Below are 144,179 nucleotides of genomic sequence, written 5' to 3'. Positions count from 1 at the left end.
CTGTTATTTTTTTAATATTTGCTGTGCTAATTTTTTACGATGTCTGCTTATATATTTATTTATTATGTTCTATGTTTGTTTGTTTCTTTTTTAACAGTTAACGGACAAACATAGGAAGTTCATATATTTTCTGTTATACAATTAGAGAAATTCATTATTATTCTTAGTTTTATATACTGAGTGATTTTAATTTTATACTGTAATTTTACACTCGAATAAATTTCAATTTGCTAAGTGGAAGAAAAAAGTTAGACCATCCGTATTTGTGTTTGAGAATATTTTATTATTATGTTTAACATAAAAACTGGATTTATGTAACACAAAAATTTTATAAACGAAAGTTTTAATACAAAACAATTGCGTACTAGCATTATTTATTTCATTTTTTATTGCACAATGAATCTTTGTATAAGTGGCGAGTTTAACGCCATATGGCATTCTCTACTAGCTAACCATTAGGTAAAAATAGAAACAATGTGAAGGACAGTGCATTATGTATACATTTAATGTCTAAGTCTACACACAACATTGTTATATTAAATCATAAAAATGTATACATTATATATATAAATTTTAAAACGGCTATCACCTGATAGCCATTTTAGTTCCGGGAACGGTAAGTAGGTTGCATGTGACGCCACACCTGCGTGCAACCTTTTCGCGTTAAGGAATATACATAAGGCTTTATATACAGAGTTGGGTTTTATTCGTTACCATACTAGTAAGTAGGCACTAAGTATAAGATTAAGTTTGCTTTTAGTATGGGATAACAAAATCGAATTAAGTTATAAAAAATTTTAATATAGTATTAGCATATTTTATATTTTTGATACAAATTAATATAAGATAATGTAATTTTGTATAACGTAAATAATGAGAACATTGTTACAAAATTTTTATTAGTTTATATATATATATATCAACCGTTAACTGTCTACTACTGAACAAAGGCTTCCCCAATAAGGGAGATTTTATATATAGGTATAATATATTATTAAATATTACACTATAATTAACTTAAATTTTAATAAATAAATAACAATTGAAATTCTTGGTAAGGTACTTAGCGATATTTGTCGGCTACCATCAACAGTCCACACGCTCACATTTTGTAGTGCATATTTGAATCTAAGATACCAAGAGGCGAGCCTACTAAATTAATTTGGTTTGCTAATAGTATAATCATTACTTATTTGGTTTAAGGTAATTGTTACTGATATATTTTCATTTCTTTATTATATAAAAATGAAAAATTGATCTTCTCCACTATTGTCGCTTGATAACAGCCATTAAGCTAGTTTAATGGCTTGTAAGTATATAATGTAACAATTTACACTCTGCAAGCCTGGAGAATGCATGAATAGCATCTACTATCTTTAAAGTAAGCAGTGCTTATGTCATTGCTGTGTATGTAGAAGTAATAATAATATGATAATATATATATATATATATATATATAACTTAAGATTCGCAACCCTGTTCATAAGGTACACTTAAAATTGTTCTTATTTTAAACAGAAAAAAATAATTGTCATTATAAATCAATGCATGAGTCGAGTCAAAAATTTGACAATGGTAAGAAACTACAAGAAATTATTACAAAGTAAGTCGGTACATTTTGAAATGTTCTACTACAAATATCTTTGGATGGTTAAAAAGTAGGGCAAAATCTATTTAAGTGCTGTATATTTTTAGTACGCTTTTAACTGTATATCTAGTTTTTTTTTTAATATATAATATCAATTAGTTAAACATTCATTCTTACCAATAGATATAGATGAAATAACATTTTATCTACCAAGAATTAAACATTGATAGCGAAAAATGAAAATGTAAAATTACATAATGTAAAAGTACATAGCTGAGTAATTCCTACAGAATGTAAACAGAATTATGAAATTCAGTTAATAACTAATAAAGATGGAATACAACTAAGGAGTATTAAAATACATAGAAAAAAAAATCAGGAAATTTGAAGACACTGAATTGTCATCGCTGTATCTCATAAAAAATTCTCACTTTTATGCTAAACTTGTTTTATATCCTCCTTATATTGGCCACAATCTATTCTCAGCGGTTCTTTAATAGTTTTTTTTTACATTTCTTCGAAAAACTCGTAAAATTGTGTTCGTTGTACGAGTAGATAAGAGGTTTAATTTGCACGCAACTTCCTTCGAACGTAGAACGAATTAAAACTTTTTCGATTGCTTGAAAACAAATCAAGAATTAGTTTCTGATGAAATTTCTCGTATTTGCACACACAGCGATTAGAATGGAACTAATTAGTTTGGTCTGATAAGATTAATTTTAAAGTTTAGTCATTCACTTTTGTTTCTTGAAATAATTGTAACACCTACAGTATATTGTTTTTTAATCGACTTTAAAAATAAGGCGGTATATTCAGTTGTTTTTTGTTTGTTACCTCATAACTCTATCAATTACAAATCAATTTAGAATTTTTTTTTTATTTGAAATACAGATTGTTCCTACAGATATTTTATCAAAATTTTTATTATTATTAAATTTAATTTTTAAATCAATATAACTGGTTTTGCCACAATGGAATTAGGTTTATTTTTTCTAAAACCCAATCTAAAATTATTTTTATAATTAACATATTTATATGTTTACTTAGTATATATTCGTCACATATATATATATATATATATATATATATATATATATATGTATCGTCCCAAACGGCGCTTCAATCGATCGATTATTCGATTCATAATCGAATGTCCACACCTCGCGGATATGAAGCGACTACATTATTATTAAGTTGGAGGGCAGTTAGTGAACTTGTCCTTGCACTCGGCTTGAGATCACGTACCGTCGCGAATCAAGAGCATAACCGAACAGTGATCTAGGAGATCATCAAATTACAGATAAAATATTGTGTATTTAAAGATTTGTGTAGGCCTACCAATCAAGAATTTATAACAGCATCCAGTCAAAGGTGGAAAGCAGTGCGGCGCATGAGATTCCTTCAAGTAAGTGCACGTACCTTCTTAGGTATTGTAGTCGCTTCATCCTCATTATCAGAAGTAAGGACAAACGTATTTCCACCGCTTAACGGTGTCCCTACATTCTTTTTGGTGCCGAAACCCGGGAGATAAATCTCGTAATATCTAAATATCGGCTGTATAGATCATTATCGTTGCATTGGGACTTTACATATTCCGATTACATATAAATTAATACTCATATTTATTAATTTCGTTATATTTTAAATCATATTTTATCATTAAAACATTAATCAGAAATCGGAATTCACATTCCTAAAACAAGTGGGTAGTCCGCGCGGAATTGTAACTTTGCCATTGCCAGTGCATTGAGTAGGCTTATTTTTACTATTTTATAGTGATTTATTCGTTCCTCCTAGTTTTCATTGTATCGATGTTTAATGTTTATGTAGGATCATAAAAACAATCTTATTTATATCGGTGTTTTTATAATTTATCGGCTTACACGAACATTAAACGTAAATCGTAAATTGATCATCCATCTATTGTATAGGTATTTACTAATTTTGTGAAATCATATAAGCAATCTCATTTAATTCGTGCTTATATAACTACTTATCGGTTCACATAGTTATTGAATACACATTACTATAGGAAAAGTATTATATTCTAAGTTTTTAGTGAACAAAACAAACAGACAAATTTCATATTAAATTAATGGTGACTTAATATTAATATTTTCATCGACTCTGTAAATTTATTCGTTTACAAGTTATATTATTGTAAAATATTATTATCAAAAGGAATTTCGTTCGTAACTAGTGCATATTTTAGTAATATTTATAGTGAATTTAATATTGAAATCTTATAGATATATATAAATAAACTTAATATCTGTTGTGGAATAAATTATAAATATTCTATTGTTAAAATATTCTCGTAATAAATTCTGTCTACATAAAGTTCCGTTGACTATAGAAATTAACATTTACCCTCAAATTATTAATATTTTTTTTTATTTTTTGTTTCGATTCTCGAACAATCTCGAATCTATTTATAGACTTGTTCTTCATTGTTTAAATTTGTAAACAACTTATAAATTGATCGTTTTTGCACGATGTCTGTTAATACAAATAAACGTAAACTTAGTCTGTCAAAGCGCAGTAAATCGAAGTATGAAGAATACACAACTCGTGATTTGCCATCATTAAGAAGAAAACGTACTATCGCGTTTAATCGTTTATCTAAGGCATTGCAAATAGGCAATGACGCGAAGTTAGATGCAACTAAATTGGATTTATTTTTATCGTACTGTAATGAATTACAGAAAATTTCTACCGATTTCGAGAATGCACATCTCCTCATTCTGGATTTACATGATGATTCAGAGTCCGATGATGAGGGTGTTCGTGAGAGTTTTGATGATATGTATTTTAATGTTCTAGCCTTGCAACGTACATATACTAAACCTAAGGTACGGAATGAACCGGAACAGAACAGTTCTTCACATATTCCTCCAATTGTGCTTAGGACGTGCGCACCAGAGTTGGCTCCGGTTCTTACGCGTCTTTTTCGGCTTAGCTACTCATCGGGCATAGTCCCAAAGTTTTGGAAGACTGCTCTGGTGCATCCGATCCCTAAAAAGGGAGATCGCTCAGATCCAGCTAACTATAGGCCCATAGCTATCACTTCCTTATTCTCGAAGGTTATGGAATCCATCATTAACCGTCAACTGCTCCGGTACCTAGAAGAGCACCGGCTGATCTGTGATCGCCAGTATGGCTTTCGACAGGGACGTTCGGCCGGTGATCTTTTAGCTTACTTAACACACCGATGGGCAGTGGCAATCGAGAGTAAAGAGGCCTTAGCAGTTAGTCTGGATATTGCGAAGGCCTTTGATCGGGTGTGGCATAGAGCGCTGCTTTCAAAGCTACCTTCATTTGGGTTGCCTGCGAGACTGTGCATTTGGGTCGCCAGTTTTCTCAAGGAACGTAGCATTAAGGTCGTAGTCGACGGTGCATGCTCTGATTTAAAACCTTTGAATGCTGGTGTCCCGCAAGGCTGTGTACTATCTCCGACTCTGTTTCTTCTGCATATCAATGATATGTTACAGATAAGTAATATTCATTGCTATGCGGACGACAGTACAGGAGATACATTATATACCGGTCATGCAAAGATCTCGCGGGCACATACCGATGAGTGCCGGAATAGACTTGTGTCTGAAATCGAAACTTCACTCCATCAAGTTTCGATCTGGGGTGAACAAAATCTTGTCCAATTTAACCCCAAAAAGACACAAGTCTGCGCGTTTACCGCAAAAAAGACGCCGTTTGTCGTATCTCCTCACTTTCAGGGCACTTCCCTTGATAAAAAGTCAAGTCTAGGAATTCTGGGCGTTGATATATCTTGCGACGTCCAGTTTTGCGGTCATCTGGAGGAGAAGGCTAAGATAGCTTCCAAAAAGTTAGGAGTGCTCAATAGGGTGAGACGATATTTCATGCCAGAACACCGCCTGAAATTATATAAAGCCCAAGTCAGGCCGCATATGGAATACTGTTCTCACCTGTGGGCAGGAGCGCCACAGTACCAACTCCTTCCGTTAGACCGCATTCAAAGTCGGGCGGCTCGAATTATCGATAGTCAACGCCTTACTGTCCGACTTGACCCATTGAAACTGCGCAGAGATGTTGCGTCTCTGTGCATCTTCTACCGAATTTATCATGGGGAGTGTTCTGAGGAATTGTTCGGATTGATACCTGCTGCTGATTTTCACCACCGTACAACCCGCCACAAACTAAAGTTTCATCCCAATCATCTGGACGAGTGGCGGTCTTCCACCGTGCGTTTTTCAAGGCACTTTCTTCCACGCACAACCATTCTTTGGAATCAACTTCCAGCAGCAGTATTTCCGAACCGATACGACAACATAACCTTCAAGAAAAGAGTATATTCCTTTTTAAAAGGCCGGCAGCATACCTGCAATGCCGCTGGTGTTGTGGGTGATCATGGGCGGCGGTAGTCACTTACCATCAGGTGAGCCGCATGCTCGTTTGCCCCCTGTGTTGTAAAAAAAAAAAAAAAAAAAAAAAATAAAATTACCCAAGGTCACTCTTCCCACGTACTCAGGCAATATTAAATGCTGGACAGAATACATAAATACATTCAATTCTTTAATAAACGAGAATACCTCATTAAGTAATTTGGAAAAATTTCATTATTTGAGATCGTCACTCTCAGGCGATGCTTTAGCGTTGATACGAGCCTACCCTGTAGCCGGTGAATATTATATCGACGCATATAACGCACTAGTTAATCGTTATAGGGACAAGCGTGATTTAGCGTTTACCTGTTGGCGTGAAATTTTAAATGTGGAATTTAAAATTAATAACGTAAAGGAGTTTTCGCTCACTAGACATGATTGATGAAAACTTAAATATATTACGACAGGTAAATTTACCCGTTCAAGAGTGGGATTTTGTTCTTATTTATCATCTATTATCGAAACTTGATACTAAGACACGTCGTGAGTTTGAGGAAAAGTATTCACATATCCAAATACCTTCTTATAAAATAGTTAGAGATTTCTTACACTCGAAATGCGAAGCACACAGTCGTGATACACACTTTACCGACTCAAATAAACCGCATTACAATCATCATGAATCGTCGAATTCTCATGTTGGTATGCATGCAAAGCGTATGAACGTTTCTCACACACTCGTTGCAACTAATGAATCCAAAGGTACTAGTGCATCATCTAGTGTTGCCAGCTCAACAAAAGGTTGTCCATATTGTGGCCAGGCTCATTCGATTGCTTCATGTAAATCATTTATCGATAAATCTCTTGACGAACGCATGGCAATAGTCAATGACAAAAGATGGTGTTACAATTGTTTGAAATCTTCGCATCAATTAAAAACTTGTGCCTCTGTATTTACCTGTCAGAAATGTAAGCGTAAACATCATACTCTGTTACATAAGGACACAATAAAATCGGTCAATACTGCATCATTATTGACACATAACTCGAGTATATATAACTGTGCTGCTTTGCAACAGCGATTGTTACGGTATAACATTCAAACTTTTCGTGCATTGTTTGATATATATATTATGAAGAAGCAGTAAATATAATATTTCTTCTTCTTATTCAATTAAAGGCTTGGGTGACGTGTCAGCTGCAACTAGCGGTATAGTACGCTGTATATAAATAACACTGAAGTGTCATTTGAACATGACATGCACGTCATTCCCAAGATCTGTTGTGATCAACCTATTGCAAAACTAAACATACCACGTATCCTCCGAGCACTTTCATTAAAGTGGACTACATTTGTTGCCAACAGAGTCAGCCACATACAAAGTATAGTACCTATTGATCAGTGGCGACATGTTTCCACACATGACAACCCCGCAGATATTTGCTCACGAGGCCAGTTTCCTCAACAACTTGTTGACAATTTTTTATGGTGGGCGGGCCCCACATGGTTACGTAAACCACACACCGAGTGGTTATCATCTTCTGCATCTATCACTAAAATTGATGATAACATAATATCTATAAGACGAAACATCACGTTATTAGATCAACAAACCGCACCGATTAATCCAAATCTCGATCCTTTTTTAGAGGAGTTACTCAATAGCGATCTATCATTAGATGCTATTATTGATAAAATTGCCTATGCCGTCATTCGAAAATCTGATACTACAGATTCAGTGTTATCAAGCGATGAGCGATACCAATCACTTCTTATCCTCGTAAAATATGTTCAATCCTTGTCGCTTTCTATCGAAATTGAGAAAATTCGTTCTAAACAATCGTTGCCTAAATCATATCGTAAGCTCAGTCTATTCATTGATAACCAGGAGGTGCTCAGAGTGGGCGGTAGAATTTCTCGCTCTGAACTCGCATACGAACAGGTACATCCAGCATTATTACCATCTAATAATTCGTTTACATCGAAATTAATTCAATCGGTTCATTTGAACAATTGTCATTATGGTATAAATACTACACAATACTTAATATTACAACAATTTTGGATAATATCGGCTAAACGCGTCATTCGACGCTATTTATCGCAATGCATTAATTGTTTTCAAATTCAACCTAAACCGTTACAATCTTTCATGAGTGACCATCCTAAAGATCGCGTAAATCAAGTAAAACCACGACCTCTGGTAAGGCTATGTCCTTTACCAAATGAACCATTCTAGTAAATTATTCTCATTTATCATATATTTATTTATTTAATTATATATTGTCATTAACAAGTAGTGTATGTATCATATCGTTGTATTCAATTTTATCTTAAGTTATAGTATCGTTTTTGTCTTTGTTAAGAAAATTACTATCGAATTTTGGTGGGCGGAATTATGTATCGTCCCAAACGGCGCTTCAATCGATCGATTATTCGATTCATAATCGAATGTCCACACCTCGCGGATATGAAGCGACTACATTATTATTAAGTTGGAGGGCAGTTAGTGAACTTGTCCTTGCACTCGGCTTGAGATCACGTACCGTCGCGAATCAAGAGCATAACCGAACAGTGATCTAGGAGATCATCAAATTACAGATAAAATATTGTGTATTTAAAGATTTGTGTAGGCCTACCAATCAAGAATTTATAACAGCATCCAGTCAAAGGTATATGATAAGTGCATATATTAAATATTGTAATCGCTTCATCCTCATTATCATATATTTCCACCGCTTAACGGTGTCCCTATAATATATGTATATATATATATATATATATATATATATATATATATATATATATATATATATATATATATATATATATATATATATATATATATATATATATATATATATATATTTTTTTTTTTATACAACTTAGAATGGCAAACAATCTGACGACCCACCTGATGGAAAGTGGTAACCGTCGCCTATGGACATGAGCAGTACCATGGACATAACAGAGTGTACTGTTTCGCCCATGATACCCCCCATGCGTCCGCTTGGTTGGTGGTCCGCTTTTAGAGCGTGCAATTACTGAAAAAAATGTCTAACATAGGCCTCCCTTTATTGGGGGCAATAGGAGAGATAGTTTATTCAGCTGTGGACAATTAGCGGCCGATATGATGAAGTTTTATAAACAAAACTGTTTACTAAATATACCAAGTAAATAAACATGTTATAGTAGTTTTATGTATGTAAATATTTAATAGGGAATTATAAACCAAGGGATCAATTGACTATATGCATATAGATTAATACAAGCAAACTGCCCTGGGATATAGGAAGTCGGAGGTTGAATTTACTATTGATTTTCCTATGAATTGTCTGGATATACCTATTGTCTAATATTGTTTTGTTAATTTCTGGCATGAATAAGTAATATATGTTATTATGTATCTATGTTAAAGATAAAATCAAAACAGCCTACAGCATGGGGTATGTCAAAGGGAGGTAAAGAGGTTTCTTCAGGGTTGGCAACGCACGCGTATACCTCTGGTATTGCAAGTGTTTATAGGATACGGTTACCACTTATTATCAGGTGGGCCGTATGCTTGTTTGCCACCTCAGTGGTATGAAAAAGAAATAAAAAAGAACAGACGCAAATGCACTCAAAAAGTTTTTGTGGTCAAAGCCACTAAAATTGGCGGAATATGAACTCGCTCATGATCGAAGTTGTATTGTTGTATCAGCCGTTAATTGTCCACTGCTGAACATAGTCTCTCCCATAAGGGGGGTTTGGCAGTAGTTGCCATGATTGGCAGGCGGGTTGGCAACCGCAGTTTGGTATTTCGTGATGTTTTAAGAATGACGCTAATGCCCATCTCTTGCCGCTCCTCAGTCGCCTCTTACGATACCCACGGTAAAGAAAAGGGTGATCCATTCTTTGCTGGACGGCTATAGATCGATATAGTGCATACCTTCAAAGGCGATGTTTACAAAATATATGACGCTTTCACTAATAGTGTACAGTGTATAATTTCATGTAGGCAAAGACGTGAGGTGAATACTAGTAAATTAATAATCCCATAGAATGTTAGTATGCTCTCTTAGGAAAGTTATGATAGTAAATATGTGTTTTTTCCCCACCACAATGTCACATTATACTCTATACTATTGAATCGAATTGGATGAAATTTTTATAACTTTAATGGATATCAAATTAAATTAAACATAATACATTAAATAATTTTATTTAGGTGCTTACTTAAATTAAAGATTCACACTTAAGGTTATTTTCTTTTGCTCTGAAATTTGATCGGCGTTCAGTTTCACATGAGTATGAGTATACCGTGAAAGTGTGACGTCATATGTCTATTAGGGTTTTGGGCATGTCTATCGTGTCCCTAGCACTTGTTCCGCGCTTTAATAGAAACCGCTAGTATCGTATTAAGCGAGTATTCTATTAATGAAACTGTACGCTGTGCTTAAATAATTATGAGTTAATTTTGACCGTCCTATACTAATATGATGCTTCTTTCTATCAAATTACTATGGGAAGCTTTACTTTTCAACTGACTAAGGCCAGCCGAAGGAAGCTCTCAATACGGTTGTATTTTTTTTATGTTCGTTACTTCATGACTCCGTCAGTTGTAAACTGATTTGTAAAATTATTTATTTATGTGTCTATTTACCCTTTTATTACATCTTTTATTACAAAAAACAACTTTTTGCTCCCCGAAGACAAAAGGTAGCTTTATTTATTTATACTTGATTGCACATAAGGATTATATTCATATAAGTTATTTTGATCCAAGATGTACAATAGGCGAGTTTAACTTTGTAAGAGTTCTCTTCCAGCAAAATTTGAATGGAAAGGAGCATTAATTATCAGAAGGTAATGTGCGCGCAATAAAAAGAAGTAACAGCGTGGGTGTGGCGTTTCATTTATAAATAATAAATTACAATTAATTAATTTATTTATTTGCTTAACTGTAAATTAAGAAGACTTTTATCATCACAATGAATATGAAACACATATAAATATCGATCATAAAAATAAAATACAGATGGGCTGAGAATCTTCTCCTTTTATATATTGCATACCTCTGCGGGGTGCTGCATGTTATGTGCCTGTATATGTATGTAACTTCTTACTGTACTACATGGTACAATAAGAAGTTACATACAAGTTACATGGTACAAGCGAATAAATATGATTTTGATTTATAATTCTACATCACCGTTTGTGGAATTCAAATAATCCGTTCGAACCAATCTAATAAACTGATTACATATGCAATGAGCTTACAGGCATATGGTACACAGGTATCTAACTATGTACCAACAACGGTTAGCTACGTGATCCTCTTGTTTGAATTTAATCAGAATAGGCAGTGTGCTATCGCGTTACATTTTCTGGAGAATTTTCGATAATAATAGACACCTACGCAGTTAGTAAAATATTTGTAACGTTTTATAATCATAATTAAATTTAGCAATATATAATATTCGGCATGGCTGCAGCTCACTCAGGCACGAACGTACGAACGAACGAATTAATCTAAGGCGATAAAAATATAGATCTTAAGTAGATTTTAAAATTCCTATCGCTGATAGGAATTAGCAGCAAATGTTAAAAAAGGGCGAGTATAATATATTGCAGAGCTTGACCTCTGTGTGTTATAAATTTTTCTACCTGACAAAACCCATTTGTCAATAATAATTATAATAGGTAAGGAGGTTTCTTAAGGGCCAGCAATGCGCGCGTCATAGATAATTTTATATCTCGGTTACTTAGATGAAGTTTCAAGAACAGGCAGTATTATTTATGTATGTATAAATTTCTAACCATGATGATGATGAAAGTTCTAACTGATTTTTGATAAGAAGGAAGAAGTCTTTTGTGAATACTATATTATTATTTTTAATGACTGAAAACCGAATTGCACTAGGAGTATCTATTATTTTCAACCAACTTCAAAAATGGAGGTTCTCATTTCGGTTGTATTGTTTTATACCAAATCATATTAAAGGTGACAAAAAAGCCTACAATCCATCTGATGGTAAATAGTAACTGTAGCCTATGAAAACCTGCAACACAAGGAATGTCACTTGCGGGTTACAATCCTGAAGAAACCTTAATGAAGAACCCTTTTTGAAGAACCTCATACTGAAGTCTCTAGAAAAAACCTCTGCAGGGAGCTCATTTCGCAGTCTGAACATTTGATAATTGAACAATGGGTTTATTTTCGTATAAACCCATTGTTCAATTACATCAAATTCATTAATATACATTCCATAATATCGCCCACATCCATTAAAAATTTTATGAAAATCGGTTCAATACTATATAATAGTTAGTTTTTAACTAAAAATAACTGGTTTCGGCATATATGAAATGGATTTATTTGTGGAGCAAAACGTTTTTTTTTTTTATACAACTTAGAATAGCAAACAATCTGAGGGCCCACCTGATGAAAAGTGGTAACCGTCGCTTATAGACATGAGCAGTACCATGGACATGACAGAGTATACTGTTTCGCCCATGATACTCCCCGTGCGTTGCCATTCCTGAGGACTCCAGTGTTATTTCTCTGTACCCTGTAAATTCACGCCATATCCCACCCTTCAAACCGAAACACAGCCATGCAAACACAACTGCTTTACAGTTGAAACACGAATGGGACAGAGGTACCCAAGCAAACGACTTTTGTACAAAGTCTCTCTCTTACATTATAACAACGTGGTATAAAATACGTTGTTTTTGCCTAACCGAATAGGAGACAGATGCGACAGATATGTATGTATAAGTTACATTTTTCTCAAGATCTACAAAATCTTCATTGCAGACACGTTCCCTACCTCGTCATGCTATGTACCTATACTTTTATGATATCGTCACGGAAAAGGAAGCCCTAAGTCGATCGATCATTACTTACGATCCAGGTCATACATACGTGATCCATTGGTATGATGATTTGAGTCGTAGTTCGATTCGACAGAATTCATTGATCATTCAATTTTTAACTTCAATTTACACTGTGTAATATTATTAGGTAAAAACAAAATTGTTACCGTATAATGCATCGTTAAGTGTCGAAAAATGAAGTACTTCGGTCATGTCATGAAGAATGTAAAATACAAAATACTCTAATCCATTTAAGGTAAGATGATTGGTAAAAAAAGTGCCGGGAGGAGGTAGCATTTCTTTCTAAAGAACTTGTAGCACCACATCGCTCTTCAGAGCATCAGTTTCAAAAATTGCCCTTATATTGTCCATATTCAGATAAATATTAAATAAGAAGAAGCTACCGCATATTTTTAATGAGTATAGCGCACATAGCATTATAAACTATCCGTGTACTAAATTTTATTTAAATTCGTTCAATAGTTTTTGACAAAGTGACAAATCTTCACATAACATTACAGTTACAATAATTTTAATGAATGAATATGGAATAAGCTCCACCTGCGCTATCGTACATTGGTGGGTCACCAGTGAGTGATAATAAGTGAGGATGAAAGGGCCAATCTTACTTGTCCCTACCAACTTTCCCCCCTGGGAGGTAAGAGTAGATTTTTTTCCATCTGTCCTTACCTTGTATGTTTAGCAGGAAGCAGGTCAGTTAACCTTTCATGACAAAAACAGGAATTATTTACAATGGTTTCCAGGGGGAACAACAGGGACGGTTTCCAGGGGGACAGAGACAGGATATCTGATAGGGTATATTGTTAATAACGAGGCTGGTTTTTTTAATGGATGATAATGGAATGGTTACCCCGCCTGCGCTAACTGGCGGGGCACCAGTAAGGGATGATAGGTGAAGGTTAAGCAGGTTAACTGGCCTATTGTGATTAATTTAACAATAAAATTATCACAATAGTTTCCAGGGGGGACCGCGTGGAGGTTGACCTGATTGGGTATATTGCTAGCAATGGGATTATAAATTCCCATTTCTATAAACCCCCTCTCAACCCCGTAATGACGGTGTTAGACACTATTACTAATAATCCCCTCCCTTCTCTCCCATTTATGTATTAGAAACTCAGATTATTAGGGTATTCAATACTCAGTAACATCATTTTCTGTGAACCCATTCCACAAACCATCAATTGGGGTATAGTTTTTAATAAACATTTATTTAGCAATCTGTGAGCAATTTGCTAAGTCAATAAAACCAAGATCAACTTGTATAATGAAATTTCCCGATATCGGAATCTATTACAAATCATATCTTACTAGTTCCCAACGTGTTATATAAACTGGCGGAACAATCACAGTATTATTTGTATTGTAGTGCCACAATAAAGTAATCTCATTGAATATTAATAGAAATATATTACTTCTCGATACTGTAACTTGAGGAATCATAATATTCATACTCATACATACTTACAACACGTTTGAGAATACCAACATATATTACTGTTCGTGAATGTTGCCAAACATCATAAATAAATCGTATGGAACTCAATTGCTTTTATATCTGTCGTATCTAAAAATGTATATAATATTTCAGCGACTAAAGATAACTTGATTCAATAAAGCAATTTATAAATGTAAGTGCGCATGTCAGTATTAAATTAGTATACGTAAGTAAAACAGTATGGGGTTCTTCAAAAGGAGGGTAAAGAGGTTCCTTCAGGGTCGGCAACGAGCGCGAAATACTCCTGGTATTGCAGGCGTATGGACGCCTGTAATACCAGGGCCTATGGAGGCTACGGTAACCGCTTACCATCAGGTGGGCCGTATGCTTGAATGCCACCTCATTGGTATAAAAAAAACATCCATCATCATCATCATATCAACCATTCACTGCTGAACATAGATCCACCCCAAAAAGGGGGTTATGCCTGTAGTTGCCACGCTTAGCAGGTGGGTTAGCAACCGCAGTTAGGATTTGGTGATGTTTTAAAAAGGACGCTGCTGCTCATCCCTCAAACATTAACGTTCTCTTAGTCGCCTCTTATGACACCCGCGGGAAAGAAAGGGGCGGTCCAGTCTATGCCGGAATTAAGTTGCGTATTATTATTAAAAGATTGATCAATCGGTATATTTCAACTAATTGATCAATATTTCCAATTTGATGATACCCATTTTTCTGCCTACTATTAATATTTTATTTATACCAGGCAACTTTGTGCCTAAAAGAAATAGTTGACTGTGCGTAAATCAATTATGAAACTTTTACTTACAAATCTTGATTCTAAGTTTTGTCTATCAACAAATCATTCGGAGTGAATATATATATATATATATATATATATATATATATATATATATATATATATATAAAGTAACGATAACGACTAACTATTCTACGAGTAAAGAACCATAATTTAATTTACAAGCGAACGGCCAACGGTTTAATGCGTGCGATAGCGTTTTCTGCAATCAAAATAAAATTATTCAGAGCGAGATGAGAGAACACTTTAAATTCTGTTCCATTTGTAAATGTCGAAAATCTCATTAGCATTTTAAGGTTCAGTGAGAACAGTTTTCGTATCACTTTCAATTCATATTAAAAAAAAATCAATTATATTTTTTTAAATAAATTATACATTAATAGTTTTATTATTACGTCTATATTGCGTATATCATATTATATGATTATCAATATTATTCAAGTTACTCCTTTTTTATGCTACTTAGAAAAACAAGCTAACGGCCTACTTGATGGATAGAAAATCTTGTCTGCGTACTTTCGTGTTGTTGTGTGCTGTAAGAAACAAATTTTATTCTATATCGTTTTTTTTTTTTAATTTTCTTTTTATTGTAAATTTACATATTTATGCTTTATTTCATATTTATATTACAAATACGTTATTACAGTGTCAATAAACAGACTCAACTCAATTGTATTTTTTATTATACCTATTTTAAACTTTTCGAAAATTAGCGTTTTAATATATTAATATTGTTAAAACAGTTAATGTTATTACAATATCGTGTTTTATCTAGAAACTTATATGTAATCTTTGGTTTTTGATTAGAAGAAAGTTTTTAATGAAACTTGACTTGTACAGTATTCTAAAGTGCAAGTTATCAACAAGTAATAGAGATGCTGCTAATAAAGTTGATATTACTAGCGGAAGGTTAATACAACTTGCAGAGTGCTGACGCGTTCAGCATTCACACAACTTCTTGCGGAATATTCTGCTACGAATACATATTTTTAAATATCTTAAACTTAAGGGTAAAATTCGACTAGAAGAAATTGAAGGAGTCCTTTATTTCCCCTTATTCCTTCAATTTTTATTTAGTGCTTTTAGAATTCTAGCTAGCATTTTTTCATTGCTCAATTGTATTCGTAAGTCGTAGTTGTCTGGTCCGGGCGTAAAATGGGCCACTCCTTTCTTTCCTGTGGGTGTTGTAAGTGGCAACAAAGGGTAATGGTCGAGGGATGGGCAGCAGTGTCCTTCTTGAAACATTAACAAAGGCTAACTGCGGTTGCCAACTCACCTACTAAACGTGTCATCCCCCTTTATAAAGGAAGGCCTATCTTCAACAGTGGACAATTAACGGCTGATATAATGATGATGAATTTTAAGTCATGATAACCTACCTTGTTTTATGTTATAGATTTATTTATTTATTTATTCTTTATTGCACAATAAAACTTTGCACAAATGGCAAGCTTAATGTCATATGGCATTTTCTACCAGTTAACCATTGGGTATAAAGAGAAAGCATACGAAGGGCAGATCTTGTGAAAAATATGTGACAATTATAGCAACACATTAAGGCAATACACAATACATAGGAAATATATACATACACATGTACATATATACATATGTATACATCAAAACAACGATAAGAATTATGAGATATAATAACTATTGAGCAACCTGTAACTAGAGCTGGTTTTGTTGATTCAACAAATAATTAAAAAGTCTTCTTTCAAAAATATCCTTACTGGATGCTCTGCGTAGATCTACAGGGATTTTATTCCAAAGGCTGATAGCGGTGACAGTAAAAGAATTGGACATAAATCCGTAATGGTGTGACGGGGTGACGAGGAGGAGATTATCAGATGACCGAAGATTTAGGGTATGGGAGTCTCTGAGGAACTGAAATCTATCTTTCAAATAAGTAGGAGAGGAAGGATCATTTATGATAGAGAATAGTGTGCAAAGGATACGTAAGTCTTTGCGGTTACGAATGGTCAACCATTTGAGTTGTGATAACAACAATAGATCTTATAGCGTGATCTTTGTTATCAGTATAATTTTAGATTAACCTTCCTGAGGTTATCTCTGTCCATTATCTTCTTAAAATAATACTGGTACTATAAGTACATGAAATAGTCTTATTCTTATAGTATCAGCAAAAAATGAAATAATAATATATAATTTAGCTAGAAATTAATCGTGACGGTTTCCTGGGAGGACCGCGTGGAATTTATATGGTTATAGTTTATTTAAAGAAACTTTAAATATATAAACAATTTTTGTTCTAAAATGTAATTATTAATTATTTATAAATTCAGGTAATTGTATTGTATTAAATTATTTCTTTGCAGTGTCTTAACAAGTCAAATGGAGTTTGCACAAAAAGCTTCCGAGAAAAGCTGTAAGTCGATAAAATATTCACGGAAATGGACAATATTAGACTGAAAAATTATTTAAAGTAAATATGCTAGAAAACCATAGTGACATAATATAAATTTGACTCGGAATTATTCTTACTGCATTTTCTTTTAATTTTTTTTAATCTGAGTTTGACAGTACATGAAATTTTAGCAGAAGTAAGCTTTGGAGTAGAATTCACGAGGAAGATTTATTCATTCATTTCAGCCGTTAGCTGTCCACTGTTGACCATAAGTTTCTCTCATAAGGGGAGTTTGCCAGTAGTTGGCACGCTTGGCAGGCGGGTTGGTAACCGCAGTTAGGCTTTTAGAGATATTTTAGGAGAGATGTCTATTCCTTTACCATTAAGTTCCTTTAGTCATCTCGTACGACACTTACAGGAATAGGTCAGGAAGGGGTGGCTTATTCTATGCCGGGACCACACGGAATAGATACCGATAACATGGTTAAACCATCAATTGCGCTCGGTATAGGATGGAATATGTAGGAGAGGAGATCGTTCCATAAGGGTAACTGAATTGTCATACGGGGAAGGGGGGAAGATTCTTAATAATGGGGATTTCAGTCTTCACCTGGCAATATATAAGATTAACTTTCACGTGGAAACCATCCTGGTTAATTTCTGGTGAATTCGTCGCGATGGAACAACTGATCCGCTTTCATCCTAATCTATTATCATTCACAGAAACTTCGCCAGCGTATACCGATAGCACAAGCGGGGCACTTACACCATTATATTTTAATTTTATAGAAAAAAAAATGAATGGATAGATGTAGACTGCCTGTGTGTGAGACGATTGTAGAAAGAAGAAGGAGGAATTTTGGTCGAACTACTCTTCATATTGCATATAATTATAACATCAATCGCTTTTCCCAGCTAGTTGTTGTCCACACTAAAGATTGGCAGCTAAATTAGCGGCACTTAGACTTAATCCCTTAAAATCCAAAAGCAAACGGCCGCTGGCGAGCCTAAATGGTTTAGAATATAGATTAAATTTAATGATGTGATCCGAGTTTCGGCTTTTAGCCCTTAAGTAATTTAATACTTGGATGATATTGTGTAACGGGCCAGTGAATCGTTAGTCCCTTATGTACGAGAGTTAATTTCGTTTTATGACTATGAACATAGCATGTTAATTCCGGAAGGTTATTTGATCAATGGAAAATAATGTTCGAATTGATTATTTTAGAAGGACCGACCGACCAGGGACCGAGACAAAATCACAGAAATCTCATGTGCAAAATTAGTATATGTCTATATAGAACACTTAACTTAAATCATGGCGATTTAAGTTAGTTACATCCCGCGGCTTTGCCCGCGTGCATCAGTAACTATAATAGTGCCAAGTTAGGATATAATCAACCCGTGTACCAAACTTCATTCAAATTCATTCTAGAGGATTTGTATATAAAGCAAAACATACAAAGTGCAAAAAATATGTAAACCCAAGATGTTTTGGTTTGTTAGTCCAATTACTTTGGTAGACTAGTTGTAGCTATATAATTTATCAATACTATTTGTAATCGGATATTACTGTGTAGCGCTTTATATTTTGACATTTGATAGGATCCGAAGGTAAACTTTACTTTAACCACTGAGTTCTAGCTATTTAATAAACTTCGAGGGCGATTATTGAATTCATGCTTTAAATTACGTCACAAAATTCCGTCACTTTTAAATAAACGTAAAGTTGTAGAGTTATTGGCAAATCACGGTGCATTGTTGATGCAGTGATATAGCACGTTTTCGCTACAAAATAAATGAGTTCAACAAATCAAGTTGAGAGGAATCAAGTGAAAAGGAAAAATATTTACGTAAGATCTAGTTGTCTTAAATATTATTCTGAGAATATATATGTTACAGTTACAGTGAAAAGCCTCTGGTGTTGTGGGTGCTTATGGATGGCGGCAGTCACTTACCATCAGGTGAGCTCCGTGCTCGTTTGCCCCATGTGTTATAAAAAAAGTCTGTTTTTAATTATAACGTTTTTTTTCTATTTAAAATAGGTTTAAGTTGGATAAAAAAAAATTAAGATACGTATCTACTATATATATAGAAATTCTCCCATATATAGAGAGATTCTCGAACATTTGTAGTTATTTAGAAATATAATTTTTAAAAATTCAAATCAAATATTCTAAAAACAAACTTTTTTTTATTCATTCGGGCGTTACAATCATAAATTTCAAGGGGTGGAAATATATCAAGAAGATATATATGTTATGGAAATTTGTAGCTGGCATGACCTTAATCATTCCATGTGTAAAATAGAAAACAGGGTAAGACGTACGGGTATAAGTATTTGCGGAAGTTATTTTAGAAGATAGCTACCATTTTTATTTTCGACACTACACCACTGATATTAGGTTCGTTTTCTTCTGACAACTCTAGTCATGTCTGGAAGACATAATCCTAAAATAACTGAGATTATGTAAAAAAAGTTATATGGATATTACCATACTACTATTATCAAAGTCTGTTTTATTTTTTTATGCTTGAAAAAAAAAAAGTATAATTAAAAGTACAATTCAAAAACATCAGAAACAATTCCGAACATTTAATTTAATTTAGAAAAGTTGTTCAAAATTGTTGTAACCCGGAAACAAAACAGGGACCTCATTTATGCAAAGTAACGACCTTAATCAGTACCCTATAGAAGTATGTGGATCTATAGACAAACCGGAGTGAGAGGAGTACGAGGTTGTTAGAAATGGGGACACTTATCCCCAGTACAAGAAATACATTATCTGAACAGCAATGTATCTAGTCAGTTCAGTTGGTTCTTCCTGGAAACCATCAAGTTTAATTCCTTAGTAGGTAAGTCAATACCATAGCATAAAAACAAATCAATTTACTTAAAAAGCATTATAAAATTACTAATATGAATGTTTGTGATACATATATGCGTATATAAAAAGTAGAATCGCTAAAAGAGTTGCTAAGTAAAAAATCGAAAGTAACTGGACCAATTCAGCATTTTTTTTTTATATTTTTGAAGTCCGACGAATGTGTTTGAGAAGAAAAGTTTGAAAAATTTACCGGAAAAATGGAAAACTAAGAAAGGATTAAATCTACTTCTTTTTGAACTCGGTTGAAAAATAACATTATGCAAATAACACGAGCGACTAGTATGCCGGAAGACTCAGCTGGATAAAAACAGAAATCTATCGTAATATTACTCGTTTAAAACAGAAAATTATTTAAAACTTTCATTGGATTCGGTTACGGATATATTTTTATTTCGGATATCCGATAGTTTCGGTTACGGTTACGGAGTTCCATAACATCCCTAGTTCAAATAATGATATGCAAAATACAAAATGTCTCAAATTCATCCCCTAAGTAGGTGCAACAAATACATTTTTTTTATACAAACTTCATTTTTGTGTTCGCATGGCTGTGTTTCGGTTTGAAGGGAGGATATGTATCACATCTCCCATATTTAGAACTAACAAAATTTTTCATCGTGCCTCCCACCAAACTGTTTATAATTACTCCTCTCCATCCAAAGGTTGCCTGGAAGAGATCGCTCTTAGCGATAAGGTCGCCCATTGTTTTCTCATTGTGATTATTTCTTGTAATTATTTATATTTATAATAAGTTTACTATTGTAATCTTTTGGAGGAACCAATAAAGAGTATCTATCTATCTATCTATCTGTTATGTTCATGTCTGTAGGTACGATGCGACTTACCATCAGGTGGGCCGTCAGCTTGTTTGCCATTCTAAGTTGAATAAAAAAATCTACCGTAGTAAAGTTTGTATTTACAAGTATAAAATGAATTTCTTCAGCGGATTGACGAAATTACGTATATTGCGCTTCAAAGGAATTTTCTCCCGCTGAGGCGAAAGCTCAAGCTGTGGAATGAGCTCCCTGTCGAGATTTTCCCTAGAGAATACAATATGGGATTCTTCAAAAGGGGCACAGTAAGGTTTCTTCAGAGTCGGTAACGCTCATGTAACACTCCTAGTGTTGCAGGCGTCCATTGTCTACAGTGACCGTTCACCGTCAAACTGGCTGTTCATGCTTATTTGCTACAAAATAAAATTAATTCTGTGTAAATATATAAAAATGCCGTAATACGAGTACACTGCTTTGTACTATTAATTAAACTTCTTACCTTCAAAATCACAGACTGCCATACAATCATTCATTTATGTATATTTACGTGCGAGCGAAGCCCCGGGCAACAGCTAGTGTCATATAATTGATAAAATTATTATTCTATATAAATAGAATCAGTGGTAACGTACAATAATATTTTCTTCCTGGAAAACACACGAAATATACGTTAGTGACTGATGGGTCCGGGAAAAGATGAGAACTTTTATTATAACGTTCACAATATAGAAAAATGACGCATTTTTCCACGAATAACAGAGTAATAAGCCATACAGCGTGTCATTTCCAGCTGTTAATATAAAATATCCCTACAATGACTCTTAATATCATTATATTTCGCATAACGCCATTCTTATGAAATATTTTTGCGATAATTTATAGGAGTCATGAGTGTGTTGCTTTCTACTCGTACCTTTTTTAAGTTGAATATAATAGTACTGTAACATATAATAGAATATAATACTATTATACGTACATAGGTGTATGCATGGTATTCATATGATTATTTGCATACGTTATTTCAATACGAGCGTTTTATTTATTAGATATATTTATTGTATCAAATAACTACCGCATTTTTCTTTTCTCCTCTACCTAAAGGTTGTCCGGAAGAGACATAAGATGCGATAAGTGTTGGAGTTTTAATACTGGCTGTTGACACTGAGATGTTTTAGAACAATATATTCATTTTATGTTTGTTCTATGTAAAATTTTTATATGACATATTTTGTATCTTTTCACTAAACTTATTTTTTTAAATCACAAATACATATATGTTTTATTACTGCATCCTGCTATTTACAACAATAAGACCTCATTTTGTACTTCATATCTCCATTGTTTTCATTATTCTTTAATTATTCTTCTTTAGTTTTACACCGTGGGTTAAGGCACTTTCTTCCACGCACAACCACTCTTTGGAATCAACTTCCAGCAGCAGTGTTTCCGAACCGATACGACATAATAACCTTCAAGAAAAGAGCATTTTCCTTTTTAAAAGACTGGCAGCACAACTACAATGCCTCTGGTGTTTTGGGTGATCATGGGCGGCGGTAGTCACTTACTATCAGGTGAGCCGCATGCTCATTTGTCCCCTGTGTTATAAAACAAAATGCAATAAAGAGTATTTAAATAAATAAACGAATAATAGTATATATTGTCCTTTAAAAAAGTTACTATAATGTAATTACCTATACATAATACATGTATATTAAGATCGTAATAGCTTTTTAAAATTCCGTACCAAAGTTCAATACAAAAGTACCTTTACGGTGCAACTTTGTTCGTCCCTCGGTGTGTGAGTTCAACTCTCACTTTATCGGTTTTTATAAACGAGGATGTTTCCAATTTATACCTATTTTTTGTATGCATATATATTACGCAATTTATTTATCAATTCTAAAATGTTTTCTTTTTCTTTTTGCAAACAGTAAGTTTTATTTCCATGTTGGTCTTATTTTAAATGTGATTAAATATTTTATTATTTTTCTATACAGAGCAAAATCCTACCTTTTAGACTTTCACGTTTCATGGATTATAAAAAGTGTAAATTAATGCGATCATTTATATAAACTATGATAATTTATCTAAGTTATTTTGTCATTTATGACGATATAAATGATCGTATTAATCCCCGTCCCTTATAAACCATAGAGCAAAAACCTGCTTGATTGTGTTCATTCAAATTCTTTTTTATACAACTTAGAATGGCAAACAAGCTGACGGTCCACCTAATGGAAAGTGGTAACCGTAGCCTATAGACATTAGCAGTACCATTGACATAACAGAGTATACTGTTTCGCCCATGATACCCCCCATGTGTTGCCGTTCTTGAGGACTCATGTGTTATTCCTCTGTACCCGGTAAATTCACGCCATACCCCACCCTTCAAATCGAAACACAGCCATACGAACACAACTGCTTTACGGTTGAAACACGATTGAATTCCTGATTCTATTTTCAATTGACTTCAAAAAGAAGGAGATTCTCAATACGATCGTACTTTTTACGTTTGTTCATAATTCCGTCAATTATAAATCGATTTAGAGGATTATTTTTTATTTAAAAGGATATATTTACAGATTTGTCCCATAGAAATTTTGTCAAGATCGGTAGTTTAGTTTTAGTTTAGTGGCGTGAATTTACTGGGTACAGAGGAATAACACCTGAGTCCTCCGGAATGGCAACGCATGGGGAGTATTATGGGCGAAACAGTATACTCTGGTATGTCCATGGTACTGCTCATGTCTAAAGGCGACGGTTACCACTTTACATCAGGTGGTCCGTCAGCTTGTTTGCCATTCTAAGTTGTATAAAAAAAAATAGTTTAGTTATTAAATCAAAATAACTGGTTTTGCGACAATTCAAGTCGACTTTTTATGGAATACAATTTAATTATTAAAGCTGCATTTACATTGTACACTATTGAAAAATAATAAGCTACAGTCAAGCTACGTCTTTTTACCTACGCGGAACTCGTTTGCTCATTTACCGGAGGGAATACTCACGAAACCTATGTATAAAGTTTCATGTTTCCATGTACATCAGTAATGGGTTTGCAGTAGGCGTGTAATAATAATTATGAGTCTCCTTTTATGGCTCATAATTATTGCTACAATGTATAATGTTAATGTCTGTCTTTATTAACCGTTAATTAGCAATATAACGAAACTGAAACTATAGGGTCAAAATTGCCGACATAGCTCAGCGGATTTGTAAACTGAAGTGGCAGTGGACTTATCGTATCTGCTATAAAACCGACAACCGTTGGAGTAGACGTACTCGTATTATGGCACTCCATATCGCGTATCGGTAAGCATAGTGTGGGATATCCTGTGGCTAGAGCGAGGACATCCGTAGACCGTAGATTAGATATTAAGTTCTTTTAGGCAATTCTTTTGACACCCACGGGAAAGGAAGGGGTGGTCTATTCTATATTGGGACCATACAGCCATTAATTTTATTATTATGAACTAAATGTGGTACATATCCAGTATTAAATGTTGGAGATGAAACCTAGCTTGATGAATTGTTTGATGTAAAGCATAGCATATAAGTATTTTCTATAGTCACACCGTTCGTAATCGACTGGGAATTCATACTCATACCCTAGAATCTAAATGGTCACGCACAATGTGGTTTCAGAGGTGTTTCCTCAACATTTAGGTTGTGGAATGAACTTCCTGCAGAGGTTTTCTCTAGAGAGGCAAAACTAATAAGATAGGGTCAGTAACGCGTACGTGACATCAGTGTTTTGAGCATTAGAAGGTAAGATAATCGTTTACTATTAGGTCGACTACAATGGCGGAGCGTGGGGGGCAAGGATTGTTAGCAATGGGGTTCGAAGCCCCATTGCTAACAATATACCTCTTTTAGGACGAACTCCACGCGGTTCGCCTTGGAAGCCATCGTGGTTAAATTCTCCTTGAATTTGTCACAATCAACAAATCTGCTTTCATCCTCACCTGTGTATATACATTGAATCGTACATATATCGTGTCTGAAATCCTGTTTAAACATCTGAAATAAAAAAATACAATAAAAAATTCAATAGTTTCCAACCACGGCCCAATAAAGGCGCTAAGAGTTAGCAAACAAACGGACCAACTTTTATATTTATAATATTTGTAAGGCTATTTATATTTTAATGATTATTTATGTATGGGATATTACTGTTTGTATTATTCATTGTATATATAATAGTTATAGTATATAAAGCAACTATATTTTCCTATAAATTTCTATAGGGAATGAAAACTCAAAATATTATGTATAATTTTTAATATATTTTATATTCATATTTATTTTCAAGTGTCTTCAAAATGAAGCAAGTTCTCTTTTTTTTTAATTCGGTTGTATTTTTTTACGTTCGTTACCTCCTTATAGCTTCAGTGATAAACCGATTTGGAAAATTATTTTATCTGAAATATACTTTCTTACACATTGGTCACATAGAATAATTATCAAAATTATTTTAGAAATTTAATTTTCAAATAAAAATAACTGGTAGTAGGTTTTTGTTGAACAAAATCTTAAATTATTTTATGTAAATAATTTGATTAATAATTTGAAATGTAAACAGTGAAATATGTGTATGTAAACCTATGTTACTTGTGAATGCCCACTGAATACCGTAGGTGTGTTTACCCTTTGTTCTGTTTGTTATAAATCTTTGTTATTGGAGAAAATACACAAAATATGCTAATAACTCTAGAGAGATACAGAAATACGTCAATTCAGCAAATTTTGTTTGAGTTACCCAAGCGGTTACATTGATTTAATGTAAGAGTCTAATTACAATTTCTAGAGATATCATTTTAATATTCAAAGCAATTTGAATATTTTTAGCAAGTGAATCTCCATGGTTTTTTCACTTTTGTCGTGTTTTACTGTATTTAATCTATGTTTTTTTATTTGGTAGGTAAGTAGGTATGGTTCAAGTATTATTTTTATATTAACAATTTTCCATTGTTTTGCCCGTGTGAATTATGATAATAATGCCCTATATTTGTCAATCTAGGATATTCTCTATTTGTATGTAAAATTTATTTCAATACTCTCATACATATATAATGTTATTAAGATTACAAATATATTTTTTGAAAATATCGTAAGAAATTCAAGAATTAACCACGATTGTTTTCAGGGGGAACCACGTGGAGGCCGACCTGATATTAGTAACAATGACGATGTTAATATAAACAATTTCTTTTTTTCGGAGAAAAGGCTTTTTAGGTCTTTACAGCGAATTTGTATTAACATAACAAACTCACATATATCCACATACATATATACATCCACATCGCCGTGTGGTCACGGCATAGAATAGGCTACCCATTTCTTTACCGTGGGTGTCGTAAAAGGCGGCTAAGGTAACTTATTGGTCGCAGGATGGGCAACAGCGTCCCTCTTAAAACAGCTCTAAAAGTCTAACTGCGGTTGCCAATCCGCTTGCCAAGCTTGGCAACTACTGGCAAACTGTCCTTATGGGGAAGGCTTATATTCAGCAGTGAACAGTTAAGGGCTGAAATAATAATTATATAAAAATGAAAAATTGATCTTCTCCACTATTGTTGCTTGATAACAGCCAAGCATGGTAACTACTGACAAAACCCTCCTTATGGGGGAGGCCTATGTTCATCAGTGGGCAGTTAACGGTTGATATGAATGAATGAAAAACTTATACATATATATATGTATATATACACACATATATATATATATATATATATATATATATATATATATATATATATATATGTATGTATATATATATATTCTCTTATACATAATGTTCTTAAAAATCTCAAATTATAATTTGGAATAAACGCATTTAATAGTTTTGCAGTATAACTTGTGCGTATTAATAAAAATAAAATATCATTAATACAATTTTAATAGTCATATTAAATGGACTGCAAATAAACGTTTGACAGCCGATGAGTTTCAAGGAACGACAATAATGTGATCCATTGCGTCATCTATAAAGTTTTATTCAATTTTACATGTGAAGTATGTGTACATCCAGAATGTAAACAACTTATCTATTATAAGAACCATTGAAGAAGATATGGGATGACAGGTCATCAAATGTGATACCGTGCTATGTAAGATGATCTCTTTGCTATTTAATTTTGAATGGAAAGGTAGTTCTTATAAAACCTATATTGAATTGATATTTAGGCTTAGGATCATTCCTTTTCGTAAATATACTACGGTGGATATTTTTATAAGGTTTTTTAATAGGTAATAATAGAATGGTAACTCCGCTTGCACTACCAATATTCGCAGGCGGGGTATTTCCTTTTTTCTTGTTTTTCTTGTTAATGAATGATAAAGAGTGTGGTAACCAGTGAGAGACAGGTGAAGATGAAACAGGTCAGTTGGCATATAGTGATGAATTCATAAAAAAAATAACCAAGATGGTTTTACAGGAGAACTACGTGAAGGTCGACCTTCAGACTAACGGATTTTAAGCGTGATTGAGTAACCAACATACATACATTTTTACAAACTTATACATTTGTAATATAAGTAGAATTTTTAATCATTACATATATATTTTAGAATAGTTTAACATCAGTAAAGCAAAGGCTTGGAATGAAACTGGAATTCAGCTAACCGTTTTTTTATGGCCATTAAATAGTGCAGTTTTTTCTCGTTCATCCGTTAATTCCTATTCATATTAAATATTCATAGGGTTGACAGTGTGATCAAATATTATGCTAAAATAATATTTTGTATATAGAATAGTGAGTTATGGTTCATTAAAAAAAATTGTGAATTAGAAATAAATTAAGTAAAAGATAAATTAATTATATACGAATATACGAATACTAACTTTTATCGTGATGGGAATATGTTTACTGGCCGGAATAAAAAATAGCCCATATCTTCTCCATTTCATATATTATTATCATTTTTACCAAATTTCCTAATGATTGGTTAAGCCATTAAGGAGCTATAGGCTAACAAACAATCTCGTTTTTATATTTATAATATTAGTAAGGACAAGATAGTAATGAATATATTTTATTAGAGTAAATTATTTATATCTATGTCATTTCTAAAAAAAATATTGGTATCCATTCCATTTTTGAAATAATAAATTATCTTCTTTTTTTTTGTATCAAGTAATAGGATATGGAGATATAACATCGTAGATCTCAAGAATAGCAACGTATAAGTGCTATCATGAGTATTAGAGAATATTCTGTGACATCCATACTGTTTATATCTGTAAGTGACGGTAACCGCTTTATATGAAAGGTTGTCAGTTTGTTTGCTATTATATGTTTCATAAAAAATAAAATATAAATATTACTCATTTAAAGTTAATTGCCTTAATTCTCAAAGCATATATTCGTTTATTTTGAACGCCACATTCATACATACAAATGAAAGATGCGACAACCCTAACTAGGCCACTTTTCCATTAGACTAGTCTTCGATTAGCTCTTTTCAACCGTATCCCGTGGCCCCAGGCGACCTTACTCGGTGTTCCAGACACGTCAAATGTAAGTGAAAAGCTTAAAGTAAAGCCTGAATGGAAAACTGGTGTAAATATATTTTGGGACATGTGAAAGGTTCTATACAATCCATTTCAATGGAAAATTAGGTGCAGGTGGAGAATGGCCTCGGTATATTAGCCATCTCATTGGAAATAAAGCTGGGTAATTTTTGAGAACGACACAGTTCATTGTAAGCTAACGATTTATTGAAAAATAATGCAATGTGGCAGGTTTAAAAAAAAGGTTTTCAATTCGGCTGTATTTTTTTTATATATGTTATCTCATAACTTCGTAATTTATGAACCGACTTAGTAAATTTTTGGTTCCATAGAAATATCAATATCGGTCCAATAGTTAGTTTTAATAGTTTAATAGTTTTTAATTAAAAATAAATGGTTTTCCACGACTGAAGTTGGTTTCTCTGAAACATTATTATTTATAAATTATATTGCAATTGCTTTTAAAAGTCCTGTATACAATTTAATAGTTGAAATAATTGTTGGAAATGACAAAAACACAATAAGTTCATTAATTTGCTGTTATATAATGAATTAAGTTTGATAGTTAATAATAATTTATAATTTAACCAGGTATACCTTGAAACTCTGCTACGAAGATTTCTGTTGGGAAATTAGGATAAGAGTGGTATGCGTTAATTTAGCATATCAGTTAGATTTCTTCTACATACCCAATGTAAATCAAATTCGTTGAAGCGTAGATTGAGTGACAAACATCAAAACATCTTTTTATAGTCTCACATTTATAATTCACTACTTATTCAAATCATTATTCTGCATTCTCTTTTACGTGATATTAAATTTTATTCAATTTCTACGTTTTATAGAGTATTGTTTCTTTACTTTGTGTGTGAAATAACTTAGCTGTGGACTTGAATTTTATATATTTACGTGCCCATGAGAATGCACACAACATGAGAGGGTTTTCATGTACTCTAATTGAGTAATGCATTTTACTGACAACAAATCCACTGTTTTGTTCACTGGCTTTATACAACATATATTTTAAAAATGGTTATATAGTCTTGTACGCTTTGTAATTATATTTTTGTTTAATAGTACTCGCTACTTGTTTAATAGGACTAGAGGTTTATCTTCCGAAACAATAAAATTTAACAACATCTTAAGAAAAAGGTCAAGCAGAGTTTACTTTATTAAAGGTTGAAAAAAAAATACACAAGACATAAGAAAAAATGGTCTTTTATTGAAATCAACGTCAAGTTTGAAAACAAACAGTTCTAAACTATCATATTTTATGATTGCTACAATAATCGATTTTTTTTATTGATCGACAACGTTCGAATTGAATTTGAAATTACTAATTATGTATTGAAATTTTTATAGTTATATTTACCCTGATTGTAGGATATTCTATGCAGTATTGGCACAGATATGTCTATTGCACATTTTGATGTTTCACATCAGTTTAAAATTTGAAAAACACAACTGCTGTTCACGCCGCATTCATTTCGTAACAAATCACTTTCACTGGCACTTTACATAAAACAATTATTGTTGTCATGTAGATTGTCATAAAATGTTTTTACTCAAGTTCAACTTGCACTTTATATCCCTTATTTTTAGTTGTTTTATTATAAGATTATAAATTTTTTGTTGTTATCTACCTTATGTCCGAAGCATCACAACAATCTGTATAAATCGGCACTGTTAAAATTTATTATCAAAGCTATTGCGTCGTAATAACTGCAATGCAGCTAAAGTTCTCCACAAAACGGTATGAATGGATAACTAAATCAGACTTGTAGAACTAGTATGGCGTAGGCCAATAATATGAGAGCTGGCAAACTCAAAGAACTGGCCCATTGAGCGCTGCCTTGCATCGCCGCTGGTGTTTCTCCTGTAAATAAAATACTATTTACTATGCGAGTATGTTATATTATATTTATAGTGAATGTTATAATAATAATGTATTATAATTGTATTATTGTATTTAGCAAAGGGAAACTTTGTGCAAAAGTCGTCTGCTTGGGTCTGACTCTATTCTTGATTTGAAATAGCTTTTTCCATGAGTGTGTTTCGATTTGAAGAGAGGAATATTGCAGATAAATTACAGGGTACGACGGAATAATAGTTATAGATGGAAACACATAAATGGTACCATGGGTAATACAGTATATTCTGTTAAATATTTGGTATAGTTTTTATATCTCTAGACGACCGTTATCACTTTTCATGAGGTAGATCGTCATCTTTGCCATTATATATAAAGAAAAAGAAGTAAAGAGCTCTATATAGTCGTTTTTTATTACTACGATATTTCATCAATTGTTCTATTTGAAAGTAAATATTAACCCCTATAAATTTTATCCCGTTTTACACTTAATTACTAGCTCGAATAAAGATACAGTAATTAAAAGTAAACGGGTGAAACGAACCAAGTGGCTATTATACTAATAACTATATACCCAAAAATAAACTGGCCTAAAGAAATAAATGAAGATATAAATTTAATCTGTTAGCACTACGATATTTTATGAGGTACAGTCACGAAACATTAGTACCTAAATACTACTACTGTTAGTTTTCAAGCAACTTCAATAAAAGAAAAACGTTCACAAAAAATACCACCGAATTCGATGGTATTTTTTTAATTTATATTTTTCACTTTATAACCCCGTCAGTTATAAAACAATTTGGAAAATACTTTTTTATCCGAAAAGATACACTTTCCGATTTTTCGTCGAAATTTTATCAAATTAATTCAGCAATTCAATTTTGAGATTAAAATAACTGGTTTTGTCACAACTGAAGTTAATTTTTTTTTTGTACAACACAATCTAATTGCCTTATTCATAAGAATGACGGATACCTTGTGATTTGAGAAATTATGTGACGAACATCTGTGGGCACACCTCTGAACACCTAGACTTGAATCAATTTAGAAAAGTTTCTCAAATTGGCCCGACCAGGAATCGAACCCGGGGCCAAAGCAACATTTCCACCATAGCGTCACGGAGATCGTCAGGAGGTATAATCATCTTACCAGTAAGTACATGAACACGCGCAGTGGCCGACTGCGCATTATCTGGAACACATTGGTATGCGCCCGCGTCCGAGGTCCGCGCAGCTTGCACTAGCAGTCTACTGCTACTGTGTATCCCTTTCTCAGTCACCAGCGATATACCACCGCGAGTGGAGTCGAAATTTATCGTCTGTACAACATATACAAATATATATAGATTGTTTCAATAGAACTCCATAAAAATGTAAACAAACGAATTACCAGAGGGAGACTTTATACAAAAGTCGATTGGTTGTGTGTGCATGGCTTTGAAGGGTGGGATATAGCGTGAATTTACATGGTACAGAGGAATAACATCTGAGTCCTCAGGAATGGCAACACATGGGGGGAATCATGGGCGAAACAGTATACTCTGTTATGTCCATGGTCATGTCTATAGGCGACGGTTACCACTTTCCATCAGGTGGACCGTCAGCTTGTTTGCTATTCTAAGTTGACTTTCCATCAGGTGGGCCGTCAGCTTGTTTGCTATTCTAAGTTGTATTAAAAAATTCACTATATAGTGTAAGACAGTTTGTTGTTCAATAGTAGTACAATTAGAAACATGTATGTTTCGATTTGTTATTAATTTCATTAAATTATTAATGACGTTAATTAAAAACAAATCTATTTTTAAATCTAATCCTTGGGTTAACTTCCTAAAAACTTGTAACTGTAATACTTATTTTTAAATTTCTTTCTTTTCTCTATGTTTTTTTTACTCTTTATTTGTACTTTTTGCTTGTTATGGGCAGCTTTTGCATATTTTTTTTCTTTTAACTGCAGTTATAGATTATAACTATCATCATTAGAATTTTAGTTGTATATTATATGTATATATTTGTGTAGATAAGTATATATATTTCTGCATGTATATGTATTAGTAACAATATTTTTATATTATTTAAGTAATAGTTCTATTTATTTTCAATATTTGTAACTTGATTTATACATATTTCAGTTGTAAATAAAATAATCACAAATTAAATTACATCACTTACTTAATTTTCTATTTGCCTCATGGTCGACTGGCAGATAACACCGTTAGGTATTTAGCCCGCCATACTTATATAATAACTTACTTATATAATTATGGATTTAAGTTTAAATAAATACATTAATCAAGAGAGCAATCCTGTGATAATTTCAACAGAATTGGTTACCTTTTCTTTACATTCTATTGAAAGAGTTTATAAATACATATCAATAACATTTGATATTGCTTCTACAAAATCTACCAACCGTTCCTTTTCAGGTCAATTTTATAAAAAAAATTCTAAGCTTTCTTTTCACTAGGAGCATCGTGACTAAGCAATTTAGTATTCCAATTTATTGATTTCATTGTCGTGTCTCTGTATTTGGATTTTATCAAAAATTATGTAATCTACGTATTCCATTCATTCTAACTAATTATTAAATCAAATAATATATTAATTATTAATCAATAATTTGAATTATAAATAAATTTTTAATAAATAAATTTTTCTTGTTGTTACTTGTATTGCGTTCATCGTGGTCAGAGAATTTTATATTATACTCGTATGTTATCAGATTGGTCATAGTTCATAAACATTTAGAAAATTGAAAGACAATTTACGAAAATAGTTTTATTTTTATTTTACATAAATATGAAGTGATATATTATCTCGATTGTATGAAACAATTCTCAGTTTGACAAAATGAAGTAAATTTGAAGAATGGATAGGAAAATTGATAGTGAAGACAAAGGGATGTCGAAAGGTATTGGAATTAAGTAACTCTAGTCTTTTGGCTCTTATTAGAATTCAATACCCTTTGTCTTCAACCACTGAGTTACACCCCAACGGTCTTATAAATCGGGGCAGTAAATCGCTATACTACGACACACTCTCTATTGAGAGGAAAATTAAATTTTACTAATACTATAAACGTGAAAGTTAATTTGTTTGGTACCTCTTAATGTTTTAAGAGCTTACCCGCTCACTATAAAATTTGGTATAAACACACTATGTACTTTTTATTCTGGTTAGTGAACGTAAAGCGATTACGCAGACGAAGTTGCAGGTAGAAGCTAGTAGACCATTGTTTGACCATACTAAAAATTAATAGTATTGTGATGAAACAATATTTAATATATAACAATGTGAGGTAATAATATCCAATGAGCTAATATTTTACGTTCTAAAGTTTTATTATAAAGTAAAACAGGTATCACTTTTATTATGACTTCGTAGAAGCGTAGCTAATAGGGAAAATAAAAATGAAAAGATGAGTTGACGGTTATGATAATTAGCACTAGAATTTCAGGACTTTGAAATTTTCTCGCTTGTAAAGATGAATTTTCTCACTTAAAAGGTGACAATAATCTTTGATATTGTTATGAGAAAAACTACAACTTTTTGTCGTTTTTTACTGATGGAGTTGCATTATTTTGTTACATTTGCATAGGTATGTAATGAGCTAGTTATTGAGTCGATTTGTCTACATGTATGTACATTGTATATAAAATATATGATAGTAACCTGCTCATGTACCAAATTTCATTCACATGCATATGTACGCAACGGAAATTTTATGAACTTCTAGGTTTGTCATTTTTTGACAATTGTTTCGGCTTCATTCGGACGACAAACATAGTAAGTTTAGTTAAACATATTTACAAACTTTGACATTTATAATGTTAGCAGAAAGTAGGATTCATTTATTTGTTTTATTTATTTTAAGTTTATTGACTAATAAAAATATGGTTTTATACCATATTTTTATAGAGGGAGGTCTTAATACTATAGTCTTAATACTATATAAATAAATAAATAAATACTGTAGGCATTCTCTATCAGTCAACCTTTAGGATGCACAAAGCTACTCTACTACTAGATAGCAATTTAAATATTAAAATAATTTCTATTCATATGGTATGATTATTATTTATATATTTACCAAGTACATAATAATTTAGAATTTATTTTTAAAACACGTTTTCAAACTTGACAAAATTAGTCAACCAGTCAGATAAAGGCAGATTTAAGAAAAAAATCGCTTGTTGTTACTTATAAATACGCAATTCTACATTCTAAATTCAAATATTTAAAATGTATGTTACCTAGGAAATATCTAATTGTTTATTAGTGTGTGTATTATTAATTGAAGTCAGTTCTGTTGAGGAGGAAAAAGTGTATTTGTATCATTACAAAGCCAACACTATACAAATTTATGCCTATTAATGATATGATTGTCAATTATGGCTGTAATGCCATACCGATGGCCTATGCTGAAAGCGGTGGTCTCCCACTACTAACCATGAAACAATATGTGATATATTTGTATGGCTATAAAGGACATTGTTTGATGAAGACAATATACGTTTGGATTAATCAAGTATGCAATGGATTATTATTATCTTAGCAAATAGTTCAAATGGAGTTCTTGAAATGTGAGATGGAGAGTTATTTTTAAAAAATACATAAAAAAAATTTATAACATTCGGAAATACTGCTACCTGTTGGTATTTTTATGGGATATTATTACCAATAGCGAGCCAATTGTAATAGTTGCTGTTTTTTAAATAAATATCGAAACATGCAACCACACTAGTATATTATTTTTTTACCGAGCACGGTATATAGTGAACGTCCACGTTATCATCATAGAGTTTCACGATATATTGTGCATTTGAACGCTTTTATGCTTTATCGTAGAAGTCCACTATTTATATTTTGTTATTTGGCCTCACTTACAAGATTATCATTATTTCTTTTTTGGTTTTAAAAATGACCAGTTTTCGAATGTCTGAATGTCCGAGTGTCTAGTGTACAGTGTCCGGATGTTTGAGTGTCAAGTGTCCGAGTGTCCCGTTTCTGATTGTCAGATATTCGAGTGTCTGATATTTGAGTATCTAGTGTCGATTACACATATACATAATACACTTGCAGAATTGCTGCGATGATGTTCCATGAGAAAGAGAGGTTTACTATGGAAATTATACGATAGTGCTGTGGTTATACATGACCATAAAATTGTGGTAGATAAAGCTTAAAATCGTCTCCATACAAATGCATACATTTTACTTCCCCATTGTAACGTGACGGTAAAATCGTATGATATTATGAAGAATCACGGAAAAACATAAAAATGCCCAATACCAATATTGTCCCGAGTGTCCTATTATATACACGAGGGTATATTTATTAGAAATGTCAGAGTCGGTTAGTATCGCGGGAGCATTGCAACAAGACAGACCTTGTACTGTTTGTGTGCATTACTGAGTCAGTGATAACAGGGTTTGTTTATATTCATACAACAGTTTTATACAAAAAAAAACCGTCAATACGCGGACTTACCCTGGCCTAGTAAGTCGCGGTTTAAATCAATCAAGCTTAAATGTAATTTATAAATCTGACTTTATTACGAAAGGCGAATTAAAACTACTACTATTTAATATAAGAATTTTACTGTGGATCAGCTATTTTTACAAATTATATACAGTCATCATTTATTCATTTCGGTTATCAATCAATTATGTTACTTTGCATTAGAATTTTTTTTTTTTTTTTATTTATTATTTTGAAACAAAGTTTATAAAATTGAAATATATTTGTGTTTTTTAAATTAACTTTAAATCGTTACTACTAAAATGATTCTCATATATTTTTGACATTATTATATTTGTTTTTATATTGCTACATTTTGCTTTTTCTTAGCATTTGTATCGTAAATCAGAAAATAAATTAAATTTTTTAAGAAAACATTCCACTAACATTAGTTCACGTAATAATTTTATAAAAAAATCTGTCAGAACTTTTATTGGGCGATCAATATATCTCTAAAATTAACAGTAAAACTAGGTATTTTAGAGGTATAAGGTAAATAGGATTTATATACAACACTTATAAACACACACGTGTATATTTGTATGTTTTTATTATATATGTATAGATAATATAAGCTATGTACTAGCAAAAATAATATAAGTAAATAAAAATAAACTTTACGTTAAATGGAAGCAGTTAAGAAGATATTTTGCTAAAGATATATTTAATTAAACCACCGCACAAAGATATACCAGATTCCGTATTGCATATTTGGCTGCTTCTCACGAGATAAATTTGCGGAAGGCAATACTGGCACTAGGCGGTATAGAATATCTAATACACAGCCATTCGCGAAATATTGCTTCGAATTTACGGTCTAATTGCGGCTGGGATATTGCATTTAGAGTCATACTAAGATTATTTGCATATTGCCGAGTTATATGCATTCATTTAGAGATTCTTCATTATGTTTTATTTTTATTATAAATCAAAATATTACAACTGTTTTATTTTTTATTGTACATTTTTATGTATAAGAGGCAATAAAGTTAAATATTAATGTTAGAATTCATTTAGTAGTCTTTGAGTCGAGTCGTATTATTTTTATTTTAAGCAAAATGTAGCTTGAATTTATGACCTTATCGTGGCTTGAATATTGAATGTGATATTTAGAGTCATGCCAATATAGATTATTTGGTATGTTATATAACGGGTAATGTGCATGGATGCACATTACATCACCTCACATTAGAAATTTCTAAAATAATCAGTGTTTCACTACTATATTATGCATGTATTATACGCATAAACCTTCTTCTTGAATCACTTTATCTATTAAAATAAAAACACATCGCAATCCGTTGCGTAGTTTTAAAGATCTAAGCATACATAGGGACAGATAGATGAGAAGCGACTTTTTTTTATATTATGCAGTGATTTAGAGGTTTGTCTTTTTACTTATTCTTTTCAGTTATCTATTTAAAATTTATAAAAATATTCAAATTAAACAGAAAACGGAAAATTGTACGGGTCAAATGAGAGAGAGAGAGAGAGAGGGTGTTCGAAAGTAAGGGTCAACTGCGTTAAATCATTTATAAGTTATTGTGGTATCATAAATCATAATTAATTATAACCTGTAATAACAGTTCCTGGGATCAGAGTCGTATTGATATCGAAACAAATTAAGTTTTATTAACATCGTTACAAGCTTCGCTTTAGTAAATACGAGAACAGTTTATTTTCAATATTGAACTCATGCTTTTTCCAAAAGAACATGTTAATGAATTAATTAATACTAATTGCATTGCAAGCACAATTTAAAATATTATATCTCGAATTTTGTTTATACCGATTATTTGCTTTTTAATATGCGGTAATATTGTTTTGTAAATATGGTAAGTTATTAAATATTAAATAATATAATACGTTTTAAATGAAATACTCGTATTTACATGTAACTCTTAATTTAATTAATGGATTAATATGTATTCAATAACAAATAAATACAGTGTTCGAATTATTTAAATGAATTGAATAAACAACTGCAATTTCATGTTTTTAATGTGTGGTTACATCTCTGACTAGCTGTTACCCACAGCTTTGCATGTGTTTCCCTTTTAGCAGAGGTTACTTTCTTAACCGTTTACGTTTTTTCGTTTACGTTACTTTACGTTTTTTGAAAATTGCAACTAAAATATATCTACGCACCAAGATTCGGTTATCTTGATTTCATTTCTTTTATATGCTTTTGTACATTCACTTATAGTATAGATATTAGGTTATAGCAAAAATGTACACAGGCGGAATTATCGCTTAAAGTAATTTCTTTCAGTTAACCTTGAGAATCCGAAAGGAGAAAGTGTCTATATGATTTGTTTTAAAGTGGCTATAAAATTTTGGTTGTGTGTTGATAGTTAAACAGAACAAACGATTTTATAAGTATAGATTATAATGCAATATGTAATTCTAAAGATTTGGGTTTTAAATTATAAATGCCTCCTATTATTTCTAGTAATAGGTAGAGAGAGTATGTATGTTGGTGAATCTTGTACTTCTTTTTAGTTTTTTTAGTTAGGTGTTTTAGTACTTCTATTGCTTACCATTAGTCAATTTTAGACACATACTTAATTTTGCCATGTTTAAAAACGATTTGTATTAATTTCATATTAAAAAAAAAATACTAAGCTATTGTAACTTGAATTTACAATTACGTATTGTCGGGTTTAAATTTATTAAAGCGCAACAACTTATGAGATAATATCTAAGATCTTACCTTGCTTCTGTGAGTCCAATTAATTGTAATTGGTGGTTCTGGGGTGTGTCGTACGATACACGTTAAATTTATTGTGGACCCAGCGTAGATAAATAAATCCGGGCCGCCTAGAATTTCCGTTTCCGGTTCTGTTGAAAGAGAAACTTCATTTATCAATGAGACAAAGGCACATTAAATTAAATAGTTACGCAAGTTAAACAAGACAAACAGCTTAAATTATCCATTTATCTTCGGGATTGTCCGATTACTTTCGGACTCTACAGTAATCCTCATCCGTAAACGTAAAACACATTTGTGTTGTGAACAGTACTAAGACTACCGAGATGTTCGTCGTAGTTCTCTAGTTGCACTAATGGCTTTTATTAATCTAAAACACCTAAGACAGTCCCAAAGGTAAATATGAGAAAAATGCCAATGTAGATAATTGAAATTTATTTAAAATGATTACTATGATAAAAATCTAATGTGATTTATGTTTGATATAATACGATTAACTCATATGACAAATGTTTTGTTAATACCATTTACAAGTATTAATAATAAAGTTTCGATTTAATTTTTCTGTGCCAAATTTATAAGTATCTATGTTCTTTATTGTCTACTTGTATGCAAAACTTACATAACTCTTTTTATAGTACTTAGGATATTTTTTTTATTCTCTGCTTTTCCTTTCCACAAACTATAAAGCCATCTTTATATAGATTTTAGATTGAAATTCTTTACTATAAAGTAACTATTTTCCTTCATAATTAATGTCTGGTATTAAAAGTTAATAATAAACATAACTATGAACTATCATTTCGAAATACAATACTTTCAATGGAACATTATTTAATAAACATATAGTAGAGATAACATGAGCCTTTAAAATAAGAACATACTTATTCGCTGGCAAACGGTATGTTATTCGCAAGAATAAGCTGAGGTTATTAGGTTGTACATTCCATAATATTTTGAAATATCCAGTCAATAAAAATCTATATGGATAAACCAGAAAGCTCAGACTTAAATATCGTAATTCAGTTTAGAAGTTTGTTGCCTAAAAGAATTATCTTTTAAATCAAAGTCGTGATCTGATTTTTACAAGACTTGCCTGCCATAGTGTTTTAAAGGTCAGCATTATTTTTAAAGATACTTTTCAGGTATCCTTTTATTTCATATGAATTATTTGATATTAATAACTTATTTAATAAAATATACAGAGTTTTGGTCTGCATTTTCAGAACTTAAAAACAAATTGTTATCAAAAGCTGAAGTTGCCGTTTAGTACCAGTATAGAATGGACTATCCTTCTTTTCTTCGGTTATCGTAACAAGTGACTAAGAGGACTTAGCGTACCTCTTAAAATAAATATAAATGCGGTTGCCAATCCGCTTGCCAAGCGTGGCTACTACTAGTAAAACCCCCAAAGGGAGGCCTATATTCAGCAGTGAACTGTTCTATTATATATTAATACTCGTATTAATAAGTGGTGAATATATTTATTTACTTGATGACCTATTTGACTCTGTGACAGATATATACACATGGTAAACACATGTATTCGTATGTTTATGTATGTTTGTTGACGACAGTGTGAACTTTGAAGTAAACAAACAATACTCGTAGTGGATGAAGTTCTATTTAACTTGTGTTGTCGAACTCTCCAGAGACTGTGCGAGCAATTTTATTGGAGTGAATTGCTTTCAAGTCTTAAAGTTATATGATAAAAATACGTATATATTTATAGCATTCAATATTATTTATATTACAATTGATTGATTTAAATCGGAACTGTTACCGAAATTTTATTTATGTTAAGTCTTTATAATTTTTATCCTGTACTAAAACGTCTTCTAGTATGTTTGTACTTCTTAAAGGTTGGCGGGTACAGAATTCTTTTAGTATTAAGCTCGCCTTGTACCTTGTTACATTAACACTAGTTGTGTATATATATGATACTGTTATTATTATCCAAATGTAAAATGCATAGTGCAAATAAAGCATGTTCTGTCTTTCTCTAAAAATAAAACAATATTTTTTTTTTAATCAGAATCAAATTTTGAAATAATCAAACTTCTTAAATTTAATTAAGAACTAGGTGAACTGAATAAGAAATAAATTCCATTAAAAAAGTTACAAAATACTATGCATTAAAATTAAAAAGGAGCTCTCTATTTTAATAAAACTTAGTAAAATATACAGTTAGTTATTTTACTTAAACTATTAATGATATGATAATAAGATTTGAAAGACTGTAATAAGATTTGAGTAGTTATTTAATTGGCAATAAAACTTTTAAGGCAGCCCACAAAATTATTCATGTTAACAGTCTAACTTAAAAATTAGATTTTATAACAGACTTGTTTATTTTGGGAATAGTTGAATAATTTATAAATATAAAATCTATGTAAATAAATATCAGTTGTCGAATAATCGCACCAGTTTTGACGGTTGCTTCTTATTTTTTTTTTCGTCGTGTTTGTAATCATCAGGACAAGGTTTATATGAAAGAAATGTTACAAACATTTTCCAAAAAATAAATAAATCGTGATTTGTGACAGCATGCTATATTCTAATTAATTACGTCGGTTTTATTCACGTTATAAAATTCACGAATGTCTGACTAGTTTCGAATTCGATAGGAACCTGCCCACGAGTTTCGGTTTAGTCATTGCATAGTTAAGTGATATCGATGAAAAAGTTTTCTAACTGTTCACAATTTTGCATTTAAACTAAACAGTGATTTTATGCTGAATTCTTAAAACTACCTTAGAGCTATAAAGATTCTTATACGCAAATTTTAAAAATACACCAGGGCTATAAAGATGCAAAACAATTTAGAAGTTATTGAACGAATATGATTGGCATCAGGTTATTGACTTCATTTAAATATGTACTTAGCTCATCTAAAGCTATCATACTTAGATATTAGTGTAATTCCTCTCACCTACGATATTGAGATGCACAGCATGTCCAATGGGCGGAGTGGTGGAGATCTGGCACTCGTACTGGCCAGAGTCCCGGCGCTGCGGACTGCGTATCCGCAGCGCCCACTCCTCAGAGCGAGGCTTGTGCTGCGCCTCAAAGCGCTGATCAGAGGTGTACGTATACCGACCGACGGTCAGTAAGTGGATGTCGCGATGTCTCACCCATGATACCTGTTCAAACATACATAATTTTTGAATAAACGAACTTGCGCCAAATACACCAATCGCCTGAGACCTCAAGCTGAGATCTGAATTGTTAGGAACCAGAAAACAAATATCTGGAGGCCAACAGCAGAACAACCAGACCCGAGTCGATTAAGGAAAGTTTGTTTCGTGAATTGGCTCAACCGGGAATCGAACCCAGGATCTCATTTACGCAAAAGAACATGCACATTATGGTAGCATTAAAGTCTTTTCGTTTATATAATTGTAGTCATCTCATCAGTGACGATGTAGTAGGTGTCTTATGAATCAGGACTTTTTTTTTTATTTCTAGCAGAGGAATTTGCCTTATATCTGCTAGCAAAAGCTGTGTGCTAAGAAATAAAATCTAAATCTACAAAAAAATCCGATTCGATTTAGATTCAAATGTTTGAAATCTAATGAGTCTACAAAATATCTTATCGTTTATCATCATTTACATCGTTATGAATGTGTTGTTGATTGAAGAGGCTTTTTTTGCTTAGCAAAATATATTTTTAGGATAAATTATGTATTGTAAATAATGTATGTATGAATATAATATAGGCTAAATGGATTTTATAAAGAAGCTGTCATTAATTCGTCATGATTGTGGAAATACTACAGGCATTTACAACTATAAGAAATTCATTTTAGAGTTTATTTTCATGTGATTTTGTCATACCCACTTATTAACCTAGGAGTCGTATCACATCTAAATATTGCAAATATATCCATTATAATATACTGCAAAATTAATATAATATTATTTAATTAATTTCCGATTCCATATGTTAGCTCCGCTTCATTCTTGCGGTGGGAGTAAATTAATTTTCTGCGGCAGATAATACCGACTTACAACACCTGTTTCGAAATTAAATATCCGGTGTCAACCAAAGCGTACAGAGTATGTTATACAATATGTGCTTGTTTCTACATAGTGAGGCAATTTAAATTATTAGGGAAGATATTTTTTATTACTTAAAAAGTACAATGTTGTTACATTGTATTAATATATACGTATATATTTTTTTATATATTCATTAATGCAACTCAAATTTTCAATAAGACTCACATTTTTATTATTGCTCATAGATTTTATTACATAAAATATTATTTTCAATAGCCGCAATATAATAATATGTTTTCTTTCATGCCTCTTTATTAAACGTTTATTTTTCTTTATCTCTGCTTTTATCTCTTTGATCTTTCTTCCAACAGGTATTTAAATTTCAATGTATAAAACTTTTCTTAGAATATGAATGTTTTCCTTGAAGCATGTATATTGTAGCATATATTGTATAAATGATAACCATCCAGTTATTTATAACTAATATTCGTATACTATCTACGCTTGTTTGTAGATAGTTATTTACTAACCTTTACTAACCTTGCCATTACTTATCAAGTTCGAATAAAAGAATATTTGCTACTCCATTATATATGATATTTAACATACAAGTGGACTTTAATACGTATAAATGGGGGAAGGGATTGTTAGTAATGTGGAGGTTAGTGTCCAATTGTTATCAATATACCCTATCAAGTCGACTTCCACGTGGTTCCCCCTGGAAACTATCATGACAAATTTATCGTTTAATTCGTCACGATGGGCTAACTAACCTGCCTTTTCATTCTCACCTATCACCTCTCACTGGTACCCCGTCAGTGTATACCGATAGCGCAGGCAAGGTACTATGCCATTTTCATCCATTAAAAAAAAACTTATAGATGAAAAATAATACTTACATAAACATTAGATTCAACAATATCTGGTTACTAACTTGTATTTATGTGTCAATTATTCGGAATAATATTATAAAGTACATAATTTAGAATAGCAAATTTCCTTACACAAAACTTGAATAAAGAAACAGAAAGTGGTACTACAGAGTGTGGCACTATTAATTATCACAGAATGCACTATTATGCTCAAGGTGAGTTTACGGTGTTTCGCCTTTTTACCACTTATTATTCCATCTTCCCAAACTGCAATACAACTATACAAGTACTGCTTGGGTGCAAAAATACGAGTGTAATAGAGATATACATGCGGACGACTTTGTACAAAGTTCCGCTTAAGTAATGTTGTAGTTGTATAATTAATACAAACAAAACTTTCTTGTTAATATCTAGCAGCTAAACTCTGTACTAACTTTTGATTATATTTAAAAAAATGTATATTCTTAACTTGATATTTTGTATTTAGATTGACTATGGTTTTATGTAAAATTATAGTGCTAATATCACAATATACCCTCCCATATTGTGATATTAGGGTGGAGGATTGTCAGTAATGAGGACTACTAGTCCCACTGCTAGCAGTATACCCTGTCAGGTCGACCTCTACGTGGTTTCTCCTGTAAATCGTCATACTAAATCTCAGGATTAATAGAATCTATTAATGGATGATAATGGAATGTTAGCCCCGACAGCGCTATCGGTATACGGTATGCGGGGCACCAGTGAAGGAAGATTGGTGAAGATGAAAAGGCAGATCAGTTAGCCCATCGTAATTTAGCGATAAATTAGTCACGATGGTTTACAGGGTTCCCCTTGCGTGGAGGTCGACCCGATATGTTGATAACAATGGGGATTAACCTTTTCATTACTAACAATCCTTTCCTCCTATACTGATAGGTTAATAGCCAGTAATACGAGTACATAATAATATTACAATTCTTAGTAAAAAGCAGATGTGATTATTATAATGTCTTAATAGGAATAAATCAAAGCTGTTATAGTTTATAGAGAAAATTATGTTACTTACAGTTCTATTCTGCAAATTCTTGACTTTGCAGAGTAATGTGACCGGGTGCCCTACAAGACCGGTCACATTGTCGGGCGTACTGGGGTCAAAGTACGGCGCGCCCGGCGCCTGCGGCCAATCTTCCAGGAACTCCGCACGGAATCGTCTTGACGATTCTGACACGGTACTCTGGTCTCTCGGACGACTGTTGCCGCTGTCTAATCGGCAAACTGTGAAGTAATAATGAATTTATATTCATTGTACTTAATAATTTACATTATTTCAGGTTTAAACCTGACTAGTGACCCGCTCCGGCTTCTTATGAGTGGAGATAGGTATATTTATATTGCAATTATTGTAGGAAACTATAATTTTTTTAAAAATAAGATATAGCTTATCTAACTCGCTGATAATGTAGCTTTCTATAGATGAAAGAAATTTCTAAATCGTTTCAGTATTTGTTAAGTTAACCTACCTTAATGGGAGATAGGCGTGACAGATAATAAAAGGTATATTAAATTATAACAAATTATAAGGTATTAAGTAAGTTTATTTATTAAGAAGATAACATCAAATATTTCCTCTTTTTATTATTAAAACGTTTTTATATCTCTTAGCTTAAGACTGGGGTGTGTCTAGTTTATATGTAGTATTTAAAAAATTCTTTCCGTTAATCATACAGTCTTTGAATATGTGGGGCTGTCTCTTTAGCACCTGAAGATGTAATGAGACTAAGTAACAGAAACCTAATTATTCTTTTAATTTAATTTTTCAGAAATTTCAAGAAGGCGTACGTTTTAAATTATTTTGTATTTAATTTTGTGTGTATATTAAGAGATATTTTCGCCAATTTTATGCACTCATTTTGGTATATAATTTTGCAATGAATACACAGTAGGTATATCCGTTAGTACAATTTAATGAAGATAGAAGTTGCAGTTGTATTATTTTTTGTGCGAAATAAAATCTTCGAGCATGTTTTCTATGTATTTTGTATATTATTCTTTGACATTTCTTTTAAACTAAATTTTCCTTATTTTTGAAACTAACTCTATTTTTAAAATGGACCCCCATATAAATGTTCTATCATATCGTAACATTCTTATGTCAGCAACGTGTTGCATAAAATTATAATTTAGACCGATATAAACAAGAACATTTTACGACTTGTAATCCATTATTCTGTCCTCATAAAGTGGCTACACAAACACATCAATGTAGATATATTACTACATATGAAGAGAATTTATCTATAATAACTTTACTATTTTAATCTTTTGGACGAAATAATAAAATATACAAATGTATATTTAACTTATACATAACAATTTAAAAAGAGTATCTGTTGAATTTTTATCACATAGTAGTAAAAACTTGAAGATTTAAAAGAGCTTGTAAACAAGTCTATTTGAATAAAAGTTACTTCTATTCTATTCTTACGATATATATGAATATGAATGAAATACTCATAATTACCTGACTCTAGCAGTATTTTTTTTTTTATTTATTTACACTTTATTGCACCAAGTAAAAAGAGAAATAACAAATACAGTAAATATTAATGAGAAGTGATACAAAAGGCGGCCTTATCGCTAAGCAATCTCTTCCAGACAACCTTTAGGTAGAGGACATTGAGAAAAAGACAAAGGGTAGGTGGCGCTCTATTATATAAATATTATCATATACATACATACATACACATACTTAACAGCACACATACAACGACGACGAAGGAAAACGAAGAGAGAACACAGGAAAATAGTACTAAAGTGAGAGGAAGTAAGATTTAACAGAAGTTTTGAAGCTAGTAAGAGTTTGAGCGCACCGAATAGAGGTAGGTAGTGAGTTCCATAGACGAACTGCCTGAACAGTAAAGGATTTAGAATAAAAGGAAGAAGAATGAGTGGGAAATTTGAGTCGGAGGTTATTGACACTGCGTAAAGTATGATCATTAGCCTCACTGAGAAACAAGGATCGGTCTTTTAGATAATCAGGAGCAGCAGGATTAAAATGTTATGTTAGGGTTTCAATATTATACTCCTTTCAAGGTTCAAAGTACACTTTAATTCTACACAAATTTTTTGCTTGCTACTGCGTATCCGTGGATTTCCGAAGTAGAACAACTAATGAATAGGCTATTTCTAAATGACATATCCCGATAAAACATATATCAGATTGTAAATTAGATCTCCAAAGATATGAATGTGAAAACGGCATTACATTTAATGCAGTAGTTTTAATATTATTCTTTCTTAAATACCTCCTGTGTACAGACTTTCTCCAGTTACAATTTTATTACATTCGTAAGATGGTAAGATAAGAGTCTACATTATTCCTGCTGTGTACAAAGCCAGTTTTAGATTGACATCTATTTCAACAGAAATAATATTTGCGTATTATATTGCCAGATATGATTTAATATTTTGTTTGAACTTGAGCAACTTCCGGAAAACTTTCAATCAACAAAACAAAATGGTTCCGTTTAATCAGGAACAACTGGTAAACGAAATTAACTCGATTCGCTTTGTTGTGCAAACGTAATCGTAAATCACAAGCAATTGTGAATATTCTGATGTTGATATAGTACCTATAATGATAACTTGACTAAATTTTCTATAGAATGGTCCTATTTATTTAGCTGACTCTTTGGAGTCGAGAAAGGAAGTTTACTTTCACGCAACAAATGGAGTTAGTTATACAGAGAAGCAAATATAATAGATGCCTGTATTTTGAATTAATTCCAAGTTACATTGGTTTAAACTTATATACATATACACGTATGTGACTACATAGATGTAAATATGTATATCCAGATATTTGGATCCTAAAAGGTTCAATGAATTTTAATATACATACCTACTTAATATTTAATCCTAGTTCTATCCCTGTTTCCGGTAACTCGGTCCTTACAAAGTAATGGTGGATTAGACTGAACAGTAAAGTATCGAATTAATGCAGGATGGGTAAAATGGCGGCAGGTTACGGCAACCACCTGTGACATGCGAATTCTTCGTAAACTTAAGGGTGAAACTTACAGGACGATAATCCGGCCTGCTGTCTTGTGCGGATCGGAGTATTGGCTGGCAAAGGTGATGGATAAAAAGCGACTGCACGTAGCTGAGATGCGAATGAGATGGATGTGTTATGTGATAAGAATGGATAAGTTTAAAAATGAGTATATCAGAGGAAGTATTAAGGTAGTGCCAGTGATAAAAAAGTTAAGAAGTAACCGCGTATCTTGGTATGGATATGTGATGGGCACAGATGAGGAACATATTTTAAGAAAGCTATTAAGTATAAATGTGGATAGCTATAAAGGCAGAGGAGTACTTCAAAAGACATGGATATCTAAAATAGGAGTGAATGCGGAAATAGCTGGGAATAGATAAGAATGGAAGAGAAAAACATTACGCCGACCCCAAGTAACAATTGGTTATCCCAATTATTATCTAGTAGGAAGATAAATTTAAAACGAATTTAATAAGGTTTGTCTTAATTCTAACTATATGATAAATACAAATAGCAGTGTTAAACTGTGCAAAGCTAAGAAAATTTTGTTATAAGAATATGAATTTATTTTTATGTGTTACACGTTATCTTCAACACTTTATAGTGATTTTTATTAAATCTTTTTAGAACTAACAGGTTTCACTCTTATATAAATTCTTTATTAATGTTGCCAGAATGTTGTTTTTTTTACTTTTTTTTTTTTATTTCGAAGTAAAATCTTAAATAATGTTTCTATTTGTTGTTGATTCTCCAATAATAAATATAAGTATAAAAAATATTTACCTTCAGAAAATAGTCGAATTTTTGTAACTTCACTATGTCCACTTGTTTATAGATGTACTCGTTTTTAGTACACTGAACTCTCCGAGGCTATATTTATGGTTCACTTTTATTTGCTAAAGATTTATGAAAGGAATTTAATGTCTAAAGAGATTTACTAGATATTAGTTGTTATTGACGTACTCATAGTTTGTAAATGTAGTGAAACTTTGGTATGAAGTGTTGGGTTTACCCTATAGTTAATGACTTATAGCTAATGTTTCTATTACATTTCATCATTTAATTTTTTAATTTATTATTTTTTAAAAATTAGACGAGGTATAGAAATCTCACTAATATTATAAATTTTCTAGAGATGTTTATATATATGTTACTCAATCAAATGATAAACATGGGCAGATTATATCCTAATTTAACGCGTAAAATACTTTATATATTGATTCATGCGAGTAAAGATGCGAGAAATAGTTAGTAAACCATAAAATTTAAATAAGTTATTTTAAATTTGATTTAGCTGATAAATAAATGCTTGCAATCCCACATAGCGGCAAGAATACAAATTTTTGATGAGACAAACCTAAACACGTTGGGAAACATTTTAATACGCTTTCTCCGCATTAGGATCTTTTTAATATTAGATTAAAATGTTTAACCTACCTACAGAATTTGAAGCTTCGGCTTAAAATATGTCAGATCAAAGTGTGTGTTTTAGGTGTTCCTTCAATGATCAAAATTTTATTTGTTATTTACGTCTTTACTTAACTTCTTTTAGTAATTTCATATTATAGAGCAGGATAAAAATAAAACTACATTTCTCTATACCAAATATTGTGTAGATGCAATTTTATAATTATTAGTCATTTTGGCTCCTAGAGATAATAAAGAAGTTTTTAAAGGGATTTTTTTTTTCATTTTCATCGTTTTAGTATGTATAAGGACTGACAAGAAAATAAAGACTACAATTTAAAACAATTTTTTTTTTCATTATACATGCATACTTTGTGTACATATTGTTAATATTTTTAATCTATATCAATCTTTGAAGGGATCAATAAAGAGTTTTTATTCATTTATACACTTACTAACTTAGTGGTCTGTTATTGAAAAGCAAGTATATTTTGTTTTATAGAAATATACAGCGAAATTAATTAATACTAATATAATTCTAAATTTAAATCGAACAAAACGCATCAATGGCCGATGACATATTTCATAAATATCTATTTTAAATTTAAAATATTTGAATTTACTAATTCCGCGGAATCGTATGCCCGTAACTAGATTTTCTTTTAAGCATTATATGACAAAATAAATATGTTTTTGGATAAGAATTGACATGGACGGTTCACCTGAGTGGTAACTGCCACCGATTAAAGTAATGAATAACACCATCGACAATACAGAATATACTGTAATGCCATGATATTTCTCATGCGTTATCAATTCTGAATCAAGTTATACACGGGGACGGGAGCATACCACCTATTGCAAAATGATTACCAAAGTCGATTTAGAAAGCAACTGAACAAAGATGAAGTATAATGTAAATAAAATACAGGTGAGTGAGAACTCCTTTAAATATGGATATAAACTCGTCTTGTACATCATTTTAATATTATTTAAACGTGAAAATAGTTATTCGCCCGTCACTGTCGCATAAGACAACAGTCCAAGATTAATCGTTGCTTCCGATAAGATTAAAAATTAATCATGTAATCACCCGAAAGACCTGAGGAAAGAAATGGACTGGAAAATGAAATGTCCTCTGAGGAGACATAAATCTTGATTGTCACCCGAAGCTTGATTAAGCGTTAAATTTTAAATTATGATGCCGAGGGCTCTGTCCTGTCGATGGTATTTTACGGCTGAATTTATTATGATAATACTGACATGTCTGAGATATAATACCTCGGGATCTGTAATGACGTGATAAATGTATAAAAAAATAAATATTTTTTTTTCAACTTTTATTATTATTTGTTTTAACAATAGGATAAAAGTGTAGACGTTAAATATTATAAAAACGATATGTATAAATTCTCAAAATGACTGATTTTGAAAATAATTGATAAAATAAAACTAAATGTAAACAATAATATAATATATAATAATATTGTTTCTGTTTTTTTTTTATTTATTGTTTATCAGATTGTACCTTCAATTACGTTTTCTATTATTCCTGTTTTCTGTGTTTCCTGTTAGTCGTATTAAAGGTCAATAAAGAGATATAAAACTACAATTACGATGTCTTTCTATTTTATATATTCAAATTTTTAGAACTGTTTTGAACGTATTTTTCTACTATTAACTACGTGCGGTATATTTAAGATTATTGACATATCTAGTAGCGATTTTTTTAATGGGATAATAATGGCCTAGTAATACCATGTATTTTATTGGTACACAGTATATTTGTCTGTGAGTGATGATAATAATTGAAAATGAAGTTAAATCAGCCTATTGTGATGAATTCATCAGAAATTAATCACAATTGTTTTCAACTGTTTGTCTAGAAAAGGGCTATCCTGTAGTATATTTGGATATACAAGGTCTCCATTGGAAAACCATTCATCATCATCGGGTATCGATTCTTTGAGCTATTAGGTCAATCTAGTATTAATAAAACTTAACAAGGCATTAATTATAAACAGAATGTAATATATATTATATATGTAACTAACAGTTTCTAAACAAAATATTATAATCCTATAACGTATGTGAAATAATTGTGTAATAACCAGTGTGTGTTAATAATTAAATTCTATTTTCTGTCGACGACTATACGAGTAGGTTTTAAATTCATTAAACCTTCTGCCCACATTAGTCAATAGAGTCTAACATTGAACTGTGGAAATTTATACACGTTATTGTGAATAAAATATTTAATATTCTTGAAATGTAAATAAATGTAGTTATATAATTTATTTCTTATTTCCGAGAATTGTGTATATAAATATTACAGAGGATAGAAACTTTGCAAAGAAACGATCATAAATATTAATATCATGTTATTGATAGGTATTTATTGAAGTTGTACTGAAATGAATAATTCTTTTAAATTATATCTGAAACGCTAGATGTGAACTGCGGTTATATATGCATGAATTATAATAGAATGTGTCTTATTTCTATCTGGTATAATAGTTATTATGCACCAAATGTTACCTAAATCCATTAAGCCGTCTGTATATGAGCAACAAACATTCAAATATGTAAATTTTAATAGTTGAAACGATAAATGTTATTTTACCATTTATGGGGCATTTTTCAGGATAAAATTTACCTTATCATTTAAATTGGAGTAGACAATATGCATTTACAAAATATCATTAAAAGTTTTTTTTTTTTTTTTTATTAGCGCAATCTAACATAATGATACAAGATTTTCATTGAGATATAACATGTTAAAAACTTTATAAAACATTGAGGTTCTTAGTTACAATTTATTCTAAATACGATGAAACTACAATAATAATGTACTTAATTTTAATATAAATTCTCAATAATATTGGTATAAGAATTATTTATTTATATAACATAGCAATGGAGATAGGAATGTTCTTAAAGTTACTCATTTACTACTACACTTAAGACTTAGAAATACTTTTGCTTGATCTGTTTTGAAAATGAAATGACATATTGCTTTATTACGAACTAAAGTAATATTCCTTTTTTACAAGTACTTATAAAACATAAGGTGATGGCGTGTAGTTTGTGTGCATATAGATGTAAGATACATTTCAATGGATTTATGTGTGGACTATATATTAAGATAAAATATATTCCTTTATTTACTTTGTCAACAATATATCGAAAGTAGTTACAACAGGAAAATTAGAAAAAATATACTGTTATTTACAATAATAGTCAGTTAGGAGGTATTGGTAGTTAATCGGTGAAATGAAATTTATATAGTAAAGTGACACTCTGTTAAACAAAACACATTAATTAACTGTCAAACTTTCCATAGAACATCTTATCTCGCATGTAATGTCACAGATAATATAATGTTTACTTTATCTAAGCAATGTTGTTCAATTTCATAGTATATATGAGGAGCTTAATTAAATGTTGTCCACAGTTTTGAGTTTGGGTAAGCAGGCACAATGTTTCAAACTAATACTCCTAGTGAGAAGTTACTTCATTTGTTAAGGAAAGTCGTTGACATTTTAACCGACTTGCAAAACAGCGGAAATTATTATTCAAATTTTTCTTGTGTACGTCGGGTTAATAAATACATTTTTATAATTCTTTTTACAATAGATTGGATTTACTTCCGTAAGTATATTAAAATCCTAACTATTGTATCTATTGTTTTACTTTGAAGATCAAAGCCTTTTACATGTTACTATTACATTAATAATAACTAAAGTCCAAAACTTACCGAAAACTTTTTAATCCTTAACGGTATTAATCATAAAAATGTGTAAGTAAATTAGTACTACGAGTAATGTACTAAAATTACGTACATATATATCTGTCACGCCTGTCTTCCATTATGGTAGGCAGAAACAATGGAATGCCAAATGCATTGATTTAAATAGACCTCTTCCACTTCCTCCACATTTATAAATCTTTTCATTAGTTCACCGGTAATGCACACTTCTCTTTCTTTCTCTCTCTTCTCTAATAAAAATGTAACTAGATGATGTCTGTACATGAGAAATATGAAAAAATATGAGATTTTTAATAAGAAAAATAGAAGCCTTAAAACAATTTTTTTTTAATTTTGTCTATCTCTTTATCTGTACATATGTATTCCTGAAGGTTTAACTTGAAAACTGGCATATGTTTTATTTTGATACGTCATGTGAAAGTGATCCATTTAATTGGGTTTTCTACTCCACGCTTATCAGCAAATAAAAAGCTAGTCTTTAATAATGTTATAAATGTGAAAGTGCTTTTGCTATCTTAATCGTCTTAAAGGCTTAACTAATCAATCAGAGGGATTATTTACTGTATATGTACTGACAAGATGGTAACTATACGATTTACAGAGGATCTGAAAGGCAGGTACAAAACACTCATCGATGGAGAAATCTGATGGAAAAATTAAATTTATGTAAGGGGGAACCGCATGGAAATCCACTTAATAGGTATTTTGTATATCCAGGATATATTGCTAGCAATAGATGCTAGCAATATACCCTAGATATACAGAAGATTGCTATTAGACTCAATGGGTAACACTGGTCTACAAATTTTGACTTTAAAAAAGTATTGTTCATGGAAAGTAGATTTTTTTATTGATTTCCACGTACTAAACACAAAAATAATTAATAAACATTAAAATTAGTTTCCCTTATTTAGAAAAAAAAATAAGACGATTTTTGAAAAAATTTACAGAAATTATACAGTTTTTTTAATCATAAGTGGAATTTCGACGTGGTCTCTTCGCTGCCCTCTTATATTCTGCTTCTGGAATATCTCGACAAACAGTCCAGCAATAATCCGCCAACATTGAAACGTTCCAATGGCCTTGATATCGCTTTTCCATGTTGGCAATATCCTGATGAAAGCGCTCCCCATGTTCATCGCTTAAAGCCCCACAATTATCCGGAAAGAAATCCAAATGCGAATGTAAAAAGTGGATTTTCAAGGACATGTTGCAACCCAGTTTTTGGAATGATGATAACATATTTTCTATAAGTTCAGCATAGTTGTCACTCCTTTTATTTCCTAAGAAGTTTTTTGCAACAAGGCGAAAATCATCCCAGGCTTTTTTTTCTTTACCTTCTAGAACCGAGTCGAAGTTATCATCTTTAAATAAATTTCTTATTTGAGGACCTACAAATATTCCTTCCTTGACCTTAGCGTCACTTAATCTTGGAAATTTCTGGCGAAGATATTGAAAAGCAGCTCCATTTTTGTTCATTGCTTTTACGAAATTTTTCATCAGTCCTAGTTTAATATGCAATGGCGGAAGTAAAACATTTTGTGGGTTAACTAAAGGGTCATTTTTAACATTTTTTTGTCCAGGTTGAAGTGTCTGACGATGGGGCCACAACTTTTTTTATAATGCTCTTTTCTATCACGACTATCCCATTCGCAAATGAAGCAACAAAATTTCGTGTAGCCTAATTGTAGTCCGAGCAGCAGAGCTACGACTTTCAAATCCCCGCAGATTTGCCATTGGTGTTTATCATACTTAATCCGCAACAGAAGGGTTTTCATGTTTTCATAAGACTCTTTCATATGGACCGCGTAACCAATAGGAATCGAAGGTAAAATATTTCGGTTATGTAACAAAACAGCTTTCAAGCTTAACTTCGAGCTATCTATGAAAAGTCGCCATTCATTCTGTTTATACGTAATTTTAAGAGCTTTCATCAAACCACTAACATCTATACAAAAAACTAAACTTTCAGCCATTTCAAAATATTGCGTTAAGTTTTTTTGTCTAGTACGGAAAGATGTAATATTCACACCACTTTCTAATAGGTTCCATTGTTGCAGTCTCGATCCTAAAAGTTCTGCTTTGTTCTTGGGCAAATCTAAGTCCCTTACAAGATCATTTAATTCGGCTTGTGTTATCCTGTGTGGCTGTGATGACGTACTAGGTACTTCGGATTCTGACATTGAAGAAATTGATGGTGAAGTAAGTGTAATTTCATCTTCCTCAATATGAGGACGTTTCGGAATCGGGTGAAGATTGCTGTGCGGCAGAGGACGAGTAGCCGATGGTACATTCGGATACACTATGGTTTTTTTCTTTTTTTTAGAAACACCCTTGCCTTTTCCAAATACATGGGTTGTCAGGCAGAAATAACAATCAGTTGCATGATTTGTCGATTCTCGCCACTGCATTGGCACTGCAAATCGAAATGATGGTTTTTTGCCATTCAGCCAATTTCTTAAGCCTGTAGCACACGGATTGCAACAAAAATGTGGAACCCAGCTTTTATCCTGATGTTTTATGCTTTCGTTAAAATAGTAATAATAAGCTTTTTTTATTGCAGGTGATATTGAACACTTTTGCTTATTAAATATCACTTCACCACAAATGTAACAAAAATTGTCGGAATTGTTTACACATTTTCGAGACATTTTGCTATAAATTATACGTATTTTTTTTTATTTTTAATACTTTTATCACTTAGTAATACAGATCACTTTAACTAAACATAATATTTTTAACATTCGATGCCGACTAAGTAAATATAATCAGCATTATCAAGTTCAGTGAGGGTAGAATCATTAAATTCGGAAAATGTCAAGTATTGCAAAAACTCAAACTAATAAATCACTTTCACTTGTCAATTTGTATTCAGCATGGGTAGTTGAGTAGAAATTTGTTAAAATTATTTCGAATACTTTTCCGTTGTAGACCTGTGTAATTAATAATGACTAATAAATCTTTTAGAAAACGTATACAAGAATGCAATTGTGTAAATTTAAATGCTCAAGGTACCACTTGATCGAGTAGAAACGGAATGCCAACACCGTGTGGTCCCGACATAGATTGGGTCACCCCTTCTTTTTCCGTAGGTGTCATAGGAGACGACAGTTAACAGCTGATATGATGATGATGATGAATAATCCTTTTCATCCCCATTTACACATTTCCAATATTAAGCAAGTAATACTCATATATTGTAAATTAATCTATTTAAATGAGATACAAGTCACAACATAATTACAGCCAGGGATTACATTTTAAACAAAGCCAACCTCCGAATTTATATTTTGAATAAATGAGATTATTATTATTCGAAATCAGTACCGTTATTATATTGATTATAACATATCGTATATATGTTTATAAATCAAATATAAATGTTTATAATTTAATTAAAATAATTGTTTTATTTAGTTTAATTTTTATTAAAGAAAAAACCAACAGCTCAAAAATGTTATTATATTTTATGACATTGTATTTGGACTTGACGTTTATTATTTGAATAGGTAGACATAACGTAAACACATATTCAGCTAAGAGAGCAAGACAAATATTACAGTACTTATGTACTGTTGAAATAACACTTTCTTCCCTTAGACAAACTACGACCACCCCTGTAATTTCGTTACGTACGTGCGCGCGTCCAGTACCGTTGTAACTAGGTTGTTTACAACCCTACTCTAGACGTAGCGTTAACTTAATAATCTTGGTGACAGGTAAAAATCATCTATGTACCACATACATATAATACAATTTTAACTAGATGTCTGTGTAATAAGAGATATAAGAAAACTATTATGAAGGGTCTTAATAATAGCAATAGAAGAAAAAAGAATAATTTATAGAATTTTTATATATCTATGTGTTTGTTCTGGTATCAAGAAAAAATTACTGTACCAAGTTGATCGTGGTTTTTACAGTTTTAAGTAGTACTTAAATCTAGTGTATGTGTTAGTACCTATTAGATTTTTGACTGCTACTTTGTACATTTGCATTTTAGAAGTAGGAAAATCAATTAAATAACTCATCTAGATGGCGAATCAAGATGAAACATACATCAAATTTTACATTAGACCTTCACGAATACAGTTGTTCGCTGAAGAAAGCAGTCTTTGCGCGATGTCAGAAATAAACACACATACAGACAAACAAAATTTTTATAAATTATTCTTTTGATATCTATTGTTTTTATTTATAACTCTATTCTCTAGTTATAATTTTATTATATTAGTAAAATAAAACTAAAATACGAAGTCGAGAGCAAAAACAAGTTAACTAACTATAAAGAAGTTATATGTATTACATTTTATAGAAGTTTGATTTTGGTCTTCAAGAATCTTCAATATTTACCAAGTTATGGGACCAACATGGAAATAATATATATAGGCGACGGTTACCACTTTTCATCAGGTGGACCGCCAGCTTGTTTGCCATTCTAAGTTGCATAAAAAAACCTTACAGAGTATGACAAGACTTATTAAAATTATTCAAACTCAAATACAAAAAATACAAGCGAATTCAATTTAGGGAGTACATCTGGAAGCCTCTAAAAATAACTTCTTTATGGAAGTAAACATCAGGTAGTTGTTTTGGTCCCATATAATAAGCGTACCCAAGAGGCTGTCCCAAAAGTGGATCGTAAAACTACAAAATGCAGTGAGTATACCTCCATAACAACACATTGCTATAAAATAAACTATTTATGAAATAGATATATTCTATATTTTGTTAAATCCATTTATTTAACAAGACATTTGTAAATAGAAGGAATTAAAGTGAATAAACGTTATTTTTACTTCTTCCTCACTTACTCTTACTTATTTTAACTCATCCTTACTTATCATTCGTCACTGATAACCCGCAACATAAACCAAGAATACAGACTTTATTGATTTATCCATAAAAATAAAAATCTCATCTGACTACTATGTTACTATCATAGTTATATACTCACCAATAATACACGACAGAAAATGAACTGTAAAGAGGTATACTGCGCCGGTGGTCCGCCCCATTGCTCAAAGCCCCAGAGGGGATGACGCCGTTCCTGAAACAAAGCCTATGTTAATAACCTCTCAAAGAAACCCTTTCTAGCCTTGAGGCGACTGGAAAATAAAAGAAACTAATCAGTAGCGAAGTATTCAGAACCTTGTGAAAAGAATTTGGTGACAAGTTCGTATATTTTAAAGTTGAAGTAAGGGATTGTGGTTTTCGTTATTTTTTTAATATATATACACATATAAAATATTATATTATATCTATATATTAAAAAAAAAAAACGACATCATAACCTTCAAGAAAAGAGTATATTCCTTTTTAAAAGGCCGGCAACACACCTGCAATGCCGTTGATGTTGTGGGTGATCATGGGCGGCGGTAGTCACTTATCATCAGGTAAGACGCATGCTTGATTGCTCCTTTTGTTGTAAAAAAATATATAAATACTATAGGTATTTATATATTTTTTTACTAAATTATATATATATATATATATATATATATATATATATATATATATATATATTATATATATATATATATATATATATATATAAAGCATCGAGTTTCAAAAACCGGTCAACTTTTCTCAGCTAATTGTGAAATTAGCTGCCTCGTTTTTTGTTATCAGTGTTCTATATACTTATACACACAATGTATCTTGATGTATTATTTAATAAATAAAATGAATATTTACGCATTAAAAAGGTGTTGAGTTTATAAGATATAATCAATATAGAAGTTATAAAGAAGTCACGTATAACTATTTATCACTGAAATTTGTATGAAAAAGTTAACCCGCTTTTCTCGAAGCATTTGTATGGGGACACTATCTATATAATCTAAAATTTATACATTTATATATATGTAATTGCATCTGAATTTAATTATAATATATTATAGTACTTTACTATATATCCCCAATATCAATGTCATATCGATCGTATTGAGAGAGTGCAAAGAAGTTTCACACGTTACTTGGCTTACAAAGATAAATTATGTCCAATAACTGCATCTTATACTGATCGTCTGGAATTCTTCGGGATGAAGTCACTGAGTCAGCGTAGAAAGATTATAGATCTTATAATGTTGTTCAAGATTTTAAATGGCCTTATTTTGATACCTGACGATGTTAAGGATATACGCTTGATAGTACCACGTAATTTCAATATTAGATCTGCTAAAATAGTTAACACATTTTCAACATACGCTTGTCGTACTAACTTAGGATCCAATTCTCCCCTCAACAGAATGTTATCATCGTATAATAAAGCCGTAAACGTTGATCATGATATCGACATCTTTGGTAATTCTTTAGTGCAGTTTACTAGACTTATTAATAATATGGATTGGTAGTTAGGTCTTTTCTTATTGTATAATTGTTAGTGTACATTGACGTTTATCTGTGAGAGCTGTATACACCTTTAATTGATATGTTCATATAGCCTTAAGCTTGGTAGTGAGGCGTAAGATTTTTTGTTCTAACTTAGATTTAAGCATTTTGTAATAGTAGTTTTTCTCTTTTACTTACTAATAACATTGTATATTGTCTACTTAATTATTGTGAGCATATTGTTGGTGTGTCTTTTATAAATAAATAAATAAATAAATTAGTACTACATTTTTACTTAACTAGCTTTTACCTGCAACTTCGTTCACGTGATCGGAATATGTTTACTTACCGGGATAAAAAAGCCCATATTTTATTCCATCTCATATAGTACGTATAATACCAAATTTCATAGTAATTGGTTAAGTCGTTAAGGCGCTATAAGGTAACAAACAAGCAAAGTCACTCTCATATTTATAATATTAGTAAGGACGAACTCATGTTTAATTTTTTAAACATGTTTATTGTTTCAATTTTTTTAGTTGTTTCTCAGTTTCATATATTGCTAACGAATTCGATTCCACCCTATATAATAAATAGATAGAAATCTCCATTCAATCGCAGTAACGTAAATTGTATTTAATTTTGATTATAATGAACAGTAATCAAGGAGAAACGAGGGCGAATAGCTGCTGAATTACTTCTAAAACTTTAACAGAGCCTTTAACGCGATCGGGGAAGTATTTTGAAAGCGCTTTGTTCAAAACAAAGATACTCGACCGATCAATATTGTCTAACCATTATATACTTTGCGATTTGATCGCGATTGCTCTGTTTATTCTTCTTTACTAAGCGATTTATAAATGGAGTAGGAAAGAATAATTCTTAATTCGCCTATTTTTATTACGAGTATATTTAAAAAATTCTGTATTGAATTTAATATTTTTTCTTGGAGCAAACAAGATTAATTTTCTAGTTTCTATCATGTTTCTATGTTAATTATGCTATAATTAATTAGATTTTATGTAATTTATAATTCTGAATTTATCGTCATTATTATACCAGCCAGCTGAACACAGGCCTCCCCTAGTGGAGGGCTTTTGCCAGTAATTATCATACTTGGCAGGTGGGTTGACAAACGCTGTTAGGTTTTGGTGATATTTTAAAAGGGAAGCTGTTGCCCATTTCTCGACCATTAAGATCCCTCAATCGCCTCTTACGACATTCATGTGAAAAGGAGGCGTGGTCTTTTCTACATATGTCGGAACTACACGGCAAAATTCTAAATACATTGGGACAATTTAATCAACTTCATTGTCCCGGTACAGAATAGGCCACCCCTTCCTTTCCCGTGGGTGTTGTAAAAGCCGACTAATGGAGAGAGAGGAATGGACACCAGCGTCCCTCTTAAAACGTCTCTAAAGCCAAACTGCGGTTGCCAATCCGCCTGTCAAGTGTGGCAACAACTGGCAAAATCGCTCTTATCCCTCAACAGTGGATAGTTAAAAGCTAACATGATGATATGAAGAATCAACTTTGAATTTGACTAAGTATATATAGTATGTTATATGTATCTACAATAAAAATCTATCTAATAATTTAACCTATAATGTTCGATTGCTGAGCAAAGAACGTCCTCGTCTTCTTACAAAATTATCTATTTTGCGTCACCTCGAACCAGTTCACAAAAAAAATCAATAATCTAATATTTTGAAGTTTATTTAGAATATTTTTGTTTTTTAAGTATAAAAGAGTCACTAAAATTCTATACACAAAAATATAATTCACATAATGCTATTTGAAAAGGTTATATTATTTTATTTGAAATGAAAGAAAAACTCTCCATGTGAGACCAGTCTGGTAAACCACTTTACGTCTGGCACACTGAGCAATCAACGAGTGCTGTTACACTAATTGGCAAATTTTTCTACTACCTACATTTAGCTTCCACTAATAATACCATCATTTTGGAAGTCAATCTTAGTCTATTATTAAATCTAATAATAAAAGGCAATGTAATTATAGAATGGCATTCAAGACTTATGTTGCTATCAATACAGAACGTAAAATTATTATAGAATTTATTTTCCAAGTGTATTTCCTTGGATTTATTTTAAGAAAATTTCTAGAGACAATATCTGTCTTTATATAGGTGAGTCTTCTCATTACTTGCAGGAAATGAATCCTGAAGTTATAAGAGGATAAAATATAGGTTATGAAAGTTTTAAGTAGTAGTAGTTTTGTTGTTGCTTTAACTTACATTTTACCATGAGCTTAAACTTTAATTTTAATTTTGTGTTTCAACCGTGAAGCAGTTGTGTTTGCATGGCTGTGTTTCGGTTTGAAGGGTGGGATATGGCGTGAATTTACTGGGTACAGAGGAATAACATCTGAGTCCTCAGGAATGGCAACGCATGGGGGTATCATGGGCGAAACAGTATACTCTGTTTTGTCCATGGTACTGCTCATGTCTATAGGCGACGGTTACCACTTTCCATCATCTGAGCCGTCCGCTTGTTTGCCATTCTAAGTTGTATAAAAAAAAAAACAAAATTTATACGTACTATTGACAAATTAATATATACCTATATTAAGTGATGAATGGACTGTTTGACAGCTTATATTATATTATTACTAATTTAGATTTTCACCTTCTCGACTTACATCGGCTTTAAATATATACCCCGTCTTGTAATGAACAGGAAAAAGGTACATATGTCTCCTATTGATAGTATTTTTTGTGTTGTTTTTCTCCTACTTTGCCCTATCCTTTGTTAAGTGTTTACTGAATTTGTGAATGGTTGTGTATTCGATGTATAAATAGTATTGGATGATTCTGGTGTATTTGTTGAATATTTCATTGTTGTTGACTGCTGCGTGTTTTGAATGTGATGACTTTGTGTATTATTTAATTTTGAATATGGTATCTCCTAATCCTTTGCTGAGTACGGTTGTAGTATAAATGGCTGCTTCTTTTTTTAAAATGGTCATGTTAAGCATATTTATGTGTTTTTTTTTTATATTTTTAGTTACTATTCCTGTTGCGACTATTACTATCGGGGTGATAATCATTTATGTGTTTCACAAACGACTGACTTCAGTTTTAAGAAGGTGGTATTTGCTTAACTTTTCAATTTCCTTGGCTACTATATTAGTCAGACAGTACAGTTATATGTATTATATTGTTGTTATTGTTTTTATCTATATGTATTAAATCTGGTACAACATGTGTTACTTTATTTATATTATATTATTTTTATATCATATTTTATTACATTGTATTATGCAGATATATAGACAGGTAACTTCTTGTTAATTAACATCTATTTTAGACAAATTATTATTAGAAACAAAATAACAGATCTTTGAGAACAGTACACAAATTGGGTTTTATGTTTCCGTCGTCCATTAAACAATGCCATTACGATTGTAGCGGGGGAAATGAAACAATTTGTCGCTGACATACCTCGTGTAAACAAGATGGATTGTGGAAGTCATTCATCATACTTGCGGTCCGTTCGACCCTAACTATCTCCTCGGAACCTCGATTTATCAATTATCCGCTTATGAGGCTTTCTCTTTGTATTTTATCTAATGTTCATCATGTAGGGTTAAGATTGAGACTCAACAAATTAAATGAGGTTAGATTTTGAAAGAAAGATGGCATAAAAATTCCACTTATACCATCGATATACGCTGGCAAGGTTACATTAAATGAACATTTGGGAGGATGAAGTCAGATCAGTTAGCCCGTCGTGTCGAATTTACCTGGAATCAATCACGATAGTTTTTTCTACGAACCACGTGGAATTAGGCCTTGGAGGATATATTGTTATCAATGATGCTACTAAAACCTATTATTTATAATCCCTCCCCTCACCTTTTTATATTTTCATATATAGAACTTATAAAATCCTGAATTAGCATTCTTTTGGTATTTATAAGTTCTATACATATTTAATATATAAGAAGGTTAGTTAATACACGCCAATTGTAAATCAAGTCCCTATTTGTACAAATCTTATTGTACGATAAAGAATAAATAGATAAATGATATGCATTCAAAATTAACATGATATGTAATTAGTATATTAAGTTTATTTGGAAAGTAAATGTTCGATTTATATTTACACTGAACTGATTATCGTTACTAATTGAGATATTGGTCCACTAATGGAAACATAATCTCGAAGGGTGTTCACTGTTGTTTTGTTAGGATGATTCTAACATTTTCGTATGAATAACTAATGATGTAGGTAAGTAATGTTGATATTATCAACTTCGTATAGTAAAAACACGTGTAATAATATTTTTAGATACAATAACTAATGAATATTATAAAATAACGAAGGATAGGAAGTGAAAGACCAAGACATAGTTATATCAGGCAGATTAAGGAAAAAGTTGGTGTCGTCTCGTATCAAAGGGTAAGGATATTCGCCGAAAATCGTGGAAATGGTAAGAGTTGCACAAGTGCTTGGATATTAGATAATAAATTAATTTATTTATTGTGGTCTATTTCAATAGAACTTAACGAAAATGTAAACAAATATTCGTTTGCTTACATTAGTTTGTTACTTTTCGATTGAAATAAAATATTAACTGATTTAATGTTACGATTTGTATAAATTTATGAAATCTTTACTGTTCCCTTCAAAGAATGATACAGATTATAAAGATTAACAGTATGCACACAAACAATATGAATACTCAACTACATATACTTAATTACATAAAACCCGCATAAAAAGGTGACAATGGGTGGCCATATCGCTAAATAGCGATCTCTTCCAGGCAACCTTAGGATAGAGAGGAAAAATTAAAATTGTGTCTGGTCAGGGCGTAACAAAAAAAATACTAAAAATGAGAGAAAAAGGGGCTACAAATAAATTTAAACGTAGCGTAAATAGTGTAAATAATTAATGTAATTAATGATAATAATAACAATAAAATACCTATAATATACTTACTTATATAAAGACATATATACTATTATACTAGGTACTACTACGGTGATGATTTTCTTAAACAGTAATTTGTTACTAATTTTGATTTGTAAAAATTTTGAGTATTTTTATGATAGTTTACAAAAAAACTTTTTATTCTTTTCATCAAGATCATTGAAATAGGCTATAGTAAATATTTATTCATTTAAATAACTTCACTATTAACTAATGAAGATATGCTTTAATAGGCGAAGTTAATGCTAGATGCATAATATTATTTCTATTGACAGATTTGTTTTTGTATATGTATATACAAGATAGAAATGAGTGTAAAGTTCCTGGTAATGGCCAATGAAATAATTTAATGGCGCTAAGCTTAAAATAATGAAAGATAGAACACGTTTTATTGCCACGTGAATTGTGACGTATCTACGTGTAGAATTTTTAAATTTGAATTTTTATGAGTCTCATATTTTTCAACCAACTTCAAAAAGAAGAGGATTCTTTTATTCTTTTTTTATGTTTGTAACCTCATAACTCCGGTTCTAGATCGATTTGAAATTTTTTTGTATGGATTGGTCTCGAAGAAATTTTATCGAAATCTGTTCTAAATTAAAATAATTGGTTGAAGTCGATTTTCATTTGTGCATTATTCATCAGCAATAAAAGATACAAATAATAATTATAAATAACATGTGTTTGTATTGTCTGCACTGCTCATGTCTGTAGGCGATGTTTCCCACTTTTCATCAGGAGAACCGTCAGCATGTGTGCCATTTTAAGCTACATAAAAAAATACAAATAAAAGCACAAGAAAATTACATTTAGTTCGTCCGTGCATTTCCGCATGTTCGTAATAAGACGGAATAAAAATTAATTAAAAACAAAACATTCTAGATATCAGAAAAACACGTAGCTTTATTTCGTATTTTATTAATTAAGTAAATGATTCGCCATCTTGTGGTAATACCAAAGCGTTGGAAATGAGACGGAATTCACGAGGGACGGCCAACGAAAGAAAAATTGTATTTATGTCGCTATAAATGTAATAAGGGACCGACATAAGAGATTATACCGGTATAATCAGCAGTTGTTGTTTTTTTATTGACAAGCTGTATACTACGGCTTTTCACATGTGAATCGAGATAGAAATTAATTTATGTATTATTAAATTTATATCTGTCTGTTCTGTTTATCATTACGAGAAATTGATTGAACGAATTTCAATGGAATTTTGTTTTTATTAAATTATGATAAAATGTATAATATCTACTTTATATAGATTATAATTATTAGATTATAATTATATGACACAGCTTATCATACACATTTATGACCTTACGTAAAACGCAGTTATTTATTAATTGGTCACTAAGTTTACGAACAAACCTACTCTTGATATGATTATGTTTCTCTAGTGTAATATTATAAATGTGAAAATGTTTTTTTTTTATTTTTGTGTTGCCTCTTCACGCCTTAACGGTTCGACTAATCATTAACATATAATATTACGTAATTTGGTATAGAGGTAGGACAGATCGTTATTTGTCCTACCTCTATACCTTACCTAGTATTATATGGTACATACTAGGTAGTTATGTAATAATTTCGTATGAAAAAGGATATAGATTACATTTTATCCCAACCACGCGGATATAGACACGGTCACAAATGAAAAACCCTGAAGGTTAGATAATATAATACTACATTAAGGTACATTTTCTTGAAAAAGGTTAAATGTTTTTTCCGTTAATATCTCAAAATTCGTTTACTCACTGTCCTTTTGACACGTTATACGAAGTAAACGTATTGTATATCCTACAAAATGGAGTCGTGTCACGGCTACGCGGATATTTCGAAATGTTAACATTTTTTTCTGTCACCTGACCTTGATTTCCAACAAAGAAGGTGGTGCTGTCATCGAGAGTCGTGTACTTTCTAGTGATGTGCAAATCATGTTTAGAATTAAAATGAACATATTGTAGAATCCAATGCTTAAAATAACTATGCCCCGAAACTATATTCATGGAACTAACTAGTTTAATTGAATTACATTATTTCACGTGAAGCGGTGCGGTCGGACATAATAGTTCATAGTTTCATTTTCATCGGTTCAATTCAGTTCATTGAACATGTTGGACATACGAATGACAATGTAAACTGTACAAGAAGAAGTACATACTCTTAATTTCAATATTTTCTAACCAAATGTACCTACAAAGAGTTAGTAAGAACTCAAACATGATCGGGATGTGTTGGTCATATCGACAAATGCTTGCTCATAATCGCAGACTGATTGGTCACGCGAATCTGCGTCGGATTTTTTCTAATAGATAGGGGGACAATATGTTGACGGGGCAGAGTTAAGAATTTTTTTTTAATGGGTAATAATGGAATGGTAATCCTGCCTGTACTATCGGTATACACTGGCAGGGTACCAATGAAAGATAATACGTGAGGATGAATGCAAGTCAGATGGCCCGTCATAACGAATTGGACAATAAGTAACCACGATGATTTTTAGGAGGCATCGCGTGGATATCGACCTGATAAAGTATACTGCTAACAGTGAGGTTGTTGAACCTCATTACTAGCAATTCCATTCCCTTAGTGTAGAATAGTGGGTAAGAATAGATGCAGGTCAGGCAAATCGTGATGAATTATACAAGAATTAGCTGCGGCGATTTCCACAGAAAATCTCGTGAAATTTAACATAACAGTAATGAGGTTTTTAGATCCACTAACAATCTCTATTCCTCGATGCGTTAAATTAGATATATAGTTCTAATAAGGGATAGTTCTAGAACAATTTCAGTTCGGAATGTCTTATATCTAGTACCTTCTCCCGCAGGCTATATTTTGCGAGTATTGTGACACTGCATTGTGACGTTGCTAAGGTCTTATCACTTTATCATGTCATGTATGAATACAAGTGAACGTGGCGATGGGCCGCAATAATGTCTATTTCGTGTTTTCGTGACTATAATGCTTCCATTTCGAAGCTATGAGTCCTTTAGGAGTCGAATTATTTATAGTCGGGATAATGTTCTTCGAGCATGTTGCCGTGATACAACCATTGAACGAATTTATCAAGAGTAATTTCGGTAGTATTATTTTTTACTATATAAGTAGTAGTTGTCACGTTTGGTAGGTGGATTGGCAACCGCAGTTAGGCTTTTAGTGATGTTGAAATTAACTGGCAACTTATTAATGGGCAACTAAGGGTTGCCCTTTACAACACCTACGGGAAAGAAAGGGTTGGTCCATTCTATGCCGGCACCACATGGCCTTAATAGTATATTAAAGGACTTAAATTAACAAGACTTTGATTATAAAAATGTTGACTTCAATCATGATAAAAAAATATGTGATCAATCTAAAAGTAAACTAAAAAATCAATTCAGAATTGGTAAAAATATCGCTATTTCTTACCATATATGTATAAATGTTTATAGGTGATTTGACAATTTTGTTCTTTTAGAAGTCTCTTATAATCATATCGAATGTAACAAAAAATGTCAGAGTGTTAACATATACAGCTTAAAATGTTGAAAGCTATCCGTTTATAAAGTAATTTGGCAGAAGGATTACCGGCGACCCTTGTGGGTTAATTTATATACGCGAGTCTAAAACTCTGGAATGTTTTTGTATGTGCTAATGAAAAATGTTCACCTTTTCTACAGCTCTGTGTAACATATGTAATAGTAAAAAGTAATTAATTACAATACTGAAATCTATTTTTTTTTTATTATTGTTCACTCAAAATTTACGGAAAAAAATGAGTAATCCATTTTTTTATATCTATGATATAAAAAAATGGAATCTGGATTTATTGGAATTTACAATCCGTCCTTTCATTTTTTACGTGACTGTTAAAAAGAGTAATGTTTTCAGTGTTCAGTTTCTTTAGTCGAAATAACTTATAAATGGCTAAATAGATTTGTATGTATGCTTCTCCTTAGAATTTTCACATTATTCGGAGCAACATTAGCTGTAATTATTTTTAAAATAGTTCACTTTGTAGAATAGCTTTCTAGCTAGCTTGCTAGAATAGCTTTTCTTGCTTTTTTATTATTTCACGGAGTAAAATGTACTTGTTCATCAAATGACGGGCCGTGTGTTTTCTTTCACGATTCCTTTGACAATATATGGTTACGGTAGGCTATTGGGGTCATCTGTGTTTAGTAGTGGTCAATATGACATCTCTCTATTTGAGAGAGAGAGAGTTGCTTAATTTGCTTCACATAGGCTCATAGAAGTTTATTTCGGGTGTAACCTCCAGATGTACTTATCGGATAAAATATATTAAATGGAATTAAGAAAGATTTGACGGCACTGTTGACCAACAAGTGTTATTATAATATTTTTTTTTTTATGATTTATTTCTTTAATTTTATTATTACAAGCAATTTTTGAATTATTACATTTGTCATCAATAATATTTATACACCGAATAAAATACGCAATGTAATGTTTGATTGTATCTATCTTTATATATATAAATCATTAATTGATTGAAAAAAAAAAAACGAACAAGTCAAATATAAATAAACAATTCGAGAAATATCTACACATCTCATCCAATAAGGCGATAAGTATTAACAATATAAGTCTGAAGTTCTCCGAGCTGATGCGGAACTTTTCGCAAACATATGTATAAAGGTCGCATACCATTGCTCTCGGCTCGGGGAGTTCTAAACTAGTAAATTCATTTATCATTTAGAATATGAGTAAGTTGAGCAACAGTCAACGAGTTTCATAATTATTTCTGTGCAGACAATTTTATTTTTACCGACACAGAATTATGGCATGATGCGTAAATTCCAAGGCAATATGCCAAGTTTTGTTTATTTAAAAAAAATACTATAAAATTACTATAAATGACTAGACTGCCATAAAGAATGGTCTTGATTTACCTGCATCCACTAACTCCCTGCAAAATATTTGAGGCCATCGCTCCATCTAGTGGGGGTCGTCCTACACTGCGATTGCCTGTACGGGGTCGCCCCTCAAGAACCCTTCATCAGTTGTCGATGTTTACAATTATACATATTGTATACATGTAATATGTATACTTAAAAACATCGGAATTTTTATTTATCCATAGTACGATTATAAGATTGTATATGCCTGTATATCAATTAAAATTAATGTCTGTATTTACACTGTTGATGTACCTTTTAAAAATAAATAAATAAATTGTACGTGGTAAGATTTAAATGGGGCCTATCGTATGTAAAAACAAACATATATACAAATATTTATCGACGAATTGAGAACAAAGTGATTGTAATGGGTAAATTTACGCGTTGTAAACACGTTGTAAAAAAAGCAGGTATGTAGTTACTATTTACCCGCAATTTGTCATCGCGTTACGTCCCGACAGTGTATTTAAAATAAATTGATTGTAAGCTCTTGGCTATCAATAATTTAATATTTTTGTTATAAAAATCGTCGACTGAAATTTTACCGAAAATAATAAATAATCTGACTATCCTGAAAGAAAAATCTTTTAATTAAAAACTCAATGGCCTATAGATTTATTGGCGAAAATATCGTGTAACCGAAATCTTCTGCGAGAACCTCTGGTGAGAAATTCCAGTATGTAATTTTTTATGCAATATAATATCACATCATTTGCTTAGGTACCACTATCGCATTCGTGTTTCTACTGTAAAGCAGCTGTGTTTGCATGATTGTGAAGGCTGGGGTATGGTAATAAAATTACAATTATAGAGACATAACACCTTAGTCCTCAGGAATGGAACGCGTGAGAGGTCTCATGGATGACACAGTACCTACTCTCTTATGTTCATGGTACTGTTAGTGTCTATCGGCGACGAATTCCACTTTCCATCATGTGGGTCGTTTACTTTTTACCATTTTAAGCTGCACAAAAAAATCTAAAATAATGCCCATAGCAAAAGTCATGTATTGTCATTCCTAAGAATTATGACCTCAGTACTCTGAAATTTCACCACCAGATCCCTCTCTTTAAATCGAAACACACTCACAAGCACTGATGTTTAGCGGCAGAAATACGGCTGGAGTCGGGGATATCTATGGAATGGGAGGGAGGGAGAGATAGGATGTTATTAATAGGGACTAGAAAGTCCAATGTTAAGAATATACATCGACCTTTACGTTGGTCTTCCTAGCAACCAATTATTTATTTATTCATTAGTACATATATGTGTACATGGCGGACCTAATGCTAAAAGCATTATCTTCTAGTCAACCATAGGGAAGTGTCAGAATACTGGAATGCGGTACTAGTAATTATTGATATACCTACATACTAATTTTTTTTTTATACAACTTAGAATGGCAAACAAGTTGACGGCCCACCTGATGGAAAGTGGAACCGTCGCCTATAGACATGAGTAGTACCATGGACATAACAGAGTATACTGTTTCGCTCAGAATACAACCCATGTATTGCCATTCCTGAGGCCTCAGGTGTTATTCCTCTGTACCCACTCTTAAAACCGAAACACAGCCATGCAAACACAACTGCTTCACGGTTGAAACACGAATGGGACAGAGGTACCCAAGCAATCGACTTTTGTACAAAGTCTCCCTCTGGTACAAATTACATATATAAACGAATTAATATATATAAATAACAAATATACTTACACATATATAACATATACTATATTGTACACGAAATTGGGAATAATATAAAGTAATTACTGCTCGGATAAAGTAAAAAAGTGAGCATAACCATGGCGGTTACAAATGGATAAATTCTTCATAATACTCCAACGATGGATACTGATAACCTAGATGTAGTTACAATTTCATTATCATCCATTACTTAAGCAGAAGACTTTTTTACAAAGTCTCCTTCTTATATATATAAATAAGTATGATCCATTTCCTATTATTATTGTTAGATAAATATTCAATTAGCTATCAAATTGAGTTATATAAATAAGCTAAATAAATAAATTCACGAGTAGACGTTAATTTCCGATAATGTTTTAACGAGTCACAAACACAACCAACTCAATTGTTTGAGGCTGAGTCTGACTGTATTTTATTGTTTGCTTACAATTTCAATTAAGGAAATGTCAACCCAGACGCTTCAGGAAAGTATTTGATGAGAAATAAATATTTAAATTACTGATTTTCTTTGCGTAGTGAGTTTTGACAGTTGATAAGGTAAAGTATGTCCAGGAAGTGAAAAAATTTATGAATGCGAGCTAAGCACGTGAACTTGTGAACTTTGCGAAAACTTACTGTCCTTACTTGTATTATTTTTTTAATGTAAGTATATAAGTTATTTTTATGTAATTTAAAATGTATGTTTTATGTAGTGAATTAATTATACTTAAGAATAACTTTGGCATATATGAGTATCTATAGACAGAAGTGGGAACTAGGTATCTTTTTATGAGAGCGTTTTTTTATAGAAACACTTTTTTCAAAGAATTACAAGTCAAAAATGCGACAATGTCTTTTCTAAATTATTTCTCTATAGTTTCCTATATAGATACAGAATAAAATGAAAAATTCATGAAAGAATCGAGATAGAGAAATAAAATGTTTTACGCACCTTTGGTTTTTATGTGCCCTCAATAGTTGGGAGTTCCCAAAACGGTAACTTCATGTCTTTGTTTCGTACGCATTGCAGTCACGATCTTTTTTATTTATTTTTTATTCACTCATATCCTATTTTTTATTTGAACAAGTTTATTTATAAAAATTTTTAAAATGAGTTTTTATAGCTTTTATTCTTCATCAGAGTAAATCAAATTAATCCAAACACGTTAGAATTAAAATACGTAGTTTACGAGTTCTATCTGTGTTAATCAAAAGATCAGCTCGATGGTAACATAATATTGTATTTTCGCTGAACTTAGGTACAAAAATATACCAAATTTCAATACAATTTGTCGCCAGCAAGTGTTTAAAAAACAGAAAAAAATCTGAACTAAAGCAAAAAAATGCATGTGTAACAATAAGTAGTGGTCAGAAGTCATCGGACCGCGAATGACACGCAGATGAAGGAAGAAACCTATCTAAGAGAGACATTTGACACTCTGTTCTCTATGCTTACGCCATAAGAGTCTTGGCGTGATCAATCTATCGATTGACAGATAGATAGATAGATACATGAACAAAATTTACTGCAGACAAAAAGTGATAATGAATAACTTACAATCAATTTTTAATAGCCAATAAAACAGAAATTGGTAAGTTTATCTAGGTATATATATATATATATATATATATATATATATATATATATATATATATATATATATATATATATATATATATATATATATCGATATATCTTTATTATATAAATGCTCATTATTATAATGCCAAATAGGGTAATTAAAGGCATTTATCCTTATGGTGAATGAACTCTCGATATGACCTCAATTTATCGAATATGTGAATCCATGTATCCAACGATATGTGTATTTTAAAATAGACAGAATAATAATACTGCAATACTGGTTTATAATGGAACCAATTGAAATCATTTATGACAAAAGACTTCATTGAATACGATAATGCATCATCAATTTATCAGCCGTTAAATGTTCACTGCTAAACATAGGCCTTCTCCTATTGGGGAGTTTTGCTAATAGTTACCACGTTTGGCAGGCAGGTTGGCAACCGCAGTTAAAATTTGGTGATATTTCAAGAGGCTGCCCATCCCTCGATCATTAATTTCCCTTAGTTACATTTTACGACACCCACGGGAAAAGAAGAAGTGGCCCTTTTTATACCAGGGCCACACGGTAATATGATAATTGCAGACTTAAAATAAAATAAACACTGAACTAAGATTTTTAATTTATAATTTAATGCATAATATCTCACCGGCACCATTAGTTTACGCTGGCTGTATGAGTAAATAGTGAAAGGGATAGATTTCTGATGATGAAATTACGGAAAATCAAAGTTCTCTACAAACAACTGTGTGGAAGTCAATTTGACAAGGTATATTACTAGTAATAAAATATCTGATCTCCATATTCGAGTATATATATAGTTATATAGATTAATAGTTTACAAATAAATAATAAATTTTTAAAATAAAACTTTATACTCTTTTGTTGGAAAGGTGCATCTACTCAATTGATGAATTTTAAAATACTCTTTCATTATTTTATGCCTGACTGATGACTTTTAAATTGATTGTAATGTTATTTTTTGACAATTATTATTGGTTATTTTGTTGCTTCATGTTTTTTTTTTTTGTTATGTTATATTTTACGATATCTTCTTGTCACTTGCAAAAATATTCAACACAATGCAATATTGTAACGAATAAAATAAATTGAAATTGAAATTGAAATAGGCACCTAAACATTCCACATGTACCACTCGAGATACCTGTAATTTTGCTTAATGAATTATCCGGTGACAAGTAGCGGCTTGACATTCTCTCTGTTGCACGGAAATACTCACGTTAACAGTGAACAGGTGTCCGATGTTAATAGTATATATACTGTTAGCTCTATATGACTGTACAAACCTAGCTTTGACATTGTTTAATCACGTTAATGGATACTAAGTAACGAGTTTATTTGAACACGTTTCATTCAGTCCCAATAAATTATGATTAAAAAGTACCGACTTCAATTTTATACATCTCAAATTAATTAGTATTGGTACAGAATTAAGGTGGAAGCAAATAGATTAAATAGAAAAAAAAGAATAATGTAAATCCTTTCACAGACATGTTTCATTTACATATCGTAAGGTGTACTACAAACAAATAGTATAACGTTGAAGTGAAACCCTCCCTTTTTATGCCGGTTAAAAATGATATAACAGTTAGACTATGGTTCATTATAAGGAATTTTTAATAATAGTAATAAATATTATAAGGTGTATATTTCATTTAGGAAATATAAAAACATATGTATATGAACAATTTATCAACTCAAATAAATTAATGACAATGAAATAAACCTAATTAAGCTACGCTCAACAAGAGGGGGGGGGGGAGGAAGAGATTGTTAGTGATGGGAGTCTGACCTATTACTAGCAATAGACCTTGTCACGTCGACCTCCACGCAGTTCCCCCTGGAAACCATCATGGTTAATTCTAGTGGAATTCATCACGATAGGTTAAAAGCAGGTTTTTTATCATCCCTCCATCGTACCTCGCTAGCTATATCAATAGCGCAGGCGAGGGTACCATTCCATTAACCCATTAACCCTCAGTATGTAAAGATAATTTGTACTTAAGGAGTTTTATTTAAGTATAACAATATCCAAATAAATAATATAATTTAATTAATCTACAAAATATTTTAAAATTTATATTAAAAACCTTCACATTTACAAAAGTATTTTAACACTTCATCTTTCATAACCATTAAGCCGGACATTGGTTATTTTCCGGATATCCCGATGTTCCGTGAAATAGGTCCCGAAGGATAAATTGGGGCTTTGACCTCAGACTTTTTTCAAGGGAACTATGAGGTTATCGCTTATGAGGTTCATCCTTAAGAAAACCCATTTACAGTAACAGGCGATATCTTTCGAAGACAAATAATATATTAAGCGTCTATGTGGGTCAACGATTGCTATATAAATGTTCTTATTTGCCGTTAGTCTCTTATCGTTAGTAGATAAATTTTTTATACCACAAATGTGGCAAACAAGTATATAGCCCGTCTGTTAATAAACGGTATAATATTAAACTATATCGGCCAGACGATTTGGTACAGGTTTTCTCGAATTGATATGTTTTGTTCTTTTATTGACCATTTATGATTTGGAATGAATATCAGTAGTGATGCATTGTATTTTCACTCTATCATTACAAGGAAAACACATACCATTTTTTTTAATGGGTCATAATGGAATGGTAACTCCACCCGCGCTATCGGTATGCACTGGCGGAGCACCAGTGAAAGATGATAGGTGAGGATGAAGCAGGTCAGTTAGCCCATCGTGACGAATTCAACAAGAATTGTTTACGATAGTTTCCAGGGGGAAATACGTGGAGATCGACCTAAAAGGGCATATTGCTAGCAATAGGGCTGTCAGACTCCATTGCCAACAATTCCTTTCCCCCCACACATACCATATTATACCATATCAGCCGTTAACTATCCATTGCTGGGCATAGACCTCCCTCTTAGGGAGTATTGCTAGTAGTCCCAACTCTTGGAAGGCCGGTTGACAACCGCAGTTAGGCTTTGGCGGTGTTTCAAAAATAACAGCACTGCTCATCTTTCGATCATTAAGTTCCATTAATCGCCTCTTACGACACTCACGAAAAAGGAAGAGATGACTCATTCTACGCCGGGACCACACAGAAAGTACATACACAGTGTGAAATCGAAATCATTAGCTAATTTTTAAGGACGTATTATGCTAGCGAAATTGAACTTATTTAAAAGTGCTTATAAACAAATCTATTTGAATAAAGATAATATGAATTTGAACATTTTTCTCAATAATTAAGATTGTGTCCCACAATAAAAAAATTACTTCACTTGTGACAAAAACAGTTATTTTGATGTAAAAACTGAACTACTTAACCAACTTTAATAAATTGTCTATGGGACCAATCTGAGGGTATATCCTTTCGAATAAAAAAAATATTTCCAAATTGGTTTACAACTGACGAAGTTATAAGGTAACAAAAACCGATACGACAACATAACCTTCAAGAAAAGAGCATATTCCTTTTTAAAAGGCCGGCAGCACACCTGCAATGCCGTAGGTGTTGTGGGTGACCATGGGCGGCGGTAGTCACTTACCATCAGGTGAGCCGCATGCTCGTTTGCCCCCTGTGTTGTAAAAAAAAAAAAAAAACACTTTGAACTTTGAAACTATTTGAAGTCGATTAAAAAAAAAATTACAAAAAAATTTGAGCCTCTATATTAATAGTAACAATTTAAGTATGGGAGAACTTCTTCTATACCACAGATAATATAATACTATACTAGCCCATACTAAGACAGCGCGTTTATATATGTATATATTTACATTAATACCATATAAATCTATCCAGTAGGATGTGTGTGTGTGTGTTTGTGTACTTATGTGTACAAACAGGTATTAAAAATGCTAATAACATAATAATCCAAGTCATTTTTAATGTTCCATGTACTAAAATGGTTTTATTACAGTAATATTACTTAAGTGCTATAACCTAATATTGATAGTGCAAATTTAATACGTTCAAAGTTACTGTGCAGTAAAAATCCAGATTAAAAGATATTTCGAACGAGTTCGTAAAAATTGAAATCTGTGCTTTTGCAATAAAATTACAATGTCTGTTTCATGCTTTAAGTTGATGCTTTACAAGTCTTACAAATTGATCTTAAACTCAAATTAACCATATTGAAGAAGTAAATAATTTTGCAAGAATTTACAATACTATTAATTCTATTATTTAATTTTGTAAAGCGTAAACCATACAATGCGAATGTCTAAAACTTAATAAATCCTATATACATATTTAGATAGATAGATCTGTTTATTTGCTGTAGCAACAATAATTTACCGTTAAAATAAACAACAATAAAGAAAATAAAATTCTGTACATTTTGATAGTAATAGAAGCTGCTTGCTATATATGCACACCTCTAGTGAGATGCACCTATACATAAATACCAGAGGGAGACTGTACAAAAGTCGATTGTTTGGGTACGTCTGTCCTATTCGTATTTCAACCGTGAAGCAGTTGTGTTTGCATAGCTGTGTTTCGGTTTGAAGGGTGAGATATGGCGTGAATTTACTGGGTACAGAGGTATAACACCTGAGTCCTCAAGAATGACAACGCATGGGGGGTATCATGGGCGAAACAGTATACTCTGTTATGTTTATGGTACTGCTCATGTCTATAGGCGATGGTTACCACTTTCCATCAGGTGGGTCGACCGTCAGCTTGTTTGCCATTCTAAGTTGTATAAAAAAAAACATAGAATAACTGTCAATTGTACTGTAAAATGTACTTGTTTAAGCTTTGAAAGCATGAACGGTCTGCGCCACTTAAAGTCTGGCAGTTTGCACTATTATGGATTTTAAATTATAAACCAAATTGTCAGTATCAATAATTTTACAATTATTTTAATAGTGACGTTGTGTTTAAAAATACTATATCTAATTTATGATTTAGATTAAACTAGTCTCCAGTGCAGGTTTATAACTGCAAGAAATACTACATTGTCTAAAATAACATCGACTTAGTTGCCAAAATTGAACAAAGCAAAGGCCAGTAGCATGCCAGCAGTTTCTTGGCTGAGATAAAAAGTAGCCACAATAGCAAACCCTTTTTATAAGAAAGGTGCCAAAATGGCTCCATCCCGGTTTTATGTTTGTGATATATTCCGAACTAGTGAAGATAGGCGTTAGAACACCGCTTACTCAGATTTTAGTTCTTTCCCTAAGTTGTAACAATGAATATTTACGTCAGACTTTTTATTTATACTTTTGCATGCATTAAAATATATCTACAGGGCGAACTTAATGTCTGATGGTATTATTGACCAATCAATCGTAACGCTAAATAGAGTAGCCAGCAGCAATAGTAGCCTATTCTATGCTGGGACCACACGGGGTCAAGCTTAACAGGTGGATTGACAACCGCAGTTAGGCTTTGTGGATGTTTTTAGAAGGGCATCTTTGCCCATCCCTCACCTTCCTTTAGTCGCCTCTTAAGATACCCACGGGAAAGGAAGGGGTAGTCTATTTTATGCTGGGACCACACTGGGAATTATATAATATTAATATTAAATTTATATTGAAATTTTAAAATGCACGCTTTACATAAATGAAACTTTTCATTTGAGTACTCCTTCTTATACTCATGAAAACTCTTGGGATTAAGCTGAAGTATATAATTACGTCCTCAAGTACTTTTATTATTAAAACTTAGTTTCATTATCAAGTTCATTCAACTAATATTACAAATATAAAAGTTTATAAAGATATTTTGACTGTTATATAACATATAAATAGATCATATTTGATTGAAATATGGTACACAAGCAAATCCTCTCGTAATACAAATATTTTTGGGCGACCATCTGCTCGTTTGCTTCCTTAACAATAAAAATAAAACATAGAGCATATCTAAATTACGTATTAAATTATACCCAAATTAAGACATACAATAAACTTATTATTTATTAGTTATTACTATTATTTAATTTCCTTGATTGATAAGTAAAACCGAATTTAATTTTATAAATGTACATGATATATGTTTGAAACTGATGTAAACTTCAATTAAGAACAGAGTCGTGAAACTCATAAAAAAAAGACATACTCTTTTTTAAATTATTAAATAAAATAAGATATCGAATAATGTTAAATTCAAATAACTGCAGATTTTACTACATAAAAAACATCGATTTAATCGTGACAAAATTAATATGGCACCAACAAATCCAATAGATTGCAAAATAAAAAAGACCTTTTGAAGTTGCTTGAAAAATAAAATCGGATTGAGGATTTTGTAAGTCCTCCTTTTGAAAGCAAGTCGAAAAAGAAAAAAAAAATAAATATAATGCACTTTTGCTACAATCATGGAAATTATACAAGAAGGCATTCTTCCGTTCGTTGCCTAATGGTTCGTTCATTCGAACGAATGACCATTCATCCGGTCCGACTGGGTTTGATGTTTACTTCTTCTCTCATGATTGGCGCCATCTATTTAGTACCTTCTTCATATGAATATAAAGTTCATAATACTATTTATATAACGGCAATAAGTAAGTGAATTGTCTGTGGTAAACTTTCTTGAGATAAATGGACTGATCTTATTAAAACGTCTACATAGCGGCCCATTGTAAAATGTTTGCATACCAGGAACTTCTGTTCCTGATATGTTCATTACCCATCACAGTCATATCAATTATTACCACTCTGTCAAGAGTACACGACTGAAATGAAAGCTGTAATAAGTTTATTCTAATACAATGTTTTTAATTGATGAACAGACATAAAAAGTTATTTACACAGGTGCGATACTAGTGTGGGATGATAGATGAGGATAAAGTTAGATCATTTGGTCCATTGTGATGAGTTCACTAGAAAATTAACTACCATATGCGGGCCTACGTGGAAGTCGACCTGATAACTATATTATTAGAAATACGAAAATATATCGTATATTGATAGCAATAAAGTTATTAGTGCCAGTAACAAATAATTTCCTCCCCCAATAAAATTTTGGTAGTTTAGTTGATTCCAACACCAAATTAGTGAGAAATCAAATCAATTCAGTTTTAGAATTGAGTCATCGTTATAACTCTTGTCAAGTCCAGTTCCCAATTAATTTATACTAGAAATCACAAAACTCCAATTAATATAAAATGATGATTTTTATTTTTTCTTAATAGAATGTTAAAAGCCTTGATTAATAAATATAATAGAAATAGATTTCCCGGTTAGGTCTATAGAATTAATATTTTGAAATAAACGACACAAATATAGTAAATCTTTTATTGTTAAGTAAAATATTGAAAACTGAACAACTTGTAGTTATAATGAGAAGTTATATCATTCCGCGTCAGATACTATGTGTATTTATATAATATGTAGCATGAAAAATTTGTTTAGCACAAATAAGGATAAAAATAACTTTTTATTCACATTTACTTTTTATTAATGATACACAGTATTATTTATTATCGTGTTCTACAAAATAAACGACTTCAATTGTAGCAAAACTAATTATTTTGAATTCAAAACTAAACTATTAAACCGAATTTGATCAAATTTCTATGGGACTAAACTACAAATACTCATATATCTTTTTAGATAATAAAAAAAATCCATATTTGTTTATAACTGACGAAGTTATAAGATAAGAAAAAAAAATACAACCGAATCGAAAACCTCCTCCTTCTTGAAGTCGGTTGAGGATATGAAATAGGACTTTTCTAATATTTATGTGTAATCAAAACAAATACGAAGGAGTGGTCGATTCTATGCCGGGACTACTCTACTGGCAAAACTCACCAAGGGAGGGGCTTATGTTTACCAAGATATTGTTAACGACTAATTTGATAATGATGAAAACACATAGAAGCAGGCGTATATATATGATCCTAATGTGGTAGAGAAAGTACGAGTTTATCACCTAACAAGGAAAATAAAATATTAAAAAGAGACTCTTTGTTGAGCAAGATAATGAGAAATAAAAATAAATAAGAATGAGGTTAAATAAGAATAAAGATAAAGAGAATGCAAGTTGCGTACACCTCAATAATATAAAATTGCATTGCACTAGATTACATTGTCTCAACTGAGAATCGAACTCGATACTTGATTTACATAATGCCAAATAAAGCATTACGTAAATGAGGAATCGAATTTGATTCTCAATTATTTATTTATTTATTATTTATTAATAATACAAAAATTTTTTGGGTATAAAAGACTTATTAAAATTTGTTCAGTCAATCTTTGTAAATCAAAAATGCAATAATGTGGTATATATATATATATATATATATATATATATATATATATATATATATATATATATATATATGACTTACAAATTTATACATTTATACATGCACGAGCACAATGTATTATTATTACACCAAGTTATAATAGAAAATGGAGCGAGTCAAACCTAATGATCGGAAGCACCTATTATTGCGACGTAATTAATTAAAGCAGTAGATTACATTGTCTCGACTGAGAATCGAACTCGACACTGATATTGAGTTCGATTCTCAATTATGTATTTATTTATTCTTTATTAGCTACATTATAAAAAAAATAGTACAAAATTATGGACTTAATTCTATATAACTTTCTCTTCCAGTTAACAATTGGAAAAACAAAAATATAATAATGTGGTGAAAAATATCGAAAATAGTTCGGGTAAATATGTAGTTACGGAAGTCAATATCTATATATTGACTTACAACTTTACTCGCAAGTTATACATGCACTAGTATAATGTGTTATTATTATACCAAGTTATAATAGAAAATGGAGTGAGCCAAACCTAATCCTCGGAGGCGCCGACTATTGCGACATAATTAATTATCTGTGCGGTATCTGGCGTGATTAATACAGTTACATTAATAAAACCCTAAAATGGATTGCCCCAACTTTTATGTAACCTAACATGTGACATGATAGCGAAACAGATTCGTTTCGTTTTATGATGTACTAGGTAGATTATTGACACTTTTTTATATATGTATATGAAATTTCTAGCTTATATCATATAATATATAACAATATAAAATATTTAGTAATGGTAATTCCTTGTTTGTCTGGTTAGGGGCAATTGAATCTATCAATAGATACGTTATCGCTACCGCATACATGAGGTGATGTGGAGAGCAACATTCGATTCTTGTTCTCTATCAAGCATATACTAACTCAAATATATCGTAAATTATTTAATGTTTAAATATTTAAATAATTAAATAAATACTGCTGGACATACTACGTAGCACTATCTAGTCCTAAACTAAGTAGAGTTTGTACTATGGGTACTAGACAACTTTTTTAATCAATATAAACAGACATACTCATGAATAAAATATTTTTATTGTGCGAGAATAGAACTTGCGACCATTAGAAAATGAGGCGGTGAATTCGTTTACCACTTATCTCCCTAGACAATAAATTAAAAACCATTTGATGGCCCTGACCGGAAAAGGGTAGTTTTATTTTTATTTTTCCATTTTTACTATATAATAATCTTTTGTGTTTATCTCAGACCACATCATTGTTTTCCATCAGGTGAGATAATGCTCAATCACGGGACCTTACAGTTGTAAAAAAAGAAGATAAGAATATTGTACGCATACTGCTCGCTGATAATTAATGCTCCTTTCCACTCAAGCTTTACTGGAAGAGTACTCTTACAGAGTTAAGTCCGCCTGTTGTACATCTTTATTTAAAGTAAATTGTAACAATGTAATTTATGTAATAATACAATGTAATGTATACAATAAAGTATAAATAAATAAATAATATCATTTATACACGAGACACAAACAAATTATAGGGGTAATTGAAAAAAGATAATATTACACTAGTGAAAGTGCGCATTTCTCTTAAAAAACATAGTCAATTTATAGATTTATCGATATTTGCTTTCTCGGAAACTTTTCATTAACTTTCATGTCATTCTGCATTACGAGTAGATTGTACGAAGAGAACAAATGTATTTGAAAATGCTTTGAATGGCGATAACGGACTTGTTTTTATTATGATCGATTTTTTTATGAAAAATGTTCTGTTAGCAGTTAGTCAGAAATGAAAAAAAATCTAGTAGAACACACTCAAAAATTTATGAGAAAAAATATTTGTTTGACTGTTAGGATATTCTCACAACAGGTACTAATAATTTATTACCTTGTATATTATTAACTTACTTAAATGAAATACAATTTCTATAAAGGGTTTCTAAAATAGGACAGTCTATTATGCTACAGGTTTATTTATTTTTATGTGTAAACACGGTATCAGGGTTGTTGAAAAATATGAGAATATTTCCCTAACGGATATTACGATAGATAGTACAATATATTTGTATTGAATAATAAGAGCTTTGAATAGTACCTATTTGTTTGTTAACGGTAAAATACTTTATTATATAGGTTAGTTAGACCGGCTATACTAAATCGAAACTCAATAATAAAACCGTATAATTGTCACTAAGAACAAACTCGAAATCTAAAAATATTTTTAGATATTTCCATATAAGCCAAATAAATAGTTTCATGATCGATTTAATATGAGAGATTGAAAAAATATTCTGATTTTGAATATAATTCTTTTTGGGGCAAAATGTTTAATTTTATTAATACTATCATTAGGTTTCAGCTTGGTATATTCTTTACGATTAAACGCTGCATGACAATAATTATCATATAGAGTTATTCGTAACGACTATACTTATAATTACTCAAAATAAAGTAAGTAAAAACACTTCTCATAGTGCGTAGATACTAAGAGTAGTATTTATAATAAAAAAAAAAAACCAATGGTAATTTTGCCTGTATCATTGGCTTACAATGGATACTGGTGGGAAATGATAGGCGAGGATGGAATTAGAGAGAGATGATGCTGGCTTACCGTAACGTATTCACCAGAAATTAACTATGATAATTTCTATGTCAACTTGACAGGGTATAATACTAGTAAGGGAACAGTTAGACCCCGATACTAACAATCCCTTTTCCTTTATCACAGCGTGTTGGCATGTAATACTTATTACAATTAACCTTGTATGTATCAATACCATATCAGCGGTTAACCATCTACTGCTGAACATATGCCTCCCCCAAAAGGAGGATTTTGCTAGTAGTTGCCACGCTTGGCAGGTGGGTTAGCAACTGCAGTTAGGTTTTGGTGATATTTTAAAAGGAACGCTGTTGGCCATTTCTTGACGAATAAGTTCTCTTAGTCGCCTCTTACAACACCCAAAGAAGAGTAAGGGGTGGTCTATTCTATGCTGGGACCACACGGCAATGTATGATAAATAAATTTGTCTTATACTAGCGCTTCCTGCAGCTTGGCTCGCGTAGATTTAAGTAATTCCACACTCACATAAACGAAAAGCATTTTGTATAATTCGTCCATAAGCAGCATTGGTAGCTGGTATTGATAGGAAAAAACAAAAACAGGAAATAAAAATACCGATGCATCCATGATCGTGAGACACAGCGAAAATTCAAATGTTATTACATGGAAATGTATTGTCGAAATAAAAATAATCATGATAATATAACGTCAATCCATCTATACATCCATTTATAGTGGATTAATCTCACTATAAATAATAAAATCTAAAAAGTTAGTAACTTGAGGTAGATATCAATTGCCAAATTCACAAAGAATACGCCATCAATACGTCGATTTATTTAAAAGTGTTTTAAAATGCGTAAATGTGGCTTGAGATACGCTGATGATACTATTCATTTTACGCAATCAGAGAAAAATATAAAATTACTTTTGAGATGCCTAGAGAATGTAAGCCTATCCTTTGGATCCGAAATCAACAGAAGTAAAACCAAAATGATGTTCAAATACGACTTCTCAAATATCTCGGCCATATCATCCAAAATAAAAACTGATAAACACGTCTAATTGTCCAAGGTTTAGTACAAAGTAAACGTTCTCGAGGTAGATCACCAACGCGATGGACTGACCTCATCAGAAGGGCCAGACAGTAGTCTATTGTAGAATGATCTCGCTCGGTTGTGACCAGAAATAGATAGAGACATATTGCGACGACCTCAATCGCGAAAAAGAACCTTATCGACAATCCAGTATAATCATAAAAACCATTACCACTCTATTAAAAGTGTATGACTGAAGAAAGAGAGACTCAAGTATGAGTAAAAATATCTCAATTCGACGCCATACCTCTTTGATATTCGAGTTAAGTATACTCACAGTTATTGTACAGAAGAAATATTATCAGTTCAAATTGTCTGAAGGTAACATTTTTCAACTTATTATTTTAAGCCATAATTAACTACCCCCTTCAAGAGCGCATCTGACTGAGAGATAATAATGTTAGTCTGGAATATGATTAATGTATGTGCTAATTTTCATAATAACCGAGTGCGTGGAGGCATGAATAAGCAAGGGTTGGGCACAAACTCAATGAACAGATTCAGTTCGAGCTGCCGTCAAATTGAATGTTCAGTAAGTGATCTATATGACGATGATGATAATCCTCAATTTGAAGAATCGAAGATTTAAACTTTGATTATTTGAAATGGCTATTCATGTGACTATTTATAACTGATTGTATATTATTGATCGGATAATGGCTGGTATAATGACGGTGATGAGAAAATAAATGATAGTTATTTTTGACACTAATATACCAATCGGACGAAATTTGGTATAGACGTACTATTTAAATTACTTTTTATCCCGGTTAATAAATATATTCCGATCATCCGAATGAAGCCGATGTAAGCAAGGACTAATAAACATTGGGAAAATATTCAAAAACACTTGTACTCTTCCACAAAAAGATTTTTATAATTATCACCTGACTGGTTTTGTCGGTAATTTTTTTCCGTGTCAAAGACTCGTTTAAAAATTAGCCTTTGAAAATGCTCTAAACGACGAAATCGGTCAGGTATTTATTATAGAACCTTTTTTTTTGTGGGTGAGTACAGGTATTTTCTAATATATATATATATATATATATATATATATATATATATATATATATATATATATATATATATATATATATATATATATATATATATACGAAGTGGCAACAATCATGACTATATACATATATTCTTTCAACGTTCAGAATACATAATATATGAAATTAATTAATTAGGTACAGAAATAGCAGTAGAAAATTTTACATCTCAAAGACTAGCTTGGCTTCATCCCAATGTTTCTCAAAGCACTTACCCCTAATTGCAGTCATTTATACCTTTTAAATGGGCGATTTAATAGGTAAATATAAGAATCTACCATTTTCCTTTCGTAATTACTTTTTTAATAGCTGTTGTCTAATCCTTGGCTTCCGCTAACCCTAAGTAGGTCCGACCATCCATTCTATACTCAGTGCTACTCAAATATTTTCAAGTGGGTCGTATAAGTGTTAAGTTTCTTTTTCTCGGTAAAATTCGACTCAATGATAAGTTATACAGTATAAGTTGCAATAAACTGCAAATAATAAGTCCAATAAGTAATATATAATATATTTATATATAAAATATATATATATTTTATAGATAACAATGGAGCTGTGAATCTGCTTGTGTTTATGATTCCATTGCTACTATACATGCTATAGGCATTCGCTGGTAACGCAGCCATGAGAGGTGATAGGTAAGGATGCAGTCAGGTCATTTGGCAATTGTTAGTTGGTCGCGATAAATTTACCAGGAATTTACTATTGATGATTTCTGACTATCGAGGAGAAAAGTTCGATTCAAAAACGAACCAAAAAATATGATGAAGCTGGCATAGATTCATTTCTTACAGCAGTTATAGTAACCAATTTTATGCAGTGAATAGTGATTTGTCAAAAACTAATGTTGTTAAGATAATACAAGTATTGGATTAATATATATAATATATAAATATATTAATCCAATACTTGTATTATCTTAATGTCAAAATAGAGATAAATGACTGGCCATTTAATAAGACTGCCGGCTATAGTACGCTGTTGATACCAAGATAGGTCCTTTAGGTTATAACGAAAACAAACAAAAAAGGGCAAATAGCTTAGATAGCTTATAGAGGTCAACGCTGTACCGTATTATTTCTGATAAACGTAAGTGTATATATATATATATATATGTGCCCAGGATCTGAAAATTACATGTCTGCTTCTTTTTATGAGGATTGATAATATACAAACAAACTCAGTTTCCATTTATAATTTTAGTTATATAGTTACAAAAAAAAGAGGGTCGCATTTAATATCTTGCAGGCCCGCGTTCTATTGCAGCTACAAGTTGGACACTACTGTCTTAGATTACCACAAAGTAGTTTACTATATATTTCGACAAAGTTAAGCGATCAAGGGGTATTATGTAGCATCTATTTCATGATAGATCCCATTTGATGTATTAGCTAATTAAGAGTACGTGAGTGTGTGATGAATGTGTGAAAATGTCAATTAAAAAAAATCATGTCGTATTTATAAAAAAGAAAATAAATGTATCGTTTTTATAGTGGAAACTCTGTTTAGTCTGTTAGTAGGTGGCGCTGTGAAATATGTCTAATGGTAAAGAAATCCTAATGAGATAATAGGCCCCACCAGTATATACAAGTATATACTGATAGCGCAAGCGAGGTTACTGACGAGAATGATAATTATATATATAATTATAAATTTAAAGAATATATTGTTTCTCTAACATACACAAAAATATAAAATGTAGGCGAATTGTAAATTTATCTCATACAAAGTATGCATGACTAATTAGTATAAGATGTTAATATGTATACCTAAAGAGATAAGTAGTTTCAATACACGACGATATTATTCATTCATTAAATAGAGCAAGCTTCAAAGGAACACAGGTCATATAAAGGAAAAGCAATAATAATTCGAAATGTAGTACTAATATTCATAGAGCGGAACGAACTCCCCGAGGTACGTGGTTCGAAATATCTAACGTTATCTCCTTCGAACGGTGGATCAGCTGGAACTCAGCGCTGTAGCGATATATTGAAGCTAACGCTGAATAGAGATTTTCTGCTAGCATCACAGCTTAAAAATTGAAGAAATGATTAAATATGAACATGTTTTGAAGAAGGTATCAAATAAACGTAGATAGAAGTGGACAAAGAGGGTAACAAACATAAAGTGGATGGACCATGTGAAAGATAACAATAACATGCTTAAAAGAGATATGAATATATGACGATTTCATTAATATTAAATCACATTGGTTTCCAGAGAAAACCATGTGGAGGTCGACCTGACGGGATATATTGCTTGCAATGGGGCCGTTAGCCCCCATTAATAAGTATCCCAATGGAAAAAATCCCTTGTATATTTTTTATACCACTAAGGTGGCAAATAAGCATACGGTGCACCCGATGGTAGGCGGTTACCACAGCCTATGGACGCTCGTAATACCAATAATATGACGTGCACATTGCTGGCCCTGAAAAAATCTCTTTATCCCATTTTTGAAGAACCCCATGCTGTAGTAGTAGCTCTTGGGAAAAATTCGACAGGGAGTTCAATTCATATTCTGAGCGCTCGATGGAGGAAGTATTTCTAAAAACGCGTTGTAAGCAATCATCCAGGCTCTAAGGTATGGGAATGAACTATGATTGTATTACTTCTATTACCTTCTATTACTAACTCTTAATAGTCATCATGACTATTAAGAGTTAGTAATAGAAGGAATACTGCGCCAAGGCAATGATTATGATCACAGCATAGATATTAAACTTTAACCGTCTTACCACCAAAAAGTTAAAAGTGCGATTGACACACATTCAATAACATTTAGAATTTTTACTACAAAAGCGTATCTAACTTCTTTTTTTTTATATTGGTATCTAAACAAAAGAAATTCCATCTCTATATACTAAAAGTAAAATAAGTAAGTATGTTTAAACCAATAACTTTAATTACAATCATTTATAGATTTTGAATTTATGTACAAACAAATATTATTACAGTGACTAATCAATATTTATGATGACGTGACGTGTTGAAGAAGGGCCAAATTAAAGGTACCCCTAACCGGCGAGCGTGTAAGAATAGACGGATGAATGTGAAGGAAGTGAAAGAGGTCTGTTTAAATCGGAGTATTTGACGTTCCATTGTTTCTACCTAAGACAATGGAAGACAGACGTGACGGATATGAATGTATGTAAGCAATAATTAATTACTTAGACAGACTTTTGTTAAACACTTTAGATAAAGTGATAAAATATTTCTAGTTAAAAAATATTTTCATATAAGAGCATCATGGTTTAATGGCATACTACTGCGACTTATAGTTTTATAACATTTTCAATTTTATGTGTTATTTTCAAAGATCTGATTAACATTTTGTTGACAGATAACATCATTGGTAAATTAAATAAATCCGAAAGACGCCGGTAGGCTCGCCATTTGCTACGGTGAATCAAATGTGTTCCATAAAATGTATGTTGAGTGTCAGGTACATCACAATGAAATCAGATTTTTTTTAATTTCATTGTTTATATTTATATTTCTTTTTTTAGCACTTTATTTTCATGATTGATAACAAATTTCATATGAAGACAGAATATCTAATTTATGTATTATATACTATCTAATTTGCCAAAATGTCAGGTCTTTGTAAAGGCATTTTTTGGTAGAAAGATTATAAATCCTTTTACCATCTGTAATAGGGAGAGAAAGGATTGTTAGTAAAGAGAATTAGTAACCCCATTGTTAGCAATACACCCTATCAGGTCAACCTTCCCTTGGATACCGTCGTGCTCAGTTCCGAATGTGTTCATCACAATTGGCTAACTGGCCGACCTTTTCATCTTTACCTATCATTCCTCATTGGCCCCGCCAGTGTATATCGTTAGCGCAGGCGAGGTTCCCATATCATTATCATACATTAAAAAAAACATATATCTGTATTCTACTACTATTAAAATACAAAGGTTGATGAGAATAGATGGCCGTTTATTACTCCTTCACGCAAATACTAAGAAACGGATCTGACTGAAAGTTGGTATGTATATTGATAGGTTATATCCTAACTTAAGACATAGGATTTTATTATTAATTACATTATATATATTATATACATATAATTATTCATACAAATGAAGCCGAAGTATATTATTACTGACTAATAATTGAATAAATCAGAGTATATTTCTTGGTATAGCAAATTAATTCTAAAATTATAATCATCATCATCAGCAAATTTAATGTAAATGAATGAAATATAAGTGAACGTAATATGTATAGTAAATTAAACTAATTAAGATTTAATTTCAAACTGATAGTTTAGATGTTAAATTAAGATATTGCCAGATCGTTGTTTAAACGCATTAGTTAAACCCGATAATCTGTTGTTATATGTTCAATTTTAGCGATTTAACGTAATTAACGTAAAAGCTATAACTATTAAACTTTTTAGACTTAATTCGTAAAACAGTATTGATTCTAATTTTAACTAGTTTTCTTTGTACGTGTTATACAAAAACATCGAGATTTTTTTTGAGGAAGTGTTTTATTTGTGGAATTATATTTTTCCTAATGTAACATGGGTTGACTTATGTCAAAAAATACCTTCCTATACTGACACGACGTATCCGGCTGTCAAATTAGTGTTTGTTTTGACTCATATCTCTTTGGTATAAAGTATGGAACCAATTTTGATAAAATTTATATGGGATCAATCTGTAAGTATATGCTTTCAAATAATAAAGATCCTAATCAATTTACAATTGATAAAATCCAAAGGTAACAAATATAAAAAATACAATGAATTGATAAACTTCTTTCTGAAGTCGATTGAAAATTTATAATCTCAATGATAGAATATTTGGGATTGTAATTTTACTCAATAACGAAGCAATTATTTTATACCAGTGACGCCCCGGCTTCACACAGGTGAAAATAATACATACAAATTTTGTTTAATAAAATATACAAATAACAATAAAATCCGTATCAAAATCCGCTGCCTGGTTTAAAAAAGTAAGCCGATTGTCAGACAGATGTTATAGTTTTATACTTAAAAAAGTTGTGGTAAATGCCACATCTTGCTTTATTATAATTTGTAGTGGTATTTCCGATGTACTGAAATAATTCATGTAAAATTCTATTTTTTTAAATATTTAATTTATATTTTTAAAATCTTTTAAAATTATTTAATTTTGAATTTCATTTTAATTAATGGATGTTAAATTTTACTAAAGTATTTCGAATATTATTAATGACTTTAAATAAATTTTACGTACCTTCTTATACTTGTTGTCTCATGGTCTCAATAATTATCATAAAAAATAAACGCAAAACATAATGGCCATTTTTCCTAAAAATATAATTTAACAGACACAAAACTAATTAAACAACGTTTAAATATCGTTATACTTCAAATATGTTAGTCATAAAATGTTTTCACTCTGTCTGTTTTGCACATTTTACACTTTTAAAAAAAGAAACAATGAACACAGCGAAAACAAAAGAATGTAAAAAAAAAAAACAATACAAACTGGCCAGTCACTTCGTCTTTCGTTTTCTCATTCCATAAAGTTTTTAAATGGATCACAAACTTTACCCGCTTCGTGCCAGTGCCACAGATTAATAAAATTCGCAACTGGAACACGTTACTTTTTTAAATGCGTTCGGAAACGCGGTAGGTGTTGACGAGTGCTACGGGTGTCCGTAGCGTGGGTTCCGTAGTTACTGCGATGTGAGTACCGCAACGCGCCTGCGTAGCTTTGCGCTAACAGTTCTGCACTTCTGATACATTTCTGCTTCAATTAATCCCTGTTCCATACTCAATTACACCTTATAGTGTTGCTCTCTCGGTACTACCTAGTTTTAAACTGTAAACTGTTAAGCCGAGTTATTCTATAGGTGTTAAAATACAGGCAAATTGTTTACTATGATTTTGATCGCCTTAGCGATAAAACCACCTTTTGCACCTTTATATATACATATATTTTATTCAAAACGAAACTTTTTACATACATACATTGATAGATGTAGTTTTTTATAAAAAAGAAAATAGATGAACAATTGAAATAAAACAAAATATATTACATCAAGTCAACAGACGACATTTTTAATTACAATTAAATATAATTAATAAATAATAATATACACAACAAGACCCAGCATATTTTATAAATATATTTTAATCTAATTTTACTTGAAGCGTTTATATATCATTATTTATTTTTATGTTTCTGGTGCAATAAAGAGTTTAACAAATAAGTAAATAAAATTGTATTACATGTATCTACAATTAGAAAATTGTTTGTTTATTTTTTTAAACTGATATGATACTAGTCGTATTTCACAGCTTTCCTCATGTATATCGTTACTGAAGAGTCTATTTCCGTACCAAATTTAGTTTAAATTGGTACAGCTATTTAAACGTCATTAGGCAACAACCATTTAAACGCCCATACGATGTTTAGCATAATATTTAAAAGACTCCTGTTTACTTCATATTCCGTAGTTATTCTTAATGTCGTATATAAATCACTTTGAAAGTTAAGCAAATTCATTACTAAGGTAACGTACTTATAAGGGTCTACATATTTACAAGTTCAAAATGTAAGCAGAATATTTACTCTTATAATGTTACTTTATTTCCTTAATATCGCTACGAAAATGCTGAAGAACGTTTATAAAATTTGTTATAAGTTTTACCAAATCCTGAAAACAGATTATAATAATACAATAAATATTAATGTACAACTTACTATTAAAATAATAATTTAAACGATATTTTAAGTGTTTTCTTAGATTTGTATGTTACATTAAGTCTATGAGTGTATTTGTGTGAATTATAAATTTTTATGTACTTAATATTTTTTTTTTTATTATTAAAAGAATTTTTGTATAAGTTACGCAATATCTGTGATAATTGAGCGATTCGAAAAAAAGGAAGAATAATTTGACAGCTCTTCTTTTTTTAAAATTCACCAGTATTTTTTACACGAAATCTTTGTCAGATCTGAATTAATTATAATAATTTTAACGGATTTTGATAATTCCTTTTTAATTCTTTAAAATTTATTATCGTATCCACATTGTTTTTTTTTTTATTTAAAGTAACTTTTTCTTTTGTGTAGCAAAATATTTTAACGGGAGTAAAACAAATTGGCAATGATTGTAATTTAGTAGATAGTCTATTAGTAATTTTAGGAAGATTGAGACCTGTTTGTTTTTTTTTTTTGTTGTAATATTTAGTTATAGAAAATATCACCTATTATTCATACATAAACTTTATACCGCCTATAATGCCCTATATATGTTGCCGTGTGGAAATGGCATAGAATACTTCATCCCTTCCTTTTCTGTGGGTATCGTAAAAGGCAACTATGAGATCTAATATTAGTGGCCAAAAGTGGTTTTGACTGGTTGTATCAGTCAAAACTAAAAAGTAACTTTACTTAAAATTTACTTAAATTAGGTTAGGTTAAGTTAGTATGTTTTCTTTATATTGATTGTAGTGCTAAATTTTTCGTAATAAAAGATTTCATATTTAATAAATATATTTTTTTTCATCTAACGAGTCAATAGTGATTTTGACTGATGCTTTATTGTTACAGTTAAAACTACTTTTGCGTCAAAGTACTCTTGACTGAGCGTCAGTCAGAAGTACTTTTGACTGATTTTGTTAGTCAATAGTAGTTTTGACTGGTTAAGAGTTTTGACTGCAACATATATATTATATTAAACAGGTTGTCTGTAACAGATTGCTTTTAGCGATAAGGCCGCCTTTTGTATATGCACATTCTGTATAAATACTCCTTGTGTACATCTCTACTGTGCGCAATAAAGAGTTTATTATTATTTATTATTATTGTTAAAGGACATTAAATACAAAATCACAAAGTGATAAGAAAAAATGCTGTATTAAATTAATACGGAACTCTGGAAATCATGGTTGAATGATCGGGCGTTCACGGACCGTTTGTTTTCTTCCGTTATGTACGAATATTTTCGGCATTTCTTTAATAAAACCACATTGTTCACTTTATGGCATCTAGACGCGTTGTAATGTTAACTATAACCCAGAGATTTCCCTACATAAATTAGTACTAAATATGTATATCTTATTTATAAATAATAATAGAAAATATTACAATTTATTTGTATACCAAATATTAAATTTATATCCGTCCAGACATCTGAACGTGATTTCGTAACAAATATCCAATAATCTTTGTACATTTTCATATATTTCATATTATTAGTACAATTTTCCTTTACCGTTGCTATGTAAAATATATGTAGATTGGCAGCTCATATGAAACTAGCATATAAGAAAAATTTTTGCCATCCATTCTTGCATACACTTTCTCTATGTAGTTTAATATATACTAAAACTTTTTGAGCGACAACGCGACGTTCAAAAGAGGGATATTCTCAACACATTTATATTTGTAGCTGAGTGATTTTGAACAACTGAGATTTCTGTCGAATTTCGGTGTACTTTTTTGGTTTCGAGTCTTTAGAAAAGTCGATGTCTCCAGAAAGTATTTTGTAGAAGATTCCTTCTACATTTCGGAGATATTGGCTTTTCTGGAGACTGGAAGTTAAAAGCACAGTTAAAAGGTACAACGAAGTTGGAAAGGAGTCGCACTTGCTGAAAATTACTTATATTACGTATTCGTATTGCCAATTCTGAATGTTTTTATAATTAATGCGGTTTAGTTCCGCGTTGGTTTTATTTTAATTTCGCAACATTACAATCAAACAAAAGCCATTTTTTGCTAAACAAATAATTGCTACTTGGAAAGCACAATCTAGTAGATTTTATTAGACATGATTGCGTATTCTAAATTCAAATACTTTGAATATGAAGTATATGTGAAATATGTGTGCGTAGAGATGTTGCATTTCTGCGTCTGTTATCGCATATATCATCGGAAGTATTTAAAGGAATTATTCAGATTAATACTGGCTGCTAAATTTCATCACCATAAAACCCGCCACAATCTAATGTTCCATTCCGGGTAAATGGATAAGTGGCGGTTTTCCATCATGTATTTCTGTAGACATTTTTATCACGCACAACCAAACTATGAAGTCAATTCCCTGCAGTAGTATTTCAGAAAAAAATACAATTAAATACTTCAAGAAAATAACGTATTCCTTCGGCAATACATTTGCTTATTCTTGTTTATTTTCATTTCAAATACATCTTTGAGTTGTGACTCAAAAATTCTATCAAAGACAGTATAAATCTAAATTATGAGGTAACTTTTTCTATCTTCAATTATTGAGAATCAAAATTTAAGGTCCTTGTTCTACAATAAACATCAAATTCAATACAAAGGAGAGGGATTACATAAAACTTAATATACGAAGAAATTTCTTTACATATTAATAATATGTCCCTTTCTACGGTCGACAGGTACGTCGAATGGCCATATGGTCTTAAGTCTTACATTTACACTTTCTTGGTGTTAAAGTTTTTTGGTATTAAAATTTGATAAATAAATAAAATAAAAAATAATTTATGTGTCATTATGATGATATAATTTATTTATTTATAAAACAGTTTTATTAGAAATACAAGCTGGCCTATATTCAGCTGTGCACAGATAGTGGCTGAGATGAGGATGATTACTAGTACAATAACAATAGTATAAAAAGTGTTTTTTTCTTCACCTTAGCGTCTATGGAGTAGTGAAAAATAAAAACATTTTTTATTGTATTAAGCACCTATTCAATGTAATAAAGACAATACTAATAAAAACAGAATTGAATTGTGACCTTTCTTTTTGGAGATCGAAAATTCATTGAACTTTAAATGGAAAAAATCAATTAACTTACCAATTTGTTGTTACGCCACATGTTATCGAAATAATATTTCTAATCATTCCTTACATATAAGCCAATTTTACGCGAAAATAAAAGTAAAAAGGAATATCTAGAGGTTAGTTTGTCAATGTCAGAGAAAATAAGATTTTATATATTATATTTTCTTTTTTCAGATATTCTAACTTGTATATTATTACAAATCTATAAATTCTATTCTATAAATAAACTACAGTATATAATAATACAAATTATATCTTTCAAGATTCTACAGCCAAATCTAAATCTGTTATAGAAAATCAGACTGTAATAATGAAATCATTATTACTGTCTGATTTTCTGTTCACCTAACATGTGATTTACCAGTTAAAGGATTTTTTTAAATAAGATAATTCATAAGTATATAGTATATATATTTATTATATTATTGATATATTATTTTTTAGAATGGCAAACAAGTGAACTATTAGGTACACTTGATCGAAAATATAGTCGTTACCTATAGACATATAAAACATACTGGAAATGACAGAATATGTATATATATATATATATATCAGTAAGTATCTATATGTATATATGTACATATATACTGTTTTTCATCAAGTGATCATAAAAAGTAACCATTCATAACAATACAATTTTATATTTACATACACAATAAATAAAATACATAAATGCAAATAATGATATTTTTTCAGGCTTCCAAATTTATTATGTATTATTATTCACAATATTAACAAAATAGATAAAAATATAACATTCTTCGGACATGAAAGATTATATCGCAGACGCATAGACTACCATACGTACATTAATACATGTAAGGGTCTTGTTTATTTTCACGCTTGCTTCTACGGACAGCTTATAAAATGTCTGATAATATTTCTCTTATTCTCTTTGGACAGGCACCTTTTGTTGGTTAGTAACATTGATGTGTATATGAATTTAACAGAAAGTAGGAATTTATATCTACACTAGGAAGTCAATTTTGCACAAATAGTACAAATCTGTGAATGAGTATACTTTATTTGCATTATACAATATAGGAATTAAACAATAAAATTAATAGATGTAACGATACAGTTGTATGAGTACAGTAAGACGGCTTTATTACTGAAAGCAATCTTTTCAAGACAACCTTTATAATATATGGCAGTAATGGATTACTACAATTCAATGGCTTAGAAAGGACCTGAGTTTTTCAGATTCTATTTCTAATTTTAAAGCCTTACCTCCTTATTCATAAAAACGTCAAACCTCTTACTATTGAACTGTTTTGTTTCTTTCTTTTACATTAAATTTCCAATTTGAAAGAAAAGGACAAAATATTGTAATAGTTACAGTAGATTTGTAGAAGGTTTTAGTTCTTATGAATAATGGAGGTTAGCATAATCTTTGGTTTACGCAAATAATCCTTCATATTTTTTACGTAAATATTACGTAATATTTTAATACGGACGAACGATATAGCCCTAAGGATAAGCAATCTGAAGTGGCAATGGGCTAGTCACAACAAAATGAAGTTCATTGATTTGATATGAGCAGAGAGTGAAAAAAGAGGGCTATTTTTTCACTTTCTGTTCATATCTGTTTCTAAAGTATAAACAAAATTACATAAAATGCGATATTTAAAAGTTTAACAATCTTACTTTGAACCGAGGAAAACAGATTTGTACGAGTCAACACAATTTCAAGGAGGACAAATATTTATTAGATTTCCTCTGGAGGAGATTAGCGTATTCAGCTAATTAAATTAATATAAAGGCAGCCACTAATTCAAATAATAATAATGCTAACCAAACAATTACCCGCTCGTACATTGTATTAACAACGTGACTTAGATCTTAATGTGCTACGTGAAGCGTGTTTAAAATATTCGTTTTAGTACCTCTTGTTTGTTACGTTCTTGTCGTTCGAGGATGTCTTAGCTTAGTTGTATATTTTTTTATAAATATAAACTCAACTCATACTATTAGTACATGTAGAGCATAAATGAGTAATGATAAGTGAAAATGAAGTCAGATTAGTTGGCTCAATGTAACTAATTCGCTAAAAATGAACTACTGTGGTCAACCTGACAAGTTAAGTCTGATTGATACTATAATGCCGGTTCACGTTCGTTCATGGTTCGTTTTCGGTCCGAACTCGGTCCGATAAAATATTATTGATAATATTTTTTATAAAATTAGAAATAAATTGTTATTTCAAATAAACATGATTTATATTTGTTAATAACAATTGACTTAAAATTATGTTAGTAAAGAAAAAAAGCAATCATTTTATGGCCCCTTATATTTATAGTAATTTGACCTAAAACGAGTGAATCCGGCTTTCGACAATGATGGCGTCAGAATGATATCATGCAATTAATGTAACATAGAAGCCATTCGTTTGCGTCTAATGGTATAGAAGTTATCTGTCGATACTGCAGCCGACATTGTAGACGCACTACAGAAACATGGTAACCGTAACAACCCTTGTAAACATTATTTTATTGAACAGAACGTTGTAATCTTGCCATGTATTGTCCATTCACAGACTATACGTATTAGTAATATGTACATACGTAAGAAACAACGTGTGTAATCATTTTACTTAATCTAGTTCCGTTTCAGGCGCGATCAATTTCTAAGTGTTTCTACTTACCTAACCGAGATCAGACGTGAACGAACCGTGACCGGCGTTATAGTGAGAAACTACCTTTATATTGCTAGCAATGAGGTGTTACCCTAAGTCACTAACAATTCTGTCTTTCCCTTACCTTTACCAGTAGTATATTACCCCGACTTTGACAAACTGCACATCGCTCTCCTGTGATGGAAAACATCGATAACATACCAAATTAATTTACGTGACATCGGTAGAGTCCTCTCCGGCTACATTGGATGAAATGTGAGGTTAGCGAGTGATACGTTCATCACAGAGCTAAATTTGTAGTGGTAAAAGTGCGGAGCATAAAATCCTCAATCTTTGGGAATGGAAACGCGTGGGAGGTATGGGTGTCACAGTATTATTACCTCGCGCAGTTTATGTTTATACCAGTAGGCGAAGGTTACCATTTTCTATCAAGTGGGCTGTTAGTTTATTTACCATTTTAATTACATAAAAAATATCATAATATTTAGTAGTTGAACAGACGTTGTCGTGTGGTCCCATAGTTGCATGATCCCATAGAATAGGCGATCCCTTTTATATATACTACGTCATAAGAGGCGACTAATGGAACTTAATGGTAGAGAGATGATTAGCAGCGTCCTTTTTAAAACATCTCTAAAAGCCTAACTACAGTTCCTAATCCGCCTACCAAGCGTGACAATTACAAAACTTCCCTTGAAGGCTTGTGTTCAACAGTTGATAGTTAATGGTTGAAATAATAAATGATGACATATTGATTCACGCAAGCGGTATCATGGAATACAACTAGCAAACCTGCTATTTAAAGATTTTGGTATTAAATGTATAAAAACACTAACTTGGAATGTGCAAAAAGTCCAAACTAGTAAGTTGACAAAGCAAAGGAACAATGTTTGCGCAGCCTCACCTAGTCGAGTCTCGGGGGAATCGGATACACGACAGCCAAAGATAAAAGTAAACGACAAGTAACACTAACTCTTCACGTAAGTCAGATTGTACATACATCTTTTGTATATATAGCTATTAATATAGTATTTTCTTTTTGATAGATAGTATGTCATTATAGCTGTTCAACCTGGAATCATTTGCAATATACTTTACAGAAGAACATTTACAGTTACGTGGTCACTTTTTAAATTATATAAAGAAAGCGTGAATAATTAATTCATATTGCATTTAAAAAGCGAAATAAAAAAATCAATACTAAAATAAAGAAAAAAATATTTTTATTTTTACAAATAAAAGAAAGTTTGTAATTTTAATTAATAATGATCAAGTATTTGGAAGTTTGTTTCTCAATTACTAACTAATTGTTAATGGATTGGATATTGGATAATTAATTATAATTATTAATAGATTGAATTAAAGGCATACTGATAAATTGTATATTTAAACAAATAAACGATATTTTACTGAATTAATAAACAAGAGTAAGTAACTATTTGTTATTACTATTATTTAAATTGAACATAAACCTTCCCCAGAAGGGGAGTTGCCACGCTTGTCAGGCGGGTTGGCAACTGCAGTTAGGCTTTTAGAGATGTTTTAAGAGGAACGCTGCTCCCTATACCTCGCCCTCCCTTAGTCGCCTCTTATGACACCCACGGAAAAGGAAGGGGTGGCCCATTTTATACCGAGACCACACGGCGAATATTTATTAACAATATACTAAACGTTCATAGATATATGACACGATGACCATTTTCATGTTATTTTGACACAAAAGTTACCATTTAGATTAAGTTACCATTTCTTTTCCTATACGTGATCGCTATTCAAAAATATATTTAATATAATACAGTTAGGCAGTTCCAATTTTCAGTTTGGTTATAGCACGACATAAAAAGTTGGCATGAGCAAATAAAATCAAATAAATGCAAACATAGTCACGAATACTGATAAATAACATGAAACGTCTCTATTCGTGATATTTAAATTGAAAACAGTATATATATATATATATTTTTATTTTGCAAATTGCATCGAATCACTTCTGGTGACTTTATAATGTTCAGGCCAGGAGATTGCTTTTGACCTTTTTGTTACGTCCCACCGTTAGTTTAGAGTACTCTATACACTTTGACTTTGCCTTTTAACTTTACTAAAGCCATTATAGCTCAACAATCTACGCTAGATTTAGTGTTCCCATATATTTTTGGTGATGAACCACTTTTGATATATTACATATTTATGAACTTTTACAAAATAATAAAAATACATATTAACGTTTTATAAAGAAACTTATATAAAAATATGTACAATAAATATTTTTTATGTAATAATTACCGGTTTAACTTATGTGTAATTATTTACATGTAAATTTTACCCTAGAACTCCAAATTAGTCCAAATAATTGCCTACCATCAGGTGAGCCGTATGCTTGTTTGCCACCTAAGTGGTATAAAAAATAAATAAAATAATATTCATTTGATATTTGAGATTGTAGAAGTCGAAGTTGAAGATTGTTGTAGAAGTCCTAAAAAAGCTATAGTTAAATAAATGTCAATGGATTAACAGAAGTTGGGTATTTATGTTATATTATTTGTTATATTTCATATACAAAGTAAAATAAGTAAATATATGATTTAATAGTATGATATCTAAAATAAATGAACTGCGAGTACTTGTGTTTCATTTCTATTTATTACTAAGAGGCTTACAACCTTTATATTGCTAAAGAATATATTATATACATGTAAAGTTAGAATTACGTAGTTAAATTAGTATGAAAACCTATTACCCTATATAACGTATTATATATATATATATATATATATATATATATATATATATATATATATATATATATATAATTAGTCTTTATTTTGCTTTTACACGCGTTATATTTAATAATGCGTAGTTTCTTTAAGGCACATAAGTATGAAGATTAAATTTGGTTTTATATCTAGTTTATATACATATCTGGCGTGTAGTCCTGGCGTATAATGGGCCACTCCTTCCTGTACCCTGGGTGTCGTGAGAAGCAACTGAGGGAGCTTAATAGTCGAGGGATGGGCAACACAGTCCCTCTTAAAACATTTTCAAAAGTCTAACTACGGCTGTCAAGCCTGCTAAGTGTGGTAACTACTGGCAAAACTCCTTTTTATGGAGGAAGCTTATGTACAGTAGTGGACAGTTAACTACTGATATGATGACGATGATGATATATCTCTGATGAGTTTTACCCACATTCTTTCATCATTCGAGTCAAAGGTTGTTAATCGATGAAATGCGAGTATGACTACGAGTATTTTTTTTTAATACAACTTGGGATGGCTAACGAGCAAACGGCCCACCTGATGTAAAGTCAACCGATGAAATGCGCAGTACCATGGACATAACAGAGTATACTGTTTCGATGAATGCCATTCCTGAGGACTCAGAAATTATTCCTCTGTACCCTGTAAATTCACGCCATATCGCCACATCCTTCAAACTGAAATATAGCCATGTAAAATTATCGTAGAAACAATTGGGACAGAGGTACACGCAATCGACTTTTGTATTATTGACTATTATGAGTATTGAAACACGATCGAAATATTGATACTAAAAAAATAAATCATAATGATAAATACCCGTCAGTTATGAATATTACGAGTTATAAATGTAAATATATTTTAAAAGATTTTAAATAGTATTTTGATTTCTTTTTATGACAATTTTTGCTTTTTTACTCATTTTTTTTTTCATGAATTTACTCAGTTTCTGACTAGATATAAATATAACCTCGCTTAGTCTTCGTTTACTGTGAACAGAAGTCTTTGTGTTAAATTGTTACCAGCACTTACGTCTACTAGACGAAATGATGTCAGTCACCCTTTTCGTCGCTTAGAACAAAAAAGTCTGCTGACAGCGGCTGTATTTAATCTTATGAAACATTTTTAGCTGGATATAATTTATTAAAGTTTTTTAATCTTCTACGCAAGATAGATGCTCAGCCAAAAATTTTACATACTGAGATCCTTCCTAATATTATAAATATGAAAGTAAGTTTGTATGTTACATCATAGCGCTTAACAGCTTAAGAATAATCATTATGAAATATGGTATACACGTACTACTATATAAGATGTAGAAGGATATATATGAGCTTTTTTATCTCAATCAGACACGCGGACGAAATCGTAAGTAAAAGCTAGTATATTTATATATCAAAAATGTACGAAATATTTGTTTCTAGGATTATTTATCTGTACAAATAAATTACAAAACTCTATCTGTACAAAACTATAAAAATATATCTGTACAAATAAAATATACAACCAGATCGTTTCAAAAAATTAATTCCAGATAAATTCATCATGAGCAGGCATTCTCATCGAAACTAGCGTATCCCGTTTACATTATCTTCATCCAATAAAAAAAAAACCAAAAATTAATAAACTTTTTTAACAACATTCACAGCTAAAAAGCAAGAAAAAAAAATGTCCACAACAACCAATGAAAGACATTTGTTGTTTGTTGGCGTTGTGGCGAACATATCACTGGTTAGTTGACTAAAATTATTTTGCTTAATTCCACTACCATTTGTACGAATATGCGTGGGACTCTCAATATTTGAGAATTGACTAATATTATTAAAGACTTATACAACTTTCCTTATTAGTCATCTGACGTGAAATAATAAAAGGCCGGCAGCACACCTACGATGCCTCTAGTGTTGCGGGTGATCATGGGCGGTGGTGGTCACTTACCATCAGGTAAGCCGCATGCTCGTTTGACCCGTGTTATAAAAAATAACGTTTTACTACATGTATGTAGATGGAATAAGGATCAAAAATTAATAATAAAAGGGATGGTCGTAGATCTTTTATTGAAAATAGTCAATTTTCAAACATTAGCAGTCGCATACAAAATCAATACAAATAATTATAATCAACTAGCCAGTGGTATTGACTCCCGCAAAATAGCACTAGATTCAGTAAAATATGCGAACGTAACATCCAACGTGCCCATATTACACCGTACTACAGATAATTTGACGTATGATACCTGCATAGAATGGGCCTTCCCTTCTATTCCTGTGGGTGTCGAACGAAGCGATTAAGCAAACTTAATGGTCGAGGAATGATCAGCAGCGTCTCTCTTAAAACGTCACCAAAGCCCGACTGCGATTGCTAATCCAGCTGCTAAGCATGTCAACTACTGGCAAAATTTCTTATGTTCAGTAGTGGACAGAATAGTTTAATATAATAGTAATAATAAACAGATAATACTACCTCGATTATTGTTACAATCCAACGCGGCGTGGGCGTGCTTGCCTTATTCTTTCATAGTCACGTCGTCTTATAACAAATGGATTTTGCTTTGAAAAAAAAAACTAATTCAATCGTGAAAAAGTGGATTAATATTAAAATCAATATTCTTATTTTAAAAGTAATAATCAAAAACATGAATCGGGTGTTTTGTTTTAAAAACTTAATTACTGAACTTTTGGTAAACTTTCTATGAAATGAGTGTGAAAGTATATCCTTTCTCATAAAGCAAAAAAAAAAAAATAAAAATCCAATACTCTTTATAAATGACGGAGTTCTGAGGTTCTCCTCTTTTTGACGTCCGTTCATAGGCATTATGTAAGGCAAAAGAAAATACTTATTGATAAATAAGGGCAAACTACAATATACATAATAAAGTAACTTCACCAAGCTGTGTCCTTTGGGAATTGTACAAGACCTTGTTCAGATATACATTCGTTTTTTTTTTTTTTATAGAACTTAGAATGGCAAACAAGCTGACGGCCCACCTGATGGAAAGGGGTAACCGTCGCCTATAGACATGAGCAGTACCGTGGCCATAACAGAGTATACTGTTTGTTCAGATATACATTCGTATATATTGATGAATTGGTATCTGTCTGAGTTTACATATGTAAATAGTTCATTGCTTTTTTCTTATAGCTTACTTGCTTTACGATTACTATGCATATGTATTATATTAATATATATGTATATTAATTTGAAACATTTCATTTCAGTCTCAGATAACTTTTTCTATATTTATTTGTGATTTTAGCACATTTTTTTAAATCCATACACAAGTACATATCTGTCACACCTGTGTCCCATTGGGGTAGGTATACCTATTTCGCTTCCTTCACATTCATCAATCTTCTCATACAAGTTCAACGGTTACGAGTACTTTTAATTTGGCTCTTCAGCGTGTTGCCTATTTTATTAACATACGTCTATCTAGGGCGATTCTTAGTGACATCTCTGTTAATTTATGCTCGATAAATCCCTTTCGTATTTCTTCTTTCATCTATCCTCTCCAGATGGCCAAACCAACGCAACATTGCCTTTTCAATGTTTGTCGCTACGTCGTATTTAAATCCACACTTCTCTTTAATTACACTATTTCTCACTCTATCTTTGTAATACCACGCATACTTCTTAGAGCTATTATCTCTACAGCATTTATCGTACTTTCGTGCTTCTTCTGCCATACCCACGATTCTTTTCCACACACGAGTATTGGTGTCAGTACTCCCTGAATTATGGCAGGGTGAACTTTGCTCTATATATTTTTGCTTATCATAATTAAGAGCAACGCACCATTAACATTGTTTCTCACTTTCGCTTTCCTTTCAATATCTCTCTCACCCTTCACTTTTCACTGTACTAAATATTTGCGGTTCCTTTATTACTTTTTCATGTCTTTAAATATATGAAGCTATACAAACCGTCATGTAATATGCAGCACATATACAGACAGTATTTATTTCCTTATTTACTTCTCTATTAAAGAAAAAAATCTACATTAATTTTATAAAGAGGCAAAAGTTTTTTTTTTGTAATGGATAAACATAAATAGTATTTAATCGAATTTATATATTCTTTCATTTATTATTACATCATTATTATCAGAGGCTAAAATGGATTAAAAAAAAAGTGCGAAGCTGGGATGTGTCGCTAATAAGGATATAAAGGCATAAGGCAACACAAGGATTTTTTTTATTCTTATTCTAGTTAAGAAACTTGTCTCGATCAATCGGTTGAAGTCTCTCTTAAAAACAGTAAATAGTCTGTTTGGATATTCTATACATATAATAAATGCAAAAGTTTGTAACGATGGATGCATGCATGGATAGATGCTTGCTATTATGCTTTTACGGGAAAACTACTGAACGGATTTGAATGAAATTTGATATACTAGGTATTTAGATAACTCGGATATACCCTGACTTACTACATAGGATACTTTATATACAGATTCATACAGATAAAGCAGCGAGATCCAGTTAGTAATTTAATAACAAGGTAACAGAGTTTTATCAAAACTATCATAGAAACACTGTCACAATGTAATCAGTAATTTAAACTTTCAATTAATTAATTTATTTATTTTATTTATTTATTTATTTACAAGAAACATGGTAAGTGTATAGATGTTACAATAAGTATAAGTCCTCATATTTCGCCATAATTAGGCATGCAAATATTAAAACTTAAAAAGAATAAATGTTAAATAAGTCATTAAAATTCGAAATGTTATATAAAAAACAAAATACATCAAAAATGTCAGGCACTTGTCAATAATAAAAATTAATTTCTGTTCTGTATTATTATTGTGTATGAAACTTATAGTGACGTCGATACTTATTTTGTTAATATTTTCATTAAATTCTATTGAAATAAATCACATGAAAAAAAAATATTCAAATACTTTATTATATAATATATATACTTTTTTGATCGTTTTTGTTCAGAGTCGTTATAAATGTATCAAGGGAAGAATAAACTGTGTATACCTATTCACAGAATACATTGACAAGAACAGTTCCAAATTCCAAACCAAACGATACGGCTAACCTCAGTGGTCTACTCCGAAGTCCTGCGGTTCCGTACACTTTTGTTCGTTGTACAGTCAATAAAAGTTCCCTCACAAAGGAAAATCCCACGCGTGAAATAAAATGGTTCCCGAAACTTTTGGTTATGAGGTGAACACGTCCGTCGATTGTGTTTTATAGTTATCGAAAATACGATTTACAATGTACAAAATTTATTTGGCCGTGACGATGACTGCTGTAGTTTGTTTTGTTTGAATTGTCATTTTGCTTATTAATATTTGTATTTTCAAACTAAATAATTAATGTACAAGAACATTTACTAAAATGATTGGCTATGTAAGCCAGATCCGAGCACACAAATGCCAACAACAGACCATCTAATAATAACCTTCTATGCAGACAATTATCCCACAAAGATGACCACGTCTCATTACAGTAGAGAGACTTAGACCCAGTGACCCAGGGGTAGTTGTTTCCGGAGTTAAAGTTGGGACAAAAGGGGTCCGCCTTGGGGCCTCTATCTAATCTTCCTAGGAGGGTCTAGAAGACCTGTTGTCGTCGTCATTATAGTTAAATGGAGCGGAGTTAAAGTGGCCACCCTGATCGAAAACCGTCAGTACTCAAAATGATATTCAGCATTATTTGTAAATTATACAGAACAAAGTCGCTGTATGAGTCTATATGTTTCTCCACTTATTTTTTTCTAAACCACGTAATTAGATTTTGGTACAAGTTATTTAGATATTTTTTACGGAAAGTTTTTTATATTCCAGTCCAACTTTTGAATATGTCAATAATTGCCGCTATAGAAAGGGAGTACATTTATTTATTACATTACTCTCATATGGATTCATACGACATCGACAAATATAATACAAATATACACATATGTACGTTTTAGACATTGTAATGGAAGCGAGGAAGATTGACGTCCTATTAGTACTGAAGTAACTAGAGCTTTCCGTCACTGAATTCTTTTACATCGTGTAAATTACATGATAATAGACAGTATTTTGCAGAATCCTTTTAATAATTTAATAAATTTACCAACTTTTTTTTCATACATACATATGATGGTCGATTATTATAAGTTAATATAAATATTGAATAAGGACTAGAACTATGTAGTACTTAGTTGAATTTTTAATTGTCCAACTTGTTCTTGTTTTTATAACGCGATTCGATATAAAAACAAATATGCTCACACATTAGCTGGCTTATCGTGGCGAATAGGACAAGAATTAACCACTATAATTTCTAGGAGGACTGCGTAGAGGTTGATCTGACATATTGCTAGCAATAGGGACTAGTGTTATATTTAATACTCCTCTCTCTCTCTCTCTCTCTTTTTGTTACTTACTTGTCTATTAATCTATTTATGTTTGACAATTGAGCGCAGGTCCCTTTTATAGTTCTTTCATTAAGACTGGGATATTTGTACTAGAGGGATACCATACAAAAGTCGTTTGCTTAGGCACCTCCGTACTATTCATGATTCTACCGTGAAACAGTATATTGCATGGCTGTGTTTCGATTTGAAAGGTGGGATATAGTAGTGAATTTACGGAGTACAGAGGAATAACACCCGAGTCCTCAGGAATGGCAACGCATCATCCTCAACGGGGTATCATGGGCGAAACAGTATACTTTGTTATATCCATGGTACTGCTCATGTCTATAGGCGTTGGTTACAACTTTCCATTAAGTGGACCGTCGGCTTGTTTGCCATTCTAAATTGCAGAAAAGAAAAATAGTAGCTCGCTATTGTATTTTTTCCATTGTAATACTGCTATAATATACTGAGTATTCTCTTTATTTATAAATAACTTTATTTATATCCCACAACTCTAACCACGTAAGTCAGTATATAAAGTGTGCTTTAAAAACAAAATGTCTGCTAAGTTAGGATATAACTTTACGTGAAGGAATAATAAACATTCATCCATCAATCCATTGTTACAAACTGTTCCATTTATAATATTAATAAGTTAACACTACTTTTTACCTACAACTTTGTTCGTGTGATAAACAGTAGTTTATGTTTTTCTCCATTCTAAATAAACAAATAAATCGAATTTTATAATAATAGGTTAAACTGCTAAGACGTCGAGATAATATTTGTTAGACGACGCGCCGGCCAGCACATCAGGTGGGCCGTAAAGTTGTTTGCCTTTCTAAGCTCAAGAAAAAAAATCGTAAGTTATTAATAGAGACCGTACTTTTTCTGGCACAATATAGTAATATTATTATAATAGGTATAATAAAATGTAGACGTTTCAATGATGGTATATATTTATAAATTAAAATTAGTGACAAAAACATTAAAACTAAAATAAAGTTAAGTCTGAACTAAATTAATATAAAACCAACAGGATAGAAAACCATTGATTAAGGAATGTAACGTAACAATCGGCTAAGCATCGATGAAAGTGATACGAAACATACACATAAAGAAGTACCTATAAGTTGTTTTGAGCAAAGACTTAGCCCGTGAGGGCCTAAATCTTGGATTTATTCAAAGCGATATTCCGCTGATTTGTAAAAACATCTTAGATCAGAAAGCTGATTTACACTTAGTTTGATTTACCTTGGTACATTTTCATCTCTCTTATTAGAAAGGAGGGCTTATGTACACTTCTCTAGCGGATATCCACTCTTACATGTACTAAATTCTAATACAGTATAAACTCTTATTTATTAATTAAATTAAAGTTGATTGATTATCAATTATTTAGTTAAAATTTAATAAAAATCAAATATTAGTAAAAGTTGTTTAAAAAAATATTTTAACTACCTCCTTATATTGTTTACATTTACCTATATTATTTATTGATGTTAAACTCGAGATAAACTAATAGAAAAATGAATGCTAAATAGAAACATCAAAAAAACTTCAATTTAATAATTAAATGATTACTGTTATTGTAAAAAAATCATTCTATAGTTGGAACGAGATTCTACAGATTCATTTCTCCAAACAGTAGTAATTCGAATGTTTTGACTTTACTTTTTTATTTCGTTTGCTACTTAATTAAAGATATTAATATACCTAAATATTGTCTAACTCTATGTTATGTTTAAGTTTTATTAATATGTTTTTCTCACAATGTCATTGTGTTCTTAATCTCATAAAATATTTATAATATTATCAACATATGCGTACTTATCTATAAATATAAAAAATATATAAGAAATAATAAAATGTTTTATCCCTACAAATCACAATCACATAAAAATGAATAGATAATTTTTTGGTTATTTTATTTGTAAATTATAAAATAATTTGAAATCGGTAACGTATCACAATTTATGCTTCAAATATGTTTGTAGAAATGAAATCCGTATGGAAAATTAAACAAAAAATATATATTCCCAACTGTTATTAAAGAGGGATTATATGTATTCATTGACTATTAAGTGTTGAATTCGTATGTCCACATTTATTATTATATTATTATTACCGTTAACTGTCCACAGCTGAATATAAGCCTTCTCCATAAGGAGAGTTTGGCAGTGGTTACCACGCTTGGCAAGGTTGGATTGGCAACCGCTGTTATGCTTTTAGAGATTTTATAAAAGGGACACTACTGCCCATCCCTCACCCTCCTTTAGTCGACTTTCATAATACCCACGGGAACGGAAGAGGTGGCCTATTCTATGTTGGGACCACATGGCTCTATTCGCTACATTTACATGACGACATGTCTACATGTCGTCGCGTAAATTTGCTATTTGAAATCCAAAGACGAGCATTTCCCTGTCTTTCATATTAATTTAGTTTGCTATCGATGTTTTGAACGGACCTTAAAAAGATGGAGGTTCTCAATTCGGTTGAATTTTTTTCATGTTATTTACCCTATAACTGCGTCAGTTTTAAACCAATTTGGAAAATTCTTTTCTTACTTTTTTTATCAAAATCTTTTTAGTAGGTAGTTTAGTTTTTAAATCAAAAGAACCAATTTCGTCACCACTGAAAAGGTTTTTACGTGACATCTACTTTTTAAGTACTAACATGGCTTCAACTATCTTGTTTATTTAGTGTTTTCTTTTACAGTTTACTGCGACTTATCCCTTTAATATTATCCAGCCACTATAATTTTTTTGTCAGAAAACATTCGTTAATAACTACTTCATATTTTGTGTTATATTATGTACAAAAGCATTATCTGTCACTTTGTAGCTCAATCTTGTTTCACTCTCGAACTACAAAAGAAGTATTTCGGCAACAAATATTCATTTATTCACAAGGATCACAAAAAAAGATAATCCCCTTATGTTGTTAAAAGCTAGATTAATCTGATAGAAAATCAATGTAGATTAATCAGTATTCTCTCTCTCTCTCTTCGTCTACTTCATTACTGAAGGTCGTGTCCTTGAAAGGTGGCTGTGGTCTCTCTTATGATATTACTTCATATCGCACGGTCTTTAGCCAGCAGGGCAGCTGCAATTGATAGTCCCGTAACGGCGTTACTTGGTCAGACATCGACTAAGTGATCGTCTATATGGTCTTTTTCCCTCTATCTTGCCTACAACCATTAGCTTGTCGAGATTATCGGACTAAATCAGCATTATAAATTGAGGTTATCCAAAGAGAACATTTAGTACGAATGTTGTGTGCGTGGATATACGTATGCAGGTTCTACCACATTGTAAATTTAGTTTCATGACTGTGTTTCTGTTTACATAAGGTACTTGATTTTATTTGCGCCCCTTGATGTACTTCTGTTCTCCTAGTATTCTGCAGCTTATTAAACATTTTAAATAGACGTATCTGTATCTTGTGGATGTATCTGCATGAATAAGTATATAAAGTATCCTATGTACTCAATTAGGATATAACTGACGTATGTACCAAATTTTATTCAAACTCATTAAGTAGTATTTGTGTGAAAGAGTAAGAAACATCCATCTGTCCATCAATTCAACGTTACAAACATTTACATTTCTTTGTTATTAATATGAAAGTTTATAATTATTTACTTATTTAGTTAACTTTTTGTTTATTTTTATTTGCATCAGAAACATATAAATAAATAATGAAATATAAACAATTCAAGTAAAATACAGTAGCATGAAGTACAGATTAAAATATATACATAAAGGTACAAAAAGCGGTCTTATCGCTAGGCCAATGTCTTATAGACAACCATTGGTTAAAGGAGAACAAATTTAATTTAATATATATATATATATATATGTATATATATACATATATACATATATATATATATATTTTATATATATATTTTAATGCTTCTTACTTAATCATACTTAAATAGCTAAATGAATTTAAATGAAATTTGCTACAAAGACGTACCATCTATCAGATATTATACATTTTACCCTAATTCGCATGGACAAAGCTCCGAGACAAAGCTAATATGATAAATATTGTGTCTATTCACAGAACATGATTAGGAAACAACAAAAGAACTATGTAAACAGGATAAATGCATTGGCTGTAATAAATAACAACGTGTAGAATTTTTTCCCCATCTTTTTTCTATTGCTTTTTCAAGAAACACTTCCGCATCGAAAACTAACAAGGTGTGGGATATCTTATTCCTGTGGTACGGGTCAAGGTACGTATTATTTACTTTCAATGTGGGAGAAAATGGCTGTTTGCAGGAATAGGTTTATCTGTGCAGTATTATTTTAGTGGCGGTAACAATTTATTTACTCACTAATGATCCGCCATGACTTCGCACATCTAATTATCTACTTATACAAATATTAAATAATATATATATACAACCTTCCATAAGTACAGAAATATCTAAATGATAATGAAATTCTCATAAAAAGCCGTTGCGTGGTTTAGAAGTAATCGGAGAAATAGACTCGGAGAGTAAGTTTATTTTATACTAATGATGTAGCCTGGTTTTGCGCGAGTAGATTGAAGTTTTGAAAGCTATATGTAGTCTATATTATCTAATAATGAGCTTTCTATATGTGAAAGAATTGTTATAATTAATTGAGTACTTTTTAAGTTTCTCCATTAATGCAAACAAATAATCAAATCTTTCCTCTTTATAATATTCTCTGTATAGTTTGTGGTATACACTAACTTGTACCTGCGGCTTCACCAGCGTGACTAAGATATATTAAATAACTGGGATAAATGGGGCCTATATCTTTTTCCATTCTATATTTTACGTGTATACCAAATTTTATGATGATTGGTTAAACTCACTGTCACATTTATAACAGTATGGCCTAACGACTTTGCATTTTGATATTAACACAGGTTTCACTCAGTATCTTTTTCTAGAAAAAAATATAGCCCTTGTCATCCGCTGATATTGTAACTTTGTACAGATGAATGATTTTTTTAGAATCGGTTCAAGTGTTGTCTTAGTTAATAATAAATTAATTTTTTTCCCTTTTTTATATTAATTTAGATTATTTAGAGATGTTTAATCGAGTGCGAATGAATGGAGATATCAGTAAGGGTTGTCCCAAAAAAACTGATCAAGTGAATTGAGATTAATCGCAAATCCGTCTTAAAATAAAAATTATTTAGAATTTTTAATATCCTCTCATATTTTAGAGAACCTATACTTATGATTTCAAATGCAATTTATTCCATTAGATATGGAATATATAATGGATAATACCAGTTTAAGCAATCAATCAGTTCTACGTCTATATCTGAATCCCTTAGTAAGATATTAAAGCTGTAATATCTACAGATGGAAACGGTAGCTACTTTTAATTCATAATCATTTAATTATATTACTTTTTACAATAACAGTTATTTCACATTACACAAAAATATAGGCAGTAATTTTGTCTCACATAAATTACATTTACTATTAAATTATATTATTAACGTGATAAAGATTCATTATTTTTTGTATATTGGGGCCAAAAACATTGGGTCATCCATTACGGTCCAGTCGACTATATGTTGCGACGAACATACCGAATGCAGCCGATGATTCATCAATCCAAATGCAGCGACAATACTCGAATGTTCATTTAGAGCTATTTTGTATCACAATCATATGATGGAACATAGCAGTGATAACGTGTGATTTTATACATATTATGATATTCCATCTGCTACTTGTGAAATATTCCAAGCCTAGTAATATCTATTCAATTACCAAAATGGATGCTCATGTCTCAAACTTCACTTGTGCAATCACTCAATTTTATGAATTGCGATATTGCGTGCTCAGTGTTGATATAACAAACTCGTTACGTTTCTACTAAGTGTAGTATAATTATAATAAACTTCAGGATTATTGATATCTTTATTTAATATCTACTAGTTTTACCCGCGGTCTTGTCCGCATATTCAGGATAGAAATATTTGTTTTACTAGATATCAAATTTTACAAGTATCCTAAAATTTATGAAGTTTCGTTGAGCCGTTAACACGTCATAAAAAAATGAATTTATATAACTTTTAGTTATGTCTAGATGACGTATCTCTGAGTAATCTAGATATAAGTTTCTATGTCTTTCACCATCTCAAATTGTACTCGTTTACCAAATTTGCAAAAAAGTTTGTAATTTTATTAGTAAAGATTGAAAACCATCTATAGGTATGTATAACTGGCAAGAATTTCATAACCAGAACACATATGCAATAAAATAGAACAGGTATCATAAAATCTGAGAATAAACAAATATACAGAGAAACAGAAAAGCAATATTGCATAAAGAAATAATCGAAACGAAAGCAAAATCCGTTGCTGCGTCCGGTACGGGCACACACTCCGCAGGAAATTGCTTTTAACAAGTTTAATTGGACTTCCACAAGAAAAAACTTTTCCAATCTGCCTTTTGTAAGTGGCCAACCTTTAAAAGTCGAGATTAAAGCGGTTATTAGGCACCGTTGTTTATGAGAGATACATTGTTTATTCATGGGCCCCTCATGCCTCTTTAGCGTAAGCAAGCATATTAAGTTTCATGCTGATGCATATTTTCGTACCTCGTAAAACTAAGTTGAACACTTACAGTTCTAACTCAGATGTTATTAGTGAAAACAGTGATTTAACGTGTCACACTGAGATGTTAAAGTCGAGTGGTAAGGTAGCAACACAAATAAAAACAAAAACGTCAAAAAGTTGGCCGGTCGAGAATGCCAATAGCATTAAGCACGCTTTTTTGTACTGTATTTTATTGGTCAATAAAGTTTAAATAAATAAAATAAATCTTTTTTCTCAACGTCCTCCACTAAAAGGTTATCTAGAAGAGATTGCTTAGTCATAAAATTATTTATGGTATCAATTCACTCTATTTATTGTTATCATCTATCATAAAAATATTTAAGTACGTAAAAATAAAAGTTATCTATTTAGACTTTTATTTACTTTGGAAGTATATGTATAACTTGCTATATCCCGTGGTTTTATACGCGTAAATCAGTACATAAAGTATTCTACGTGCTAAATTGGAATAAAACCTGTGTATGAATTTTTTTCAAACTTGTTTAGTACTTTTTGCGTTAAAGAGTAACAAACATCCAGCTATCTATTCATCCTTTCGATTTTTTTTTATACAACTTAGAATGGCAAACAAGCTGATGGCCCATCTGATGGAAAGTGGTAACTGTTGCATATAGACATGAGCAGTACCATGGACATAACAGAGTATACTGTTTCGCCCATGATACCCCCATGCGTTGCCATTCCTCAGGACTCAGGTGTTATTCCTCTGTACCCAGTAAATTCACGCCATATCCTACCCTTCAAACCGAAACACAGCCATGCAAACACAACTGCTTCACGGTTGAAACACGAATGGGACAGAGGTATCCAAGCAATCGACTTTTGTATAAAGTCTCCCTCTGGTAAACTGAAACTAAAACCACTATTTGTAGTTGTAATATAAAATTGTATTATTACATCACATACATTTCTCACAGGTTCGCCAACTACCTACGTTAATTTCGTAGCGCCGCAGTAATTCAGCATATGCGTCGGAATGGAGCTCGCTGACTTCTTGAGTTTCAGCTGATATGTAAATTTACTTTATATCTAGAATTCCAAGAATGTTTCTTCAAGACGTTGCTTGTAAATAGCAGCTTATAAAATTTTATGTGACCCCGAATCTTTCAATGAGAATTGCATAAGTTTCCTATCGTTCAGCGATGGTAACAAATATGACAGATATGACTTAAACAGAGACTTTTTGCGTTTTGTCATATAATAAATATATTATTATGATTATTCATATAAATATATTACTGTTATTATTATCTCAACCTATAGCATATTCCTATTTAAAAGGCCGGCAGCACACCTGCAATGCCGTTGGTGTTGTGGGTGACCATGGGCGGCGGTAGTCACTTACCATCAGGTGAGCCGCATGCTCGTTTGCCCCCTGTGTTGTAAAAAAAAAACACTAATTCCTACATAAAAGTATTTCTCAAAGCATTTTACCATGAACGATCCTTTCTTTTCTACACTTATCTGCTTTAACCCACTAATAAAATGATTTTATAAATTTATTTCTATCTATATATCGTATTTATATTTGCCGTGTAGTCCCGTCTTAGATCAGACTACCTCTTCTTTTCCTGTATGTGTCGTAAGTGGCGAATGAGGAAGTGCGAGGACTAGGAAACAACTTCCTTTTTAAAACATCTCCAATCCCAAACTGCGGTTGCCAACCTGTCTACCAAGCATGGCAACTACTGGCAAAACCCACCCAAGAGGCTTATGTTCAGCAGTGAACAGTTAAAGACTAATATGATCATATTTATATATGCCTTTAAGGTGTGTATTTTTATCTTTTTCCACGTGATCGAGATATGTTTACTAAGATAAAAATAGCCTAAATCCTCCTCCATCCTATGTAATAAGTGTATACCAAATTTCATAGTTATTGGTTATTTCATAGCTATTAAGGTGCTATAAGGTAACAAACAAAGAAATTTACTTTCAAATTTATAATATTAGTAAGGATATTTATATACGATTAGTTCTAAATGCTGATAAATTAGGTAAAATTAGTTGATTAATTACACAAATATATAAATTTGATACTTTAAAAAAAAAACTTACTTAAAAAAAACCGACTTCAATCGTAATAAAATGAGTGTAAATTCCATCTCGAGAGTAAAGAGTAAAGAAAATTAAAAAAGGTCTATTTAGAATTGTCAAAAATAATGTAATACGAAAAAGGCAAATTAATTATGGCTTAATTATAAAATAATGATAATTGATTTGAGCACCTCTTGTTTGTAGAATGCCAGATACTTGCAACATCTGTGATAGTTTCTAATACGCACTCTACACCAATGTTGTTTTCTCAGTAATTTTGTGGTCGTAATATAGTTCTAATGCGTTCGGAATCTCTGCCAGTAGTTGTATAACGACCATAATTGGCAGAATGCCAATGTATGCAAGGAGCATATACGTATTGATTCTGTGTGTTATCACTAACGTTATTCCAAGTGCGTTATTTGTTATAACTTGAATACGCATGCATTACAATTAAAATATCCAAACTAAAACTAGATATTAACCAAAAAAGTGAATTTTAAACATGTGTAAATGTTATTAGCCCTCAGAGAATTAAAATATGGCTTAAATTTTTTTTTTTTTACCATCACTCAACGCTATAAAGTGTTGTGTGGTTTCTGCACAGAACGGGTTATTCTTTTCTTTCCTGTAGGTATTGTAAGAGGCGTCTAAAGGAATTTAATAGCCGAGAGATGGGCAGCGACGTCTCTCTTAAAATATTTCCAAAAATCTAACTGCGGTTGCTAATTCGCTTGCCAAGCGTGACAACTACTAGCAAAACCCCCCTTTATGTTTAATAGCGAGTTGTTAATGGCTGATAAGTTGATATCGATGATAGCTATAAGGTACCACCTCTTTTATCTTAAAAAAAATGTTAAATTTTAAAGTCTAATCACGTAGAACGTGCAATTGCTCCAAACGAACAAAGAACAAAAGCTAGAACAATTTTTTGTTTCGTGTACGAGTAAATGTGCTAAGAGTATTAATTCGTTGCTCTGCTATATTCGTGGTACAACATGGTTACATTCTTTAACAGAAGGAAGGTAAAGATCTAGGTACCTCTATTCTATTCGTGTCTTCTAATAACTGTGCTTATATGCCCTTAATTTAATTATTAATAATTACTCTAAGAAATTAATTCTATTGAGTAAAAATAATACGCGTTTAATAACAAAGGCTCTTACTGGATACTGCAAACTAAACGAGCATATGGCCCAATTAGGCGTATGTCCAAAAAGCGTTTGCAGATTTTGTCACAATGAGGAAGAAACGCTGCAACACCTAATATGTGACTGTAGCTTACTCATACATAAACGATATATCTTCTTTAGAACATACACTCTACATGCCGAGGAGATAAAAAACATTGCTACAAAGAACATCTTAAATTTTCTATCATTGATAGAAATTAGCAGCGAATTTTAAAAAAAGGGCGAACACAAAATGTCATGGAAAAGTCGCAGTGTCACAGGTTTTTGTATGAAAAAGCCCGTCTTTCAATAATAATAATAATGCCTTTATTTTAGTTTGAAGGTTGGGATATGGCATTGAAATTATTGGGTATAGAGATATCTTAGCCTTTAAAAGTAGTTACGTATGAAAGACATTATGGCCATTACAATATATTTTGGGATATCTTTAACATTATTCATGTCTATAGGGGATGGTTGTCACTTTCTATCAGCTGAATTGTCAGCTTGTTCTATCATAAAATAATACTCTTTGCTTGAATTCCAAGAACATGATTGCAGTATATTCCTTGAATGTATTTACTCGAGAAAGCTTATAGTTCTACATATAACTAAATTAACTGACTACCCACGACTTTATTCGTGTAATCAGAATATGTTCATTGACCTGGACAAAAAATAGCCTAAGTCCTTCTACATCCTATTATATGTATATATCAAAATTCATAGTGATTGGTCCAGAATTTAAGAAGCTAAGGGATAACAAACTTTCAGATTAAAATTATTAATAAGGGTTTATAATTGTCATTTTTTTTTAATGTTTACTACGTCAAGGCATTTGTACACTATATGAAGAAGTGAAAAATTATAATATATATTAAAAAATATATGATGTAAAGATAGCACTCGAAAAGGATATTATATTACACCTAAAATAATAATTTCATTTGATATTGTTGTCTAAGGCACTAAACATAGAGCATATTAGAACCTTACTCGTTTTAATCTCTGTTGTTTACTCTTCTTCGTGATCTTTGCTTTTTAATCCTAAACTTATATATTCTATTTTCTGTCTAAACTATATATATATATATATATATATATATATATATATATATATATATATATAGACTATTAACTATTTATGCTCGACTATGATCGTCATACGAGCTGTTACTTGTCCATTTCTATGGGCAAGTAACACTCTATAATGAACTCACTACTATAATGAACGGAGGGAACTCGACTATAATGACATATAATTAGTTGGTTACAAAACTTTCTATTACTTTGAGCATCTTCTCAAAAGAACTGATCATTAAAATTTTATCATTATTTAAACACTAATCCATATAATTTGATCCAGTTTATGGTTTGTTTTATATACTTTTATATACTCGTATTCTCATACTCATTTTATGAGTGCGCATGTCCAATTGTCTGTGTTATATGACGTGACATTATTTCATCTTAACAGCTTATATTAGGACTATAAATTGCTTTTTATAAAGATTAGCTATTTATATGTACTTCAGTAAGAAGTTAAATATGACTAATTCAAAGGCTAATGTATGAACGCAGCTCAATGAATTTAAAAATCGCTTCCTTAAAATAGAACGACGTAGCAGCTTGTAATCGACTGAATTCCGTAATTAGAATGTTAAAAAGAATTTACTATTTCGTAAACGCAATCACTAAAGACTGGGCCTTTTAGTGAAATGAGCGAAATAATTAGTTAACAGTTAGTGTTGGAGCTAATAAATCTAGTTGCAACGAGTCACTGCGAGACTGCATTTGGCTTATTGCCAATGCTAGCAAGAAAACTTACGTATCGATTTGCGCCCGACATGTTTGCCCAACTCTCCAAACATTTGTAAAGGATAAGTAAGCTTTTAAGTATTTGTTCATAATATTTTATTTATGTTAAGGTAATATAGCATTTAAATACGTAATATATATTATATAAACTATTTAACAAATAAAAAGAAACTAGAAGCAGTGCTAAAATTATAAAATTAAAATGTATAAACTTGTAATATTACATCTATTCTTCTTCTTCTTTCTCCAGACTGTTATCTCAGTTTATTTGGAGTCTGCCCTCTTAATAGTTCAGCGCTACACCCTACGATCATGGGTTATCTGTTCGCTCGCGTTTGTACATTTTATGTCGTTCGCAGTACATCTCTATATTTTATGATTTAAAATCGTGTTAAAAAAATTAACAATTATGATAAAATTAGTTATTTTGAAAAAAAAAAATCTATGGCTCTAATATGCATGTATATACTTACAGATAAAAAAAAATTCAATTCGATTTACAACTAATAAAGTTATGAGGTAATAAACATAATACAAAAAAATACAACCAAATTAAGAACTTCCTTCTTTTTATAATTAGTTAAAAATAATATCACAATTCCTCTAAATTTGAAATGAAATTTTGGTGACTTAAACATTTTTTTAGAAAGATATTTTATTCTATTTAATTATAAAAAAGACATATTTATTACATTACTATTGTTGATTATCACATCATTGTACAGATAAAATTATTGGAATCAAATCTGAAAATTTAAACAAAAATTCTTTTAAGTAGATATTATACCTATATTGTGTCTATTTACATTCTACTGTAACTAGAAGTCTGAAGTTATGTACAAAATTCTTATTTCGAGGTATATTTTAATACAAGGAAAGTTACAGCAGACAAATAGATAGTTCATGCACCATATAAGGGAGGAGCCGAGAGTCTACGGAACTGGCGTATACTCGTAAGTTGAATTATAAGAATGGACACAGCAAGAAATGTATATAAAGATTAAAGATTTTGTGTATTCTCTTATCTTGTATTAATACAACATAGCGTGAATTTACTGGATACAGAGGAATAACACCTGAGTCCTCAGTAATGGCAACGCGTGGGGTATCATGGGCGAAACAGTATACTCTGTTATGTCCATGGTACTGCTCATGTCTATAGGCGACGGTTATCACTTTCCATCAGGTGGGCCGTCAGCTTGTTTGCCTTTCTAAGTTGTATAAAAAAAAAACATTCCAATAAAAAAAAATGAAATTACGCATAGACAATGTATATGTATACGTTGTGTGGTCTTGAAATAGAATGGGTCATCCTTTTCTTTCTCGTGAGTGTAGTAAGAGACAACTAAGGAAACTTAATGACCGAGTAATTGTAACAGCGTCCCTCTTAAAACTAGGCAACTACTGGCAAAACGCCTTTTATAAGGGAGGTCTATGTTCAACAGTGGACAGTTAACGACTTACGTTGATTTGGATTTCTTATGTAGACAATATTGCCTAAATAAGGAACGTAAGAAAATTTATAGAACGCTTTATTCCTTTTGTAAATTAGGTTTTTTTAATGCACATTATTTTACATCAATATTTGTAAAGATAACATATTTCTAAAGGTAATCTTGTTATACATTTAACAGTCGTAATTACGTGAATATGAGAATCCAAGTATCATAACGAGCGTACACCTCACAACTAGTTATACTAACATTACGACAATAACGACTAAAGTTTTACACACAAAGGTAAATTATGTGACGTTTCCTTCGACCTTGTATTAGTAGCCTTTAATACTACTGTTTACACATTATATTACAGTTTGTTTCAATTTTACTGTAAACAAACAAATAATTGACCCAAACAAAAGACAATCTGTTTATGTCCAATAATAGTATAAATAAAAATTAATAATGTCAATTGTTTGAATGTTTCGTTTTATTAATAACTAGCTATTTTTCATTAAAATTTAAAGTTTCCCATATCTGATACAAAATTGTATAGAATACAAACATTTTTGTTGAATAGATAAAATTTATGATTGTTTATGTTTAAAGAAATAATTCTTCACGAAACAATTTAACTTACTGTTATATAATAATAGCTGTATCCCGCGGTTCTGCTCATATGAATCAGTATATAAAGTATTGTGTGCTAAAATAGGATATAACCAACCAATGTACCGAATTTCATTCAAATCGGTTCAGCCATTCAAGCGTGATTGAATTATAAAGATACAAACGTGTTAAAACTTTTAATATTTAAAATATTATTAGAATTTTATTTACAGAGTAATAATTTGAACAAAACTTGGTTAAGTTTTAAACAAATTCTATTGAAAAATACTATAATATTGTGTTATATAAAAATCAAAATATTTAAAACACCCAATAAGAGAAACGGCTGTGTGGTTCCGGCATAGAATAGGCCATTCCTTTCCCGTGGGTATTGTAAGAGGCGAAGGCGATGGATAGGCAGCAGTGTCCCTCTTTAAACATCTAACTGCGATTGTTAATCCACCTGCCAAGCATGGCAACCACTGGCAAAACCTACCAAGAGATGATATAACGATGAGGCGATGGTAATAGAAAAACAAACACGTCAAACTAGAACTATGTATCATTAATAAAATATTATACAGAAATACAGAGACACTAGCATTTTCAGTACCAACTAATAAAACTAAATAAATACTATACCGTAATAATAACAACATGTATCCACTACAGAATCATATTTATTCTTTGGTCAACAAATTAGGAAACACATATTCTGAAACTACACTATAATCATCCGAAGGCATAACCCAAGTAATTTATCATAACACAGAGGTAAGAACTAAACGAAACCTGAATGTTAATAAACGAGAATCAGCTTAACCTAAAAGGGGAAAAATAAACATATCTCTCTTCTAAGCTATGATTCATTTTTATTATTCAGTAGATATTGCTACTGCTCCAGAAAATTACAGTAGTAAATTTATTATAGATACAAATTTTACATTTTAAATTACAAGAAATGGTCATACTGAGGAAACAATGGACGGCATTATCGGTAAAAGCGATCTTTTCCTGTCAACTATGGATAGATAGGAGGATGATGAAAATTCCGTCATTTTTAACTACAAGTGGAGATGTAAAGTTTTAATTACGAAAACCTTAAATATGATTTTTCAAATTTTCCAGAAAAGAAAGAAATAACTTACATGAGCGAAACCGTGGAGAACTGCTAGCATACATATACTTGGGGTGCAGACAGTGGTGCGAGTTCGAGAAGGGTCGGTTGACTTCTACTAACCCTTCCCATAAACTTAGGAGTTTTTGAAGACGTTTGGATGTTTGTTATCTTATCACGACTAAATGGCTGGGCTGAATAAATTTTAATGTAATTTGAATCGTTTCATAGATGAATCATTTACACATTTTACATTAATTTCATTTAAATCTGTGAAATTTATGATGACAATTGGGGATTCTTAACATTCTAGGAATATTATTCAATATTCAATTAACGATTATTGATACATTAGTAATACATTTAATATTCTATGACTCTATCTACAAGATTAAAACAAAGACATCTCTTAATTCACTAGACTACCAGAGAGAGACTTTGTTCAAAAGTCGTTTGCGTGCTCAAGCAACGTACCATTTGTTTCTACCGTGAAGCAGTTGTGTTTGCATCGCTGTGTTTCAATTTGAATCGTGGGATATGGCAGTGAATTTATAGTGTACAGAGGAATAACACCTGAGTCCTCAAGAATGGCAATGCATGGGGGTATCATGAACGAAACAATATACTCTGTTATGTCCATGATACTGTTCATGTCTATAGGCGACGGGTAACCGTCGCCTATAGACATGAGCAGTATCATGCAACTATCTATCAGGTGGGCCATCAACTTGATTGCCATTCTAAGTTGCATAAAAAAATCACAGAGGGAATAAAATAGTAATATAGTATACAAATATAACACACTCATAAGTAGATATTTAATACAAACATAAGAACCTAGACAACTAAGATACATAGAAACTTAGCTAATATTCATTAATTCGAATATAATTTACAGCTTCTTCTCAACACTGTAATCTACGTACTCTGTTTCATTGAATAATAACCTATGGAATTCTTTATTAAAATAATCAGATATCATATTCCAAATGTTAATTGAATACCATACAATTATACTTAGAGAAAAAACTAAACGAAATAGTAAAGCAAGCATTTTAATTTATATAATATCGAATACTTTATCCTTAAAATAGAAATAAATAATTTTTCTTTTCTATTTTTCTTTTCTTAATGAGTTCTGTTTTAGTGATTTCAGTAAAATGAAATGTTTGACTTTATATTTTATAAAATATAATAATTTTATTTTTAGAATACTATTTTAATTTTTAAAGTATAATAGTGCATTAAAATTTAATGGGATATCTTAATTTTAGTTACTGCAGTATTATCCATAATATACGCATGAATTGAAATCAATATTAATTTTAGTAAAAAGGTAATAGATATTTTAAAAGTTAATTATTGGAGATTTATGTAATGATTGTTATATAAAAATAAGCAAAGATTAAATCGTGAATTAAATATTACGATCCATATTCTATGTACAAGCCTTCACTTCCATAGAACATTTCCGATATAATTTCAATGACATTCTGAATGTGAGGATATGCCAAGGTGGTAATCATTACTATACTGTTAGCAATAACAAACAGTTTCATAGTGTCAAGGCCATCCGCTGATCTGAAAATTGGAAACAATTTAATATAATGTATTTAATTTGTAAATTATAGTTCGACTCATTTTCTAAAGTTACACAACTTATTGAGATTTTGTACAAAAGACGTTTGCTTGATTACCTCTATCCCATTTGTGTTTCAATCGTAAAGCAGTGGTGTTTGCATGGCTGTCTTTCGGTTTGAAGGGTGAGATGTGGCAGTGGATTTACAAGGTACAGAGGCATATATCTTACTCTTCAGGATTAGCAACGTATTGGGAGTATCATAGTCGAAACCGTATACTTTGTTATGTCCGTGGAATTGTTCATGTTTATAGGCGACGGTTACCACTTTCCATTAAATGGGTTTATTATATTATAAGTTGCATAAAAAAACTTAAAATAAATATTATTTCTCAAATCTTTAATTTTTTTTATATTAGCTCGATATGCGATAGTGTAATAAATGCTCGCAGAAGTTACTTTTGATTCATAACCCATAAGTGAAATAGATAAACCTAACTCACCGCTTGACCTCGCTATGTTGGCTTAAAGTAGCTAGACTTTTTCACGCGTCTTCTGAAGATCTCAAGATTGTAAGTTGGAGAAAAATTACAGGGTGGGAAGTCGTTCCACATTTAGATAGTACAACATAAACAGGAATTGTCAAACTTAGCTGTACATAGTCGAATTATATCTACTGTAAATTGATGAAGCCCTAAACATGTTGAGTCCTTTCGTGATTGTTACGACGGCCATGTTGTATTTTTTTTCATTTTAACAAAATGGCTTTTACGACTGCCATATATTTAGTTTTATTGTACTCGTATATATATCGTACTTGTTATTTGAACTGTCCTGACAATATAACGATACCTTCGTTATTAATGTCTGTTCTGCTGTTTGAATAATAATTTATTAACTTTATGTAGTATCTTACTAATGTCTACTTATAAATATTTTTAAATATATATGTTTAAATATTTAATATTCAAAGTATATTTAGACTATAAATTAATTTGAATGAAATTTCGTGAACACAAATGAACCGTATTTTGCATTTAGGGTAATATATTAGGGTACATTATCTTAATTCAAGCGAGCAACGCTATAGAAACCTTATTACTATTGTACCTGTGTGAGTTTGATAAGATATTATGATATTTATTACACAACCACATTTGTGGCTTAAAGGATTTGTATGAAATTATATATGTTTATTTTTTTTTTTTTGTAGCTCATAGTATGTGGTGTTATCTGATTAAGTATTTTATTAATAGAGAGACATTAAAAACATTAAAATATAGTTAATACTCGTAAAATAAAAAGTATATATGTATATACTTTAATGTATGTTTTATGTTCATATAAACGTATCAACGGATCAATTCATATGAACATAAAATATACATATCCATCCTCTCTATTTAAATGTAAAATTAAGTGTTAAATTATAATTTAATACAAAAGTTTCTCCCTTAGACTAAGGAATAAGCTCCCTATCGAGATTTTTCTTACAGATTATAGTATGGGGTTCTTTAAAAATGGTATATTGAGGTTTCGCAACGCGTACGTGTCACACCTAGGGTTGCAGGTATCCATAGGCTTCAGCGAGCGTTTATCATCAGACGGGCTGTATGTTTGTTTGCCACATTTTTGGTATAAAACATCTACAACAGACTTTCAATAAAATCTTTTTTACCTGAGCCAGCCACTAAATCCTTGATCTTCATCGTCTAACGGGTCATGTTTTTCTATATTGTTTTCAGAGTGACCCTTTTCTTTTTCTTCGACTTTCCCTTGTTTTCTTTTAATGGATTCGTTGGTTTGTTTGTTATTCTTCATAATCTGTTATAGAAAACTGTAAGTAAATTCTATTAATAGAAAAAAATAAATGCGAAATTTTGTAACAACTTGGATAGATGGATGTTAGTTATTCTTTAACGCAAAAACTTCTAAATGGAATTTTTTTTTATTTTTATTTTATTTTATTGGCACATAAAACAGATTACAACCATAAGAAACTTAAGTAATAATTACATTTGTGATTCGGCTAGGTTATAATCCAATTATATTATGTGCACAGCTTGAGTAATTCATTAAAAAAAAACATAATATAAAAATTCTATGGAATTTGGTGCACATGTACTTTATATCCTAAATTAGTATATAAGATACTTTATATACTGATTAATGTGGTCAAAGTCGTAGGATACAGTTATTATTATATACCAGTAAGAAACATTGTTCCTTGAAGATTTATATTCTTTGAATTTAAGTGATTACTTTTTTATTTTTTTTATTTTAATGAGATTATTAAATAAATACAAGTTTTAACTATTCAACAAAAATATTTGTATCAGATATGATAAACTTTAAACTTGATCCACTACCATTAGCTTTATATGGGACATTTAATCGTAATTTTCATTATTGAAATGTTTTTAAATCCAAGAATTATTTTAAGATTATTTTATACATTCATTTTAGAAAAAAATAAATTCAATTTAAAATTTTCTACCCCGAAATATCATGAAATATCCTCAGGTGAGTCGCATGCCCGTTTGCCTCCTATGCTGTCAAGAAGGTCAACTATTTTCGACCACATATAAACAGTATAGATTAATTAATGTAATTTTAAAAATTTACTACTTTCACATATTCCATACCTTAAAAATCCGAAATAAACGTTGAAATCACAAATTCTAACCGGTATATCTTATAAAATATTTTACCGGTATCTACAATTACGACTGCCTTGTTGATCCTTGCGCCAAACAAAACACTAACTCCGCATCACCACCTGGTACCCTAATCAAATATTATTTGATTCAATATTACCTGAGACTTGAGGGTGAATGTGGAAGAAACAAGGGGCACGAACGCCTTCTCACCCACTGAACACTAACACGGCTAACGAACCGCATTCAGCGAGAAACCTCTCAAATGCTGATCGATATTTACGTGCAGGTTAATATTGAAGGTGAACATGGAAAAGCGATGATAGAGATGAAAAAAGACGTGAACAATTAAATAAAGGGCAATGTTTTTTTTTATGGAACTTAGAATGGCAAACTAGCTGACGGCCAACCTGATGGAAAGTGTTAACCGTCGTCTATAGACAAAAAATATATCAAGTTTCATAGAAGTCAGTTATTATACACATAATGCGTAGTCGTACTATATTTAATTTATGCCTCCAGTATACGTCATGATCTATCAGTGTGTTAGTTTGTGTATGGGAAAATAAATTCATAATTTATACTTATATTATATTTATACTATAGTCGAGTTTTATTAATTAAACGGTGAATTAGTAAAATAGTTAAGAAGATATAACAGTTCAACTGTTATATTGCTTACCAGATATACATATATTCCAGAGAAAGACTTTGTACAAAAGTCGTTTGCTTGGGACACCTCTGTCCCATTCGTGTTTCATGCGTGAAGCAGTTGTGTTTGAAAATATGAAAATATGAAAAATATTTATTTCGTAACAAAATTGATACAATACTAAGATCGTTGTTGTGACCTTCTAGTAAGTGTTATCACCTGTATCAGAAGGTCACGCTCCTCCATAACCATGCAAATACATAAATCATAGTACCATGAAATTAAGACATAAACATTATCTAATATTAGTAATAAGTATATCTAAATGCATGCATGCGTGTGTGTGCATGCATGCATGTGTGTGATGTGTGTGTGTGTGTGTGTGTGTGTGTGTGTGTGTGTGTGTGTGTGTGTGTGTGTGTGTGTGTGTGTGTGTGTGTGTGTGTGTGTGTGTGTGTGTGTGTGTGTGTGTGTGTGTGTGTGTGTGTTTAGTGTATGTGTGCATGTATGTGTGCATGTACCATGTATCAACTGTTGTGTGGTGTGTATGTTGTATGAGTGTTTGTGTAGTTTTACGCTAATCTGTATTGTTAAGATTTTTTTAAAAAGTAACTCATCAATATTTTAATATTTGAAAAGTTCTTCTGTTTCGTGGTAATTTAAAGTTTTTAACCATTTAGTAATTACATCTTTACAATCAAATTTGTTTAGTTTATGTTAGTGTTTGCATTGCTATGTTTCAGTTTGAAGAGTGGGATATGATAGTGAATTTACATGGTACAGAGGAATAACACCTGAGTCCTCAGGAATGGCAACGCATGAGAGTTAACATGGGCGAAACAGTATACTCTGTTATGTCCATGGTACTGCTCATGTTTATAGGCGACAGTTACTACTTTCTATTAGGTGGACCGTCAGCTTGTTTGCCATTCTAAGTTGCATAAAAAATATTGCTAAAAGGTAATAAGCAAGCTCGCTTTCACGTTTATAATATTAGTAAAGATGTCAATAATTTATCGTTGTAGATTCACTATGTTCACACCCTAACAATGTTGTTAATATCGCCCGTATGAGTTATGTTTCGCGAACGTGTAAGTTTTAGTATCATACCTATTCAGGTTTCAAGAATAGATAGACGAACAATATTGTTCCAATATTTTCAAGTTAACGCAGTTATAAATTTTCTGAAAACCGTTAAAAGTTAGCGTTAAACTTGAAGTTTGCCGCACAATAAATAAATTATGACTTCGAAAAACAATAATGTTGAGAAACTCGAAATAATATTATTAGATTAATGTAGTTACATTGTATACTGCTAGTTGCTGACCGCAATTTTACATACGAGTTTAACTTTACCACTGGAAGGTGAGAATTCCTAAAAGTCTTTTTTAACTTCTACCTCTTAAGAATTTTTATGATAAATTCAATATTAATAACTTTTATTTATGAAAATAAGTATACGGAAGTTTATAATAACATCTTTTTCGTGCAAATTGGAATAGTAAGCTGTCGGCACAATTAATGGAAAATGGTAACCGTCGAGATAATTCAGTTATATTATTTTATTTTATCAAGTTCATTGCGTTCGTTAATTTTAAATTTTAAACCATGAATTATGCAATCTAAAAGCATATTTTTTATAGTATGAAGGCGCCACCCCAGATATTACAGTCTCTCGGGAAAACCTCGGTAGGGAGCTCAATCCACAGCCTGAGCGTTCGCGCGAGAAAATTCCTTTGAAACTCCGCTATACGTGACCATTAGTAGTTGTATTACTAATAGTGCTAGAAATACAAACATACATACATACCTGCCATACATGTCTCGCATTAGGTTTTTTTTAATGAATGATAATGGAATGGTATCACCGCCTGCGCTATCGGTATACACCGGCGGGGCACCAGTGAGGGATGATAAGTGAAAATGAAAGAGAAGATCAATTAGCCCATCGTGATAAATACACCTGGAATTCAGCACGATGGTTCTAGATATATTGTTAACAATGAAACTGGTAGTTCACATTACTAACAATCCCTTCTCCGGGGGGAAAGGGATTGTTAGTAATGGAGACTGAGAATCCCATAGCTAGCTAGCATATATACCCAACCAAGTCGACCTCCTCGCGGTTCTCCCTGGAAACTATCATGGTTAATTCCTGATGAATTCATCATGATGGGCTAACTGGCCTGTTTTCATTCTCATTTATCACCCTTCACTGGTGCTCCGCCAGCGTATCCCGTTAGCGCAGGTGGGGTTACCATACCATTTTCACCCATAAAAAAAAAGAACCAATCCCTTCTCCCTCCCTTCTCACTCTCGATCATTATTCATCTCTTAAAATGATTCTGTTTAAACAGGCCTTTTTCACCACCTCCAAAATACTATATATGAAATAGCTATTTCATGAGCTTTCACTTTTTTAATGATGTATGTATTAGGGATAATGAAATTGATATATTTAATAATAGTAGCAGTTATATAAATAACCGTCTTCACGTCCGTCCGTCACTTAATTATTTTAATGATGTTTATAGCTTGTGTTTGCCCACTCATTAATTATCTAGACTGTACTTAATATCAGTTTTCGTCAACTATATGCTTATACGCTGCCTATTATCTACGCTAATAAGTCATTAGTATTATATGTCATAAGTATTATAAAATACATACTTTGCCATTTTAAAAGGTTATGTTATTGTTATTTCGCACTTTACAATTTCACTGTCATATCACATTCTTCAAACCAAAACACAGCTATATGATCGCATTTACTTAACAATAGAAACATAAGTGGATCAGAGGTCCCCACCTGCAGATAACTTATGTGCAAAGTATTCTTCTTCTTGGATTTAATTTTTTATTGAAATGGCGGTGTTGATTAAAAAACTTAGTACGTTAATTTGTAAAAGTTGAACGATTTATTATCAAGAATGTACCAAAACATTTATAATAAATACTAAGTCGTGATTTTTGGCACTTGGTAGAACTTTATATACATATTGATGTTATTAGAAACAAAATTTGTACTCTTTCACAAAACAGGCGTTATAATAAATATCTGGTTTCACTTTTTATGGTATTTTCAAAGGTATTTCGACTATTTTTTTTCCATGCAATCAACTGCAATATGGTTGGAAATTGTTAGAATAAAGTGGGTAGAAGAAATTATTAGAAATAGTACATTAAAATAGTATCAATTTTGTTAAAAAGTGTCTACTTATCAATATAAGTGTTTAAAAGTCGACATTATGAACTTTAAAGATAAGGCACAAAAGGACTTGTGTCCTGAGCAGTAAAACATACATATAAAAAAATGTAGTTTTAAAAAGTATAATGTTGCTAACACAGATTAATTGTTTCGTTTAGTAGAATAATTTATTATGTTATCCATTCTGTTCTATTTCAATAATTTAATATGATATTTCTATGTATATAAAGATTATTATATTACCAAATATGATAATATTTGGTTAAAAGGACGTTGGTCAATAGGGAATAAGTGGGTCACATGTTCCCACCTGCAGATGACTTATGTAGCAAATATCTTTCTGCTTGGATTCAATTCTTTATTGGAATGGTGATGCGAAGTATACCTAAACATAGAACGTACAAGTGGACTTGTTCCACAAAAAAAAAAAAAACAGATCCCAATTGTAGGAAAACAAAATTGATTTAAAGAGTAAACCATTAAACCGATTTTGATTCAGACAAAATATCTTTCTATATTGATTTATAAATGACGGAGTTTTAAGATAACAAAAATAAAAACATAAATTACAACGAAATTGAGAATCTCTTCCTTTTTAGAAGTCGGCTGAAAAGTAAGAGGATGCAGTCATAAAATGGTGGACACAACAATTTATCAGGCTCGCATAGATAGATAATGTCAATAAAAAAGAAAAAGTTGTTATAGTACATACAGATGTATCCACTAGGGACTCGTCACTAACTTGTTTATTTTTTATTATTTTGACGGAAAAAAGTACGTTGAGTTTTCCTCGTCGTCGAAATCGTCCTAATTTTTATTTAATTTATTCATGACTGTATTAGCATTAATACGGTCATCAATAAATAAAAATGTATATTCATTTAGCACTAAAGGTTGCCAGATGCGAATTATGATTCTTAGCTACACGTGAAATATTTTAACTTCAAATTGATAGGATTTATAGGACTTTTGCTGTGTTAACATAGTTGTATGATTTTTCACGTAACATGTGCCAAAATTAATGACGAAAAAAAGGTCATTACTTTTCCCTTTTTTCTCATATCCCATCCTCTGTTATGTACCTTCATTCACAAATTTTACTGTAATTATATACTTCTCAGATTTATAAGCACTAAAACTATTACCCGAAAAAAAAAAACCCAAATTTCTACCTAAATCTCATTTTACTTTTCTCTAACAACTTCGTTTCTCCAAAATTTCGCGTACTGAATTTTTTTACCCAAAATTACAAAAAATATATCATTCTGGCAACACTTAATGAATATTGCTTGTGCATGTACTCGTACATACAACCGTAGAACAACATACGACATCCCATTACTAAGATAGGCTAAGCGTGACATGTGGCATCTAGGTAATTGTAAGCTGCCTATGAACGTCACAGTGAGGACATTAATTTGTGTGAGATTACTTGTAGATTTATCTATTATATAAATTAAGCGTATCTTTGTTTTATACCAACGAATGAATGGCAACGCATGGGGGGTATCATGGGCGAAACAGTATACTCTGTTATGTCCATGGTACTGCTCATGTCTATAGGCGACGGTTACCACTTTCCATCAGGTGGGCCGTCAGCTTGTTTGCCATTCTAAGTTCTATAAAAAAAAAAAAAAAAAACCAAAAACATACTCATAAGCTCTTGTGTCAGGGAGGAAGGGATTGTTAGTAATGCGGACTATTAGTCCCATTGCTAGCAATATACCCTACCAGGTCGACCTCCACGTGGTCCCCCCTGGAAACTATCGTGCTGAATTCCAAGTGTATTCATTACGACAACTGACTTGCCCTTTTATCCTCACTTATCACCCCTCACTGGTGCCCCGCCAGCGTATACCGTTAGCACAGGCGTGGTTACCATTTCATCATCATCCATTGGAAAAAAAAAACCTTTTGTGTCAGAGACAGCACTAACAGTTTTCGAAAAATATATACAAGACGACATGTACAAGGGGGAAGAGATTGTTAGTAATGGGGTCTAATTTTCCCATTACTAGCAATATACCCTATCAGGTCGATCTCCACGCGGTTCCTCCTGGAAACTATCGTGGTTAATTCTAATGGAATTCGTCACGATGGGCAACTGACCTGCTTTCATCCTCACCTACCATCCCTCACTGGTGCCCTATCAGCGTATATCGATAGCGCAGGTTACTATTTCATTATCATCCATTGAAGACGACATGCACGTTAATGCAGAAATAATTTATGTAAAAAATGGTACCTACCTGTGCAAGGCACATACAATGAAATTTAACTATAAACAAATAAATTTTTGTCTGCAATATAAACAAACAGTAACACGACACAAGTCTTTTTACTAGAATCCCACTTATTTTAAAATATATAAATTATGCCGTTCTATGAGACGTTTCACAGACAAAAATATTTGAATTTCGAATGCAGTATGTCTATAATATTTGTATGATGACGATTTTAAAAATCCACTATATTTTACATATGTACCACAGTGTAATTTTATATAAAATACTATTTGTAAGATTGAGTACGTCTGTTTAACCAATGTTTTGGTTTTATTTGTAGGCGTATAATTGAAAGTACTTAAACAGTAAATCTTTAGTTCTCTGGAAAAGCAGCACATGAGCATCACAGTATTTCTTTAAAATCCTTGACCAAAATTTCTATTGCGGTGTGGGTAGTTAATTAATTAATAACTATTTCCCATCAGGTGTTTCGTCAACTTGTTTACAATTCTTAATTGCGTAAAAAAGATATATAATTCCAAAATATACATAAAACTATAAAACATAACATATTGAAAACACAATATTTGCTTAACAAGTTGAATGTGCTCGAGGCAAACGGTTCAATATATAATAAAATAACATTGAATGTATTTGTGGGATATTCAAACAATTATTCCGATTGCCTAAAATAACAATGTTAAAATTAACAGTAACGTAACTTTGCTAATTAGAGGTAAATCTACCTCTTCACTATAATCACGCCAAGTATCTTGCAGGGTAGACAGATATTATGGTCTTTAAATACAATAAATATTGGTGAAAATATTTATAACTTTACTAATATGAACTATATTTCCAATAATATATAATTCCAATATAATTTGTCTTCAGAATTATTCTCTACAAATACAGTAAGTGAGATATAAAGATATGATAGATAAATATGAAAAAAAAATATTTCAGAATCGGTTTCATCATATCTACAAAAAGAAATCTCTGTTTATTTTTAAGAATTTAAGAGATAACGAAAATAATATTTATTCTCTCAATAGTGAATTGCAAACTATTGTTTATAGAGGGATTCCTAGATAAAGGGATTTATCGACTTTAGCCATTGTGGTGAACGAACGTAACGCATGACGTGCTCACATTTTGCAGAGCATATTTCATTAAGTCCAACGTGGTAGAGGGCGACTCTGTCGTCGTCTGTCGGATTAATTTGATTCGTTAGTGGAATAGATATAGTTAGTCTATTTACTAGAAGCTATTACTACTAGCTATACGTATTAATCACCTATAGTGGCGGTGAATTTGTATGTAAAGTATTTCTAAACACTTCGTTTTACACTAAAACTTCTGATGTAGGATACTGATCTTTTCAGTTCACCCCCGACAGTCATTATTAGATAACGAATAAAATAAACATGTGATGAAATTATTTAATCAATATTTTATTAAATTAGTGTTTTATCAGTCAAACTGACAATTTTTTTTCGAACATTGAAAAAGGCGGTAAATTTTGTGTCTCTCACACAAATATGACCTTTAAGTTAGTATGATTTATTCCCTAATTATATTCTACAAAAAGATAGATTCTTAATTTTGTACACTGCTAAACGATTTCGATTTCATCCTATATATATTATCACAACAACATTCACTTACATTGCATTATCAGGCATCAGTCTTTCCACATAATGGCGTGAGTAGGCGTGGGACAATTTTGTATGCCGAAATAAAATTTCTTTATTTTCACCTCGTCTTTGCAGGTTTTCAATGAAAAACAATAATATCTCGGTGTAAGTTTTAGTCCAGTTACAATAATCCGTTCAGAACGTGAAGTTTTTATCGCTACAACGTATTGTTTTATGCGATTACTTACACAAAGACATAATTATGTTCACGAACAAATCATCCATCGTTTTCGCGGGTCTTAAAAATAGAACACTTGTCTACGCTAGGCAAATAGCTTATTGGGTTTTGTTTCGAAATTTCCTTCAAACAATTAACAATATAAATATACGATTTAGTCTTTTACATTAGAGTTAATACAAAATAAAGTAATTTAATCTGAAGGTTGCATCAAAGGGAATTAAATACCTATAACCACAAAATTCTCAACAGGTTTTAGACATTTTATAAAGTCGTATCAACTCTGTTTCTCATACGGAACTATCTCCATTTGGAAGCAATCGCTCAGTGAACCTCTAAGTCGTACGTTTCCGTTCTTATAAGGCGGAGTTGGATCGAGTCGTTCGTATATCGAAATAAGCTTGATCGAACTATAGGGGCCCTTTCATACAACACCTGCTATATTTTCTATAATGACTGTTCGTTATAACCTACACATTATCTAATTTTGAATATAGGTTTTCTTTATATTACGCCACAGAGTACGATTCTGCGCCACTTACATCCAGCGACTCCTGTAACACTCTTGAGATCATCACTCCATCCAGCAAGGAGTCGTTCCATACTGCGCTTTCCTGTGCGGAATTGCAACTGAAGAAGCTTTATCCATCGATTGCTCGAGCTGTATAGATTATGTCGGTGACTTTAGTTCTGTTAATTTACACGTCTCGACCTCTCTGTAGCTCGCTGAGTGACTACCTTCATATAACTATCAGTTTATAATAGCTGGTTAAAATTACTATACCTTTATACAATAAAAATATCGATTACATTAGATATCGTGATATTTCACCGCTACTGTAATCTCATAAAACCAAAGAATCAAAATTATTTATTTATATATGACATTTTCCATCACTTATAAATTCCATTTTTTAATTCTACCATTCATTTCTATGAAAGACATGTGAAAATATCTTACGAACTCTTTCTGATAATTAGAAAGTATCGTAAAATGCTAGACTGAAACGCCAAGTTCCTTTTATTGAAATATTAATTCGAAATATCTAAATGATTGTAAGTTTCAACTTTACCAACACCATGGATCTATATCAAATCAAATTCACCATCAACTCTCTAGTGACACCATTAATACTCTACTGTTACACATAATACCGCTGACAAACCTAACTAATCCTTTGAAAGGCGGTAAGTCGACCCTCACCACGTAGGATTCGTCAAGTCTAAATCCTTATGTGTTGCAATATATATCGGCGAGGAGATATTTTCAGCACTTCCCGTTATTACGTACGCATTTCACGAGTATTTTTGGATCGAATTAATATGAGATACAATATCAATTAATGTATTCAATCAATCTAGATTATACTTTCCCATCCTTATTTTGTCCATCGCCCACTTTGCAAATATGTTTTTTTTTTCTATAGTCTCCCTTAATTTTATTTTATAGTCTACGTTTTTTAATCTAACCATGCCCATCATTCATCATCGAGGTGGTACAAAATCATCTCAATGATGAATAATTTCATCTTTTACTCTTTGGGTCTTCTACAATCCCCCTGAAATTTTTAAACGGCCGTACTGTTTTATTATACTGTTAAAGTATAGGAATCTATAGAACAATATTTCGTAGAGAATGTTCATATAAAACGATTGCCGAGGACATGTTCCCAGAATCTGTTCAGTTCATGAGCGTTTGTTCAGTCCGCAAGATAAAATCTAAAGGAATTTATTGGCAATACCGTTATTGTTAGCGAGTTCAAGAGATGGAATATGTTGGCAACTTGCATTATTTCATGCGATTGTTGATTATAACGATTCTGTCGATGGATTAGTTTGTTAATTATATATGGAGGCTGTATGGTCGCCGAGTAACATCTCGCCACTAGTTACTATCATCCACGTAAATCTCTTTCTACGATAGAGAACTGCAACGCCGTGCACCGTAAGCTCAGTTGAACGTATACGTTACGTGTTCATCATTGGCGTTTTAAAATTGTTTAATTTAGTAACACAAACATCCAATAACAGACTGTGTGAGTTATACAAATATTTATATACAATTCGTAGATATTCTGAATACCATATGGCCTCGGCATAGATCCATCCCTTTCTTTCCCGTGGGCATCGTAAGAGGCAACTAAGGAAACTTTATGGTCGAGAGATGAGCTGCAGCGTCCCTCTCAAAACATTACGAAAGCCTACCTGTGTTTGCCAACCCGTCAAGCATGACAAGTACTGGCAACCCCCTTCCTCCTTATAGAGGTCTTTCTTCACAGTGCACAGTTAATAACTGATGTTATATATTGATGATACAGAACATAAAAATCAAAGTGAATTTATCTATTAACTTATTTGTTGTCTTTCGGTGTCATAATGGCTTAACTTATGAAATTTATTATATATGTAGGTAGTATTTATCAGTAATTTCATTAATCAGTTTTGGGCATGCATGAGGCTCTTTTAATACCGGTCACGTAATATTCTGAGAATAGCTATTTATATTATTCTACTAAATGCATAAAAGTTCAAGTATATAAATATGTTACCCGAGGGATATATTATATATATATGATAGATGTTATATTTACCAGAGGGAGACTTTGTACAAAAGTCGATTGCTTGGGTACCTCTGTCCCATTCGTGTTTCTACCGTGAAGCAGTTTGCATGGCTGTGTTTCAGTTTGAAGAGTGAGATATGGCGTGAATTTACAGGGTACAGAGGAATAACACCTGAATCCTCAGGAATGGCAACGCATGGGGGGTGTCATGGGCGAAACAGTATACTCTGTTATGTCCATGATACTGCTCATGTCTATAGGCGACAGTTACCACTTTCCATCAGGTGGGCCGTCAGCTTGCTTGCCATTCTAAGTTGTATATAAAAAAAAAGTTAGGATGTTTGTGTTTTTGAAATATGTTAGTTAATTATACTTATACTCTTAAGTGTTTAAATGGATTTGAATTTCAAATGGTATATATATGAACCATGGATTTAATACAGAAGACACTGTTATTTCTAATTCGTACAGAAATATTTATGGACTGCAGCTAGAATAATATATATATTATAGGTACTTATAGTCAATTTATAAAAAAGAATACCAGTGTGACCGCGTCCTTATAAAGGGGTGGTATAAAGTATTGGCACCTCCATTACAAAGCTATAGGCAACTCTCTATTCTGTAGACCACCTTCTATAGCTTTTAGCTATAGATTTTCTTTATACCATGTCAACTGCACATATTTATGAACTATGTATTTAAAGAGTCTTGAGAATATTCTAAAATAAAAATTATTATTTATTTATTTTTTGGAAATTGAAAAAAATCGTTTTTAATGGCAGAAAATGCATTTATAGCAATGTACCCCATTTAATTCATATCCAGTTCTTCCTTGAATTCATAGTACAGAAATCACGAATTATCCTGATATTATTCATGATAGCCCATTTCTACACCGATATCGTCACCTATCATTCGTCGCTGGTATACTAATATATAAATAAGCCTCTCTAAATAGACGGGCTTCTTTGTTAAGAATGATGATTAGCAGGAACTATAAGCACATAAATAATATTTTGTTAATAGTATTAGTAGTAGTAGTATTTAGTAGAAAAGAAGTTACCATAAATATAAAAATTTTGCATGCCATTGTTTTGGCAAAACACGGCTGTCCCTAACATATTATTCCTAACATCTGTATACCGTGTTTTTCAGCAAATAAATTATATTATTATTATTATTATTATATAAACGAACCTATTGAGAGAATTGTTATCGAGTTCGTTCATCGTTAGCGAGTCCATAACAGAGATAGTATGAGTTTTCAATGTGCTGTGCGCTGTCGTATTCTTTCTCATGTGAATGCTAACTTTCCATCTATCTTTTTGTCTATCTATTCTATCGATAGATTCATTTGTAAGTACATTATAATAGATGATTATGGTACAAACCATAGATGATACAAACATGATACAAACCTCGATTATTCCGTCGTCTATTGTTTTCATTTGTATTCTCACTGACGATCCAATATCATTGTGAAAACCACGACCACTCTGTCAAGAGTGTACGACTGAAGAGAGAGAGATTGTTTTCTCAATGTGATTATTTTTTTGTAATTGTTTGTATCTATAATAAGTTTACTAATAAATGGAAACAATAAAGAGTATCTATCTATTCGTATGCTTATTACTTTAATATACATGTATATATGTAAGTGTCAACATTTAAATGTTCTTTAAGTAGTAGTTTTATTTATTTTAGATCATCATTATCATCATCATCATATCAGCCGTTAACTGTTTGGAGTGTGTCTATAAGCAGTGCATTCCTCGTCCATTACGCTCCTTTAGTTGTCTTTTACAACATCCACGGGGAAGGAAGAGGTAGCCTATTCTATGCAGGGATCACACGACCGCTTATTTTCAATATTTCAACTTAATTTAAAAATGCACCGCCCACTTAATTCTCTGTTTGCCTTATGATTGACTGGTAAAATACGCCTTTAAGTGTTAGATCTTCCATATATAATTACTTACGTATATAATTAAGAATTGAAGTTTTAATAAATAAATACTTCCCACACGACACGAATCTGTATTATCTTACATACAGGCAAAGTAGTTTCTAATTACATTACGGAAGGAGCATTATCAGTTGGCAAGTCTTTCGATCTCTTTGCATCATTAAGCCTGTTTTAAGCGCCTTACAGCGCCACGACAATATACAGTTGTTGATAAGTTTTAAAATGTTCTTAAGTAACTTAAAAACCTGAAGATACTTAATTTTCAATTTTTACTTATATTTATCAGTACTAAATGTTTGTAAGTGATAGTTATCATTTTTTATAAAATAGGTGAACATTTTTCACAAAGAAACGAGTGCTAAAAATTTTGAGCCTTCATAACTGGACAGTTTTTGTTTTTTTTTTATATACCATAAATGTGGCAAACATGCATACAGCTTGTCTGGTAGAAAACGATCACACTAGCCTATAGACGCCTGCAACACTAGCGGTATCACGTGTGCATTGCTGAACCTGAAGAAACTTTAATATTACTCTTTTTAAAGAACCCCATACTGTAGTCTCTAGGGAAAACCTCGGCATTCTTAATTCATATTATCAAATTAATTTATTATTTATTTAAAGAAAAAAATACAGCTTTAAAATATCTCTAACAGTTATGCAATTAAATATTTTATCAGGTGATAAAATTTGTATAGATATTTAGTGCAAGTAAAGGAAATACACAAAAATAAATAATACTATTCAAAATTATAACATACATAACAAATTCAGAAAAACTAAGTCGCAATGAAATTAATAGATAGGTAGTCCCGGCATAAAATAGGCCATCCGTTCCTTTCCCGTGAGTATCGTAAGAGGCGACTAAAGGAACTAAGTGGTCGAAGGGGCGAGCAGCAGCGTCACTCTGAAAATATCGCCAAAGTCTAACTGCAGTTGCCTATCCGCCTGCTAAGCGTGGCAACTATTGGTAAAACTCCCCTTATAGGAGAGGCCTATGCTCAACAGTGGACAGTTAATGGTCTGCAAGTCCCCCCTATGGGGGAGACCTATTTTTGCAGTGGAGAGTTAACTGCTGATATGATTATAATGATGAATAAGATTAAGTAACCTTATAGATTGTTATGTTTGGGTCAAAATTTTGTTATTTGTTGACCCAATATACTTTAAAGAATACGTTGATTTTTCCTGGTAGAACACTAACTTTTAAGAATGCAAAGGATTTCAATTCCTCCTGTTTGTCTTATCTATACATAGTTAAATCGTATTTATTATTTTACATGTAAATAATGTAATATATTTAAGAAAAAATAATATAAGAGCTTTTAATCTTCAAGCGGTCTCGCGACGTCAAATTGACAGCATTCAATACATTTTCATTTAAAACATTGTAAATTTTTTTGTCGCATGTATTTATAATCCATAGTAGCCTGTCATTGTTGTTCTATGCACGAAATAAACTATTCTCCACCCTTCCTGGTACAATGCAATAATAGCATTTGTTTTCAAAAGCACTGCACGCGCCTGTTGTTCAAAAACTTATACGTCACGCGCAGCGCGAAATATTACTTTTTACAATATCATCCAATCAAGCTTCTTTTTTCTCCTTTTACTAAATTTACTGCTGTTATTTTTGAAAATGATTAGAAGCCAAAACAATATTTTTTAGAATTTCTTTGTCTGTCTATCTTTACTTTGTATTCGTTTGTTCAAAAACTACTGTAAAAAATATAATTAAATTACTAGTTATATTCCTGATGACGTATTTTAAAATCTGGTGAATGTTTTATTACGCGTTACCTAGAAATTGTATTCATTTCATTGGATTTTACACTTCCTTCTTCTATGAAATGAAACGAAATTAAATATTTATTTGCTTTAAACTGATTTCTCTGTGCTCCAAGTCGTGAACGTGTAACAATTTTCAAATTTCAACAACGTATTAGGTAATATGTATTTTATTGCTTTATTATTATTGTGAATTTGTATTCCTATAGTAACACAGAGATTTGGCAGAATACCAGTGCTACTGTAGTATGCACACCCGAGTTAAGCACAAATTGGCTCATTAGCTGTAAATTATTTATATCTATTGTAGTTATATTAACTGGATAATGTCTATTTATATTTACTCCAGGTCTTTAACGGAGTAGGCAGAGATATAAGTATGTCTCTAATTTACTCACTTTTTATTCTTACTAATATTACAAAAGTGTTTTTTTTTTATTACTATATGATGCCTCGACAGCAGTAACTATCTAGAAATTGGGTAGACATGTATTATTTGGAACTACATATTATTACAGTCAACCTCTCTATAACGTGAGTAAAGTCGCAAATAAAATTTAGTTATATACATATAAAAGAAAAATTTTAAAATTTGCTAATGCATATATTGATACGCAATGGTGTCAAAATATGGAAACGGTATGGAGGATATATGTTTTTTATATGCAACTTAGAATGGCAAACAAGCTGATGGTTCACCTAATGAAAAGTGGTAACCATCGCCTATAGACATGAGCAGTACCATAACATAACAGAGTATACTATTTCACATATGATATCCCCCATGAGTTGCCATTCCTTTGGATGTACATATGTGCCCTCTTGCTCACACTCTCTCACAATGGTATTTTAGTGACAATTAAATTATATAATATTATTACTATGGTTCTGACAAGTTGCCATTAAGTGTACCTAAATTGCTTAAGGAACAATTATAAGGGCTTTAACAGATGTTACCTAGTTAATTATGTAGCCTAAGGTCTCAGAATATATAGATAGAGCATCGAACCTCAAAAACGGTTCAACTTTTTGTCAGCTTAAATTGTCAGCCTCGTGTTTTATCAGTGTTCAGTGTAATTACGCATAAAATGTATCTGGACTTATTATTTAATAATAAAAAAATGAATATTTACACAATAAAATAATATAGAAGTGATAAAGAAATTACTTGTAACGTAATCGTAATAATTTAATTATCACGCAAAATTGTATGAAAAAGTTTGTGACCCGTTGTTCTTGAAGCATTTCTATGGAGACACTCTATCTATATAATATAAGCTTATGGCATTGTAATATTTTATCACATTAGTTATACCTCATCTATATATTAATACGTAAAGCAAAAACTTTGTACCCCTTTTTATGAAAATTGCGCGGACAGAGAAGTATAAAATTCGGCACACTTATAGTTTATATAGAGAAGGAGTGCAGAATGCTAATATTGTTTTAAAACTATGTATAAAAATATATTAAATCAATAAAAAAAACATCACACACACTACCATGTATTTGACACACATACGTGTAATATACTCTTTCATTTATTGTTAAAATCTGTGCTCAAATTGAGAATAGATTAATATTGCTTGTTTTAATTATTATTTATTTATAGTCTTATTGAATGTCAAATATAAGCATAATAAATTCATTTATTACAATATATGTTATGGGCGAATTCTAATCACGGGGCGACCACTAGTATTTATAGAACGTCTGAGAGCCTCCAGTTAAAGACATCAGTGCATCATATTAGATTTTATGACCAGTCGTTCACCGTAGTAGCTTTACCGCCTTTGGAATAAATTACCAATACTATGATAAAAATAAAATCATTGCCGAATTTTCAGTTATAAGTGAAAAAATATTATTTAAGATAACCATGTCCGTCGTAGTGCCTCATACAGTGATCATCATATCATCATATCAGCCTTTAATTGTCCACAGCTGAACACAAGCCTCCCGCTTGAAGGGTTTTGCCAGTAGTTGCCATGCTTGGCAGGTGGATTGGCAACCGTAGCTAGGTTTTAGAGATGTTTTAAGAGGGACGTTGCTGCCCATCCCACGCCTTACCTTAGTCGCCTCTTACGACATCCACGGGAAAGAAAGGGGTGGCCTATTCTAATACCTAATACAGTATATTAGTATAATCATTATATAAGTATATTCATGTGTGTCTGTATGTATATGGATGTGTATATGTCTGTATAAAGACATAAGTTTAGTATATAGAATTAGAATATAAGTTTATAATTGTTTAAAAAGCTGTATGTACAAGAGCGCAAAGCTGCAGACAAACAACAATGCAGTTTCGCAGCACTAAGAATATATACTGTCTATGTACCTGTTTACTTGAAATAAATAAATAAAATTTCTTGCTATTTATGTAAGTATATTTATTATTATTATGTGTAAATATGTTATTAGCTTTCTGTATTTTAATAAATTCACTACTACTATACAACATTATCCGAAAAATACGAAACAGTCATTAACTGTCCACTGCTGAGCATAGGCCTCGCCTATAAGGGGGGTTTAGGCGGCGACTTGGCAACCGCGGTTAGCCTTTGGAGATGTTTTAAAAGAGACGCTAGTGCTCATCTCTCGACCATTAAGTTCCCTTCTATCCCGGGACCACACGGCGTTATTATTATTTTGTTTTATTTTTCCAACTTTAAAATGGAAATTGTTTTTTCCAACTTGTATTATATACAATATATTGATACAGAAGATGTTATACTGTAGATTTTAAATCCTTATAACTCTTATTCAAATAAATTTGTCGCAATATCCTACGTAGCTTTTCAAATGCCTCCAGATCAAAGCCATACAAAAATTTCAATTTTCAATAATCTCACTGATACTTTTCCCCCATCGAGTCGTTCATTACGCAACGGTGTGATATTCTAGAGATTTCCATGCGAATGAGCAATGACGGTGCTTGTGAATCTCTGAGTGTGTTGTTAGTGCTAAAACATACGAGGTCATATTTGGGTGTAAGACTACCGATTTTTTTTTCATTATTGACGATTTTTATTACGTATTTTATTTATACAGGAGTATTTTTATTCGTCTTCAATATAATGTGAACTAGAAATCATAAGTAATCCTTATAAGGTAAGTAGCACTAAAATATGATAAAAATTTGAAAAGTTTACTATATATTATGTGATACCTAGAAAACAAAAGTTGATTGCTTGGGTACCTCTGTCCCATTCGTGTTTCAACCGTAAATGGTAACGCATGGGGAATATCATGAGCAAAACAGTATACTCTGTTATGGTACTGCTCATGTCTATAGGCGACGTTTACCACTTTCCATCAGGTGGGCCGTCAGCTTGTTCGCCATTCTAAGTTGTATAAAAAAAAACAAATTTACTTCATTTTAACATATTATTATACTTTTTTTGGAACAATGAACAATTTCACAACATTATAACACTTTCATAAAAAATACTAATGATTAAGATTTTATATCGTATGTCATAAAATTTTGAATATGAATTTTTAAAAATATTACTACTGTTTTCTTATATACCTACAAAGACTTTAATATGTAAATTTAGTATAATAATTTCGGTAGTTTCAGGTAAGTGGTATCGTATTCAATTTAATTATTGCATCGTTAACGATTTTCTTCTTTGTTTGCCATTCTAAGTAGTATAAAAATAAAAATAAAAACTTTAATTTTGGAATTAAATTATAAGGATGACAATTATAAATTTATTCTCTAAATTAAAAACTTAATTTTAGTGACACATAATACAAAGCTAACATTAGAATTCTATTGCATATTATATCGTATAATATACTTAAACCAAACAAAAATAAAAATATAATACAGTTAAATTGAGAAATTTTTCCTATTAAAGATAAAGTTTATTATCCCCATTGAAGTAAATACTCACAGGTATATAAAACCAGGCCACTGCATCGCTCCATTCATGATAGTCATAAAAGCGACTAACGAAATAAAAGGCGGGAATAACCATTTCATATGAGGCCTAAATAACATACAACTGATGCCAACTAGTATACTAACTACAAACTAATACGAAAAAAGTA

The 144,179-nt window shown here is 31.4% G+C and overlaps 1 protein-coding gene across 1 annotated transcript; it reads right to left on the bottom strand.

The window, feature by feature from the left end:
- Positions 1–29,838: 29,838 nt before the first annotated feature.
- LOC113512730 (hemicentin-2-like) lies at positions 29,839–90,971 on the bottom strand. The gene is made up of 7 exons (XM_052900183.1): positions 90,479–90,971; positions 57,769–57,861; positions 44,648–44,856; positions 41,658–41,868; positions 38,729–38,856; positions 31,649–31,817; positions 29,839–30,502 (listed from the first exon to the last, which is right to left on the bottom strand). The coding sequence occupies exons 2-7, from the start codon at positions 57,827–57,829 to the stop codon at positions 30,399–30,401; spliced, it is 882 nt and encodes a 293-aa protein (XP_052756143.1). The 5' UTR covers positions 57,830–57,861; positions 90,479–90,971; the 3' UTR covers positions 29,839–30,398.
- Between the last annotated feature and the right edge of the window lie 53,208 nt (positions 90,972–144,179).

This window comes from Galleria mellonella, unplaced genomic scaffold (assembly GCF_026898425.1).
Source record: "Galleria mellonella isolate WM207_F2 unplaced genomic scaffold, CSIRO_AGI_GalMel_v1 utg64, whole genome shotgun sequence".
Classification (NCBI taxonomy): Eukaryota; Metazoa; Arthropoda; class Insecta; order Lepidoptera; family Pyralidae; genus Galleria; species Galleria mellonella.
The sequence above is the reverse complement of the archived record's forward strand: the minus strand, read 5'-3'. Positions and strand labels throughout refer to the sequence as shown.

Bases quoted from the DNA above. Each gene is read 5' to 3' on its own strand.
- LOC113512730 (XM_052900183.1), bottom strand. From the start codon at position 57,829: ATGGGGCGGACCACCGGCGCAGTATACCTCTTTACAGTTCATTTTCTG. The intron at 31,818-38,728 runs GTAAGATCTTAG...TATGTTGTACAG, and splicing joins ATTGGACTCACAGAAGCAAG to ACGATAAATTTCGACTCCAC. The intron at 30,503-31,648 runs GTAAGATGATTA...TTTTATTTACAG, and splicing joins GCGTGTTCATGTACTTACTG to GAGAAACACCAGCGGCGATG.